General features: G+C 46.3%; 3 protein-coding genes across 5 annotated transcripts in view; all 3 read right to left on the bottom strand.

Annotated features, from left to right (window-relative positions):
- Positions 1 to 236: 236 nt before the first annotated feature.
- PGM1 (phosphoglucomutase 1) lies at positions 237 to 35,814 on the bottom strand. 2 transcript variants are annotated; one of them, XM_040406721.1, is made up of 11 exons: positions 35,349 to 35,814; positions 19,326 to 19,488; positions 17,851 to 17,997; positions 16,923 to 17,048; positions 16,528 to 16,718; positions 15,488 to 15,642; positions 12,940 to 13,055; positions 5,733 to 5,868; positions 4,234 to 4,417; positions 3,908 to 4,042; positions 237 to 476 (listed from the first exon to the last, which is right to left on the bottom strand). In XM_040406721.1, exons 1-11 carry the CDS (start codon positions 35,592 to 35,594, stop codon positions 387 to 389), a joined length of 1,689 nt encoding a protein of 562 aa, XP_040262655.1. In that variant the 5' UTR covers positions 35,595 to 35,814; the 3' UTR covers positions 237 to 386. The 2 variants fall into 2 exon arrangements, with proteins under 2 accessions (XP_040262655.1, XP_040262656.1); XM_040406722.1 differs by lacking the exon at positions 35,349 to 35,814 and adding an exon at positions 22,261 to 22,533.
- A 16,296-nt stretch (positions 35,815 to 52,110) lies between these two features.
- EFCAB7 (EF-hand calcium binding domain 7) lies at positions 52,111 to 86,252 on the bottom strand. The gene is made up of 14 exons (XM_040406720.1): positions 86,168 to 86,252; positions 82,897 to 83,087; positions 78,761 to 78,972; positions 77,618 to 77,704; positions 75,670 to 75,847; positions 75,296 to 75,411; positions 68,113 to 68,251; positions 66,088 to 66,197; positions 64,639 to 64,796; positions 61,052 to 61,185; positions 57,855 to 58,003; positions 57,552 to 57,761; positions 55,909 to 56,016; positions 52,111 to 52,386 (listed from the first exon to the last, which is right to left on the bottom strand). The coding sequence occupies exons 2-14, from the start codon at positions 83,075 to 83,077 to the stop codon at positions 52,312 to 52,314; spliced, it is 1,857 nt and encodes a 618-aa protein (XP_040262654.1). The 5' UTR covers positions 83,078 to 83,087; positions 86,168 to 86,252; the 3' UTR covers positions 52,111 to 52,311.
- A 52,873-nt stretch (positions 86,253 to 139,125) lies between these two features.
- ALG6 (ALG6 alpha-1,3-glucosyltransferase) overlaps positions 139,126 to 144,179 on the bottom strand; it is a 25,687-nt gene continuing 20,633 nt past the window's right edge. For both annotated transcript variants that reach the window (XM_040407631.1, XM_040407632.1), the window contains exons 12-14: positions 141,661 to 141,729; positions 141,277 to 141,475; positions 139,126 to 139,445 (exon numbers count right to left, since the gene is read on the bottom strand). In XM_040407631.1, the coding sequence (XP_040263565.1) occupies positions 139,248 to 139,445; positions 141,277 to 141,475; positions 141,661 to 141,729 (466 nt within the window). In that variant the 3' untranslated portion in view covers positions 139,126 to 139,247. The remainder of the gene's footprint in view (positions 139,446 to 141,276; positions 141,476 to 141,660; positions 141,730 to 144,179) is intronic.

A 144,179-nucleotide genomic window follows, 5' to 3' on the forward strand; every position in this document is an offset into this window, starting at 1 on the left:
TCACCCTGTACAATGTCCTATGCAGAGTGTGAGGGGGTGGAGCATGACACAGGTTCGCAGATAGGCCCCGCCCATCTGGCCTTGCTCTAGCCATAACCCAGAGTCTTGGTTGAACATTCAGCTTGAGGTGGGGTCTGACAGCGGCTCAGGTGCCCGTGTGGAGCAGAAGGAGACCTTGTGGCCCCGTTATGGGGCCCATTATTAGCACCTGGAAGAAAAACAACAAGACACAAATCTCCATTTCCAATGACTTTTACTCTTCCCGCTCTCCATCCCCGCTACATACACCTGTGTGATGGACATGGATCAGACATGACAGGGATACAATGGAGACGTTCATAGGCATCTACACAAAAATAATACACTTCTGATGGGGAGGTGGCGCTTTAGGTGATGACGGTCGGGGCCGTGCGGCCTGTCCGTTCTTCTAATTTGGAGATCTTCAGGGCTATGGTGATGAGGGGAGCCAGCATGACCTGCGGGGAGAGCGAGAAAGAGGAGTCCTTCATTTCATGTGGCCCCGAGAGCGGACGAGCCACATTCACTGACTGACACCAAGGTTACGTTTTTTCTGTTATTAAAGGGGTTTTCTGAGATTTTTCTAACTGATGACTTTTACTCTGGATAGTGAATGGGGCTGAGCTGCGAAACATACAATGTACAGCGCTCACAGGAGCGGGGGTCCGGGGTGTCAGACCCCCACCGATCAGATACTGATGACAGGTCATCAGTATAAAAAGATCTCAGAAATCCCTTTTAACAGTAGCTGACAACCCTTGTCCACATATCTTATTGGGGCACAGGGGTTGTCAGGACCACACCAACAGCGTCAGCCCGTTTAGCTTTCTCGTATGAATTTCTTTCACGGAACATGATGCAACTTAACAAGGGGTGCACAAACTTTTGCAAAATATTATGGAAGACCCACTAATACTGAGAACAGGTCCTTAATAGACAGGGCTCTTTATACAACCCATGTCACTATAGGGAAATGTCATTGGTGGAAGTGGAAGACTGTAAAACACGGAAGAAAGATGAGCAGAAAACAGAGGATTATTAACCCACAACCTGCTGGAGTCTCTAGTCTTCTGCTCATAGTCTTGTGAACTTCCACACTAAAAATGCCGGATAATCAGAATGTCTGGATTAGGAGAGGCCGGAATTTCCTCTTTTCTTTGTTGTGAAACTGAAGTTATTGTTCTAATTTACCAGCCGTATCTCTATATATAAAACACATATGAATATGACTAAACGCAATAAGCGCAGGTTGTCCCCTGTATTAGGTTTGTGCCCCCACAGATGGGTATACAAATGTGACTACAGCGGGCTGTATAAAGGGTGGGTGCAATGCCACTACCCAAAAAACGACCAGTCTAAGCACTCCGGCAACCCCCCAGTCACAGGCTGCAGTCACATGTGTCGCCCTTTTACAGCGTTTGATACATTGTCGCATTTTCTAATTTCTAACTACTAGGATATAATAAAGTGAAAATACTTCATTTATTTTCCTTCGCCCCCATTTTATTATCCTGGACCCGCTATATGTCAGAGCTGCCTAAAACGACAGGAAACTCGACCGAAGCCAAAAACCACAGCAGAGAACAGGAAGGAATTCGAGTTTGGCAGCGCGAGGGGGGGAGACGCTATCTTGGGAGCATAAGAAAGACATTAGGAATTAAGAACTCATTGAAGGTTCGATTCCGGCGCTGCAGCGAGCATTGTGGGCTGACAAAAGGTTAACTGTGCCCAATCCAAGGGGTAAGAGGGAACGTTGATTAAAATGTCGCTCACATTGTAAAAGACTAAATTAAGTTACGTCGCTTTTCACGCGGGGAACAATTCACTGGCACGGGAGAGGCGCAGGTGCGGGTAACTGGAGGAGCTGGAGGATCCGCCAAGACATTTCCTGTTTGGGAACCTCTGTAATGAGGGATTTGCAGGTGACAACTACACACAGGTTGGACGCGGTCCTAAGTCAGCAGCGACATGGCTGCCACCGAGCCGCTGCATCGCTATGGGGCCTGGGAGGGAGCCTGGCACTGAACCACTCCACCACTATGGGGCCCAGGAGGGAGCCTGGCACTGAACCACTCCACCACTATGGGGCCCAGGAGGGAGCCTGGCACTGAACCACTCCACCACTATGGGGCCCAGGAGGGAGCCTGGCACTGAACCACTCCACCACTATGGGGCCCAGGAGGGAGCCTGGCACTGAACCACTCCACCACTATGGGGCCCAGGAGGGAGCCTGGCACTGAACCACTCCACCGCTATGGGGCCCAAGAGGGAGCCTGGCACTGAACCACTCCACCACTATGGGGCCCAGGAGGGAGCCTGGCACTGAACCACTCCACCACTATGGGGCCCAGGAGGGAGCCTGGCACTGAACCACTCCACCACTATGGGGATCAGGAGGGAGCCTGGCACTGAACCACTCCACCACTATGGGGCCCAGGAGGGAGCCTGGCACTGAACCACTCCACCACTATGGGGCCCAGGAGGGAGCCTGGCACTGAACCACTCCACCACTATGGGGCCCAGGAGGGAGCCTGGCACTGAACCACTCCACCACTATGGGGCCCAAGAGGGAGCCTGGCACTGAACCACTCCACCACTATGGGGCCCAAGAGGGAGCCTGGCACTGAACCACTCCACCACTATGGGGCCCAAGAGGGAGCCTGGCACTGAACCACTCCACCACTATGGGGCCCAAGAGGGAGCCTGGCACTGAACCACTCCACCACTATGGGGCCCAAGAGGGAGGCTGGCACTGAACCACTCCACCACTATGGGGCCCAGGAGGGAGGCTGGCACTGAACCACTCCACCACTATGGGGCCCAGGAGGGAGCCTGGCACTGAACACCTCCACCACTATGGGGCCCAGGAGGGAGCCTGGCACTGAACCACTCCACCACTATGGGGCCCAGGAGGGAGCCTGGCACTGAACCACTCCACCACTATGGGGCCCAGGAGGGAGCCTGGCACTGAACCACTCCACCACTATGGGGCCCAGGAGGGAGCCTGGCACTGAACCACTCCACCACTATGGGGCCCAAGAGGGAGCCTGGCACTGAACCACTTCACCGCTATGGGGCCCAAGAGGGAGCCTGGCAGTGAACCACTCCACCACTATGGGGCCTAGGAGGGAGCCTGGCACTGAACCACTCCACCACTATGGGGTCAAGGAGGGAGGCTGCCACCGAGCCGCTGCATCGCTATGGGGCCCAGGAGAAAGCATGGTACTGAACCACTCCACCACTATGGGGCCCAAGAGGGAGCCTGGCACTGAACCACTCCACCACTATGGGGATCAGGAGGGAGCCTGGCACTGAACCACTCCACCACTATGGGGATCAGGAGGGAGCCTGGCACTGAACCACTCCACCACTATGGGGCCCAAGAGGGAGCCTGGCACTGAACCACTCCACCGCTATGGGACCCAGGAGGGAGGCTGGCACTGAACCACTCCACCCACAAGTACAAATAGTTCAATATGGCAGCACTGGTTATTACTGGAAGTGGGGGTTCCTAACCTAGGTGGTGCATAGCTGATAATGGGTGGGGGCTTATAATGTCAGTTGAGAGCCCGATTCTGACATGGGCCTCTCCTTTCTCAGTTTATGCCCCTGTTCACTGATAGACTTATACCTTCCAGCAGGATGATGACAGCAGAGCAGAATTTATTGTAACATAACTGGTTGTTCTTCCAGATGGCACATGAAATATTGGAGGAATTTATCAACGGCTTTGTATTTAAAATTTTTGGCTTAAGCATTTTTTCAGCAAAAATTTGCAACATTTGGCTTTTTTAAAATATGGGTGGGACACTCTAGAGGAAAGGAGGTTTTAAGATCAGACGAGGGGCCCGGATATCATGTCACTTGTACTACACCTTACTGTACTTACCTGAGGGTCCTCATATATTTTGGTGGCGTCCTTCTCGTAGCTGTCTATATACAATCGTATGGTTGCTCCGGCACTGCCGGTACCGCTAAGTCTGAAGATTATGCGGGAGCCATCGGTAAAGATGATCCTTAACCCCTAATGGCAAAAGATTGGGGAAATGTTGAATGTGAGGCATTACTGGCGTGCTTCAATCAGCAGTGGTCTCAAACCTGTGACTCTCCCGCAGGTTGTCAGGGATACTGGAGGTTGTAGTCTGGCTACAGCTGGAGGACCTCAGGATGGAGACTACCGCTCTACAGAATGACTACCACTCCACGCACACATACCTGGTTTCTTGAAATACTTCCATCCACTGGATCGCTATATTCAAAATCATCCGCTTTCTCCACAGTGTAAACCTTGTCCCCCACCGAGAACTTCTGCCCGATAAATGAGCGATCAAACATCAGAGTCTCCAGGTCTTTCATCATTTGGTTGGCTCCCTCCGAAGCAACCTCTTCATAATCGTACCTATAAGGCGGGAACAGGGGAATAAAGCGATTATAAGGAAAATTGCTGGGACCCCAAAAACAAAATTCTAAATCAGGGACCCCGACCCCTTAGTATAGAAGTAAAATATAAATATAATACAGAGTCACTGTGTACATACATTACTTTACTCATCCTGCACTGACCCTGGGTTACATCCTGTATTATACTCCAGAGCTGCACTCACTCTTCTGCTGGTGCAGTCATTGTGTACATACAATACTTATCCTGTACTGATCCTGAGTTACATCCTGTATTATACTCCAGAGCTGCACTCACTATTCTGCTGGTGCAGTCACTGTGAACATACATTACTTATCCTGTACTGATCCTGAGTTACATCCTGTATTATACTCCAGAGCTGCACTCACTATTCTGCTGATGCAGTCACTGTGTACATACATTACTTATCCTGTACTGATCCTGAGTTACATCCTGTATTATACTCCAGAGCTGCACTCACTATTCTGCTGGTGGAGTCACTGTGTACATACATTACTTATCCTGTGCTGATCCTGAGTTACATTCTGTATTATACTCCAGAGCTGCACTCACTATTCTGCTGGTGCAGTCACTGTGTACATACATTACTTATCCTGTACTGATCCTGAGTTACATTCTGTATTATACTCCAGAGCTGCACTCACTATTCTGCTGGTGCAGTCACTGTGTGCATACATTACTTATCCTGTACTGATCCTGAGTTACATCCTGTATTATACTCCAGAGCTGCACTCACTATTCTGCTGGTGCAGTCACTGTGTACATACATTACTTATCCTGTACTGATCCTGAGTTACATCCTGTATTATACTCCAGAGCTGCGCTCACTATTCTGCTGGTGCAGTCACTGTGTACATACATTACATTACTTTTCCTGTACTGATCCTGAGTTACATCCTGTATTATACCCCAGAGCTGCACTCACTATTCTGCTAGTGCAGTCACTGTGTACATACATTACTTATCCTGTACTGATCCTGAGTTACAACTTGTGTTATACTCCAGAGCTGCACTCACTATTCTGCTGGTGCAGTCACTGTGTACATACATTACTTGACCTGTACTGATCCTGAGTTACATCCTGTATTATACTCCAGAGCTGCACTCACTATTCTGCTGGTGCAGTCACTGTGTACATACATTACTTATCCTGTACTGATCCTGAGTTACATCCTGTATTATACTAAATTCCAGGAGATTCCAGCTCTAAAGTCTGCAGAATTGTAAATGCAGCTCATACAGGCCGTCACTCAAGAACAGTATAAAGTAAGTGAAGACCTAGATTTGGACTTACCTGGTGAAGAAATTGCGTCCATAGGTTTGCCAGTGATTTTTCAGGATGTCTTCTACGCTCTGTTTGCGTGAAGCAATGATGGATAACCAGGCGAGAACAGCCCACAATCCGTCTTTCTCCCTGATGTGATCCGAGCCTGTAAGAAACCAAACAACGAGAACTTGTAGTCGGAGGCTGTACGGCGATGCCTTTAGACAGAGTTACCCGGAGGGAGGTCCGGCAGCTAGGACCCTCAATGTCCAGGAGGAGCCGGTCCTGCCCCAGTATATACCGGGCCACCTCTGTATCACAGGAGTGTCCCACAAAAGTGCTTTATACCAAGCCAGACAGCTGTCAACCCCGTAATGGAGATACAGCAGAGGTAAGTCATAGTTACATAATGACAGAAGGCAGGCTCACAGCAGCACCGAGTATTTCAGGAGAGAATTGTGCTCATCCTATGGGCGTCACTCACAAGGACAGGACATGTTACTGGGGCAATTATATGATATGATGAAGAGAATAGAGACAAATCAGTGACCATGAAAGGAGACGGCGCCCAGCAGCACAGAGTATTTCAGGAGATCATATCCAGCCCTTTGCGATGTGGATAAACAGGTCACAACCTATCATAATGTTACTGAAGAACTGTACTTATGCTTCAAAATCCTGCCCTCCAGTGGTGACTGAGACTAATGACACCCGAGACAGCTGCATTGAATAGAGACCGCCGGGAGAATGAGACGCTGCCACCCTAAAAATAGTCCTGAAAATGTCTTCCAATAATAACGTAATTACGCCTCTGTGTACCGAAATGACACGGCCCTCTGTCACAGGCAATTACTGGCTCCGATAAATTTCCATCTAAAACGCTAAATTTAATTTGTACATCTGTAAAATAATAAAAGAGGGGAAAAAAGTCCCACAAAGCGTCCGCCAAATGAAATGTTTATGTACAGGCGGTCTCGGCAGGAAGGGAAGTGCGCGGTTAGCCTCTTGTCCAGCACCCATTTATACCCCGCCGGGGTCACATGTCACAATAATCCGGCTCTGCCAGATATGAGCGCACTGAAAAAATGTGGAATCTGTTCCAGAGTCACAGAAATGCAGCTTCAGCCGGGGAGGATTCTACACAAACATTTACACCATTTCTGCCAGAAAATAATCGAATAAAATTCCTCCAATCTGGCATCTGATGATCCAGCAATATAATGCGGACAAGACCGGAAAGAAATGATAGAGCAGAGGAACCACCTCTGTGGGATAGTACTCATCCTGTATTCTACTCCAGAGCTGCACTCACTATTCTGCTGGTGCAGTCACTGTGTACATACATTACTTATCCTGTACTGATCCTGAGTTACATCCTGTATTATACTCCAGAGCTGCACTCACTGTTCTGCTGGTGCAGTCACTGTGTACATACATTACTTATCCTGTACTGATCCTGAGTTACATCCTGTATTATACTCCAGAGCTGCACTCACTATTCTGCAGGTGCAGTCACTGTGTACATACATTACTTATCCTGAGTTACATCCTGTATTATACTCCAGAGCTGCACTCACTATTCTGCTGGTGCAGTCACTGTGTACATACATTACATTACTTATCCTGTACTGATCCTGAGTTACACCCTGTATTATACTCCAGAGCTGCACTCACTATTCTGCTGGTGCAGTCACTGTGTACATACATTACTTATCCTGAGTTACATCCTGTATTATACTCCAGAGCTGCACTCACTATTCTGCTGGTGCAGTCACTGTGTACATACATTACTTATCCAGTGGCGGATCCAGGAAGGGGGGGTAACGGAGCTGGCGGCGGGGCACAGGGAGATGAGCGTTTCCATTGTGGAAGCGCTCATCTCCATAGTCATCTGTATCGCCGTCCTCAGGAGGCAGGGGAGGGAGAGGCGTTTCCCTTTCCCTTCCTCTGATAGGCTACAGGCTACACTAGTGCCTGTAGCCTATCAGAGGCCGGCGCAGGTGGCGCGATGACGTGATCGCGCCGCCTGAGCCGTACATCGCTGCCAAGGAGGTAAGTATGTGTTTTTTTAAAAAAATATATACAATACTTTTAATGGCACATGGGGGGGGGGGGGGGGGGGGCTGTTATTACTGGCACATGGGGGAGGGGGCTGTTATTACTGGCACATGGGGGGAGGGGGCTGTTATTACTGGCACATGGGGGGAGGGGGCTGTTATTACTGGCACATGGGGGGAGGGGGCTGTTATTGCTGGCACATGGGGAAGGGGGCTGTTATTGCTGGCACATGGGGGAGGGGGCTGTTATTAATGCTGGCACATGGGGGGTGGGCTGTTATTAATGCTGGCACATGGGGCGGGGGCTGTTATTAATGCTGGCACATGGGGCGGGGGCTGTTATTAACCCCTTCACGCAACATCACGTACATGTACGTGGGGGAATGTGGTGCCTCACCGCATCCCCACGTGCATGTACGTGATCGGCTTTCACTGTCAGCGCAGGGAGCGAAGCGCTGAAGCTCCAGTGAAGCCGGCGTGCTGGGGTTGCTAGGCAACCAGAGAAGCTGGCAGGAGCTGTATCTGAGCTCTGACCCGCCCGCGATCGCTGTGATTGGTCCATTACTGCAGGGGGACCAATCGCAGCGCATCGGGGCAGGTAAGGGGGGGTTAGGGAGGGACTATGTGTTTCTCCTTCTCTGATCGCCCCAATTCCTGTCAGGGAAGCGATCAGAGAAGGAGATAGTGTGAAAATCTTCCCGACCTATGATGAGTATACTCGTCATGGAGCACTGCTACTTAGCGCGCCATGATGAGTATACACGTCATGGTATAAACTGTCACCATGTCTGCAGACATGGTGACAGCGCTGAGATCCCGGCTGTCACACACAGCCGGGCACCTTGGGTCAATGCCGAGGGGGGTCCTGTGACCCCCCCATGTCGGCGATCGCTGCAAACCGCAGGTCAATTCAGACCTGCGGTTTGTAGCGCTTTCTGCAGTTTCTGATCCCTGCGGTCCCTGACCGCGGGGATCAGAAACTTTAGTATGTCTAAAATAACGATTTTTCACCCCCCCTGCACCCCTGAATGATGTTATGTGGGCGGGTGGTGCGGTAAGGTGCGGGAGGCGGGCGGTGCGGCAGGCAGGATCGCGATCCCCCGCCCGCCTCCCCTTCAATGATCGTTGGTGTCTAGTGGGTATACCAGGGTGCCAGCACATTGCTGGCACCCTGGTTCAAACGGCTGACATCTGCGATGCGATGTCAGCCGTTTAACCCTTTCCATACAGCGGTCCGTACGGACCGCTGTATGGAAAAGGTTAACAGCGCAGGGAGCTCCCTCCCTCTCCCATCGGGGGGCTGCTGTGCCTTTGCAGCCCCCCGATGGGAGAGGGAGAGAGCCCCCAGAGAGCCCCCCTCAGCCCTGTGCTTACCCTTCCCCGTCTGCGCAGTTCTGACCAGTACTGAGCAGACGGGGAAGGTTCCCATGGCAACAGGACGCCTCTCAGGCGTCCTGCTGTCCATGGTGCTGAACAGATCTATGCTAAAAGGCATAGATCTGTTCAGACAAGTGTAAAATACAGTACAGTACAATATATATTGTTCTGTACTGTATTATACAGACATCAGACCCACTGGATCTTCAAGAACCAAGTGGGTCTGGGTCCAAAAAAAAGTTAAAAAAAGTGAAAAAAGTAAAGTTTCAAAAAAACACATTTATCACTGAATAAAAATAAAAATAATAAAATACACTACACATATTAGGTATCGCCGCGTCCGTAACGACCTGATCTATAAAACGGTCATGTTACTTTCCCCGCACGGTGAACGCCATAAAAATAAAAAAATAAAAAACTATGAGGAAATTGAAATTTTGCCCACCTTACTTCCCAAAAAAGGTAATAAAAGTGATCAAAAAAGTCGCATGTACGCCAAAAAAGTACCAATCAAACCGTCACCTCATCCCGCAAAAAATGAGCCCTTACATGAGACAATGGCCCAAAAAATAAAAAAACTATGGGTCTCAGACTATGGAGATACTAAAACATGATTTTTTTTTGTTTCAAAAATGATATTATTGTGTAAAACCCTGATAAATTATAAAAAGGTAGACATATTAGGTATTGCCATGTCCGTAAGAACCTGATCTATAAAAATACCACATGACCTAACCCCTCAGGTGAACACTGTAAAAAAAATTAAATAAAAACGGTATCAAAAAAGCTATTTTTTTGTTACCTTACATCACAAAAAGTGTAATAGCAAGCGATCAAAAAGTCATATGCACCCCAAAATAGTACCAATCTAACCGTCATCTCATCCCGCAAAAATGATACCCAACCTGAGACAAATCGCCAAAAAACTGAAAAAACTATGGCTCTCAGACTATGGAGACATTAAAACATGTTTTTTTTTTGTGTCAAAAATGATATTATAGTGTAAAACCTAAATAAATAAAAAAAGTATACATATTAGGTATCGTCACGTCCGTAAGAACCTGCTCTATAAAAATAGCACATGATCTAACCTGTCAGATGAACGTTGTAAATACTAAAAAATAAAAACAGTGCCAAAACAGCTATTTTTGGGCAAATTTTCCATTTTAATTCATTTTTTCCCATAACAAAGCAAGGGTTAACAGCCAAACAAAACTCAATATTTATTGCCCTGATTCTTTAGTTTATAGAAATGCCCCATATGTGGTCGTAAACTGCTGTATGGCCACACGGCAGGGCGCAGAAGGAAAGGAGCGCCATATGGTTTTTGGAAGGCAGTTTTTGCTGGACTGTTTTTTTGACACCATGTCCCATTTGAAGCCCCCCCGATGCACCCCTAGAGTATAAACTCCAAAAAATGACCCCATTTTGGAAACTACACCCCTCAAGGTATTCAAAACTGATTTTACAAACTTTGTTAACCCTTTAAGTGTTCCACAAGAGTTAATGGCAAATGGAGATGAAATTTCTGAATTTCTATTCTTTGTTACTTTGCCTCACAAAAAAGTGTAATATAGAGCAACCAAAAATCATATGTACCCTAAAATAGTACCAACAAAACTGCCACCTTATCCCGTAGTTTCCAAAATAGGGCCACTTTTTTGGAGTTTCTAACCTAGGGGTGCATCAGGGGGCTTTAAATGGGACATGGTGTCTAAAAACAATCCAGCAAAATCTGCCTTCCAGAAACCGTATGGCATTCCTTTCCTTCTGCACCCTGCCGTGTACCCGTACAGCGGTTTATGACCACATATGGGGTGTTTCTGTAAACTACAGAATCAGAGCCATAAATATTGAGTTTTGTTTGGCTGTTAACCCTTGCTTTGTTACTGGAAAAAAAAAATTAAAATGGAAAATCTGCTGAAAAAGTGAAATTTTGAAATTTCATCTCTATTTTCCATTTATTCTTGTGGAACACCTAAAGGGTTAACAACGTTAATACCTTGAGGGGTGTAGTTTCTTAGATGGCGTCACTTTTATGGAGTTTCTACTCCAGGGGTGCATCAGGGGGGCTTCAAATGGGACATGGTGTCAAAAAAACAGTCCAGCAAAATTAGCCCTCCAGAAACCAAACGGCGCACCTTTCACTCTACGCCCCGCTGTGTGGCCGTACAGTAGTTTACGGCCACATATTGGGTGTTTCTGTGAACATCAGAGTCAGGGCAATAAAGATACAGTCTTGTTTGGCTGTTAACCCTTGCTTTGTTAGTGGAAAAAATTGGTTAAAATTGAAAATTAGGCAAAAAAATGAAATTCTCAAATTTCATCTCCATTTGCCAATAACTCTTGTGCAACACCTAAAGGGTTAATGACGTATGCAAAATCAGTTTTGAATACCTTGAGGGGTGTAGTTTCTGAGATGGGGTCATTTTTGGGTGGTTTCTATTATGTAAGCCTCGCAAAGTGACTTCAGACCTGAACTGGTCCCTAAAAATTGAGTTTTTGTAAATTTCGGAAAAATTTCAAGATTTGCTTCTAAACTTCTAAGCCTTATAACATCCCCAAAAAATAAAATATCATTCCCAAAATAATTCAAGCATGAAGTAGACATATGGGGAATGTAAAGTCATCAAAAATTTTTGGGGTATTACTATGTATTACAGAAGTAGAGAAACTGAAACTTTGAAATTTGCAAATTTTTCCAAATTTTTGGTAAATTTGGTATTTTTTTGTGCAAAAAAAAAATAAATTTTTGACTTCATTTTACCAGTGTCATGAAGTACAATATGTGACGAAAAAACAATCTCAGAATGGCCTGGATAAGTCAAAGCGTTTTAAAGTTATTAGCACTTAAAGTGACACTGGTCAGATTTCCAAAAAATGGCCTGGTCCTTAAGGTGAAAATTAGCCCGGTCCTGAAGGGGTTAATGCTGGCACATGGGGCGGAGGCTGTTATTAATGCTGGCACATGGGGCGGGGGCTGTTATTAATGCTGGCACATGGGGCGGGGGCTGTTATTAATGCTGGCACATGGGGCGGGGGCTGTTATTAATGCTGGCACATGGGGGGGGGGCTGTTATTAATGCTGGCACATGGGGCGGGGGCTGTTATTAATGCTGGCACATGGGGCGGGGGCTGTTATTAATGCTGGCACATGGGGCGGGGGCTGTTATTAATGCTGGCACATGGGGGGCTGTTAATGCTGGCACATGGGGGGCTGTTATTAATGCTGGCACATGGGGGGCTGTTATTAATGCTGGCACATGGGGGGCTGTTATTAATGCTGGCACATGGGGGGCTGTTATTAATGCTGGCACATGGGGGGCTGTTATTAATGCTGGCACATGGGGGGCTGTTATTAATACTGGCACATGGGGGGCTGTTATTAATACTGGCACATGGGGGGCTGTTATTAATACTGGCACATGGGGGGCTGTTATTAATACTGGCACATGATTGGGGGCACTATAGGGGCATCTACTGAGGCCACAAAGAAGGGATATTTTATATGGGGGGCTCTGTACAGTACAATTTTATACTGGGACACATTATGGTGTCCCAGTTAGTAGGGGTAGACTCTCTGAGTTCCTGCTGGTCAGCTGATTGAAGGGGTCTCAGCTCTCCAGCAAGCACAGCTCCACACCTCCAGTGGTGGCCATGTCTGGTATTACATAGAGCAGCCCTGACCATTTCATGTGAATATGACCCTCATCATTGTGATACGGACTGCTTGTCCTACTCCCAGGTCATCAGTTTTCTAGTTCTAGAGAATCCCTTCAATACCGCCATATGCTGATCCTCACCAGTCCCGAAGCTTTCCTCTCCGCACAGCGAGAGTTTATTTGCATCCATTAAATTTCCGAAGAATTTCCAGCCGGTCGGAGTCTCGTATAAAGCGATCTTTGTAGCTTTTGCCACTCTAGAAAAAAGAAAAACACCAGAATAAAACAGGCCGGATTAAGGTTTTCACAGCTCTGCTCGGGTTGTGGAGCCGCTCGCTCTAATTAACCTCCGGCTTTTATTTTTTTTACCTTCATGTATTTTTTTTATGAAAGGGACGGCTTCACGCGCCGACAGGACATATAATAAACACGTAGAGTTTTTAAGGTTTTATGGCCTCGGCTTTCTCACAACTTTTATTTTTCACGTTGTCATGGCGACCGTGGGACGGAGGCGAAACACAAGGACGCGTGTTTAGCCGGTCACATTTTTTAATCTTGACTTTACGATTTCTTAAATGTCACCCTCCGACAGGCTGTGTTTTTGATGGCTTGGAAGCAAAAAAAGCAGGGACGAGTCTTATGTATACAGGGATATGTAGCGGTCTGTGGGGGGCATGGGCGTCTATGACCACCACCTTGGCTCAAGTACTCTAAGGCCTCTTTCACACGGGCGTTGCGGGAAAATGTGCGGGTGCGTTGCAGGAACACCCGCGATTTTTCCGCGCGAGTGCAAAACATTGTAATGCGTTTTGCACTCGCGTGAGAAAAATCGCGCATGTTTGGTACCCAAACCCGAACTTCTTCACAGAAGTTCGGGCTTGGGATCTGTGTTCTGTAGATTGTATTATTTCCCCTTATAACATGGTTATAAGGAAAAATAATAGCATTCTGAATACAGAATGCAAAGTAAAATAGCGCTGGAGGGGTTAAAAAAATAAATAAATAAATAAATAAATAAAAATTAACTCACCTTAGTCCACTTGATAGCGCAGCCGGCGTCTCCTTCTGTATTCTTTCTTTAGGACCTGGGTAAAGGACCTTTGATGACGTCACTCCGGTCATCACATGATCCATCACCATGGTAAAAGATCATGTGACGTACCATGTGATGACCGGAGTGACGTCACCACAGGTCCTTTACCCAGGTCCTAAAGAAAGAATACAGAAGGAGATGCCGGCTGCGCTATCAAGTGGACTAAGGTGAGTTAAATTATTATTTATTTATTTTTTAACCCCTCCAGCGCTATGGCACTATGTATTCTGTTTTCAGAATGCTATTATTTTCCCTTATAACCATGTTAGAAGGGAAAATAATAATAATGATCGGGTCTCCATCCCGATCGTCTCCTAGCAACCGTGCATGAAAATCGCACCGCATCCGCACTTGCTTGCGATTTTCGCGCAACCCCATTCACTTCTATGGGGCCTGCGTTGCGTGAAAAACGCAGAATATAGAGCATGCTGCGATTTTCACGCAACGCACAAGTGATGCGTGAAAATCACCGCTCATGTCAACAGCCCCATAGAAATGAATAGGTCGGTATTCAGTGCGGGTGCAATGTGTTCAACTCACGCATCGCATCCGCGCTGAAAATTCGCCCGTGTGAAAGGGGCCTAAGTGGATATATACTTAAAAGGAGGACTCTTTCATGTGCATTAAAAATGTGAAAACTGTTTTGTAACATCTTACACCAATCCTGAGATACGATCACTTGAAGTTTCAGGCCCAAAGCCTGAGGCTGCTCTAGTGAGAGATTCTGTCATGCAGCCCTTACCGTACACATCCATGTACCTACATAAGGTGGGGTGTAGACACTGATCAGGTTAGAGATCTAAATCGACACAGGTTCCCTCTAATAACGCTGCATCTAGCAGGAAACCAGAAGGCGTCAGAATGTCTCAGTAGTGCAGTCTGAGGCTTTAGGCCTGTAACTTCAAATCGACCATATCTCAGCCTAGCAATAAGATATTTTAAAAAGGTTTTCACATTTCTAATGACCGCTAAAGGACCTTAGCCACAGGAGGTGACAAGTTTGACAGCCTTTGCCTTTGGTCTCAGGAAAGGACATCAGTGTCTGATTGGTGGTGGACAAGCCGGTCATATACATTGGATGGAAGTCCCCCCCCCCCCCCCTTTATGTGTCCTTAGTTACATTGTGGGTAGTCTGTAGTGATGGGGCAGGGGACGACTGTGTGATTTTGGTGGGGCTGTAATGTGTACAGGGGTCCCTCCTGGTTCTTGTCGCTGCTGTATTCACCAATTAGGGGCATTCACACGTCCGTAAGTGTTTTTGCGGATCCACAAACCACAGACACCGGCAATGTGCGTTCCGCATTTTGCGGACCACACATCGCCGGCACTTAATAGAAAATGCCTATTCTTGTCCGCAATTGTGGACAAGAAAAAGGACATGTTCTATTTTTTTTTTTCGGGAACGGAATTGCGGACCCAGAAGTGCGGGTCCGCAATTCCGAATTCGGGCAGCACATCGTGGGGCCCCATAGAAATGAATGGGTCCACAATTCCGTTCCGCATAATGCGGAACGGAATTGCGGACGTGTGAATGGAGCCATACAGGGCTACAAAAAAAATAAAATAAAATAAAAATAAATAAAGTTTTCGTCTTACCTGTCAAGTGCTCCGCTGGTCGGCATGCTCCTCGCTAATCCACGGACACCCGTCTGCTGGAAGTAGGGAATACTGAAAATATTTGCTGCAATCACAGCCACAGAGTCCGAGGGGTTAACAAAGAAACTGTTTTTGCCAAGAATCATGTTGCGGTCCTGATGGCGAAGAAGAGAAGGTTACACGGTACATAAGAGAAGAAGAGGTCACTGTGTGCAGCCGCTCTCACTGCAGACATCAGGAGGTGGCTGTCTGATCACTACCCCTGCCAGCCATATTAACTTTACTGGGGCGGATTCTTCTGTCACCTGGTCACTAGACAGGATGTAGCTATCTGATGGTCACCGCTGTCGGCCGTATTAACTATAGTGGAGCCAATTCTTCTATCATCTGGTCACTGGGCAGGAAGTAGCTGTCTAAATACTACCACTGTCAGCAATGTTAACTTTACTGAAGCGGATTCTTCTGTCACGTGGTCACTGGACAGGAAGAAGCTGCCGGATTATAACCACTGTCAGCCATATTAATGCAAATGGATCCAACTCTTGGCACCTGGTCACTGGGCAGGAAGCAGCTATCCGATTGCTGCCCGTCCGCCACATTAACTTTACTGGACTTGGTCACTAGACAGGAAGTAGCTGACTGTTACCATTATCAGCCATATTAACTCTTCCTACCACCTGGTCAGTGGGTAGGAAGTGCCTGTATGATTCTTACCAGCATCAGCCATATTATTTCTACTGGTGTGGATTCTTGTCACTGGACAGGAAGTAGCTGTCCGACTGTTACCACTGACAGTCACACTAACGGTTATGGGGCTGATTTTACTGTCACCTTGTCACTGGACAGGAAGTAGCTGTCCAATCGTGGCCATTGTCGGCCATATTAAGTCTAGTGGAGAAAATTATTTTGTCACCTGGTCAATGGGAAGGAGGCAGCTGTCTGACATCTGCCATTCTTAGTCGTATAAATTCGGATGGGGCCGATTGTTTTGTCACCCGGACACCAGAATTACAATGACGCTCCTCTTCCATGTAACCTACCCCATCTCCATCAAAAGCTGCACCAAAGTCATGTTCTCCGGTCTTCATAGTCTCCACCAGTTCTGATGCATAGGTTAAGTTTGGGTCAGGATGGTGACCCCCAAAATCCTCCAGTGGGATGCAGTTTATGGCAGAGTTTGCAGGGGCACCAAGTTCCTCGCAGAGAATTTTCTTCACGTAGGGTCCGACAACTGGTTAACAGCAGAGACGTAAATCAGAATATACACTGTAATTATCACACTGACCAGATACACGACGTCCTGGGCAGAATACACGATCATTACTGCTCTTCAGAAACAGATCCGTGACTTAACGGGCCCCAGATAGGACTATTGCGGGGGCCACCACTTCATGCCATGAATTACAATTCCGCCACCCTGCGGTGCACGCGTTACCTCCATGCATGGCGTCAATCCGGATCTTAAGCCGGTTCTGTCCTGAGAGAAGTTCTTTTAAGGCACTGAATTCAAAGATGTTCCTCAGCATGTTCCCGTACGCCTCCACGGAGTCCACAATCTCCACTGCCGGTCAAGAGAGACAAAGACACAAGAGGACATCAGAGTCTGAGAAAATCTACCGCTCACCCGTCGTCCCCGACATCGGAGCAGAGACCTTGCACAATGAAGTTTATTAACCTGCCCTTAACCCTTTGAGGTCCAGACTATAGGGATTCTTTTTTTTCATCAACACATTCAAAAAATATTTTAATTTTTTTTATACTTTTTCTTTTCTGTGTGATGAAGTTTGAATAATGTTTCTGTCTTTTCTATAGGTCGCTACAACTGCATCTGCCAATGGTCAAGTGCCTCTGATGTACCTGGGGCCCTTGGTGAGGCTCCGGGCTGCCGCGTATACCCGTCAGCACCGCGCACTCCTCAGATGCTGCGCTTATGATGGCCTCCGATCCCGGCCATTGTGTTATGTCTGGCGGGGCCTAAAGGGGCGGAGCTTGACACAGGAACCTCCTACCCCTCCCCTTCAGGCCCTGCAATAGACATAACACAGACCACCTCTGCCAAGAACGTTCCTCTAACACCTCCCGCACACCGGCCATACATCAGTCAATGGGCCCCCGACACCCCCTATATTGTGCACTGGACGCAGGTTGGAGAAAACAGCAGTTGTTGCACATCATTCAGATACGGCTCTTTCACACACAACAGCAATGTAAAGACCTTGAAAAAAAAAAATGTAGTAAAGGTCCCCAATATGTTACAAACCGGCTATACACGCACTTGCATCGGAGCCTCCGTCCACCAGATTTGACTGCAGCAGTGTGAACAAGGCCCGAAACTGCTCGGGGACAGGGAGGCTCAATCTCACCTGTAAATGGCTTAAACTTATTCTCCAAATCAAACTGCTGCTTCCCGATGGTTGATAAGTCGACTTTGAGGTCGGGGCAGATGGCGTATTCCTCGATGGTCTTGCTGAGCTGGAAGATTTTATCAGTGATGGCTTCAGGGGCAGGACCTGCAGGAAACAAAGGGACCTTAGTGCACCTGCCAAAACCTTATCGGACCCCCTAGTGATGTGTGTCCCCTGCAAAAAATGACTTGGGGCTACGTTCACCTGTGCGGCACTAAAATCATATAGGGGAGGGCATTGTAAAACTGCAGGCGGTTTTTAAAAATAACAGGCGGGATCACTTTGCTGTTAAAAGGGGCTCTCTGAGACCAGGGACACCCCCAATGAGAAGGCTGGGTAGGGTGCCAAAAGGACTCCGGGTCCAGTGCCGGGCTGCTGTCCCTGCTGGACTGGAAGTGCGGCCTCAGCAGTACTGGGGCGTTGTTACAAAATGGCATTTTTTGTGCAGAAGATTTATTTTGTGATTCTGATGTTGCAAAATAACATTCTGTGCAACAAAATGAAGGATGTCACAAAATGAATTCTGGGCCACAAAATCAGTTCTGTAAAAAAAAAATATATAATAATTCTGTGTCACAAAATAACATTCTGTAAAGATAAAATTACTTCTGTGATTACTACATTCATTTTATGTCACAGAACACATTTTGTGTCACAAAATACTTTGCGAACAAACTGCACTCTGATATTCTGCACCGACCACTGATTGGCTGGCAGCGGTGACAGGTCTTCAATGTGTGACAGTGGGGACCAGAAGCGTCAGAAGGGCCCCCGACACTGGATCCAGATCACTGGTGACAGTCGAGTCTTTTTTAATCTGACACCATGCTCAGCCTTCTGAACATGGATTCCCGGTCTCAGGAGTTCTTTGCCATTTTCAACATCTCTGCTTGCTGTCAGTAAATGGGAACATTACTGTTTACAACCTAAGTATAATACGCCTCACAGCTGAGGGTTCGCTACCACTGTATCCAAACCTATGCACCATCAATCGCCGATATGTCCTCATGCAGGGGCATAGCTAAAGACTCATGGGCCCTGGTCTAAAGGTTCAGCTTGGGCGTTTTGTGGCTAGGGAAGCACATAGCCAAAATTTAAACAGTAGACCCCTCCCCCATGCCAAATTCTTGACCCAAGCCCTTCCCTCCAGCCAGAGCAATACCTTGACCAGCATGCACTTTCTATAATACTGGTGTCTTCGTATGGGGCGCAAGGGTCTTTGGGCCCCCTCCGGCTCCTGAGCCCGGTAGCAACTGCTACCTCTGCACCCCCTATAGCTACGCCCCTGTCCTCATGGTTTGCTACAATGTATCAGTGCAGGTGCCCGGAGTCCTCGCAGGGGACTGCACCACGTCTACAGGGGCGATTTCATTTTTCACTCCAGTTTGGCAGCCACTCGGGAAGATGTGGAGCTTCTGGTTTTTGTTTCTCACCTCCACTGGAAGTGTTGAACTTAATGCCGAAGTCTCCATTGGGGCCCCCGGGGTTGTGACTGGCTGTTAATATGATTCCACCTATAGCTTTGATTTTGCGGATGATGCAGGACACAGCGGGGGTAGAGAGGATGCCGTTCTGGCCGATGACGAGCCGACCAATCTGGAAAACAAGGGCTGATAACATGAATACAATGGGGAGGACAAAACCCTGCAGAACTTGTACACAATGCAGAGATTAAGATTTCTGACATTTTTTCTAAAATATTTGTTGAGAAATGTGATGCAGACGCCGACACACTCCTTCCCATAAACCAGCATCCAACCACTGCGTAAAATTCCAATAATCCAGCATCCATGGCATCATTAACGGGGATGTCACGCTAAAAATATTCTACATTTTTTCAAACCAGAACCTGGATCTGAATACTTTTGGAATTGAATGTAAATAAACATGTATCTGTATAGCGCCACCTGCTGTATTTTTGTTTTTCATAAGGGCTCATGCACACGACCACAAAAAACGGATCCGTGTGCATTCTGTTTTTTGTGGAATGGAACTGCCAGCGGCCATATCTACTGTTAGAAGATGTAACAGTTACAGGAAAAGAGCTGCAGCAAAAAGGACACTCTCCCTGAACTGTGACAGCGAGAGCCGCAGCAGAAAGAACACGCACATGAGCTGTGATAGGGAGAGAGCTGCAGCAGAAAGAACACGCACATGAGCTGTGATAGGGAGAGAGCTGCAGCAGAAAGAACATGCACATGAGCTGTGATAGGGAGAGAGCTGCAGCAGGAAGACACACCCCCTGAGTGGTGATAAGGAGAGACCTGAAGCAGAAAAGACATTCCCTCTAGGAAAGGACACACCCTCTGAGCTGCCAGCTTGAAAAAAAATCTAGCAGCACAATTGAAGCAATGAATGGGGAGATCTCTGCATCCATGTCAGGAACAGGGCTGATTCTAGCTTTGTTAGAAAAAGATTGTCATGTACTGTATTATTTAGATTTTTTTTACATCAGTTATGGGACCACCCCTTTAATACGATGGATTATTGGCTGACCATTGTTCCTGTTCCCAACATATCAACTTTAAGAACTTACCTAATATATTCTGACCCCAGAAAAGCGCCATCATAACAATATCAGTAGTTGTAGCCCCTTCATACACCGAGATGTACACCCCAGGTGCACAGGGATTGTATGGGGGCTTGCACCCTCTGTCTGTCTGTTATACACACACACACACACCCCTCCCCCTGTGGGGCTCCAAGCAGCTGTCATGGCAGCCAGAGGCCTAGTGAAGGCGCTTCTATTGAGCCCTGTGGCAGGTTTTAATAGGATTCTGCTTCACAAGCACAATACTCTGCAATACAGAAGTACTGCAGCACATTCTAGAAATGATCACAGGTATACAACCCCTAGGGGGACATAAATAAAAAAAAGTTTTAAAGTAATTTAAAAATCATAAAAAAACACATTAAAAATTATCAAAAACCTTTCCCCATTTATCATGTTAAAAATAGTTATATAGTAGGAACATATGATAACAGAAAAATAAATGTCATAAAAAAATGTCAAATCTACTTCAAAATAGTACTGATAAATACTATAATTTGCCCTGCACGAAACAAGCCCCCAAACAGCTCAACAGAAAAATGCTATTATTTTTTAAGTGGTTAATATTTTTAAAGCAGTAAAACATTAAACAAACAAAACATATAACTTTATTATTCCCATAACGGTATCTCAGAATGTCATTCTTAGGGTACTTTCACACTAGCGTTTTTCTTTTCCGGCGCTGAGTTCCGTCCTAGGGGCTCAAATCCGGAAAAGAACTGATCAGTTTTATCCCCATGCATTCTGAATGGAGAGCAGTCCGTTCAGGATGTCTTCAGTTCAGTCTTTTTGACTGATCAGGCTTTTCAGAAAAACGTAGCATGCTGTATTTTTACCTCCGGCCAAAAATCCTGAACACTTTGACTGAACGCCGGATCAGGCCTTTTTCCCATTGACTTGCATTAACGCCGGATCTGGCGCTCTGTGTTCAGTCAAAACGGATCCGGCTTTTGCATGTTAAAACCGGAAAATGTGAAAAAAAAGTTAAAGTCCATAAATGGCGGATCCGTTTTTTCCGATGCATTTTTTCATTGTGATCAAAATCCTGATCAGGATTTAAATGTAATCAGTTTTCACACGTTTTTCCGGATCCGGCGGGCAGTTCCGGTGTCGGAATTGAACGCCGGATTAAAACAACGCTAGTGTGAAAGTAGCCTTTACTCTACAGTGAATGCTGTAGAAATAAATAAATAAATAAATAAATAATAATAAAATAAAAAATAAGCATAATGGGGAGTTTCATTTCCATTCTACTTACTAATCAATGCATAAATATATATATAAAAAAAATTTAATTGGTAAAACTATTGAACATAATAAATATGCACATCCAAATAAAAAAAATAAAAAATATGCAAAAAAATAAAAAAGGTGTTGTAGTATAAATCATATCACTACCAGAAAAAAAAACTAAATACTGTGTATGACATACTTGGTAGATCCTCCGCACTAAAAATTAATGTGACTACAAAGTGGAATCATCGCTCAGTCATTCACGCCTCTTGTCAAATGTAAAATCTCACTCATTCATGGAATCTTAAAAGCTTCCGCTACAATGTGACTTACCGGGAGGGGCTCAAAAACTAATTAAAAAATAAGAATAATATCCTAAAAAAAGATAAAATAAATAAATACATTTTATAAATATTTATAAACAAGAACATGTTACAAGTTACTGAAAAATATTTTAAATTTACTTTACATAAAAAAAATAAAAAAAATAAAAAATGCATAAAATTATAAAAAATAAAATTTGCAGTAAATAAACAGCTTTTTCTGTAAAGAAGACCGATGTCACCACAGTCAGTGATACCCACCCCATTTGCAGCCGCCATCTGAACTATAGTTTTAATCGCCGATTTATTAAAATATCTGCCGTCTCCGCCGACGACCATAGTCGATCCCTGACGATCCCGGAGGTCGATGGAAAAGAAAATGCTCTGGATGAAATTCTGAAGGTAGCTTCTCTTGGTCTCGAAATAATAAGTCTTCTTTCTCAGCCCGCTGGTTCCCGGTCTCTGGTCATTGTACGGCGCCGTTGGTAACGTCAGTAATGGGATAGGGCCGTCATCCATAGCGCTAATTCATAGAGGCCGCGCAGTAAAAAATAATAATAATTACAAGTGTATAAAAATTTCAAGAAAAATAAAAAGGAAAGGGGGAGAAATGCAAGAAACTGATTTAAGCAGCAGCAATGTCAAAGACATTCGACGAGGAGAGACCAAAAATAGCCTCCTGGATGCGAGGACGATGTGGTTTCTAAGTGTAACTGAAGAACGCTTCGTCCACATGTCTTCAACCGTCAATGTCACAGGAGGGAATATAAACGTATGCATGGATTTTACTTTACACCTTCGCAGGATAATCCACCGCTCATGTTCATCCCGTGCAAGGTGAGAAAGGATGATCCCCCCTGCTTTAAATGGTGACTGAGCGGAAGGGGCAGAAAACCAGGAGTATTCCAGGATTCACCCAGTAGCCTTGGTCTGGTGCCAGCGAACGTGAGGCAGAGATTGTTTGAGGGTGACAAATGCAGACGAGCCGGGTCTTCACCTGCGTCCTGAGACCACCGCAAAATCAGGATTAAGCATCAACGTTCAAGTCTTGACTGATGAATATGTAGGTTTTGTCCCATCACCATTTATATTGACAAGATCGGTCTCCAAAGATATTGTTGCACCCAAACCTGTAAGAACACAAACTGCACCAACACCCCCACCGTGTCCTAACACCACAAAACCACCTGGATAGCTTCAGACTGTTATCCTGCAACAGACCAAGGGATCCCAGTACTGCCCTGCTCTATAGTGCCCCTCCAATACATACTGGTTATTCTAGGTACTGCCCTGCTCTATAGTGCCCCTTCACTACATACTGGTTATCCTAGGTACTGCCCTGCTCTATAGTGCCCCTCCACTACATACTGGTTATTCTAGGTACTGCCCTGCTCTATAGTGCCCCTCCAATACATACTGGTTATTCTAGGTACTGCCCTGCTCTATAGTGCCCCTTCACTACATACTGGTTATCCTAGGTACTGCCCTGCTCTATAGTGCCCCTTCACTACATATTGGTTATTCTAGGTACTGTCCTGCTCTATAGTGCCCCTCCAATACATACTGGTTATTCTAGGTACTGCCCTGCTCTATAGTGCCCCTTCACTACATACTGGTTATCCTAGGTACTGCCCTGCTCTATAGTGCCCCTTCACTACATACTGGTTATCCTAGGTACTGCCCTGCTCTATAGTGCCCCTTCACTACATATTGGTTATTCTAGGTACTGTCCTGCTCTATAGTGCCCCTCCACTACATATTGGTTATTCTAGGTACTGCCCTGCTCTATAGTGCCCCTCCACTACATACTGGTTATTCTAGGTACTGCCCTGCTCTATAGTGCCCCTCCACTACATACTGGTTATTCTAGGTACTGCCCTGCTCTATAGTGCCCCTCCAATACATACTGGTTATCCTAGGTACTGCCCTGCTCTATAGTGCCCCTCCACTACATACTGGTTATTCTAGGTACTGCCCTGCTCTATAGTGCCCCTCCACTACATACTGGTTATTCTAGGTACTGCCCTGCTCTATAGTGCCCCTCTACTATTACCAGACATCCCAGGTACTGCCCTGCTCTATAGTGCCCGTCTACCATATACTGGTTACCCCCAGTACTGCCCTGCTCTCTAGTGCCCCTCTACTACATACCAGTGATCCCAAGTACAGTCTGCTCTCTAGTACCTTTGTACTATATATCCTGCATCCCAGGCACTGTCCTGCTCTCTAGTGTCTCTTCTGCAGGTATCTCAGGTACTGCTATACTCTCTCGTCTCAGGTGTTACCTGCAGGAGAGACACTAGAGAGCAGGACAGCTCAGCTATTACCCTGCTCTGCCATCTCTCCTGCATGTATTCCAGGTACTGCCCTGCTCTCTCTCCTGCAGGTCTCCCAAGTACTGTCTTGCTCTCTAGTCTCTCTCTCCTGCAGGTATCCCAGGCGTTGTCCTGCTCTCGTCTCTCTCTCTCCTGCAGGTCTTCCAGGCACTGTCCTGCTCTCGTCTCTCTCTCTCCTGCAGGTCTTCCAGGCACTGTCCTGCTCTCTAGGCTCTCTCTCCTGCAGGTCTTCCAGGCACTGTCCTGCTCTCTAGTCTCTCTCTCCTGCAGGTCTCCCCGGCGCTGTCCTGCTCTCTAGTCTCTCTCTCCTGCAGGTCTCCCAGGCACTGTCCTGCTCTCTAGTCTCTCTCTCCTGCAGGTCTCCCAGGCACTGTCCTGCTCTCTAGTCTCTCTCTCCTGCAGGTCTCCCCGGCGCTGTCCTGCTCTCTAGTCTCTCTCTCCTGCAGGTCTTCCCGGCGCTGTCCTGCTCTCTAGTCTCTCTCTCCTGCAGGTCTCCCCGGCGCTGTCCTGCTCTCTAGTCTCTCTCTCCTGCAGGTCTCCCAGGCACTGTCCTGCTCTCTAGTCTCTCTCTCCTGCAGGTCTCCCCGGCGCTGTCCTGCTCTCTAGTCTCTCTCTCCTGCAGGTCTCCCCGGCGCTGTCCTGCTCTCTAGTCTCTCTCTCCTGCAGGTCTCCCAGGCACTGTCCTGCTCTCTAGTCTCTCTCTCCTGCAGGTCTCCCAGGCACTGTCCTGCTCTCTAGTCTCTCTCTCAGCAGGTCTCCCCGGCGCTGTCCTGCTCTCTAGTCACTCTCTCCTGCAGGTCTACCCGGCGCTGTCCTGCTCTCTAGTCTCTCTCTCCTGCAGGTCTCCCAGGCACTGTCCTGCTCTCTAGTCTCTCTCTCCTGCAGGTCTCCCCGGTGCGGTCCTGCTCTCTAGTCTCTCTCTCCTGCAGGTCTCCCCGGCGCTGTCCTGCTCTCTAGTCTCTCTCTCCTGCAGGTCTCCCAAGCACTGTCCTGCTCACCAAATGTTTCTTTTTCCTTCATGCCCGGTTAGAACAGCAGACACTGCGTCGTGATATGTGGGCACAGGAAGCTGGCACTGCCACCAGTCAATGATGAATCTGAAGACCCTGCTCTCCTGCGGTCTGCTCTTCCATATATTTGTGCATTGAGGTAAATGCTGGAATCTCCTTCTGGTCAGTAATTTGTCAGAGGTAACGTCTGTGGTTATAGTAGCTCCTCTGTAACTGGACCCAACCCCGACACCTGTTTCTCTTCCCTGCTCGCTGACCTTTGCACAGAGTCCACAAGATGGGGGATAGGTGGACGCAGTCTGGTATTTAGTTCCCAAGTCCCGTAACTTAATCCTTTCTAAGTTTATTAAGGTCACAGAAAGAAAAATCTGCCCATTAGTGACAGAGACAGGACTGTAAATAGGAGCGCACCTCCTCGGAGCGCCACATGGAGACAGACGGATCCCGAGCCATTCACTTCCAATGCGGTACATTTATATAGTGGCTAAACTATAGTCACATTCTGTACAGTGGCGTTAAAGGGGGGATCCCATGACTAATAAAAAATCTAAATCATATAGTACAGGGATGGCCAACCTGTAAAACTGCAACTCTCACCATTCCCTGCTGTAGGGAGTGTGGGCATCCTGGGAGTTGTAGTTTTGCAACAGCTGGAGAGCCTCAGATTGGCCATCCCCGATATAGTACATGCCAATCTCTTTCTAACAAAGCTAGAACCAGCCCTGCACCTCACATGGATCCAGAGATCTCCACATTCATTGCTCTGCTAGATTTGAATCAAGCTGAGAGTTCAGGGGAGTGTCCTTTCTGCTGCAGTTCTCTCCCTATCACAGCTCAGGGGACGTGTCCATTCTGCTGCAGTTCTCTCCCTATCACAGCTCAGGGGACGTGTCCTTTCTCCTGCAGTTCTCTCCCCATCACAGCTCAGGAGGCAGCTGAAGGATGAAACTGAGCATGTGCGGCCATCTCAGTGAGCAGGACAAAGAAATAAGAAAAATAACAAACAGCAGGTGGCGCTATACAGATACATTTTATTGAATAACTCAGTGGCTATGCTAAATTTTTAATTACATGCAATTACAAAAGTATTCAGATCCAGGTGCTGGTTTGAAAACTGGAATATTTTTCGTGGGACGACCCCTTTAATGATTCACGTGAATCGGGCATTATTAGTTGCCTGTTCAGCTGCTTTCTAGAGCTCAGAATCAGCCACGTTTTCCACAATTTAAACACTTTTACCATCACGACTATATCGCAGCCAGTTCTCAGCATGTATAATACTATACTAGATTTTAAACAGTGACAAATAGCCGCAGGGCACGCAGCACCATTTATAAGGACCACCATTGTTTTATTCTATATTGTTTGATTTCCTTTGGAATAAATGCCACCACTATTAAATATATATTTTATAATATATTGTGTTTACTGGTTCATTGAGACTCGAGACACCTTACTTATTCTATAACCTGAGGTGTCAGAGGCTGCAAACTGGATGAATCCAGAAAACTGGGGCTCAGGGTAAAGGGTTCCACCTGGTGGTGAAACTGGCGAACTACATCCATGAAATCTGAACTGGTCTCTCTGGAAATACAATCCAGGTTAACACGTTGTGGCTTTGCAGCTGCTATGGGGATTTTGTGGTTGTTTTAGATCAGTCTTGATAAATTGCTGCCCTTAAAGGGCTTCTGTCACCCCCCAAACGGCAATTTTCAGTATTGGACTTAATATAATTGCTAATGTACGCAGAGTCCATATATGCCCCTCTTACCTCTGGCTGTGCTTTAAATTCTTTATAAATAGTACTTTTGTGATATGCAAATTTCTTCACTACCAGCAAGTTAGGCGGTTACTTGCTGGTAGCCGCCGCATCCTCGGTCTAAAAAAAAACGCCCCCTCCTCCACTTGATTGACAGGGCCAGCGAGCGCTCTCCTTACCAGCGATGCCGGCGTCTTCTCTTCCGGGTGTAGGGCCGACGTCATCGGCGCAGGCGCACTGAGAAAGGAGCAGCCAAGCAAGGGTCCTTCTCTCAGAGCGCCTGCGCCGAATGAGGACCAGTACGGCGCAGCCGCGGTATTTCAGCTGCAGACAGGGCCAGCGGAAGGAGGAGATCGCTCGCTGGCCCTGTCAATCAGACGCCACAGTCAATAGCAACAAGGGGTTCAGACAGAGGCGGGGGGCTCCTTGTCACTCATCGGCCACCACAGAACGCAGCTGCCATGGCTTTGATGCAGAAAAAAAAAACACCACAGTGCGAACATAGGCAATAATTGGCGATATTATGGGGCATGGAGCGGATTGTACAGTCGTGCAAAAAAAAGAAAGAAACTGAGGTTTGTTTGTAAAACCTCTGCAACCTTTGATCAGGACGTGAAGTTTTACTGCAGAACATCCAAGGCCAAAAACACTTCACCTCCGCTCCCATGTCACGGGCTTCAAATATTGAATTTTTCAGGTTAAGGTCCCATGCACACGACCATATGCGTTCTGCAGTCCACAAACCGCGGATCCCGGACGTCTGCATGCTGCTGCTTCTTCTTTTTTTTATAAACTCCTGTAGAAATGTCCTATCCTCGTCTGCAAAACAGGACACATTCTATATTTTTTACGGGCTGGCGAAACGGACATACGGATGTGGACATCTTCTGTGGCCCCATTGAAACGAACGGGTCAGCAAACAATCTGTAAAAAAGGCAGATAGGATGCGGGACAAAAAGTGCAAAACCAGGCTAACCCGGGGGGGCGATACGGTTTTGGGTGTAGGTCACAGGTATATTCAATGCCAATATGATTCTTCTTCTTCTTCTTCTTCTTCTTCTTCATCCTCCTCCTCCTCCTATAGAGGAGAATTACACTCCCTGATAATGGATTGTATTTTTAGAAAGTTAAATGGGATTGATTAAGTCCCAGCCGCATTCAATAACGACTTGGACAAGGTCTCCTGAAAGTGCGGAAGCAGCGCACACTACCAACCCCCCCCCCCCCCCCCCAAGATCCGTCATCAGCAAAGGGGGAGAAAAAAAAAAAGCGTAATCATTATATAATGACGAGAGTCTGCGTGAAAACGCAGCAAAGCAGAGCGGGCGCCAGCACCCCTTACGTCAGGGAGTAAAGCACCCCCCTCCCTGGATAGCCCCTGTTAATATTCCCTATCCTGGGATCCCAAAATCTAAACCTCTCCCCATTATGGAGAATGGAAAGAATGCTGGTGCCCCCACATTACTCCAACTCATTGGGGGCCATTTACCAAGACCGGCTCTTTAAGATCTCAGATCCCCCCCTTCCCAGGCAGGTCTGATCATAAATTAGGAGTACCGCCATCTGGCCGTATTCCTGGAGTAAAAACGACTCCGTTTCTACACCTGTACCTGTTCGAAAATGTGTCGGGCCAAATGTCCCACCCTCGACGCTCCCAAGTGCTAAGGACGGCGCAAAAAATCGTCCATGCAACAAAATATTGTCACACCGGCATTTAAAGAGTCGCAAAAAAGGGGTCTTGCAACTTTTTATACACCAAAAACTGGTGTAGTGCAGTTAGTAAATGACCCCCATTCTTCCCTTCTCTCCGGGAAAAAGGGGAGACCTCCCGGACATCCAAAAGAGAAGAGTTGTCAAATCTACTGAGCGCTGCCGAAATCTCCCAGAAGGAAGCGGTTCTCTTCCCTGACACTGAATGCTGCAGAAGCAGGCTCAGCCCCGGCATCGGGACGCACTACTGTGTGCAGAAGCAGGCTCAGCCCCGGCATCGGGACGCACTACTGTGTGCAGAAGCAGGCTCAGCCCCGGCATCGGGACGCACTACTGTGTGCAGAAGCAGGCTCAGCCCCGGCATCGGGACGCACTACTGTGTGCAGAAGCAGGCTCAGCCCCGGCATCGGGACGCACTACTGTGTGCAGAAGCAGGCTCAGCCCCGGCATCGGGACGCACTACTGTGTGCAGAAGCAGGCTCAGCCCCGGCATCGGGACGCACTACTGTGTGCAGAAGCAGGCTCAGCCCCGGCATCGGGACGCACTACTGTGTGCAGAAGCAGGCTCAGCCCCGGCATCGGGAAGCACTACTGTGTGCAGAAGCAGGCTCAGCCCCGGCATCGGGACGCACTACTGTGTGCAGAAGCAGGCTCAGCCCCGGCATCGGGACGCACTACTGTGTGCAGAAGCAGGCTCAGCCCCGCCATCGGGACGCACTACTGTGTGCAGAAGCAGGCTCAGCCCCGCCATCGGGACGCACTACTGTGTGCAGAAGCAGGCTCAGCCCCGCCATCGGGACGCACTACTGTGTGCAGAAGCAGGCTCAGCCCCGCCATCGGGACGCACTACTGTGTGCAGAAGCAGGCTCAGCCCCGGCATCAGGACGCACTACTGTGTGCAGCAGCGGAAACGTACCCTCAGTGGGGACGGGTATATGACACATGGGGTCTTTTATTTATTTTTTCCAGGGCCACTTTAAATTTCCAGTTCTCCCCTGGTCTCTACAGGGGGGGGGGGGGGAGATCTGGGAGTTCAGATCAGGGGTCTTCATAGATGGGTGGCCCGGCCTGGGGTCTATATAGATGAGGAGGTCTGGGGTTTGTATAGATATAGTCTGGTCTGGGGTCTCTATAGATCTGGGGCCTGGTTTTGGGGCTGTCCTGCAGTCTATATAGTTGGGGGCATCTGGTCTGGGGTCTCTATAAAAGAGCTGGCTCTATATAATAGAGGCCAACTCTGGCATCTGTATTCATTTTGAGTTTTGCTGAGGGGAGTCATACGATGCAAATGTTGAAGTTAGGGGGGTCTACATTCCCATTTTCGGACTCTCCTTGACGTCCCTTCTAATGCCCGCTTGTGGTTCTACCAACCAGAGATCGTTGTAAAGTCCTATAGTAATCAGAGATTTGGTTCAATCGGACCTTGATGGGTTTGGGTGCAGCCACAATCCAGACCCCATAACGGCTGTGTCATCGGCCTACAGTGACGGGACGATCAGCGCCGATCAGCTCACAGGGCTGAATCTCCACCGCCTGGAGCAGAAGTTTTTACCCGGTGATTCATCGGCTGAACAGGAGGGCGCGGCAATGACATTAGTAATCCGTGGATCTGTACGAGAGCCAAAACTGCTCGCCATCGCTCCGGGATTCAGAAACTGCCACCCTGTGTCAGGGCAGGTATCAGAGGGCGTGGTTCCATTTACCTGCTGATACATTGGGGGGGGGGGGGGGGATTTATCAATACTAGTGTATGGGAGGGAGGGGGAGGGTGCAGGAGCAGCCAATCGTCCTGCTGTCACTGGACCGGGGCTCAGAGCTGTCAATCACACTGCAGTCCCGCCCACATGCAGCTGCTCGGCAGTGTAAACTATGGGGAGAAAAGTCATTTTGTTTTGAAGTGTGCCTTCAGGGAAACTCTCCCAACCAGACATCAGGAGTAGGGCGCTACAACTGCACGCTGGGTGGCACAGTTGTCAAGGAAACCATAGGATGCCCGGCATGTATCCTAATATTTAGGACCGCTGTATGGTACTTGCTGTGCGTTGTACAGTTGCCCAATACATAAACCTATGGGAAAAACTGCAAAAAAAATAAAAAAATTACAAAAAATAAAATACACCATAAAAAAAAGCATATGGAAAAAAAACCTCCAAATAATAAAAACACTATAATGCAGCCTCTCTGATGCCAGTCAGTGCGCCCTCCTTCCTCACTAATCAATGGCACATTGACAGGGTGTGCGGCAGATCGCTGCATCCTTACTGCTGCACAATCACTGTGAAAATGCAACAAAACTGCAGCTCTCTGCCGCACCATGTGAATGCGCCCTGAAAGTGAGCACGCTCAGCTGTTTTTTCATCTCACATGCACTAAACACGTCTACCCCTCTGACCAGAACAGACACCCCCATAGTCCCAGCAGACAGACCCCCACTATTCGCAGGAGCGTTCCTTTTTTAGGCTCTTGTGCAGGAGACGCTCAAGGAAACCTATTGAAAACGAACAGAGCACAATCCGAGGCCTCGTGCCAGAGACCTCGGATTCATGGCAGCCCTGGTCACGGCAGTATAACTCAAGTGTTCATGTTTTTTTTTTATGTAATACTACATACGACCTGTAGTGGCCACTGCAGAAGAGATGCCTGGCTGGTTGAGGCTTCCCCTGGCAAAATCAACTGCTTGCCTGGGGTGCTGGAGGCATCCACATCTTCAAAGTTGTTGACTCTTTAAAAGGGGTGTTCAGGGTTTCAAAAACACATTCACTCCCCCCCCCCCCAGCTTCATCAGATGCTCTGGTGGTCCCTACTGGTCCTGCAGGGATGAGGTTAAGTATATCATTCATGTGACTGCTGCAGCCAATCACCGGCTTCAGCAGTGACACTTTGAATGTTCAGTGTGTTTCCACTGAGGTCAGTGACTGGCTGCAGCAGTCATATGAATGATGCAGGGACGACCAGAGTGTCAGCTCTGCAGTCTAACTGTCCTGATCCCTCTTTGTGACATGTCTGACAGTAAGTGACTTCACCTGTACGTCATCAGGCCGCGCGCAACGACGAGGCGTCGTTATCTGTGTAGTAACAGGAGGAAGTTTAGCAAGCGGCAGTCACATCCCCGGTAAATTGTTACATTGCGGCGAGATCTTACTACATTGTTACATTGTGTCCACACACAAAAATAGGACATGTTCTATAATCTGCGGAGAAGCCGCACGGAGGACACCCGTCCGTGCGCGGTCCTCATTTTTTGCGGCCCCATAGTAATGAATGGGTGCAGATCGGAAGAAAATACGGTCGTGTGAACGCTCCCTAAGGATGAAGATAAGGTCCTATCCACAAGACGTGTCCGTTTTGCGGCTTTCATGCGCAAAAGATAAGACATGTCTTGCGGATCGCGGAGACACTGAAGTCAATGGGTGCGTACCGTGATGCGGGGTGCACACCTCATTTGTCCGTGTTTTGAGGATCTGTGGTTTGTTGTCCGCAAAATGAACATGGAGGCTTTTTTTGCCTTCCTTGAAAACACCGCCCTAGTACAGACAACGACAGAACGAGCTGCGGACCTGAAATACGGACATCAAAAGCCATGTACAGTTTAGATCCAGATTCAGACTCAAACCGAGGGAGATGAGTAACTCGACTGCGGCATCAGACTACACAGAGTCTGCTTGTAGTCTGTTACCATGGAGACACATAGGAGATGAATGCACAAAAATGATACATTTTCTATTAAGGCTTTTTACAAAGCAACTACGTTGTTTTGTTTTTTTATTCTGGATGCACGGAAACATAAAAAAACACAGACGCCTGAACCGGTTGACAACTACCGTCCTCTCCGGAACTTCCATATGGACTTGTGTAAATGAGGCCTCTCGGGCATCCCATAGAGATGAATGTAGCAGTAACGTGCTTACTCAAACTGGTGCTCAATTCTGGGGATATGTGGCCCCCAGTTGTCGGATTCCCACTGATTGAATGGGGGGGGGGGGGGCGCTCACGGACAAGGAGTGGACACATAGGGTTGGAGGCACACAGATCAGGTACAGGGTCATAACAAGAAATGCAGAAACCGTCAGAAGGATCAGTCAGGAGTGCGAAGACCTACATATAAAGTCCCTGCAGATTCTGAGCTCGCGGATACCATTCATCCTCATTCTGAGCCAGCAGGGAGGGTCAAGGGCAATATGGCGGCATAGGCTGGGGTGCAATAGTCTGCAGGGCTGTAAATGCTGGGGTGCAATGGGATACAGGTCAGTGAGTGCAGGGGTACAATAGTCTGCAGGGCTGTAAATGCTGGGATGCAATGGGATACAGGTCAGTGAGTGCAGGGGTGCAATAGTCTGCAGGGCTGTAAATGCTGGGGTGCAATGGGATACAGGTCAGGGAGTGCAGGGGTGCAATAGTCTGCAGGGCTGTAAATGCTGGGGTGCAATGGGATACAGGTCAGGGAGTGCAGGGGTGCAATAGTCTGCAGGGCTGTAAATGCTGGGGTGCAATGGGATACAGGTCAGGGAGTGCAGGGGTGCAATAGTCTGCAGGGCTGTAAATGCTGGGGTGAAATGGGATACAGATCAGTTTCCCAGTCACATAGGTGGATGTGCACTGCGGGTTTTGAGCCCCCGATGTATTTTCCCAGTGATTTTGACCAGAGACATGAAAAAGCGAAACCGCGCGCTGCGTGCGTGATTTTTCATGCCGTTTTTCGATAATGATACTTCACCTGCAGAAGTCAATGGCGTCTCTTTTGTGCAATTCACACTTTATAACTTTATCTCATAGATGTCATTGACGAAGCTGCAGAACTTCGGTGTAACACTGTAACGCTACTTCTGCGGCGAGCACATGTAGCCCATTACGTGCGGACTTTCCATACACCGATCGACGTGTCAATTTAGGGCTCATTCACACAACCGCATGTTTGCTCAGTATCCGCCAAAATTGCAGATCGGAAGTGGACCCATTCATTTCACTGGGGCCGAAAAAATGCACACAGCGCACCGCGGGCTCTCCGCGTCCGTATGTCCGTTCCGTGGCCCCGCAAGAACGATAGAGCATGTCCTAATCTTGTCTGTTTTGCAGATAAGGACAGGCATTGTTACAGCGGGGCCCACAAAAAGTGCGGGATGCCAATGGACCACAATTTGTGGACAGCGTAATCGATACGGTGGTGTGAACGGCGCCTTATCTTGCAGATTTCCCAGCCCCCCATTATGGCGCAGGATGCACGCTGTATATTCCGGCTTCACCCCTTAGGTTTTTATTTCAGGTGATTATCCGGGACATTACTTCACCCAAATCCAATGGCAGGGGCTGGGAGCGCCCCCTCAGCTCTGGATTCCTGCAAGGTCACTTTAAATGTCAAAGGTCACATGATGCCGTCCACAAGGTGACACCAGATCCTGCCGTCAGGAGTCAGCTGTTCCCCGGCGGCAGTGGATGGCGCCCTGGTTTGTCCTCCAGGGCTCAGCGAACCCTGTACTCCATTATAAAATGCCCTGCAGAATATTGCACCCATTTCTTGATCAGTATAACATAAGAATTCAGTCTGTACTCCAGTCCCTACTGCCCTGCAGCCTATTGCACCCTGTCATTTACTGCCCTGCAGACCATTGCATCCCGGCACTTACTGCCCTGCAGACCATTGCATCCCGGCATTTACTGCCCTGCAGACCATTGCATCCCGGCATTTACTGCCCTGCAGACCATTGCATCCCGGCATTTACTGCCCTGCAGACCATTGCATCCCGGCATTTACTGCCCTGCAGACTATTGCATCAGCTGCACTCACTGACCTATATCCCATTGCACCCCAATATTTACTGACCTGCAGACTATTGCACCCACTGAACCTGTATGCCATTGAACCCGAGCATTTACAGCCCACAGACTATTGCACCCCTGCACTCACTGACCTATATCCCATTGCACCCCAACATTTACTGACCTGCAGACTATTCCACCCTTTGAACCTGTATGCCATTGAACCCGAGCATTTACAGCCCACAGACTATTGCACCCACTGAACCTGTATGCCATTGAACCCGAGCATTTAATGCCCACAGACTATTGCACCCCTGCACTCACTGACCTATATCCCATTGCACCCCAGCATTTACTGACCTGCAGACTATTGCACCCACTGAACCTGTATGCCATTGAACCCGAGCATTTAATGCCCACAGACTATTGCACCCCTGCACTCACTGACCTATATCCCATTGCACCCCAGCATTTACTGACCTGCAGACTATTGCACCCACTGAACCTGTATGCCATTGAACCCGAGCATTTACAGTCCACAGACTATTGCACCCCTGCACTCACTGACCTGTATCCCATTCCACCCCAGCATTTACAGCCCTGCAGACTACTGCACCCCATCACTGCAGCATATTAGCCCCATAGCATTTACAGCCATGCAGAAGATCGCAGCATCATGCCCTTGCAGCACATCGACCCCCATAGCACTTTGCCCTTAAGACCCCCCCCCCCCCCCCCCCCCTCTGTCAGCTGCAGCACATCGCCCCCCGGACTACTCACCCCATTGGCCGCCGCGATCTGGATGATGAGCTGGATCGCCTCCTTCATGTAGAAGCGGCCGTCCCCCCCGACCACCAGAGTGCCGTCCTGCCGCTCCGCCGGTTCGGTGACCGAGATGATGCTCTGGATGAAGTTCTGGGCATAGTTCGGGCTGTTCTGGAAGACGGTGACCCGCTTCCGGAGCCCGCTGGTGCCCGGCTTCTGGTCCGGGTAAGCCTGGGTCTTCACGATCTGAATGTTCACCATAGCGCCGGGAGGAAGCTGCGCCGGAGCCCGGAGCCCGCACTCTGTATGCACAGGCCGCTCGGAGAAGGGAGGGACCGGAGGGAGGAGGCAGGGCGCCCGCTCCAATGATAATGGCCGGCCGGTGCCTGAGCTGTCAGCCCGGGGCAGTCCGGCCCCCGTCACCGGCCTATGAGCAGCGAGTCCCCGCCCACCGCCTCCTCAGTGACAGGGATCACGTCGTCACCTCAGACCCGTCACCTACGGGAATGAGAACACGCCTCACACTGGACTGTATATATAGAGTAGCAGGAAATGGTTGCCCTTAGCAACCAATAGGAGCGCTGCTTTCAGTTTCTAACCCGTACTGTAAAAATGAAAGCTGGAATCAGATTGGCTTCCGTGAGTTACTGATCCTATTGGCTCTCCAGACCTTGTGAAACTACAACGCTCCGCAGGCCCTGGAGCTGAATGGTGGGGGTTGTACATTTAGACCATAGACTAGTTAGCAGTTATTTACTATCTATGGGAATATACCGGAGGCGGAACGTTAATTGTTAACGAACAGAACGATTTTATGGAATAATTAGTGAGATATTTGGAAATATAATGACAACCAGAGGGCCCCATAGAGCAGGACACTGCCTTGTGCACTCCAGCTGAAACTACAACCCCCAGAATCCTCCTTTGACTTCTATGGGAGTTACAAGAAGAGCTGAATAGGTGTGCATGCTGGGAGTTGTAGTTTCAGGGCAGCTGGAGTGCCAGAGGTTGCTGATCCTTGCAAGTTTAGAGAAAGCATGAAGTGTCAGAGCGCCCCCTACTGACAGGGCAGAGTCCCCCCATATACAGCACTAGAGCTCCCCCTACTGACAGGGCAGAGTCCCCCCATATACAGCACTAGAGCTCCCCCTACTGACAGGGCAGAGTCCCCACATATACAGCACTAGAGCTCCCCCTACTGGCAGGTCAGAGTCCCCCCATATACAGCACTAGAGCTCCCCCTACTGGCAGGGCAGAGTCCCCCCCATATACAGCACTAGAGCTCCCCCTACTGGCAGGTCAGAGCCCCCCCATATACAGCACTAGAGCTCCCCCTACTGGCAGGGCAGAGTCCCCCCATATACAGCACTAGAGCGCCCCCTACTGACAGGGCAGAGTCCCCACATATACAGCACTAGAGCTCCCCCTACTGACAGGGCAGAGTCCCCCCATATACAGCACTAGAGCTCCCCCTACTGACAGGGCAGAGTCCCCCCATATACAGCACTAGAGCTCCCCCTACTGACAGGGCAGAGTCCCCCCATATACAGCACTAGAGCTCCCCCTACTGACAGGGCAGAGTCCCCCCATATACAGCACTAGAGCGCCCCCTACTGACAGGGCAGAGTCCCCCCATATACAGCACTAGAGCTCCCCCTACTGACAGGGCAGAGTCCCCCCATATACAGCACTAGAGCTCCCCCTACTGACAGGGCAGAGTCCCCCCATATACAGCACTAGAGCTCCCCCTACTGACAGGGCAGAGTCCCCCCATATACAGCACTAGAGCTCCCCCTACTGCCAGGGCCGAGTCCCCCCATATACAGCACTAGAGCTCCCCCTACTGACAGGGCAGAGTCTCTCCATATACAGCACTAGAGCTCCCCCTACTGACAGGGCAGAGTCCCCCCATATACAGCACTAGAGCGCCCCCTACTGACAGGGCAGAGTCCCCCCATATACAGCACTAGAGCTCCCCCTACTGACAGGGCAGAGTCCCCCCATATACAGCACTAGAGCGCCCCCTACTGACAGGGCAGAGTCCCCCCATATACAGCACTAGAGCTCCCCCTACTGACAGGGCCGAGTCCCCCCATATACAGCACTAGAGCTCCCCCTACTGACAGGGCAGTCTCCCCATATACAGCACTAGAGCTCCCCCTACTGACAGGGCAGAGTCCCCCCATATACAGCACTAGAGCTCCCCCTACTGACAGGGCAGAGTCCCCCATATACAGCACTAGAGCTCCCCCTACTGACAGGACAGAGTCCCCCCATATACAGCACTAGAGCTCCCCCTACTGACAGGACAGAGTCCCCCCATATACAGCACTAGAGATCCCCCTACTGACAGGGCAGAGTCCCCCCATATACAGCACTAGAGCTCCCCACAGAGGCCTCATTGACACATGGGGAAGGCAAGTATTTACCAAAAACAGACGAGTCAGGAGGGGTTTTATGAGTTTCCCCCCTAGTAAGGCTCATGGGATCAGAGTTGGGGTTGGACCATAGGCTGTGCCTGTCATCTGACTGGAAATGACATTTGGGAGGGGCCACGATAAGTTGCTTTTGGTCAATCATCTGCACTTAACCAATCAGCATCTCTGGGAGTTTTACGGCAATAGACCAGACAGGACATTCCCCCCAGGGGTCCTTTTCAGCAGAATGCCAGGCAGAGTGGAAAGGTCCAAACCCCCCCCCCCCCCCCCCCCCCACACTGCCTATGACCAGACAGGACACAGGACACCCCTCCCAGATGGCCCAGGCACAATAAAAATCTCTACTCATTCCCCAACCCCCCCAAACACTGGGAATTGTATAGACCTGTACTGAGTGAAAGCTCTTTGGGCCCACAAGTTTAAAGGGCATTCACACATAGTAACATAGTACATAATGCTGATAAAAGCCCTCCGTCCATCCAGTTCGGCCTGTCATCCTGCAAGTTGATCCAGAGGAAGGCAAAAACCCTGTGAGGTAGAAGCCAATTTTCCTCACTTTAGGGGAATAAAAATTCCTTCCCGACTCCAATCAGACATCAGAATAACTCCCTGGATCAGCGACCCCTCTCTAGTAGCTATAGCCTGTAATATTATTACACTCCAGAAACACATCCAGGCCCCTCTTGAATCCCTTTATTGTACTCACCATCACCACCTCCTCAGGCAGAGAGTTCCATAGTCTCACTGCTCTTACCGTACAGAGTCCTCTTCTATGTTTGTGTACAAACCTTCTTTCCTCCAGACGCAGAGGATGTCCCCTCGTCACAGTCCTGGGGATAAACAGATGATGGGAGTGATCTCTGTACTGACCCCTGATATATTTATACATAGTAATTAGATCTCCCCTCAGTCGTCTTTTTTCTAAAGTGAATAACGCTAATTTTGATAATCTTTCAGGGTACTGTAGTTGCCCCATTCCAGTTATTAATTTAGTTGCCCTCCTCTGGACCCTCTCCAGCTCTGCTATGTTTGCCTTGTTCACAGGAGCCCAGAACTGTACACAGTCCTCCATGTGTGGTCTGACTAGTGATGTGTAAAGTAGTAGGACTATGTTCTCATCACCGCCATCTATGCCCCTTTTGATGAAACCCATTATCTTATTGGCCTTGGCAGCAGCTGCCTGACACTGTTTTTTGCAGCTTAGTTTGCCGTTTATTAAAATTCCTAGGTCCTTTTCCATGTCAGTGTTACCGAGTGTTTTACCATTTAGTATGTACGGGTGACTTGCATTATTCCTTCCCATGTGCATAACCTTACATTTTTCAGTGTTAAACCTCATCTGCCACTTATTTGCCCAAGCCTCCAATCTATCCAGATCCCTCTGTAGTATATATACAGTATACTGTCCTCTGTAGTATATATATACAGTATACTGTCCTCTGTAGTATATATATATACAGTATACTGTCCTCTGTAGTATATATACAGTATACTGTCCTCTGTAGTATATATATATATACAGTATACTGTCCTCTGTAGTATATATACAGTATACTGTCCTCTGTAGTATATATATATATATACAGTATACTGTCCTCTGTAGTATATATATATACAGTATACTGTCCTCTGTAGTATATATACAGTATACTGTCCTCTGTAGTATATATACAGTATACTGTCCTCTGTAGTATATATATATATACAGTATAGTGTCCTCTGTAGTATATATATATACAGTATACTGTCCTCTGTAGTATGTATACAGTATACTGTCCTCTGTAGTATATATATATATACAGTATACTGTCCTCTGTAGTATATATACAGTATACTGCCCTCTGTAGTATATATATATATATACAGTATACTGTCCTCTGTAGTATATATACAGTATACTGTCCTCTGTAGTATATATATATATATATATATATACAGTATACTGTCCTCTGTAGTATATATACAGTATACTGTCCTCTGTAGTATATATATACAGTATACTGTCCTCTGTAGTATATATACAGTATACTGTCCTCTGTAGTATATATATATACAGTATACTGTCCTCTGTAGTATGCATACAGTATACTGTCCTCTGTAGTATATATATACTATAGTTGCCCTCCTCTGGACCCTCTCCAGCTCTGCTATGTTTGCCTTGTTCACAGGAGCCTAGAACTGTACACAGTGCTCCATGTGTGGTCTGACCAGTGATGTGTAAAGTGGTAGGACTATGTTCTCATCACCGCCATCTATGCCCCTTTTGATGAAACCCATTATCTTATTGGCCTTGGCAGCAGCTGCCTGACACTGATTTTTGCAGCTTAGTTTGCCGTTTATTAAAATTCCTAGATCCTTTTCCATGTCAGTGTTACCGAGTGTTTTACCATTTAGTATGTACGGGTGACTTGCATTATTCCTTCCCATGTGCATAACCTTACATTTGTCAGTGTTAAACCTCATCTGCCACTTATTTGCCCAAGCCTCCAATCTATCCAGATCCCTCTGTAGTATATATACAGTATACTGTCCTCTGTAGTATATATATACAGTATACTGTCCTCTGTAGTATATATATACAGTATACTGTCCTCTGTAGTATATATAGTATGCTGTCCTCTGTAGTATATATACAGTATACTGTCCTCTGTATTATATATATATACAGTATACTGTCCTCTGTAGTATATATACAGTATACTGTCTTCTGTAGTATGTATACAGTATACTGTCCTCTGTAGTATATATACAGTATACTGTCTTCTGTAGTATGTATACAGTATACTGTCCACTGTAGTATATATATACAGTATACTGTCCTCTGTAGTATATATACAGTATACTGTCCTCTGTAGTATGTATACAGTCCTCTGTAGTATATATATACACAGTATACTGTCCTCTGTAGTATATATATATATATACAGTATACTGTCCTCTGTAGTATATATATACAGTATACTGTCCTCTGTAGTATATATACAGTATGCTGTCCTCTGTAGTATATATACAGTATACTGTCCTCTGTAGTATATATATACAGTATACTGTCCTCTGTAGTATATATACAGTATACTGTCTTCTGTAGTATGTATACAGTATACTGTCCACTGTAGTATATATATACAGTATACTGTCCTCTGTAGTATATATACAGTATACTGTCCTCTGTAGTATGTATACAGTCCTCTGTAGTATATATATACACAGTATACTGTCCTCTGTAGTATATATATATATACAGTATACTGTCCTCTGTAGTGTATATATATACAGTATACTGTCCTCTGTAGTATATATATACAGTATACTGTCCTCTGTAGTATATATACAGTATGCTGTCCTCTGTAGTATATATACAGTATACTGTCCTCTGTAGTATATATATACAGTATACTGTCCTCTGTAGTATATATATATACACAGTATACTGTCCTCTGTAGTATATATATATACAGTATACTGTCCTCTGTAGTATATATATATACAGTATACTGTCCTCTGTAGTATATATACACAGTATACTGTCCTCTGTAGTATATATATATACAGTATACTGTCCTCTGTAGTATATATATATACAGTATACTGTCCTCTGTAGTATATATACACAGTATACTGTCCTCTGTAGTATGTATACAGTATACTGTCCTCTGTAGTATATATGTATACTGTCCTCTGTAGTATATATATACAGTATACTGTCCTCTGTAGTATGTATACAGTATACTGTCCTCTGTAGTATATATATATACAGTATACTGTCCTCTGTAGTATATATACAGTATACTGTCCTCTGTAGTATATATATATATACAGTATACTGTCCTCTGTAGTATATATACAGTATACTGTCCTCTGTAGTATATATATATATATACAGTATACTGTCCTCTGTAGTATATATATATACAGTATACTGTCCTCTGTAGTATATATACAGTATACTGTCCTCTGTAGTATATATACAGTATACTGTCCTCTGTAGTATATATATATATACAGTATAGTGTCCTCTGTAGTATATATATATACAGTATACTGTCCTCTGTAGTATGTATACAGTATACTGTCCTCTGTAGTATATATATATATACAGTATACTGTCCTCTGTAGTATATATACAGTATACTGCCCTCTGTAGTATATATATATATATACAGTATACTGTCCTCTGTAGTATATATACAGTATACTGTCCTCTGTAGTATATATATATATATATATATATATACAGTATACTGTCCTCTGTAGTATATATACAGTATACTGTCCTCTGTAGTATATATATACAGTATACTGTCCTCTGTAGTATATATACAGTATACTGTCCTCTGTAGTATATATATATACAGTATACTGTCCTCTGTAGTATGCATACAGTATACTGTCCTCTGTAGTATATATATACTATAGTTGCCCTCCTCTGGACCCTCTCCAGCTCTGCTATGTTTGCCTTGTTCACAGGAGCCTAGAACTGTACACAGTGCTCCATGTGTGGTCTGACCAGTGATGTGTAAAGTGGTAGGACTATGTTCTCATCACCGCCATCTATGCCCCTTTTGATGAAACCCATTATCTTATTGGCCTTGGCAGCAGCTGCCTGACACTGATTTTTGCAGCTTAGTTTGCCGTTTATTAAAATTCCTAGATCCTTTTCCATGTCAGTGTTACCGAGTGTTTTACCATTTAGTATGTACGGGTGACTTGCATTATTCCTTCCCATGTGCATAACCTTACATTTCTCAGTGTTAAACCTCATCTGCCACTTATTTGCCCAAGCCTCCAATCTATCCAGATCCCTCTGTAGTATATATACAGTATACTGTCCTCTGTAGTATATATATACAGTATACTGTCCTCTGTAGTATATATATACAGTATACTGTCCTCTGTAGTATATATAGTATGCTGTCCTCTGTAGTATATATACAGTATACTGTCCTCTGTATTATATATATATACAGTATACTGTCCTCTGTAGTATATATACAGTATACTGTCTTCTGTAGTATGTATACAGTATACTGTCCTCTGTAGTATATATACAGTATACTGTCTTCTGTAGTATGTATACAGTATACTGTCCACTGTAGTATATATATACAGTATACTGTCCTCTGTAGTATATATACAGTATACTGTCCTCTGTAGTATATATATACAGTATACAGTCCTCTGTAGTATGTATACAGTCCTCTGTAGTATATATATACACAGTATACTGTCCTCTGTAGTATATATATATATATACACAGTATACTGTCCTCTGTAGTATATATATACAGTATACTGTCCTCTGTAGTATATATACAGTATGCTGTCCTCTGTAGTATATATACAGTATACTGTCCTCTGTAGTATATATATACAGTATACTGTCCTCTGTAGTATATATATACAGTATACTGTCTTCTGTAGTATGTATACAGTATACTGTCCTCTGTAGTATATATACAGTATACTGTCTTCTGTAGTATGTATACAGTATACTGTCCACTGTAGTATATATATACAGTATACTGTCCTCTGTAGTATGTATACAGTCCTCTGTAGTATATATATACACAGTATACTGTCCTCTGTAGTATATATATATACAGTATACTGTCCTCTGTAGTATATATACAGTATACTGTCCTCTGTAGTATATATATACAGTATACTGTCCTCTGTAGTATATATACAGTATGCTGTCCTCTGTAGTATATATACAGTATACTGTCCTCTGTAGTATATATATATATATATACAGTATACTGTCCTCTGTAGTATATATATATACACAGTATACTGTCCTCTGTAGTATATATATATACAGTATACTGTCCTCTGTAGTATATATATATACAGTATACTGTCCTCTGTAGTATATATACACAGTATACTGTCCTCTGTAGTATGTATACAGTATACTGTCCTCTGTAGTATGTATACAGTATACTGTCCTCTGTAGTATATATATATACAGTATACTGTCCTCTGTAGTATATATATACAGTATACTGTCCTCTGTAGTATGTATACAGTATACTGTCCTCTGTAGTATATATATATACAGTATACTGTCCTCTGTAGTATATATACATTATACTGTCCTCTGTAGTATATATATATATACAGTATACTGTCCTCTGTAGTATATATACAGTATACTGTCCTCTGTAGTATATATATATACAGTATACTGTCCTCTGTAGTATATATACAGTATACTGTCCTCTGTAGTATATATATACAGTATACTGTCCTCTGTAGTATATATACAGTATACTGTCCTCTGTAGTATATATATACAGTATACTGTCCTCTGTAGTATATATACAGTATACTGTCCTCTGTAGTATATATATATACAGTATACTGTCCTCTGTAGTATATATACAGTATACTGTCCTCTGTAGTATATATATATATATATATATATACAGTATAGTGTCCTCTGTAGTATATATATACAGTATACTGTCCTCTGTAGTATGTATACAGTATACTGTCCTCTGTAGTATATATATATATATATATACACAGTATACTGTACTCTGTAGTATATATACAGTATACTGTCCTCTGTAGTATATATATATATATATATATACACACAGTATACTGTCCTCTGTAGTATATATACAGTATACTGTCCTCTGTAGTATATATATATATATATACAGTATACTGTCCTCTGTAGTATATATACAGTATACTGTCCTCTGTAGTATATATATACAGTATACTGTCCTCTGTAGTATATATATATATACAGTATACTGTCCTCTGTAGTATGTATACAGTATACTGTCCTCTGTCGTATATATATATACAGTATACTGTCCTCTGTAGTATGTATACAGTATACTGTCCTCTGTAGTATATATATATATATATATATATACAGTATACTGTCCTCTGTAGTATATATACAGTATACTGTCCTCTGTAGTATATATATATATATATATACAGTATACTGTCCTCTGTAGTATATATACAGTATACTGTCCTCTGTAGTATATATATATATATATATATATACAGTATACTGTCCTCTGTAGTATATATACAGTATACTGTCCTCTGTCGTATATATATATACAGTATACTGTCCTCTGTAGTATGTATACAGTATACTGTCCTCTGTAGTATATATATATATATACAGTATACTGTCCTCTGTAGTATATATATATATACAGTATACTGTCCTCTGTAGTATATATACAGTATACTGTCCTCTGTAGTATATATATATACAGTATACTGTCCTCTGTAGTATATATACAGTATACTGTCCTCTGTAGTATATATATATATATATACAGTATACTGTCCTCTGTAGTATATATACAGTATACTGTCCTCTGTAGTATATATATACAGTATACTGTCCTCTGTAGTATATATATATATATACAGTATACTGTCCTCTGTAGTATGTATACAGTATACTGTCCTCTGTCGTATATATATATATACAGTATACTGTCCTCTTCAGTGTTAATTACTTTACACAGTTTAGTGTCTTCTGCAAACATTGATATTTTACTATGCAAGCCTTCTACAAGATCATTAATAAATATATTGAAGAGAATAGGGCCCAATACTGACCCCTGAGGTACCCCACTAGTGACAGTGACCGCTCCAATACTGACCCCTGAGGTACTCCACTAGTGACAGTGACCCCCCCAGTACTGACCCCTGAGGTACTCCACTAGTGACAGTGACCCCTCCAATACTGACCCCTGAGGTACTCCACTAGTGACAGTGACCCCTCCAATACTGACCCCTGAGGTACTCCACTAGTGACAGTGACCCCTCCAATACTGACCCCTGAGGTACTCCACTAGTGACAGTGACCCAATCTGAGTGTGTACCGTTAATAACCACCCTCTGTTTTCTATCCCTCAGCCAGTTACTTACCCACATACAGACGTTTTCTCCCCGTCCGAGCATTCTCATTTTCTATACTAACCTTTTATGTTGCACAGTGTCAAATGCTTTGGAGAAGTCCAGATATACGACATCCATTGATTCGCCGCTGTCAAGTCTAGAACTTACCTCCTCATAGAAACTGATTAAATTAGTTTGACATGACCGATCCCTCACAAAGCCATGCTGATATGGCGGTATTTGCTTGTTTTCATTGAGTTGCTGCAGGATAGCATCTCTTAGAAAACCTTCAAACAGTTTACCCACGACAGATGTTAAACTTACCGGCCTATAGTTTCCAGGCTCGGTTTTTGGACCCTTTTTGAATATTGGCACCACATTTGCTATGTGCCAATCCTGTGGAACACTCCCTGTCAGTATAGAGTCCTTAAATATCAGAAATAAGGGTCTGGCTATGACATTACTTAATTCGCTTAGGATACGAGGGTGTATGCCATCTGGTCCTGGCGATTTGTCTATTTTAATCTTTTTAAGACGCCACTGTACTTCTTCCTGGGTCAGACAGGGCACTTTTAGGGTCCATTCACATGTCCGTAGAATGTGTCCGCACCCGTTCCACAATTATCCGGAACGGGTGCGGAACTATTCATTCTCTATGGGGCAGGAATGTATGTGGACAGCACACAGTGTGCTGTCCGCATCCGTATTTCCGGAGCGCAGCCCCGAACCTCCGGTCCGCGGCTCCGGAAAAAAATAGAACATGTCCTATTCTTGTCCGCAATTGCGGACAAGAATAGGCAGTTCTGTGGGGGTGCCGGCCGGGTGTATTGCGGATCCGCAATACACTACGGACGTGTGAATAGACCCTAAATAGGGAATTTACTCTTACATTCTGCATTTTAACCTGACAGTTTATTTTCCTCAGTGAAAAAAAAAATTAACAGCTTTGCTTTCTCCTCGTCGCTCTCTGCGACTCCCCCCTCATCACTCTTTAAAGGGCTGACACCTTCAGATTCATACTTTTTACCATTTATATAATTGAAGAACATTTTAGGGTTAGTTTTACTCTCTTTGGCAATGAATCTCTCGGTCTCTAGTTTGTTTTTTACATATTCTATTTTTTTCCTTATAGTTTTTCACTGCTTCCTCGCTCCCCTCCTGTTTTAGTAATTTAAATGCCTTCTTTTTGTCATTTATTGCTTTCTTTACACTTCTATTTATCCACATTGGTTTCTTCTTGTTCCTTAACCTTTTATTCCCATACGGTATGTACCTCTCACAATTAGATTTTAGGATGGTTTTAATAAAAATATCCCATTTTGCGGCTGTATTTTTATTTTTGAGGACATTATCCCAGTTAGTTAGGCCGATGGCCTCTCTTAGTTGGCAAAATTTGGCTTTTTTGAAGTTTGGTATTTTTCTTCCTCCCTCTTTTGAATGATAATTGGAAGGTTATTACTTTATGGCCGCTATTTCCCAGGTGTCCCCCGACCTGCACGTCTGATTAATACTAAGTCCAGTATGGCCGTCCCTCTAGTCGGGTCCTGGACCAGTCTATATCTGGGTAGTTGAAGTCCCCCATAATAACCACCTCATTGTGATCTGCCGCCTCGTCTATCTCGTTTAGGCCTCATGCACACGACCGTTTTTTTTTTTACGGTCCGCAAAAACGGGGTCCGTTGGTCCGTGACCGTTTTTTCGTCTGTGGGTCTTCCTTGATTTTTGGAAGATCCACGGACATGAAAAAACAGTCGTTTTGGTGTCCGCCTGGCCGTGCGGAGCCAAACGGATCCGTCCTGAATTACAATGCAAGTCAATGTGGACGGATCCGTTTGACGTTGACACAATATGGTGCAATTTCAAACGGATCCGTCCCCCATTCACAAAAAATGAGGATCGGAATAATGAGAATGGGTCATGGCAGAGTGTCAGAATAATGAGACTGTCACCTGCACAGATGATTTTGATGAGCCGCTCAGCGTGATACATGCGATTTCTAGATGATCTCGATGGGCTGCAGTCAGATCCTCCTGCACAGCTGACATTTACCGGAGGGCATCTTGTCACACTGAGAGGTCACCGTGGCAAAAATAGCAGCGGCCCGGCCGTGCCCTCACAGGAGGTCAAGCAAATAGTCTGGGGGTCAACCAAACGTTCCCCACCCTGTGGATCCTAATGAGCGGCCCCCGTATTAGTGCAGAGAGAAGAGTCACATTACCACCTCGTCAGTGGAGCAAAAGTGGCGGCTCGGATGTGGACCCATTCACTTCAATGGGGCCGCAAAAGATGCAGACAGCACTCCGTGTGCTGTCCGCATCCGTGGCTCCGTTCCGCGGGCCCGTTAAAAAAATATAACATGTCCTATTCTTGTCCGCGCTTTGCGGACAAGAATAGGCATTTATATTGCCGGCGCCCGTTCCGTTCCGCAAATTGCGGAAGGCAACATGGGCGGCTTCCGTTTTTTGCGGATCCGCGGTCTGTGGACCGCAAAAAACGGAACAGTCGTGTGCATGAGGCCTAAAACACATTGGGCACACTTATCAAGCTTGCCTGTTTTTAGGTGTAAAATTAGACGGGCGTATTTCATTTGGCGGTCCTTCTTTTGCCGAGTATTTATTAAATGTTGATGAATTAGACTCGGGGTACTGTTATTAGTCTGACCTCTGGTGGCTGTTTTTCAGTACGACGGGTTTATAGTCACTTAGACTGGTCTAAATTATTTGCACATGAAAAAAGTCGCATCTTTGCGGAGTAAAGTCGCATGTCTCCAGGAAAGTGTGCAAAAAAGGTCGCACTTCACCACTGAAAACAGATGGAGAAAAGTACGCCAGCCCTGGGGTGGAGAAGACAGTAGATTGTTTGTGCAACAAATTCTGGCACAAAAAAAAGGTGCGCCTACATAAATAGGTCGGGAAAAAGTCACAAATGTTAGAAAACTTCTGAATTAGTCTAAAAATCTAAGTGTGAAAGCCTCCAAAACAGGCGCAATGTCAGTAGTAAATGTGAATTTCAAAAATAAGACTAAAACTGCATTTTTTAGACTAAAAACAGGCGCAAACACTTTAGTAATTGTGCCCCATTGTGCTCCACATTTCCTTGGACACTTACTTCTCTGATGGTATAACCTTAAAGGGAACCTGTCACCAAAAAAACGCTTACTAAGCTGTTAATAGTACCTTATAGTGCTGCATAGTAGTTTCCTAATGCACTTTTTCATCGTTTAGCCGCATCTAGCCTCCTTGAGAAATCGATGTTTTATTCAGCCGCTGCCCCTGCTTCAAGTCAGGTTTGAAGTCAAGGGGGGCAGCGGCCTAGGTGTCTCCAATGCTGCTCTCCCTGCCTCCCGCCGCCTTTATTGACACGCCGCATCTCAGTGCCGGGACCGCGCTCCCAGCCCGCATGCGCAGTAAAGGGCTGCTGTAGCGCGATCCCGGCTCGTACACTCAGCCGGCTTCAGTTTCGCTACTGCGCATGCGCCCGCCTTACATACTAGCGCAGTTACAGAAGATGCCGGGCGCATGCGCAAGTAGCGAAACTGAAGACGGCTGAGTGTACGAGCCAGAGCCGGGATCGCGCTACAGGCTACAGCAGCCCTTTACTGCGCATGCGGGCTGGGAGCGCGGTCCCGGCACTGATATGCGGCGTGTCAATAAAGGCGGCGGGAGGCAGGGAGAGCATTAGAGACGCCTAGGCCGCTGCCCCCCTTGACTTCAAACCTGACTTGAAGCACGGGGCAGCGGCTGAATAAAACATCGATTTCTCAAGGAGGCTAAATGCGGCTAAACGAAGAAAAAGTGCATTAGGAAACTACTATGCAGCACTATAAGGTACTCTGAACAGCTTAGTAAGCGTTTTTTTTGGTGACAGGTTCCCTTTAAGATTCCCTTTTCTCATAGGAGACCACATTTTTCTGCAATATTGGGCCTCATGCACACGGCCGTTGTTTTGGTCCGCATCCGAGCCACAGTTTTGGCGGCTTGGATGCGGACCCATTCACTTCAATGGGGCCGAAAAAGATGCAGACAGCACTCCGTGTGTTGTCCGCATCCGTTGCTCAGTTCCGTGGGGCCGCAAAAAATATATAACATGTCCTATTCTTCTCCGTTTTGAAGACAAGAATAGGCAGTTATATCAATGGCTGTCCGTGCTGTTCCGCAAATTGCGGAACGCACATGGACGCCATCCATGTTTTGCGGATCCGCAATTTGCGGACCGCAAAACACACAACGGTCGTGTGCATGAGGCCTTAATCAGATTTTTGTAAAACTAAGGGTGGAGGACCACTTTAAAGGCTATGTACACCTTTGGGGACATTTTTCTATTATTGCATTGTACTTATTTTGAGCAAAATATTTTTTTTTCAATTGGTCTTTATTAAAAACTAGCAGAAGGCGCCGGCTTCCCTCGGGTATATATTATCCATTTCATTTAATGTTTGTGTGCGTCGTTAAAAGATATCAACACTATCCACTATAACAGTGACCTCCACAGCCCCCCACCTCTTAGCACTGACCCCCCCCACAGTGCCCCAGCCCTTAAAATGGGACCTCCACAGCAGCCCACCCCCTTAACTTTGACCTTTACAGCAGCCTGCCCCTTTAACAGTGAGTTCCACAGCACCCCACCCCCTTGACAGTGACCTCCACTAGGGTGGCCACTGGCTTTGCCCAAGAAAGCCGCACCTCACCGGCCACCTCCAAACAGATAACCACGCCCACCCCATGAAGCCCCGCCCACCTCCATGAGGTCACACCCCCATCACCACCAGGGGGGCACACAAAAACTTCTGAATGTCCGTCCTGGCCTTGTGCCGGACGGAGGACCAGGAGTCTAAAAACCAGACTGTCCGGGCACCCTAGGCCTAACCGCGTCGGGTCATGGCTTAGCGGTACCTGGGGGAGGGTTTGTTAAGCCCGTCTTTTGAGGGTGTTAACTGTGACCTCCACAGCGCCCTGCCCCTTTACAGCTGACCTACAGCAGTGAAGAAAAATTACTCGGTTGTTATGGAAACCTGGTGTAAAACTGTATGTATGTGGAGACTAAGGGCCTGCGAGCTTCTATTGGCTGATAAGGGACATGTGACCGTGTGTATGGCAGTTGGGAAATGAAGAGAAAGACCTGCAGCCTTCTATTGGCTAATGTAGGTCATATGATATTTGCATTTTTTAGGAATATCTCAGGAACGGTACGTGCTAGAGAGCTGAGACCTGCTCTAAAACCTTCCCGGACACCTGATGTACCTGTGTGCCAAATTTCGTCACTGTAAATGCGATGGTGCGGATTCCTTTAGTGGACATACATACACTCAGCTTTATATATTAGATATGGCGTCCTTTTTTCTGTACAGAGCCGAGATGCTCTAGAAGCTGCCTGTGGATTTTCCTTCTTTTCCATCGTCTGGAGAGCAGACAGACTAATGGCACCAACAGTGATAAAACGTACTAATGTGAATAGACTGTAACACAGGTAACAGAAGATACGGACACCGTCCTGTCTGTCTATATCAGATGACTGAATTATTTGAAAGTAAATCATCAGACGTTAAACCACACGCCCAAACACAAGTGAAAAAACGTATTTTTGACTCTTTTAATTTTTATGCGTGAGCTCCGCATTATAAAGGGACCAGTTCTATTAACTTATTGTGAACACATTTTAAATTGGGGATTTATAATTTATTGGTATATTATATTTTTTTTATATATATATGTATGTACAAGAAATGAGTAAAAATACTTGCAAAATATTGTGACCAGCCATTTTAGATATTTGGTAATTTTTTAAACTGGGGGTGGCCAGTAGGCCAGGCTCCAATTAAGACGGTGAGCATCCTCAATTTATATATTTTTATTTATAATGCTGTCAGTGTCATCCAATACATTCTAGAACTGTATATAATGCTATGTGACCCAGTCAGTGCCGGGAGGTCCGGACGGGTGCTCTCCCTGACACACGCTGCAAGTCCGATGCGTGGGGCTCATGTGAAAGGGGCCTCAGTCTTCAAGCCCCTTCTTCTCAGTCTAAACCCGAAAGAGAAGACGTCATCGGCGCAGACGCACTGAGGAAGTGCTGAGGAAGCGAGCGTCCTTCTCTCAGAGCGCCTGCGCCGAATGGAGACACGTAAGGCGCAGGCGCGGGATTTAAATTGCAGACCGGGCCAGCCGGAGGAGGAGAGCGCTCGCTGGCCCTGTCAATCAACAGGAAGAGGGGGCGGTTTTTTGAAAGGAGGATGCGGCGGCTACCAGCAAGTAACCGCCCTACTTGCTGGTAGCGAGGTAATTAACATATTATAAAAGTGCGGTTTTTAAAGAAACTAGACAACAGATAAGGGTAAGAGCACTATAAGGATTTTAATTAGCCCAAAAATGAAAAATGACTTTTGGGGGTGACAGAAGCCCTTTAAAGGTACGTTAGGTGGCATGAAAGGAAATGTAGTAATGTGGGCGACAGTAGGGGGTGTGGGAATGATCCAAAGTATGGTGGGAGTTCCCCTTTAATGTAAGTTCTGACTAATTCTCCTTTTTGACAAAATAAATATTTATTAACACCTAATTAGGAAAATTTGGCACTTTCTTATTAATTCAAATCAACGAAAATAAAAACATTAATATCATTTCTTCTCCACACTGGCAGAACCCATCTGTCGGTGCTCTTCACGAGAGGACGTTCTGCACGCAGTGATATACCCACTCCTGCTTCTCGTTGACGGCCATGACATGCTGCGACACCTGCAGATGGAAAGAGATGGTGTTAGTTCACGCAGTTTAGTTCCCTTCGGACTGTGTGATGTCACCGAACGGCCGACCAGGCAGGTCAAAGCTTCATGGACAGAGTTTCTATATCCATTGCTAAACTGGCTTGAAAAGTTGAACTTGGTTGTCACTTCCCTTCTTGCACTCCTCAGCAGGGGGCGGCGGTGATTACGGGAGAATTGCTCTTTAAAGGCAATCTGCCACTGCAATCTGCAGTAGTAGAGGAGTAGTCCTGCAGATAAGGAGTCCAGATCACCAGTTCTTATTTCCTGGGCACTAGTGTGTGTTCAGCCTGCCCGCATGCATCACCTGGTCAAGGACTGTATATATTACAGACTCGGTGACAGCATAGCCTGGTGCTGTCTGTTCAGCTCGTGGGCTCCCTCTCGGAGCTGCTAGTCCTGTCTGCGGGCGGCTGCAGACGTTGGTCACAGGGCCTACAGTGTAAAGCAGCCATGAGAGCGCTCCCCGTACAAAGCAACCTGAACCGGGGGAGAGGAGGGAAAGGCCGCAGCCTCTATTTTGGAGGTAAAAAGTATGTCTTAGGCCCCTTTCACACGAGCGTTGCGGGAAAATGTGCGGGTGCGTTGCGGGAACACGCACAATTTTTCCACGCGAGTGCAAAACATTGTAATGCGTTTTGCACTCGCGTGAGAAAAATCGTGCATGTTTGGTACCCACTCCGGTCATCACATGGTCCATCACCATGGTAAAAGATCAAGTGATGGATCATGTGATGACCGGAGTGACGTCACCACAGGTCCTGTTCCTACAATCAGCAAAGAAGAAGACAGAAGAGATGCCGGCTGCGTGAGCAAGTGGATTAAGGTGAGTTAAATTATTATTATTATTTTTTTAACCCCTCCAGCGCTATTTTACTATGCATGCTGTATTCATGGTTATAAGGGGAAATAATAATGATCGGGTCTCCATCCCGATTGTCTCCTAGCAACCGTGCGTGAAAATCGCACCGCATCCGCACTTGCTTGCGGATGCTTGCGATTTTCACGCAACACCATTCATTTCTATGGGGCCTGCGTTACGTGAAAAACGCACAAAGAGGAGCATGCTGCGATTTTCACGCAACGCACAAGTGATGCGTGAAAATCACCGCTCGTGTGCACAGCCCCATAGAAATGAATGGGTCAGGATTCAGCGCGGGTGCAATGTGTTCAACTCACGCATCGCATGCGCGCGGAATACTCGCCCGTGTGAAAGGGGCCTTATAATCTGAAAACTACGACAGCACTTACTGATACAAAGCAGCATAGAACTAAAAACATTAAAAATGAGCCAAAGCACATATGTGGGCTATAATAAGCCCGCAATCCACCCCCTCCCCCCAAAAATCATTAATGGAAGACTACAGCTAAGGAAAAAAATACTCAACTCTAGAAGTCTGTCCGCTAATAACAAAAACATAAAAAGTGGCCTAAATTAATAAAAAAGGCACATACAGATAGAAAAAATAATAATGCATAAAAATATATCACCCAAGGCAAATGGGAGGCAAGGAGCAGGGCCCCACACGTATCGCCATATAACAGCAGGAGGCCACGGAGGGTCCCCGGGGGTCTTTCTGCTCCCTCCAATCAGTCTCAGATTACATTACATTATACTGAAGAGCATCCATCACATCATGAGGTAACAATCCGCTCGTCATCTGTATTTTAATGATCATTTATATTATTATCATCTACAACTTTTTATCTCCGAACCTTAAACCCCAACAGCGCAGAAAATGACCGACCCGGAGATCGTGGAACAAGCGGGTGACACGGCTGTAATTACTCCCATCTGTTTACAGGGGGCGGCAGTTCTGCTACATTCCTGGAAACCGCCGAGTAGAGGCAGAAGGATGTGGGGAGAGGGGGACGCCCCAAAATAAGAGCTTTGCAGAACATAACCATTAACATCATGAACTGCCATCACATTATTAACCCATTGGGTCTGGGACAGTATTTGTATTATTCCTCTTTGCATTCCGAAGGTCATAATCATTTTTTTAATTTGATGCTGCCGTGTGAGGCTTTTATTTTTGCTAGACGAGCCGTACTTGATGATTTGGTACAACTACATTTGCACGTAATTTATAGTAAATTTTATTGCAAAAATGATAAAAAATAATAATAATCTGTTGCAGCTAATCTTTTCTTTTTGCTTTTTTTTTATCTCATGCAAAAATTTGCCTTTGTGTTGGATTTTTTTAATGATTTTTTTTCTTTTTAAGGCTACATGCACACGACTGTGTGCCCCCTGTGACCATGGGCCGCATACAGCGGGTCCGCAATACACGGGCACCGGCCGTGTGCATTCCGCATCACGGATCATGGACCCATTCACTTCAATGGGTCCGCAATCACGAAGATGCGGAACGGAGGCACGGATCGGAACCCCACGAAAGCACTACAGAGTGCTTCCGTGGCGTTTCTGGCCGTGCCTCCGCACCGCAAAAAAGTAGCGCGTGCACTACTTTTTTGCGGCGCGGGCCGTCGGATGCGGATCGCGGACCCTATTCAAGTAAATGGGTCCGCGATCCGCATGCGGCTGCCCCATGGTCTGTGCCCGTGCATTGCGGACCACAATTTGCAGTCCGCAGCACGGAGCCCTTACGTTCGTGTGCATGTAGCCTAAATGTTTTTTTTTTTCAAACTTTACTTCTTTTTTTTATTTTTTATCTCAATGGGGAAGTTTTTACTGTAATTCTAATATTCATGTTTTAAACTATAATGTACTGCCATACATCTATATACTAATAATACGCAGGCAGATGGCCTATATATACCCTAACATATGGAAATCCCTGCAATATGATGGAAAGTGGGAAGGGGTCCCTCCATTTGAATGCTGCAGTCAGCACTGATCACAGCATTTAAAGAGTGATCTCCGCCGCTGCTGTCCCTGCACGACTATGCTCGTCATGATATGGCCACTCAGGTTATGTCCCGTAGGGTTATTACTATTACACGTACTGCTGTAGATTCTAAGGTAAAGGATAAAGCCGAAGAGTTGTACCTGGCCTGATGACATCATCGGTCACTGTCTATGATGATGTCACCTGGTATAGGATACATACTGAGCAGCATATCTAGTTTGCCTCCATCCACTAGCCTTCTCTATCACTGCACCTCTGTAATATGGCAGGGCTCTGTGCTTTCTGCACATTTACACTTTATGTCTCTGGGGCTTCTGAGATCAGATCTTGTGCACTGGAGCAGTACAGAGGTGTAGATAGAAATGAATATTTTTTGGTAAATGCAATCACATCGTAGTAATACTGGCAGAGGCAGCAATAGCACCAGGATCCCTGTCCCCGGGGAACACATAGACAAGTGGCAAAATGCATTTTGATTATTTCTTTGAGCGCAATGGGTTAACAGTACAGAATTCCATTTAAAGCTCCTCTATTCAATGCATTGTGTAGCTGGACCAGCCCATGCCCGTACATGCATGCAGAGCCTGTGCCAGCTTCCTGCAGGGATTGTCAGGTTCTTTTACCGTGCTTGATTTTCCTGGCACTTCTACAGCAAACACGCTCATTCCTCGGCTGCTGATACAGTTCTTGTTCTGATCGTTATTGACCTGCAGCACAATCTTCTTATCAGACTGGGAAGAGAAAAGCAGAGTCATGGTGTGTAATGCAGATCTCCAGATACCACATCACTTCTATACTGCAATTACACCACCCATCAGCCATAAGATATAAGCCCGGGGTGCACCACTGAGCATCTTGTCACAATGGCGCCGTTCATGGGGGGGGGGGGGGATATATTCAGCAGCAAAAAAAGGCAGATGATGTTGGAAGCAGGAAAAATGAGGAAACGTAAGGATTTGAGCGACTCTGACACGGCCCAAATCGTGATGTGTAGACGACGGGGTCAGAGCATCTCCAAAATGGCAGATCTTGTGGGGTGTTCCTGGTACGTATTGGTCAGTATCTACCAAAAATGATCCAAAGAAAGACAATTGGTGATAGGAAAATGAGCGCCCAAGGCTCATGGATGTGCGTGGTGGGCGAAGGCCAACCCATGTGGTCTTAACCCCCCCCCCCCCAGAAGAGCAAACTGCTGACAACATTCCTGCTGGCGATGATAAAAAGGTGTCAGGACACACAAGGCATCGCGACTCGCTGTGTATCCACAGACCAGTCAGAGCGTCCGTGCCATAAGTGCCTACAACGGGGCCGTGAGCATCTAAACCGCACCATGGAGCAATGGAGGGAGGAAGCATAGCCTAACGAATCCTGATTTACATCACGTGGACGGCCGGGTGCACTATGGAAAGGGGACAAGCCGGTGGAGGCAGTGTGAGGCTTGGGGCAATGTTCTGCTGGAAACCTTGGCTCCTGGCATCATGGCAATGTGACATGTACCCCCTACCTAACCAGACATGGCAGCGGTGCCCCCTAATGGCAGTGCCCTCTTTCAGCAGGATAATGTCTCTGCCTCACTGGAGAAACTGCCCAGGAATAAGAAACATGACAGAGAGATGAAGGTGATGACGTCTCCAGATTCCCAGATCTCAATCCGATCATCATCTGTGGGATGTGCTGGAGAAACAAGTCCGATCCATGGAGGCCGCACCGAGCAACTTCCAGGATCTGCTGTTAACGTGCCGGATACCACAGGTCGGTGCAGTCCAGGCCTCGATGGGTCAGGGTATAAGGGTAGGATACACCTTAAAGTGGCCCTGGAAAAAAAAAACTAAAAGTGGCCCCATGTTGTAGGTGGGTTCAAATTGACAGAAGACGAACAAAACAAGTAGGAGGGGACAACTGAAGTAGGAGGGGCCTGACCCAGAATACCGCCCCAGCAGAACCAAATACCACAGGACAGCACAAAATACTGCCATTCCAACCACAGTATCATTGTCATAAAGACGGTAATACCGTTCAGGAGGGCACCTGCAGCCTTGAGCATCAGATCATTATGTACCTGGCCTACGGCCATCAAGAGGGTTTGAGTGGCCCCCTGGGCATCGGTCCACCGGGAAATTTCCCTGTAGGGTCTATGGCCAATCTGCCCCTGGTTATAATGTTATGGCTGATGTGTCATTACTTTCTGGTCAGAGGACGGTGACCCTGCGATCCTGAGGATAAATCTGCTGTCTCCGTGTGTGCGGTAATCACTCGGCTTACACACCTTATTCTCTACAACAGAAGTGATGCGGGCGTCATTCTTATAGGTGTAGATGATGATGTGTGCACATCCATCCATCGGATTTGCCTCCCCCTTAAGAATCACTGATCGGCACAGCACCTTCTGCAGAAGACGACTGCTGGACTCCAGGCTCACAGCTTTCATCTTAGGTTTACTCTTCTCCGCATAAACATCGATTATAAACGGACAGGCCTGCGGTACACGATAAAAGCATGTCATAGCAAACACAGACATGATATAAAAGTATCCCCTCCCCTGGACCGAGCGTCACATGCAAATAATTACCTCTGTCATTTCCAGGGCTTTGTTATAGCCCATGGACTGCAACGTCACCCACAGGTCACTGGGGTCTCCTTCGCGGTCATTGGCCTCCATTAGATTCAGATCCATAAAGCCCTTTCTTGTTAATTCATTATTCTTGGTTTCAAAGTTGTCTGTATAATACAAAAGATATAAATGACACGGGTCCCTGATACTGCCTGCATTATACTCCAGAGCTGCACTCACTATTCTGCTGGTGCAGTCACTGTATACATACAGGGAGTGCAGAATTATTAGGCAAGTTGTATTTTTGAGGATTAATTTTATTATTGAACAACAACCATGTTCTCAATGAACCCAAAAAACTCATTAATATCAAAGCTGAATATTTTTGGAAGTAGTTTTTAGTTTTAGCTATTTTAGGGGGATATCTGTGTGTGCAGGTGTCTATTACTGTGCATAATTATTAGGCAACTTAACAAAAAAACAAATATATACCCATTTCAATTATTTATTTTTACCAGTGAAACCAATATAACATCTCAACATTCACAAATATACATTTCTGACATTCAAAAACAAAACAAAAACAAATCAGTGACCAATATAGCCACCTTTCTTTGCAAGGACACTCAAAAGCCTGCCATCCATGGATTCTGTCAGTGTTTTGATCTGTTCACCATCAACATTGCGTGCAGCAGCAACCACAGCCTCCCAGACACTGTTCAGAGAGGTGTACTGTTTTCCCTCCTTGTAAATCTCACATTTGATGATGGACCACAGGTTCTCAATGGGGTTCAGATCAGGTGAACAAGGAGGCCATGTCATTAGATTTTCTTCTTTTATACCCTTTCTTGCCAGCCACGCTGTGGAGTACTTGGACGCGTGTGATGGAGCATTGTCCTGCATGAAAATCATGTTCTTCTTGAAGGATGCAGACTTCTTCCTGTACCACTGCTTGAAGAAGGTGTCTTCCAGAAACTGGCAGTAGGACTGGGAGTTGAGCTTGACTCCATCCTCAACCCGAAAATCTGGCCCATCAAGACTCACTCTCATTTCATCAGTCCATAAAACCTTAGAAAAATCAGTCTTGAGATATTTCTTGGCCCAGTCTTGACGTTTCAGCTTGTGTGTCTTGTTCAGTGGTGGTCGTCTTTCAGCCTTTCTTACCTTGGCCATGTCTCTGAGTATTGCACACCTTGTGCTTTTGGGCACTCCAGTGATGTTGCAGCTCTGAAATATGGCCAAACTGGTGGCAAGTGGCATCTTGGCAGCTGCACGCTTGACTTTTCTCAGTTCATGGGCAGTTATTTTGCGCCTTGGTTTTTCCACACGCTTCTTGCGACCCTGTTGACTATTTTGAATGAAACGCTTGATTGTTCGATGATCACGCTTCAGAAGCTTTGCAATTTTAAGAGTGCTGCATCCCTCTGCAAGATATCTCACTATTTTTGACTTTTCTGAGCCTGTCAAGTCCTTCTTTTGACCCATTTTGCCAAAGGAAAGGAAGTTGCCTAATAATTATGCACACCTGATATAGGGTGTTGATGTCATTAGACCACACCCCTTCTCATTACAGAGATGCACATCACCTAATATGCTTAATTGGTAGTAGGCTTACGAGCCTATACAGCTTGGAGTAAGACAACATGCATAAAGAGGATGATGTGGTCAAAATACTCATTTGCCTAATAATTCTGTACACAGTGTACATTACATTACTTATCCTGTACTGATCCTGAGTTACATCCTGTATTATACCCCAGAGCTGCACTCACTATTCTGCTGGTGCAGTCACTGTGTACATACATTACTTATCCTGTACTGATCCTGAGTTACATCCTGTATTATACTCCAAAGCTGCACTCACTATTCTGCTGGTGGAGTCACTGTGTACATTACATTACTTATCCTGTACTGATCCTGAGTTACATCCTGTATTATACTCCAGAGCTGCACTCACTATTCTGCTGGTGCAGTCACTGTGTACATTACATTACTTATCCTGTACTGATCCTGAGTTACATCCTGTATTATACTCCAGAGCTGCACTCACTATTCTGCTGGTGCAGTCCCTGTGTACATACATTACATTACTTATCCTGTACTGATCCTGAGTTACATCCTGTATTATACTCCAGAGCTGCACTCACTATTCTGCTGGTGCAGTCACTGTGTACATACATTACATTACTTATCCTGTACTGATCCTGAGTTCCATCCTGTATTATACTCCAGAGCTGCACTCACTATTCTGCTGGTGCAGTCACTGTGTACATACATTACTTATCCTGTACTGATCCTGAGTGACATCCTGTATTATACCCCAGAGCTGCACTCACTATTCTGCTGGTGCAGTCACTGTGTACATACATTACATTACTTATCCTGCACTGATCCTGAGTTACATCCTGTATTATGCTCCAGAGCTGCACTCACTATTCTGCTGGTGCAGTCACTGTGTACATACATTACATTACTTATCCTGCACTGATCCTGAGTTACATCCTGTATTATGCTCCAGAGCTGCACTCACTATCTTACTGGTGCAGACAATATATTTATGTGCACATCGATTCCACTAGCAGAATAGTGATTGCAGCTCTGAGGCGTTTTTCTCTATAGCTTACATTACATTTTTCCATTTTAATTGAATCCAATACATTAAAAACAGGACTCAGTGGTGCAGCCTCTCTTGGTGCACAGTCCCCTGACGCTCCGCACGTTTCCACCAGGAGGGACTCTGACACTTTCCTATCATTTCATCTGCATATTTCCGATGAACAGCGGAATTAATAACGAGTAAATGAGGTTACGTTTTTTTCCGCACCGTCCATGGATAGAGCCGTGCTGTTAGCGGGTGATATTAAGGTCATATGATAATAAATGCTACCCGCGTGCGGCCTTTATGCCAGAGGCTTTTTTTTTCCACCATCTTGCAGAAAGGTTAAAAGAAAAGTAATTCAGTTCTAATGCATTCTTAATAGAAACCATAAAAATGCAAATGTTTGGCTCAGAATTAGTGGACTTTTTACAGCGTGTAATATAGCAGGTATTATCAGCAGGATAGGGCGACATATTTAAATCTCTTCCAAATTATCTCCCAATAACACACTTTTTCCTGTTAAACAACTGTATTAAGTGACTTCATTAATATAAAGGAGACAACTGCTGGCAAGATGGAGGCGACGCGCGCAAAATACAAACTAATGCGGCCGCACCTTTACAAACCTCCCAGGCGTCGTCATCGCACTTCTCACCGCTGTTCCGCAACTCAAAGAAATTATATTCCTCCAGGCTCAGGAACCCGTTGCTGTCTAAATCAATGATGTCAAACACGTCTGACAGAGCGGATCTGAAATGTGGGCGAGGAGGAAGACGAGAAGCCATTATTTCACGCCGTTACACAGAAAAGGGCGACTTCCGGAAATTTCTGCAATCACCTTTCCATTTGTGGTGCAACTGAATGCTCTCTGTTATCAACCGCATCAGGCGGAGGACTGCACTGTTCTTATTGATGACCTATCCTCAGATCGACTCCTGGCACCCCCGCCGATCAGCTCTTTGAGGAGGCCTTGGGGCAGATTACCAAGCACAGCGCTGTCCACTGGAGAGTGGCTGTGCTTGGTATTGCAGCCTGAGCACATCCACTTAATAATCCCTTTGAAAACGTATGCATAGGACAGGTCATCAATATCAGATCCGTGGGGGTCCGACACCCAGAGACAACACAGTGGATGGAGCCAAAAGCATAAAGCGCCATCCATTGTGTAGTGGTTCAGCTCCCATTTAAGACAACCGTAGTACCTGAGATCGGCCACTACAAAGGGTATGGCGCTGTGTTCCAACGCAGTACACTTTTTACTGCTGCCAACAGTGGATCGGTCTCAGTAACGCTTGTGTTGGATCCCCCATCGATGAGATACTGGTGGCCTATCCTATGGGACCTATAGTCCTGCTTCCTCACTATCCTTCAAGGTTCATGTCATCTGCTGTGGAAGGAGAGGGAGGGGCTGGCAGGGGAGGCAGGAGGAGCAAGGGTGCACAGATTATCTTGGGCCCGCCCTCAGTGCACTTAACTGCTTATTTGCATATAGATTAAACGTTTTTTCCCCCCCAGAACAGTGAAAGGCATCGTCACATTCATCTGAGCGAGCCCTGCAAGGCCCTGGGCCTCATTTATCAGGCCCCCTCTAAAGGGGTTATCCGAGACTAAAGAATTTCCCCCATATGCCTGGGCCCCTCACACTGAATCTTCTTAGGGTCCATTCACACGTCCGTAGTGCATTGCGGATCCGCAATACACCCAGCCGCCACCCCCATAGAACTGCCCATACTTGTTCTATAGAACATGTTCTATTTTTTTCCGGAGCTGCGGACCAGAAGATCGGGGGCGCTCTCCGGAAATGTGGATGCGGAGAGCACATAGTGTGCTCTCCGCATCCATAGAAAATGAATGGGTCCGCACCCGTTCCGCATAATTGCGGAACAGATGCGGACCCATTCTACCGACGTCTAAATGGAGCCTTACCTGGCTCCCCGCGCCGCTCCTGGTCCCCGCACCGCCGCCGCTGCTTCTCACCGTGCGCGGATGAAAACATCTGGTATTGGGGGGGACAGCAGCCGGTGACGGGGACGAGCCTCCCCATCATCACCCGCAATGCTAGAGAGTGCCCCTCCCATTCCCCGATGTTTTCAAACGTGCACGGGGAGAAGCAGCTGCGGCGGTGCGGGGACCAGGAGCGGCGCAGGGAGCCAGGTAAGAAGATTCAGCGTGAGGGGCCCGGGCACATGGGGGACATTCTTTAGTCTCGGACATCCCCTTTAATGTCTATACCATGTGAGCAGTGTGACCACTAATAATTGTCGGTATCTGAGACTTTAAAAAAAATAAAAAATAACTAACAGTGTCCTTATGTTTTAAAAACGTATTCTGTAGTCAATATATTTTTGTACGCTGATCTTGGCAATGAAAGAGAGAGACTGAGGGTAGACGCCTCCTTTAATTGTATTACTGAGAGTTCCTGTGATCCAATCCAAGATTATACCTAGTATGGATGGACGGGCCACTGAAGAATCCCAGAGGTGCTTGACCATATTTCTTGCCATTAACGAGCAACTTACTAATATATTGTTATTCTCCATGTTGCTTCCTTTGCTGGCTGGATTCATTTTTCCATCACATTATACAATGCTAGTTTCCATGGTTACAGACCACCCTGGAATTCACAAGTGGTGGCCGTGCTTGCACACTATAGGCAAAAGCGTCAGCCTCTCTGGTGGCCGGGACCATGGGAGCGCACATAGGCTAGTGCTTTATCCTATAGTGTGCAAGCACGACCACCGCTGATGGTTGCACTGGTGGTCGTAACCATGGAAACGAGCAGTGTATAATGTGATGGAAAAATGAATCCAGCCAGCAAAGGAAGCAACATGGAGAATAACAATATACTAGTAAGTGGCTTGTATTAACTATTTCTACATGATAAATCCGACTTACTGAAGTGAGACGACCCCTTTAACCCTCCACCTACAATGAATTCTAGCGTCTAGCCTATGCTGCTGCCATCTAAAGGCCACTGTGAAAACTGCAGCTTCATCATTTAGTAATTCAACTTTATATCATTTTTTTTTTTTGTAAATCTGACTTTCTGACCATATTGCGCCTTTAAGACTGACGAAAGTGTAAACCAATTTCATGTGTTGCTCCTTGCTAGCAGGTTAGAGAGTGGCTGCACATTTACCATAACACCAACCATCCCACCCCCTCAAAACCAGAAGTAGTGCTTTCAATCCAAGATGCTAAAAAGTTATAATTTTGCAACCTCTGCACCTACACATATTGATGGCGCGATCACTATTTACTGAGGCATCTGACGGGTAAAAGAGCCAAGACTGGAGTTATCGCTGATCCCGGCTGTTGTAACTGAATCTAACTATACCGCTGACGACCGCTCCCTATGCTGTGGGCACAGCTTCTACTGTACGGCATTTGGTGCTAATCACACAGCGCCAGAGCTGTACACGTAAGCTGCATTGCCCCAATATTCACATATGTGTTGTGGCTTCAATGGAAGCCATGATGCAGCATCAGATCGGTGACTATGGATACCACCTGTACCCAACGGACCACAATGGCGTCTAGCGCGGTTCTATAGTGGGGTTCATCTTCTTTCGGACTGGAAGAATAGCTTTGCAGGCTGATGGAAAATACAATGGAGTCTCTAAACCATAATGCAGATGGGAGCGGCCTGAAGGTAAGTTCACACGTCACGGATTTGTAAAGGATGAAATCTGTAAGTAAATCTGTAACACACTTTTTGGTTGCAGATTTTAACAGGGGATGTTAGACTCCATTAAAAAAATATATATATGTGCAAAATATCCATAAGATAACGGGCATGCGGATTTGAACCCATACTACAAATCCGCAACGTGTCGCTGGATTACCTTATAGGGATTCTACAAGACTTTTATGCTGATGGCCTATTCCTAGGACAGGTCATCAATATCAGATCGCAGATGGACCTTGCTTAAAAAAAAGTAGATGCACGCAAGGCAAATCGCCCTCTTAATACACAACCCCCATCATGTTTCTTAAAATGAAAACACTGAGACACCAGGGCTTTAGTGCATGGCTGACATCACTCATGGCGCTGTCCCCTATGCCATGAAATGTAAAAAATAAAGGGATGAGAAGAGCGGGATAAAATCCAGGTCCGGCAGATCACTTTATTATAATTCCTTTTTTTTTTTACGGAACATTAGTGCGGCTCTAGTAATTCGCCACCTGGACGCTCGGACTTACCTAAACTCGGCTGTCAGCTGTAAATCCTCGCTGACGTCTCTGTACACCAGCCGGGCCTCTTTGGTGACTTGCTTCTTGTTCTTTCTCAGTCGGCAGCCTGTAGTGAACGGGATCAGTGTGTAGGAGCCGGCTGCCAGTTCGCCCTTCCAGACGTATGACTGTGAGCAGAGAACGTATGTAAGCCTGAATGCGTGATCTCATATCCAGCCTGATGACCATACTGGTGCCAGTGACACAGGGAGAGGTGAGATCAAGTGATACCTGAATTTTTCCATCTCGCTGGGCTGTGTAATCTCTTGCGAAAATCCAAAGCATAATGAGCATGCTCCTATCTCTGCGTTTTCAGCTGTAAATTGCGGTAGACATGTGGTGTGATACCCACACCAAAAGTCTGCAGCAATTCTGCCATGTCTGAACCTGGCCTTAGGGGTTAAACCTAGTCCTAGTCTAGCCGCCAGTCGGATGAACTCTCCTATTAGTTTGAAAGATATTTGAAATCCATGTAGAAAATATTTGCATGTCAATTCTGGTTGCGGTATCCACATTAAAACTGCGGATCTGCTGCAGTGCAATCTGCGCAACCGGGGCAGAAAGCCAAGAGTCCGCCTCAGATTCCACAGCAAATACTTCTTTCCAAACTGTATTGCGGCCATGGCCTAAGGGTGCCTCCAAACACAGGGGAGAACGTATCAGGATGTGACTTTTTGAAGTTAGTTTTCATTTGATTTCACTTTGAGTGCGCCAAATTTATCAGAAATTCCAAAAAGTCATAATGATAACTGTCTAGAAACAAATTACTATACGCCAAACTACGCCAATTTTTAGACCACTTTTCAAAAGTGGTATAAAAATCAGCTTGGTTTAGTATGGTAATTAGTGGGGGTGGTGATTGCTACAAAACTTGTGCCAAAATATGTGACTTTTGTACATCAGTTTTCTGACCTCTTTTTTGCAGCATTTTTCTAGCTTTTTTTTTTCAAAGGGGCATATAAAACTGCATTTTTTGAATCGCTCTTCACTTCTGGGGCATTTTTTGGGTAAGGGTGGGTTCACACTAGCGTTAGGGATTCCGCTATGCTCTTCCACAGACTTCTATTAGGACAGAAAGCAAAATTCTGTCTGTCTGGGCATTCCGTTATTTTCCGTTATAACCATGTTATAATGGAAAGCCATAACGGAATCCCAAACGCTAGTGTGAACCCACCCTTAGTGGCCTTTTTTTTAACACAAGATGCTTCTGGTGTGGCTTTTTTTTTTTAAATGCATCTTCACATCGGCTTCTCTGTAGGATTTAAAAAAAAATGCATGAAAAGTTGTAGGAGTAAATAAATAAAAAAAATGGTCCCATAAATGCTTGTAAAAATATGTGAAATTCCTGGCATCTTTTAGAAGCCGTAAAAAAAAAAAAAAAAAAGAGCACAAAAATAGTGTGTGCGCAGGAAATCTTACCTCTTTGTTGCGTAGTTCTGTAAAGGCGACGAGCTGCGGTTCTCCTCGTCCGTCGCTTTCCTTCAGGGCGTACAGAGCTGTGTCTACTGACATCCAGGGGGAAGGTTTCCCTGCAGAAAAGGAGAATCCCTTAAAGAAAACTACAACATGCAGGAAATAAAACATGAATACATTTCACTTTAATCATAAATTCTGTTTCAGCTCCTTTTCATTTTCGAGATCTCAGCTTCCTGCCAGTGAATAGAATAGAAATGTCCTAATTTACATTATCCTGGAGGTTCGACCACTGGGACTCCTAGAACAGGGGTCTCAAAATTGGCCCTCTGAATGGAGCAGAGGTGTCCATGTGGGTCCACAGCTCCATTCACTTCTATGAGGCTGACAGAGCGCTGTCTACATTAGTCCCACAGAAGTGAGTGGAACAGTGGATGGACATAGCGCCTTCGCTCTGTTCAGGCGAGGGACTTGCATTCTCAGGATCGCTGGGGGTCCCAGTGCTCAGACCCTCACAGACCATACATTTATCAGATAGGTGAAAGATGCGAGTAAAACCGCTAGGGCAGCGTTAAAGCCCGCCCATTAGAGCCGGTGACGTCACTGAACACACTGCCGGGCGGAAGCTTCCGCCCAGCAGTGTGTGATTGTAAACAAAACAGCCTGTGCCCTGCTCAATGTAGCGCAGGGCAAAGGAGAGCATCGGAGCATGAACTGCTCCGATGCTCAAGTCAGGGGGGCTGCCGGGGTGAAATTATGGGTATGTCCAGGTTAAGCTCTGAACCCGGACAACCCCTTTAAAGGGAACCTGTCACCAGGATTTTGTATATAGAGCTGAGGACATGGGCTGCTAGATCGCCGCTAGCACATCCGCAATACCCAGTCCCCATAGCTCTGTGTGCTTTTATTGTGTAAAAAATAACGATTTGATACATATGCAAATTAACCTAAGATGAGTCACACAAGTAAGATATGACTCTTTTATGTTAATTTGCATAAAAGGAGGGAAGGACAAAAATGCATAATACTTATTGAATTCGTCTGCAAATTAAATTAAAAGTGTCATTTATATGTTTAGGGTAACACAAGGGTTTAGGGTAACACAAGAAACGCTCAGTAAGGGGAGCATAGTAGAGGTGACAGGTTCCCTTTAAGAGCCTGAAAACACGTTCTGCTCACACTTAGGGCTCATGCACACAGACGTCATCCGTATTTTTTCCGGACTGAAAAATACATCCGGTCATGTGCATGAGCCCTAAGTCCAGCTCACAGAGCAGATGGGTCCTAAGACTGTAGAAGCGTAGGTAACAGCGATCAAGATTAATTACAACCCATCAGCTGTGTGAGCAGAGGGGGCTCAGGAGGTGTTTTCAGCCTGTCAACAAGAAGGTTTCCATTCACCGACAGCATGCAGAGACCATGAACTAGGCGAGGAATGAAAAGGCAATGTAGATTACAAAATTGCAGAACTTTTGCACTGATTACACTGGACAAGCCCTGCAAATACACAGTAAAACTCCTTATCAGTGATCTAGAGAAAATAATGACGGATGGCAAGATTGGTGTTTTATATTGGCAAGCAAGCAGAGATAGGGAGTGGTGGCCTGCTTAAACTGCTGCTGTCACACCCAAACATCTCTAGACATAGTAAACTAGATCACTGAAGCCCCTCTATGCCCCATTATAGTCCTGCTACGTACACGTCTCCTCTTAGGGCTGGAATCACACATGCAGTTTGTGGTGCTGCTTTTGATGTAGATTCATAAGAAATAGGAAATATAAAGGAAGGGCTTTTACACTTACTTCCTGCCAGATTCACTTCTGGCTCAAGAAACTACATCAGAAACGCGGCTGTGCGCCCCCAGCCTTACAACGCTCCCTCAATCCTAACATTTACTCTTCCTACGGGAAACTACAGTGAAGAATGTACCGTGCCGCCGGCTCCCTGTAGCAGCAGCGTTCAGCTCCCGAGACCGACACTAGAGGGCAGCACATCCACAGTCATAAGCTGCTGCACACAGTGGCACGTACCTTCAGCTCTGCTCAGGTTCAGTGGCTTGATTGTCAGATACACCGTAGATTTCAGGGTCAGCTGCAGCTTGTAGTGATGGCTCGTTATACCGTTCTCTTCCAGGAAAAAGCATCCCTTGGACCGAGTGCAGGGCCAGTCCTGAAGATGACGAGAACAAACTGTTATAACGTACAGGTCATGTAAAATGTAAAGGAAATCATAAGAATGAAGAAACTGTAATCCTCTCCTGCAGGAGGCAGCGCGTCGCCTTGTGTGCACTACAAGACCCAGCAGGCGACCACCAGTCTAGACAATCCGCTGTGAGCCTGGAATCTAGACCGATACCTTGTAACTGCACTGATACATTGTATCAATCAGGGCAGGAGAGAGCTTAGTGATGAAGATAGGATTGTCTAGACTGGAAACAACTGTAGCGAACCCTCAGCTGTAAGTGGTATCACACTTGGTCACACCACCATGTTACCAAATATTTATCGCCTACCCACAGGGTATGATCGGGAAGGGGTTCTGACCACTGGAACCCCACCCATTACCAGTTTAGGGGTCCCAAAGTCTGTGTGACCACTGCTCAATTCACTGCTATGGGACTGCTGACTACTGTCAATGAATGGAGCAGCGGTCACACCTGCACATTACACAGCGGACTGGGGCACCCCTACACTTGTGATCTGTTGGGGTTGAGGCTGTCGGACCCCCAGTGATCATACCCTGTGGATAAGTAATAAATGCTGTTAATGGGAAAACTCTTTTTAATACTTAAAGCAGTATTTTTATCTTATCAACTGATGACATATCGCTATGATATGTCATCACTTTATGACTGTGGGGTGTGAATTCTAGGACCTCCACCGCTCCTGATTATGAAGGGGCTGCAGGACTGGTGTAGTGCTGCATCCCCTCTAAGTTTTCCCTGCACAGGGGCATTCCCCTCCATCTCACCGTTCAGGCAGGGGCAGACTTTACCAACATACAGATCAAGCAAATTCTTGGGACTACAAGCAGTTGGCGTAAAAAAAGTTACTAAAGGGGTGGATGCACCGTCTGCACAAGGGCCAGAGGGGGAGAACCTTCCCAGCAGCAGCAGCAGAAGTCCCCCGGCTGCAACACTAAGCTAAGAGTGGGGCAGGACTTAGCGGGGCTACCAGGGTAGAGCTTAGAGGTGCAACAGGGCGGAGCTTAGCGGTACAACGGGGGACACCCCCAGACACACCAGATCTGCCCCTGTGTGCAGGAAACTGCAGCATTGCCCCGTTTAGCTGCAGTGCCCGAGTGCAGACAAAATCAGTAGAAGGGATGCAGCACTATATCCGAACCGCAGCCCCTTCATTCTCAGGAATGTGAGGGTCCCAGAAATCAGCCCACCACCAGTCATAAAATTATCTCATATCCGAGCCATCATTTTATAACAGGGATGCTCAACCTGCGGCCCTCCAGCTGTTTCAAAACTACAACTCCCAGCATGCCTGGACGACCTACAGCTATTAGGGCATGCTGGGAGTTGTAGTTTTGCAACAGCTGGAGGGCCGCAGGTTGAGCATCCCTGTTTTATAAGATGGGGCTATCCCTTTAAACCAGCTCTTTTCAATATCAATGACCGCCATACAACTGCTCCTGATGAAGGTAAGCAGCCCCAGGGTGATAACCGGTAATTGTGAGGCGGGGGGACCTAGCGACCCCCTCTGATGAGCTGAGGGAGGCAAGAATGGATCCTACACCCGATGATCATACTGCCCGTCTTCTATATATCAATCTAATTTATTCTTATAAGAAATAAATGGCGCACTATGAACAGTTCGCACTGCGTCGGTAGCGGCAGAAATATGGAGCTTAGCGGGAGCCCGTTACTTTCTGTGAGCGGCGTCTACCTGGACCCATTGCTCAGCTTGCCGCCCATTGACCTGTAATGCAGAAAATGTAAGTGTCAGGCGGCACACAATTTACAGGTGGTCGGGGCAGAAAACAATAGCAGGAGTTGTTATTGGAAATGAGTACACGCCCCGGGAGAGCTGTGACTGCCGCATTTTCGGCCTGCGTTCCACAATCATTTTATGTGCCTCATACGCCTCCCCGGGGCCCCGTAAAGCGGGGTCCAGGCAATTTGCCCTTTATGGCTTTGATATCTGCAGCTATTATTTCAGGTTGAAGAGAAAGAAAAAATAAAATAAAACGGAGACCCTAGTAAAGTCCGAAAGAAGTAAAGGACGGCAGCGAAGCGCTGATCAATAATAACACTCCGCAAATATTGACTCTGGGAAGGGAATTTGACGCGTCCCCCACAGGAGAGGCCGCGCCGGTCATTTATCAAGGCGACGAAAAGTGGCCTCCTAAATGAAAATCAATGGACATTGGGGGGGGGGGGGGGGTAGGTGGTTATCAGGGTGCCTCGTACCTCAACTGGCCTCGTGTCACTTAACCCGTCCCATTCTGCTGAGGGGACGGCCGCTTGCCACGCAGCCAGGCTTATGTAACAAGAGTCACTGGTGCACACCAGGTGGGCATATAGACCACCCTAGAAATAAAAATGCAAACCAAGCTCGGCTTTATTCGGACATTGCATCCTCGGCCATTAGGAAGACCGTGCGGAGCAAAGCCGCATCATTATTGCAAATGGTGGGAAAACAGCGGCTGAGCGCCAATCAGATAGGGGCGGAAAATCCTAGCAATGTGTGATTAATGACGCAGATTTACTAAGAATGTCAAAGTAAAGGACAGAGATGGAGTGAACCGCGCCAAATTTATTCAAAGGCACTCACCCCGTCTTAATAAATTAGAAAATCAAATCTACGTGTGACGAGCAGGAATAGGTTTATGGTCAAAAATTCAGTTTGAACCCGGCATGACGACGCGTCGCTCATAATGACGCCACGTGAGTAAGGAATGGTACCAAAGTCACCACGGATAAAATATCACAACAGTGGTTGCGATAAGCGGCTGCAGGGCAATCTGTGACTGCTTATCTCCTAGGAAACAAAGAAATCCAACACCCCCTGAATGACCCAATAAAATATTGCGCGTGGATTCATTGCGGATTTCATCTCGCTGCATGGAAAGGACTGACATGCTGCGGATCTACACTCCGTGCCGCGGGTCAGTTTCCGCACTGACTTATTTTCTGCAATGTGTAAAAGATCTCATTCTCTTTGCTATGAATGTGCTCCGCTGAGGAATTTCCTCCAGCTAATCCAGCCCCTCTGCAGCATTTCTGCTGTGTATGTGAACACACCTCTAGGGGGCAGCCACCCGGGGTGGAGTAGCCACTGCACGGTTTGCCGCAGCGGATCTGTTGTGGATTTGCAACCTATTTGCTGCGGATTTCACCCTATGCATTTAAAAGGATGAAATCCACGGTGTAAGGCCTCATGCACACGGCCGTTGTGCGGTCGTTCCGTGCATTGGGGACCGCAAATGCACGGGCAACATTCGTGCAGCGGGCCGGACCCATTCAACTTAAAGGGGTCTGTGGTCTGTCCGCACCGCAAAAAAATATGACATGTCATATTTATTTGCGGTGCTGAAACAACGGAAAGAAACACCACGGAAGCACTCCGTAGTGCATCCGGTGTTCCGTTCCGTGACTTCGTTCCGCATCTTCGGAATTGCAGACCCATTCAAGCGAATGGTTCCGCATCTATGATGCGGAGTGCACACGGCCGGCAGCCGTGGATTGCTGACCCACCATTTGCGGGCCACAATACGACCACAACCGCCCAACGGCCGTGTGCATGACGCCTAATGCTAAGGATTTAAAATCCACACCGCAGGTCACTTTCCACTGAGGACTGTCAATGCAGCGTGTGGAAGAGATTCGCTTAAAGGGGTTTTGTCACTTCAGAAAGTGGTATTTATCATGTAGAGAAAGTTAATACAAGGCACTTACTAATGTATTGGGATTGTCCATATTGCCTCCTTTGCTGGCTGGATTCATTTTTCCATCACATTATACCAGAGGTGGTCGTGCTTGCACACTATAGGAATGCATGCAAGCACAGCCATGCTGATAGATTGCAGGGTGGCCGTAACCATGGAAACAAGCAGTGTGTATAATGTGATGGGAAAATGAATCCAACCAGAAAAGGAAGCAATATAGGTAATAACAATACATTAGTAAGCGGCTTGCATCAACTTTCTCCACATAATAAATGCCACTTGCTGAAGTGACAAAACCCCTTTAAGGGTACGACAACAAGTGATTGGTTTCGCTGCTGGTTTTCCAGAGCAGCACCAAAAATCTGCAACAAATGGTGTGAAATTTGTTGGGGAAATGCCTTGAATTTCCCAGGGATTTCAACTGCTGCATTCCGAAGGGTGAATTTACAATTTTCACTGCGGACGGCGCCAAAGGAAATCTGCGATATACGGTGGACACATACAATCACGTCAACCATAGAAGAAGGCTTCTAGGAACGCAAACGTTGGCCCCGGGGTCTAATATACGTGCAGCGCGCAGCTTTATTGCTCTCCATGTTTTACAGATTAGCCTGTTGTGGGATTTATAGAAAAGGCAGCAACCTAGACGGTCATGTCATATACAGTAAATAGGCCCATGGCCCCCTGTGATTGCCCCCGACCTATCAGAGTTACCACGAGGATGCGTATGGACGCGAGTAAGTCAGAGGGTGACTAATAGGTGGATGGAAGTGCAATCCCCCGAAATGAAATACAGTTTATATCATTGGCAATTTACTCAGTAGAAGCAACGCAAGAACTGCACAAGGTGATGAGGATGATGATGGAGCTGCTCTGTTCTCTGCTCACTTAGGTCACTGATGGCAACTTACAATGAGACACTACAAAAAAAATAATCTAGAACGTGAGTTTTAAATTAAACCATTTAAATATATAGCCTGCGGGTTTTTTAATTAACCCTTAGGATACCGGAGGTTTTTTAGTTTTTGCATTTTCATTTTTCTTCCCTATCTTCCTTGAGCCATAACTTTTTTATTTTCCCACTTATTTTTTGCACGACAAGTTGTACTTTCGAATGCCACCGTTTAATATGGCATACAATGTACAGTCGTGGCCAAAAGTTTTGAGAATTACATAAATATTGGAAATTGGAAAAGTTGCAGCTTAAGTTTTCATAATAGCAATTTGCATATACTCCAGAATGTTATGCAGAGTGATCAGATGAATTGCATAGTCCTTCTTTGCCATGAAAATGAACTTAATCCCAAAAAAAACCTTTCCACTGCATTTCATTGCTGTCATTAAAGGACCTGCTGAGATAATTTCAGTAATTGTCTTGTTAACTCAGGTGAGAATGTTGACGAGCACAAGGCTGGAGATCATTATGTCAGGCTGATTGGGTTAAAATGGCAGACTTGACCTGTTAAAAGGAGGGTGATGCTTGAAATCATTGTTCTTCCATTGTTAACCATGGTGACCTGCAAAGAAACGCGTGCAGTCATCATTGCGCTGCATAAAAATGGCTTCACAGGCAAGGATATTGTGGCTACTAAGATTGCACCTCAATCAACAATTTATAGGATCATCAAGAACTTCAAGGAAAGAGGTTCAATTCTTGTTAAGAAGGCTTCAGGGCGTCCAAGAAAGTCCAGCAAGTGCCAGGATCGTCTCCTAAAGAGGATTCAGCTGCGGGATCGGAGTGCCACCAGTGCAGAGCTTGCTCAGGAATGGCAGCAGGCAGGTGTGAGCGCATCTGCACGCACAGTGAGGCGAAAACTTTTGGAAGATGGCCTGGTGTCAAGAAGGGCAGCAAAGAAGCCACTTCTCTCCAAAAAAAACATCAGGGACAGATTGATCTTCTGCAGAAAGTCTGGTGAATGGACTGCTGAGGACTGGGGCAAAGTCATATTCTCTGATGAAGCCTCTTTCCGATTGTTTGGGGCATCTGGAAAAAGGCTCCGGAGAAGAAAAGGTGAGCGCTACCATCAGTCCTGTGTCATGCCAACAGTAAAGCATCCTGAGACCATTCATGTGTGGGGTTGCTTCTCATCCAAGGGAGTGGGCTCACTCACAATTTTTCCCCAAAACACAGCTATGAATAAAGAATGGTACCAAAACACCCTCCAACAGCAACTTCTTCCAACAATCCAACAACAGTTTGGTGAAGAACAATGCATTTTCCAGCACGATGGAGCACCGTGCCATAAGGCAAAAGTGATAACTATGTGGCTCGGGGACCAAAACGTTGACATTTTGGGTCCATGGCCTGGAAACTCCCCAGATCTTACCCCCATTGAGAACTTGTGGTCAATCCTCAAGAGGCGGGTGGATAAACAAAAACCCACTAATTCTGACAAACTCCAAGAAGTGATGATGAAAGAATGGGTTGCTATCAGTCAGGAATTGGCCCAGAAGTTGATTGAGAGCATGCGCAGTCGGATTGCAGAGGTCCTGAAAAAGAAGGGCCAACACTGCAAACACTGACTCTTTGCATAAATGTCATGTAATTGTCGATAAAAGCCTTTGAAACGTATGAAGTGCGTGTAATTATATTTCACTACATCACAGAAACAACTGAAACAAAGACCTAAAAGCAGTTTAGCAGGAAACTTTGTGAAAACTAATATTTGTGTCATTCTCAAAAATTTTGGCCACGACTGTAGTGGGAAGCAGGATAAAAAATGGGGTGGAATTGGAAAAAAATAAAAATAATTCCTCCACCGTTTTACGGGATTTGTTCCCATTTGTTCTGTTTGCAGTAAAACTGACCTGTGCCCTTCATTGACACGGACAGCCATTGATATAACTGCCTATTCTTGTCCGCAAAACGGACAAGAATAGGACATGTTATATTTTTTTTTGCGGACCACGGAACGGAGCAACGGATGCGGACGGCACATGGAGTGCTGTCCGCATCTTTTGCGGCCCCATTGAAGTGAATGGGTCCGCATCCGAGCCGCAAAAACTGCAGACCAAAACAATGGTCGTGTGCATGAGGCCTAAATATAGCTCTGTAATATGGAAGTGTGCATGACCCCCTTAGACGGGGTTACACCACTTTTCATGAATAGAATGTGAATATAGCAAAGGCGCCACACACAACATTTTTCACCTACTCCACAGGACCCCCATGATCACTGGGGACCCCCACAGATCGGTAGAGAACACTGAATGAGTCAGCCATACATGGGAATGATGGAGGCAGCGAAGGGTAGCGCTCGCCGCACAGACAGCACTATAATCTTGATCCATAATAACTTCTTGGAGGTAGGTTACCTGCAGATCACTGGGTTCCATGTGTCTGGGATTCTTGAGAGGCGCCATATTAATCACCGTCGTCGCTGTCCCTTTGTAGTTTCGAGCTGAAGACGGCCGCGGGGATTTACTTTCCACTGCAATAATATAAACCGAGTAAAGATATAAAACATTGTGGATATAATGGTGAAACCCCAACCAACAAACACGGTTCTGAAAACAGGGGAGGTCGGGACTGCTACTGCATCTCACCCTCCCATGCTTTACACTGCAGCTCTACTTTTTCAAACTGGCTGCTGTGTATGAGCATGTGTCCTTGTTGCTGATTTCTATAATGGACCGGACAGTGGACCCTCAGAGATCCACTTTAAGTATTTATGTAATCTTGTACTCACCTTTCCGCGGAGTTGTGTCGCCATCATTAAACCTATAGTTCCGAGGAGACGCAGAACGTTCCGGAGAGGTTTCAATTTGGTTCCCAAACTGCTGACGCTTGGCCCGGTTGTTAGAATCCATCTTCTCAACCGCCGTCTTGGCACATTGGTCACAGGTGCTGATGAATGTGTTACAGAACTGCACAAAAAAAGGTGTAAATGTCGCTATAAAATATAGAAATACGCGCATCACAGTAGATAGCGGCACTGCTCATACCAATCAGGGCATAGAATGTAGTGACCTGTACTAAAGAGCACTACAACCAGCCCCAGCCTGACATGGCTGATAACAGGGAACAATAGACTGCATTCACAACTGTATCCGTTCTGCGGTCTGCAAACCACGGATCTGCAAAATACGGATACTGTCCATGTGCAAGCCACAGTTTTCTGACTCCCTTCACTAGAACTGGCTATTCTTGTCTGCAAAACAGACAAAAATAGGGCATCATTTGCGGAATGGCCACACGGATGCAGGCAGCACACAGATGACATTTTAATGGGTCCATGTGTGATCCACAAAAAATGCGGATCGGAAGTGGAACCAAAATATGGTCGCGTGCATGAGGCCTTCCTGTTTGCTGTGCCTTCATTTCTGTTTCTGGTAAAGCTGTGTGACAAGCATTATGCCCGCCACCATTTTTATTATTTTTTTGTCTACTCCTGTCAGTATTAACATGAAATAGAACAGGATCCGTGGTTACACTGCAAGGGTGTTTCAGAGAAAAGAAAAGGGGAAAGTTACTAAGCAAAATGCAGAATTGCCAAATTTATTATGTACTTTAGATCATTTTTATGCCTCACTGCACAGATTTGAAAAATGCCTAAAAAGGAGGCATGGTTTAATGGAAAATGAGGCACATTTATTAAAGGGGTATTCCAAGAGTTAAATACTAATGACCTATCCTCTGGATTTTTAATCAATATTATATAGGTGGGGGTCTGACTCCTAGCACCCTGGACAATCAGCTGTTTAAAGAGGCTCTCTGCAGCCTCTTCATTGTATATCAAGCCATACATTGTATAGCGGCTGTGCTTGGTATTGCAGCTCATTCACTTGAATGAGACTGAGCTGCAGAAAGACAATGTGACCGATGGACATGACGTCACAAACCTAGGACAAGGCTTGTCCCCTGGGCGGTTCCTCTCAGATCCTCCCAGTGTACCTGTCAATCAAGCTTAGCTGGAGCCACAAAAGCCAAGGGGGCCGCCCAGTGGACACATTTATTAAGATCGGCATTTTAGACGCTGGTCTTAATAAAGCCCTGCACTGGCGACGGATCCAGCGTCACCTCCGAGCTGTCTTACATTTAGGACTCATGCACGCGGCTGTTGGGCACCCCTCATCACGGATGCGGACCCATTCACTTGAATGGGTTAGCAATTCCGGAGATGCGGAACGGAGTCACGGAACGGAACACCAGAAGCACTAGGGAGTGCTTCCGTGGTGTTTCTTTCCGTGGTTCCGCACCACAAAAAAATATGACATGTCATATTTTTTTGCGGTGCGGACAGACCACAGACCCATTCAAGTTTAATAGGTCTGGCCCACTGCACAGATGTTGCCCGTGCATTGGGGACCACAGTTGTGGTCCCCAATGCACGGAACAGCCGCACAACGGCCATTTGCATGAGGCCTTAGACTATTTTCTACACCAAACAAAGGCGTAGAAAATGATGAATGAGACGGGCCAACCAGCCCATCCCCTTCCCCACCCACTTTTTTAGACCTGATGAGAGCGGGAAGAAGTTGCAGATTGCTTTAACGCTAATATAGGCGTATTTCTGTTTAATAAATGACCCCCTTATTCTCTGAAACCAATGTAACCAGTAAGCCTGTCGCTATGTAATGCTGCCTGTGGTCAGGGCATGCTGTGCTGTGAACAGAACTTGTGTCTCTATGCTTTACCTTATTATAATCCAACCTGCCACCATTGTTCACGTCAGCCAGGCGCAGCACGGCGCTCACCTCCTCCGGAGACATCTTCTCTCCTTTCTGGAAACAATAACGGACACAGTGAAATATATAATAAAAAACATATTTATTAATAGAGAGGAGCTGTCAGCATCTATACAGGTGTGATGTCTGGACGCCGAACTGACCGCACATATTAATGTCAGCTGAACTTACGAGACTGGCCGACCATCTAATGTGTCTGGAGACTTTCTCCAAAGGACAGAAGTCAAGAGAAGGATCGGGCAGATAGATTTCAACATGCCTAATCCATTTTGGTAAAAACTGCTGCCAGTGGTGTCTTGAGGGGTCAGAGGTGTCTGACAGTGGCCTACTTCTCTTTTAGGATAATTGCATGCTCGTCTGAGCCGAGAGTACGTATGTGTGTGAAGAAGGTCGGGAGTATAGCCAGGCTTACTCCCCCATTCTTAGGGTCCATTCACACATCCGTGTGTGTTTTGCGGATCCACAAAACACGTACAGCGGCAATGTGCGTTCCGCATTTTATGGACCGCACATCGCCGGCACTAAGAGAATATGCCTATTCTTGTCCGCTATTGCGGACAAGAATAGGACATGTTCTATTTTTTTCAGGATCGGAATTGCGGACCGTGCGGCCCCATAGAAATGTATGGGTCCGCAATTCCGTTCTGCAAAATGCGGAATGGAATTGCGGATGTGTGAATGGAGCCTTATTGAGAAGACATGCATGTTTATGGGGAACCAGCTATAGAAAGACAGATAAAGGCCTCATGCACACGGCCGTTGTTTTGGTCCACATCTGAGCCGCCGTTTTGGCGGCTCGGGTGTGGAGCCATTCACTTCAATGGGGCCGCAAAAGATGCGGACAGCACTTCGTGTGCTGTCCGCATCCGTTGCTCCGTTCCGTGGCCCCGCTAAAAAAATGTAACATGTTCTATTCGGACAAGAATAGGCATTTCTACAATGGGCCACCAGTTACGTTCCGCAAATTGTGGAAGGCACACGGGCGGCTTCCGTTTTTTGCGGATCCACGGTTTGCGGACCGCAAAAAACGGAACGGTCGTGTGCATGAGGCCAAACAGACAGTTATGAGATGGAAGGATTTGGTGCACATACTGTGGTGAAGATCTTGGTGAACTCATCATGTAGGAGGTATCCCTTGTTAGCGGGGTCTAGTTTTCGGAATGCTTTCAGCAGGTCGGCTCTTGCTGCGGGTTTCTCTCTTTTCACGATGGCACAAAAATCATCAAAGTTCAGTTCCTTGGTCTTTGCGGTCCAGTATCTGCTGAGGGATCTGTTAGACGGGTTCCGCCCAGCCCGCTGGAGAACTGCAAAGAGGTAGAAAAAGAGGTCATCTGCCTGGTGCAAGAGACACAAACCAAACTGCATGTCGGCCAAACCAGAGACTCCCTCTAAAAGGGAAGAGACATGAGCTAACTTGCATAATTTTTTCCCATGGAGCATTGCCTGAAAATAAGCCACCGTACACCCGCTGGTAACCCCCCGAGCTGAATCCCATTGATCAGACGTGCTCGGGCCACTTATTTGCTCCCAGGCTCAGTGACCATCTCTGCATAAGCGCTCATGCACACGAACGTTGTTTGGTTCCGCATCCGAGCCACACTTTTCGCAGCCCGGATGTGGACCCATTCACGTCAATGGGGCCACAAAAGATGAGGACAGCACACCGTGTGCTGCCCACATCCGTTGCTCTGTTCCGTGGGTCCGCAAAAATATAGAACATGTCCAATTCTTGTCCGTTTGGTGGACAATAGGCATTTCTATTATGAGCAACCCGTTACGTAAATTGCGGAACGAGCACAGACAGCATCTGGACCGCAAACCACGGCGCGGTCGTGTGCATGAGACCTTAATCAGATGCTTATGAGACCTACTGAACACATTATCGGCCATGTTTTACTAAGCCAGCAGCAGCGCCCCCTAGCTGCTAACAAACACCACAGCATCGAGGAGGTCTTGTCAGGCACGGGCGGTGGCGTGCAGCTCTCGCACTTGTGAAAACCCATCTTAAGGTCACGGCTCCTTCAAGTGCATTCGGTCACGTGACCGCCGCGCTGTAACGTTATAGCCTGTGAATTAGACGGCAGGAAAATTATTTTCATTCCTGCTCATTTATCTCCTGGGAACATGTTCCCTGATCCCGGGACAGTTAACCCCTTAGGCTTTGGATCCTGGCACGTAGCGAGCTGCGCAAAGGGTTTAATCATCATTGTAATGACGGGAAATATTTGGTATTCTGACGGCCTGTTCTCTGCGACCTTGACACCGCTGCTCGTATAATAATAATTGGTCAATTGCTTAAGTGGCTGGTGGAAGGAGATGAAAGACATAACAAGCCGAAAGGAGATAACATTTGTTCTCGGCGCTACTATTTTTGAAGCTGGATTATGAGAAACCTGCCATTAGCCGCCCGCGAAAAAAAAAATCTTTTGCCATAATGTTGAAAGCCTTCATTAGGCTAAGCACATCTGCTGAATGTGACCGCCTGTTAAACTAGCCGTGGCGTAATTAGGATATCACGACTGAAAAAATCCAGCGTGTCATCAGGATTTATCTCTCTATCAACACAGCAGAACGGCAGAGTTTAACCCCCGCCGCGCCGCCGCCAGCGTAAAAAACGACAAAGCGCCACAAACTGTTCCCAGCGCCGCTCCTACGGGAAACCGTGATGACCGCGCTGTATGGAAATTCTGACACACATTCTTTTCTCTGATATGCTTTTTTTTTTTTACCATTGAATTCAATGATAGAACAAATGCGGAGCATGGAGGTATTTAAAATTGGCAAAAAAACGCAGGGCCCCCAAATAAATAAATGCATTTTTTTTTTTTTTTACAAAGACTAATTTACTAATTTACATTTAGTTAATCTCCTGGCGGCTGCGTAGCTTTTATTTTTATTTTTTTTGCACTTAAAGAATAAAGCACAAAAAAATTACATTAAAATAGGATGAAATAAATAAAATAATTATAATAAGAATGATAAATAATAAATAAAAAATAAAAATAAAAAATAATCACACCCGACCAACGTGCATGAAGCCCTTGTGGCTTAGCAGATCCAATGGGGGTAATTTATCAACATTTTGGTGTCAGGTTTTCAGGGTAAAAAGTCATAATCCCCACTCCAAAAAAAATAAGTAACAAAAACAAAAACTAATCTCACCCCGCCAACGTGTTCGAGGCTCTTGTGGCATAGCAGACCCATTGGGGGTAATTTATCAACAGTATGGTGTCAGGCTTTCAGCGTAAAAAGTCACAATCCCACTCCCCCACAAAATAAAAATTCTCAAAAAGTTGCAATCTCTGCAAAAAGAAAAAAGAATTTGCAAAACGCCACAAGTTGCACAAAATAAATGTCTGTATTTTTTTTACAACATGCTGTCCAAAAATTGGGAGTGGGTTTGGTGAGCCTCATACACTCAGCCGAAGCAGGTCCGTGCCTGTATTGCGGCGCACAAAACCAGCCATGTGCGCTCCGTATCACGGATTCACTTGAATGCGTCTGCAATCCAGAAGATATGGTGCAGTGCGGAACGGAGACCGCTGTAGCGAATCCGACACAGCTGGCACACGGTCGTGTGAATGAGGCCTTATTGGTAGGGGCGTGGCCCAAAATCTTTAACGAGTAACTTTTTTTAAGGGCTCGTTCACACGAAAGTGTGCTGCCCGTTGCCGTATTGCAGACCGCATTTGCGGATCCGCAATACACGAGCACTGTTCCGTGTGCATTCCGCATCACAGATGCGGACCCATTCACTTCAATGGGTCCGCAAATCCGGAGATGCGGAACGGAAGCATGGAACGGAACACTATGGAAGCACTACGGAGTACTTTCTGGGGTTCCGTTCCTCCGCACCGCAAAAAGATAGAACATGCTCTATCTTTATGCGGAACGGAAGGATCCCGGACCCGTTCAAGTGAATGGGGCCACGATTCTCATGCGGCTGGGCCACGGTCGGTGCCCGTGCATTGCGGACCGCAGTTTGCGGTCCACAGCACGGGCACGGGATTCATGTGAACGAGCCCTAAGAGTTTCTTATTTCATGCAGCGTTAGTACAGGCGAACATAAGAAACTCTGTAACTTATCGTATCACAGACCGTGCCCTGCCATCCCCAATTTTTCTTCAGTGCCCAGACAACCCCTTTAAGACTAGCCTTTCCTACGGCGGAATTAAACTGATCGATGGAGACTACGTCCCCTCCTAGTTAGGGCTCATTCACACGACCGTGCCGTGTTTTTTGCGGTCCGCAAATTGCGGATACGCAAAACACGGATGCTGCCCGTGAGCCTTCGGCAATTTGCGGAACGGACCAGGAGGCCCATTATAGAAATGCCTATTCTTGTCCGCAATACAGACAAGAATAGGACATGACAGGATTTTTTGCGGGGCCACGGAACGGAGCAACGGATGCGGACAGCACACCGAGTGCTGTCCGCATCTTTTGCGGCCCTATTGAAGTGAATGGGTCCGCACACGGATGCAGACCAAAACAAAGGTCGTGTGAATGAGCCCTTAACCTCACCCACTCTACTAAACCTGCAAGGGAGAAGTTGCTAATTATTCCCCAAATATAGTGTACACCAAAATTTGCACCTTTTATGCGGCAAAAAAGTGGTAAAAAGCAGTTAATAAATTCTCCTCTGTGTGCAAAAATGCTAAAAAATAAAGCCCTATCACAAAAAAAAAAAAACTGTTATCATCGTTTAACCACCAAAAACTAACTTAAAATCATCAGGTTACCGCTGCTTCCAGTCCCCGCCATACTGGAAGTGTGACGTGCCACCCACTGTACACGCATTTGACCCTGAGGCTTTGATTAATTTTTTATTTTTTTTCCAGTCCATACCTGACCACCCCTAAATTTTTTTTAGATCTCGGGCAACCCCTTTAAGAGGTTAATAAACCTCATTGCAGCTTGTCATTTGGTGCTCGCTTCTCAAGTCAGTCAAAAAAAATAATAAAAAATTAATAAAAAAATAAAGAGCAACGGCAACCAATCACAGCACAGCTTTCATTTTCCTAGAGCAGTTTATGACATAAAAGCTGCGCTCTGATTGGTGGTTGCAGTTTCTCAGCTGAGACGGTCAATATAGCTGCTGCCTGTGATTTCACTTCTCGGGTTACGGTTTCTTTATGTCGCGGTTTTCCCCCCGTGATTTTGGACACGGCTAAATCCAGCAGGTATGAATGCCGCTGGATCATGGAACTGATACAAAGGGTTAATACCGAGACAAAGCTGCTGCCGCTCTGTGATGCTGTCCAGGCTGCTCTTGAAGACGGTCAGGTAAGCGGCTCTGCACGAGGCGTAAAAAGACTCCTCGTCATTGGGCTGGGGCTTTTCTGATCGCTCGTCGGATGGCCGCCGTTTGCTCGTAAGCGATGAGGTGCTGCCGTACAAGCCCGACATCCTGCAGAACCTAGACGCAGTGCAAAAAAAAAACGACAGGATATAGATTAGAAACGTGAGGTCTCCTGCTCCAGTCACATTCAAAGCTGCAGGACAAGAACATACAGGGCACGCTCTGCTAGGGGGCGCCGTGCGGGATGCAGCTTATATGAGAGCTACCATGCAGCAGATTTGGGAATGCAGCTCTGGATGCAACTGGAGTATATAGCTTGTCAAGATAAAATTGGTAGGAATACAACCAGGCATTACTTCAGAACCAAAGCGCGATCCAGAGAGCAATCCCCACTCAGCACGGGGGGTCCTTAAAGGGGGGCAGCTAGAACGGAAGCTTGGGAAGTCAGAAAACGACCTAGTGTTTCAATGATAGGGGTATGCACAGGATAGGGCAGTGATGGCTAACCTCCGGCACTCCAGCTGTGGTGAAACTACGACTCCCAGCATGCTCCATTCATTTCTATCGAGTTCTGAAAACAGCCAAGCAAGCGTACATCTTGGGAGTTGTAGTTTTGCCGGAGGTTAGCCATCATAGGGGATAGCAATTAGATTGGTGGGTGTCCTACTGCTGAGACCACCACTGACCACTCCGCGGGGTGGCCGGTCGGGCATGTGCCCTGCTGTTACCTTCATTCCTATGGCAGCGGTACTCGGCCATCTCCAACAATGCCATAGAGCGGCTGTGCACATGCCCACCTCTCCGCTCCATTGAGTACAGGGGCCCCCATTCTCGTGATCGGTGGTGGTCCCAGCAGTAGGCCCCCCCCCCCCCCCACCAATCTAATTGTTATCCCCTATCCTGGATAAGTAAAATAACTAGAATACCCCTTTTTAATGACATTTTTATGACAAACATATATTTTTAGAATTTGGGGGGGGGTTTCTTTTTTAATTTTTCATGTCATCATCTATTTATTTCTTTCATCCTGAAGTTTTTGCTCACATTCGGCTGCCACTTTCTGTTCTGTAGAGATTGCTGCCCAGCAGTCAGCTCATGATCATCACAAGGCAGGATTACTATGACAGGTAACACCTCTATATAAATAACATACAGAGTAGGTGATTGCTCAGCTCCTCTCCTCCTTGCACAATGACCACAACACTTAGCCTCAGCATTATCAATACCGCCCTGGACTGGCCGTAAGCCGCCCATACACCTTAGATAGCAGTAGGCCGACTGCCATTTCTCCCACCCCCATGCGGACGTTCTCAAAGGGCTGCGGGGGATAATCGGTTGCCGGATATTTCTGGCGGCTGCTTATCTCCCTTGAGAAGAAAGGATTGGGCACGTTGAAATAAAAAAGTCGGATTCTTCCTTCTACCGACATCTGAGATCCGGGAGGAGTCAGGACGTCTCATACACACAGGTCCGAGGGTCCTGCTGAAATCATCCGGTCTGGGCTATGTTCTAATTTCCCATTGGGGTATCACGAGATCGGGGGCCCGCGCTCCCCAGCGTGCATGGCGCGGTGGTCACACACGTGCGCAGTCACTCCATTCAGCTCTATGGCAGCGCCGGAGATTGCCGAGCGCTTGTACTCCCATGGAGTGGTGGGCAATTCACACGGGGAGCGCGGACCCCCGTCCTCGTGATTGGCGGGGGCCCCAGTGGTCGGACCCCTGCCACTCAGACACTACAGGTATATCCTGTAAAGAGGGGATAAGATCTCATTATTGGACGAACCAATCAGATTCCACCTTTTATTTGTGACGGCTCCTTTGGAAAATGAAAGGACAAATCTGATTGGCTGCTGGGAGCAACTAAACCAGTTCTACTTTACACCAGTTTGATAAATGACCCCCATGATCACACAGGGGTTTTGGTCTCTATCTGCGGGAAGCCTTGTGCATTCTGCCGCCTACGGTTTTTCAATGCGACTCTGCGCCGCACAGTACGAATTTCAACATCACGACAAGACGGATTATTCGGGGGAGCGCACCTGTGGACGGATCCACGGCTCGGCCTATTCTTTGTGACTGGGCCTATATGGCGGCATTATGCACTGCCGGGTTGTGCCGCGCGGCCACTTAGACCTCATGCACACGACTGTTTGTTTCCGCGTCCGTTCCTTCGATTTTAGCGTATCTGATGCGGACCCATTCATTACTATGGAGCCGTTGAAAATGCGGATAGTCCACCGTTTGTTATCCGCGTCCGTGGTTCCTGTCAGTCAAAAAAATATAACCTGTCCTATTCTTGTCCGCGAAAAACGGTTAGCGGACCCATTCAAGTCAATGGGACCGCCAAAAATGCGGATGCACAACCGTCTGTCATCCCCGTCCTTTTTTTTTTTTTTAGAATCAGTTGCCTGGTGACCAGCATATATACCAGTATCCTGGGTGGGGATATTAAAATTACACCTTTTTTACCTTCCTTTTTTTTTTTGGGTGGTCCGCCCAAAAAAAAAAAAACGGAAGACACACAGAAACACAACGGAAACAAAAATGGCAACGGACAACGGATCCCCAATTTGCGGACCGCAAAAAAAAACTGTCGTGTGCATGAGGCCTTATCCTGTGATGCAGGTTTTACAGTTGAACACGTCCTAATGATTTTCTGCGCGGCAACATGTGAACCGGTAATACTGGGGGTGTGAGGGCGCTCGTAACACATGCACTACCACGAGCCACCCAGCTTTCCTGATTCAATCCCCTCAGGGAGGACGTCACCCCGTCCTGTGTCCCCCAATTCTGGGGAGAACTCTATAGAGTGCCGTTCCTCTGTTACTCCTCCGGTAAATGGCGGCTGGGTGTTACCAGTTTGGGGGGTGTCCTGCACATTGTGACATTGACCAATCAGTGGTGTCAGGCTCCACAAGGACACACCCTTTTGGTATCATCCAGTTGGCAACTAATTTATGAATTTCCTGTAGGAATAACAAGGGAAGGGTACAGAACAGAGTTGGCAGGTGCCCTCTAATTGGCGAGTCAGGACGTATATGTACAATAGTACCCTGGATCCACCTTCTGGGACTTGTGGCTCTTATTTTGGACGGGGCAGTACCAGTCTATTATATATGGACCACCCAGACATAGAGTGCCAGCTCCTGGGGCGAGGAGAAGGCTATCCCACCCTATATAGCTCTGTCTACTCACTGTATAGACCCCCGTCTTCTGCCCAGTCCGTTCTCTGCCGCTGCTGCTCCGTTACCAGGGGAACGCCGAGCCGGAAGTGACGTGTTCCTCCAATAACAAACATGGCCGCCGGGGCTTCAACGTCTCGAAAACTGCAAATGTCGAGTGTTTGTATTTTAATGAGAGTCGGACTAGTCTAGCGGCGGGATGACACGAGCGCTCAATGACACGAGACACACCGAATTTTATGATTTAGACGGAATAATTATAGTGATGAACTGTGGCGGAACCTTACAGCGCGGCACATTCCCGGGCGGAAGGCTTTAGAGGCGCACAGGGCGCCAGTGTCAGAATAAGAGAAGTTTTACTTGTGTGGTGGGAGAGCAATGCCGTGAGTACAGTGCGCTGTGGGCCGTGCTCTGCCCTCCTGCTGAGGGGCTCAGGCTGGTTTTGGGATTATAGGTTATTTCCCCAATGGTTATAAGACTACAACTCCCATCATACACCACAGGAGTAGTAGGGGCTTCTCTTTAGGCTCCTGATTAATGGGGGGCACACAGTGAATAGACAGAAGTCTTTGGCCTAGTTATACCCGTAGACTAGTCGTGGTACACAGCGGCCATGTGTCGCCAAACAGTGCACACATACAAAAAGGCCAAGGAGGGGCATTATCAGTAGGACGCTGCGTGCACCGCGTTACGTTTTTATTTTATTTTTTTACACTTCAGGCAGTTATCACCTAGACAAAGTTAAAGGGCTTTTCCCATCTGAGACAATGGGAGCATATCGCTAGGATATGCCCCCCAATATTGTCTGATAGGTGGTCCCACCACTGGGACCTACACCAAGAATGGAGCGGGGAAGGTGGTTGCCAGGGGACCCCAGGTTTCACCGGGTCCGGCCACCACCAAGTGCTCTCCCCATAGTACTGAATGGGAGCTCACCGCGCATGCGCTGCCATCGCTCCTATTCATTTGTATGGGGCCGTCCAGCGTGCCCTCCACAACTTTTGGACCTCCGTTCTCAGTGTAGGTGCGGGTCCCGGCGGTAGGACCTGCAGCTATCAGACAATGGGGGTAAATCCTAGTGATATCCTCCTCTCCCATTGTATCAGTTGGGAAAACCCCTTTAATACAAGCCCCTTACTAATGTATTGGGATTCTCCATGTTGCTGGCACATTATACACTGCTCTTATTCAGGTGTTACGGCCATCGATATGAAGCGGCTGGGATGGGAGCTGCTGCGTATGCGTGCCCATGCACACGCCCATGGTCTTGGGCACCAGAGAGGCCAGTTCTTTTTCCTATTGTGTGCAAGCAGCACGACCGCCACTTCTGCTGAATTACAGGGCGGTTGTAACCATGGAAACGAGCAGTGTATAATGTGATGCAAAAATGAATCCAGCCAGCAAAGGAGACGACATGGAGAATCACAATACATTAGTAAATGCCTTGTATTAACTTTCTGTACATGATAAATGCCATTTGCCGAATTGAGACATCCCCTTTAAGCCATGCCCCTAACTCTGCCTATACACGCCAAGTCCCCTAATTGCCCTCTTAGTGGAGCACATCCCTCTCTTTCCTGTGCTGACCTCAAGATCATCATTCCCCCGGCCCATTCGCTCTGTTATTCAGCTCTGCTATGACGTCACCGAATCGCAGCGGCCAGGGATTGGTGGAGCAGGGAGCTGAACATTGCTCAGCCATGGTGGACAACCACCGAAATCAATGTCTGTCCTTCCAGCTCCAGGACAGACGGTTGGGAGGTACGGTATGCTACGGTGGATTTCTGTTGGCTGCAGCCATGGGGCAGGATGTGGAGCTCACCCGCCACAGTTTCTTGGCGCTCCTTAATGTGGATTCAATAGGGTAAAAGTCCATGGGCGTACAAAAAGCAAGAATTAGACATGAAATGTGTGAAAATATCGCCAGGCGAGCATCCCCCTTTTTTTTGTACCGATGTTGGAAAGAAACCACCTTGCGTTACGCTCCTCATTGTTTTCAATCAGTGAAAATGTACCATTAGTGCAGGGATGCTCAAGCTGCGGCCCTCCAGCTGTTGTAAAACTACAACCCCCACCATGCCCTGCTGTAGGCTGATAGCTTGTAGTTTTGCAACAGCTGGAGGGCCGCAGGTTGGGCATCCTTGCATAAGTGTATATGACACTTTTCATATGCAGAGAATCGAATTCTACATTGCAGGAAAAAAAACGGATGCGTGGAAAAACGCGGCCGGTGACCCCACACAGGTTAGTCCCATTGAATGGGCAGATCCCATGGTGGTGCAAACAGCAGCAGAAATCCGAGGGTCTGCTACGGATTTCTTCCCGTCAGATTTCTGCTTCATAAATGTAAATTTTTCACACCGACAGTGGCCCGGCCCATCCGCTAAGTCCCACTCATTTTTTTAAAAAGTGCAGAGAGCAACGTTAAAATTTGAAAATTGTGTCTCCGGCCTTTGATAAATTCTCCCACAGCGCCATACTTTTCTGTTATAGAGGGGAGTGGTGCTTCCCACGCGGGAGGGCCCATTCACACCCAGCAGATTTATTGCAGAAATTCTTCAGTGTTGGCATGGTTTTCTGCAAGCTACATTCAGAGGAATGAGACTGCTGCCTGTGGATATACCATAATCTAGATGCAGTGCCCACATAGTGCCATATCGAGACCATGCAGGGTAGAATAGTGCCCATAAAGTGCCATAATAATCCCAGATCAGCCACAACGCCTCCTGTGCTGGTTCTGGTCTCACCTCAGTGGAGTGAAGCTAGTCATGGCTGATGGATATTGCTAATTAGAAATGTCGAAGCTCCTCCCACCTGTCAGATTGGGCGGAGCACAGCCCCAAAATCACATTTACTTCCATCTGTCCAGTTTCATGCAAGCTTCTATTCATTGGGTAAAGCTAGTAAGGGACAGATGGGAGGGAGGATGACTGAAGTATCAGACTACCCAGGGGTTGTTTGTTACCATGGAGATGTGTAGCGCTGCACAGGAGCTGTAGACACAGAACAATGGGACATTGTTGCTCCATTATTTGGTTGTTACAATGGACATATCTTGTAAGCCCCACCCTACATTATAGAGTCCGGATACTGCAGATTTTCTGTTTCGGGTTTTGTGGTTGGAGAATCCAGTGTTATACAATAGCAGCAAAGTGGATGAGATTTTAGGAAAAAATCTGCATGGATTGTATTGAATTGTGGATTTTAAAGGGGTTTTCTGAGACTTAGGGCTCATTCACACAAACGTATTTTGCGTTCCGTATACGGGCCATTTTCTGCGTTCCGTATACGGAACCATTTATTTCAATGGGTCCGCAAAAGATGCGGACAGCACTGTGTGCGCTGTCCGTATCCGTTGCTCTGTTCCGTGGCCCCGCAAAAATTGAGTCCTGTCCTATTCTTGTCCGTTTTGCGGACAAGAATAGACATTTCTATAATAGGCGCCGCCTCCTGTTCCGTTCCGAAAATTGCAGAAGGCACACGGGCGCCATCCGTGTTTTGCGGACTGCAAAAAACGGCACGGTCGTGTGAACGACCTCAGGATAGGTCATCAGTATCTGATCGGTGGGGGTCTGACACCAGGGTCCCCCGCTGATCAGCTGTTTGAAAAGGCACCAGCGCTCGCAGTATCGCCTCGGCCTTCTCCAGCTTTTCCTAGGCATCACATGCAGTAGTCGCAGCTCTTCCTCTTAGGGTCCATTCACACGTCCGTAGTGCATTGCGGATCCGCAATACACCCGGCCAGCACCCCCATAGAACTGCCTATTCTTGTCCGCAATTGCTGACAAGAATAGGACCGGAAGATCGGCGGCGCGCTCCGGAAATGCGGATGCGGAGAGCACATAGTGTGCTTTCCGCATCCATTCCATCCCCATAGAGAATGAATGGGTCCGCACACGTTCCGCAATTTGCAGAACGGATGCGGACCCATTATTACGGACGTGTGAATGGAGCCTTAGAAGTGGATGGGGCTGAGCTGCAATACCAAGCACAGCCAGTATACAATTTACGGCGCTGTACTCGGTGAGCTGAGAGAAAGCTGTGGCATTACTGTGAGCACCGCTGCTTTCTCCATCAGCTGATCAGCAGGGGTCCCGGGTGTCGGACCCCCATCCATCAGATAGGTCATCAGTATAAAACATGTCACTTCTTTCTGCTGATTTTGATTTCACCTACTACTGCAATGTATAGGACCAATTTTTGCCGCACAGCGCCACAGGCCAAAATGTTAGGAGTTACGTAACCTGACCCACTGATTCGTGCTTTGTAAAGAACGCAGTGGGCGACTTCCAGAGCGACTCAGGAACGGTTGATTGGTGGGGGGGGAGGTCAGATCTCCACCACGTAGATATTGATGGCCAATCCTGAGAATAAACCCTTTACATCAGCTAGCCCCGTCCACGTTCCCTCCCACTTTTCGAAACTGAATAAAAAAAATACAAAATGTCACAATCTTTTTTTGGGGGGCAAATAAGCCCAAAAATTCACAAAGCCTTGTTTTGCCACTTTGTGAAGTCAAGCTGGGCCTGACAACTCTCCCCTCTCTTTGTGATGCGTAATGGGCAGTGGAAGCCGGGGTCCGGTGTGCGGCCATTATATTCCCGTCCGTGGTTTTGTGCGGCTGAAGCTCATTCTTGCTGTCGGTATTTAGTCGCGGTGTAATGAAATGCTAATGTCTGCTCTTTAGGTGACAGCTGTGAGATTGAAGGCATTATAAATATTCCGCTCTCGGTTTCGAGCTCTGCTATTAACAGCTGGGCATCCAGCTCAGGAGCAGATTTTGGCACCAGCGAGGGGAGCGCTTGGCATCTCTCTCACGCTGGATGGCGGCGCAGAGCTTCTTTAAGGGTCACCGGCTTCCAGCGTGACCGCACGTCCATCTGCTTCCAGATCCAAGTAAAAACTTTACCTCCTGTCTTTTTTTAAACAATCATTTTTTTGCAAGATACCAATCACCGCTTCTGTACCATAGACTGGAGGGTGGTGTCCGCTGTCACTGGTGTAAACCCCATGTCCACTGGAGGGAGGTGCATCTTATGAATTTGGCCCCGCCCCTTATCCCTTTAAGCCCCACCCACTCTTTAAAAAAGTGGGAGTGACAAAAAAAAGTCTTACATTTTTGCACAGGAATGGTCAATGTTTTTTGCTTTTCGAATCAATTAATAAATTCCATGTTTGTTACTTCTTCACCAATTTAAAGATCTCTGCTTGCTGTTGGGGAAAGACCGTTGTTGTATAGGTCCAGGTCCGTACACCTGTCCTCACAGCTGAGGGTTTGCTGCTACTGTATCCAGCCTAGAGATGAACAGTGTGGACTCTAAACTGATACATTGTAGCGACTGTCAGGACAGCAGAGAGGGGTGTGTGCTGCTTTTGTTTACTTCCCAGATGATTGTCTACACTGGATACATTGTAACGAACTCTATGGAAATATTAGCTCTTATGGTTTCCCACCTTCTTGTGCCACTTTTGCCCCCAGAATTTTGGCGCGGATACTGCACCAAAATTCCCACAGCAGCCGCGTGTTTTTCTGCCTCCCGTTTTTTTCAATGGGAGGCGGCTCTGAAGCTCACGGCATGTCAAAATATACCAAGTAAATGTCCCCGTCTGGGTGTTAGCATTGACGGTTTCCATTCACAGATCGTGAAAATTGTGGGAGAACATTTCTTCCTATAGCGATTTGGGCTTTATTTATTTAAAGGGCTTCTCCCTTTTGGACAATCTCTACTTGTTAGAAGGTTCCTTCGATGATCAGCTGTGATCTGTGGGGAAGTCCGGCAGTAAGTGTTTAATTTCCCTGCAGCGCCACCAGAGGGTGGAGGTCTGACCCAACACCCTTACCAAACCGCTGATTGAATCGGACAGGGCACTTGGACCACCACTAATCTGATATTGTTGGACAGGATATCACATGGTTACGGGCTTAATTAAAAATTCCCGCTCCATACCCACGGATCCATCGGTGATCCCCCCCTTAGAATCCATTGAGTGCTCCAGCATCTGAAACCTGTGGCTGACCTTTGCATTTCTGCAGAGGGTTTGCTGCCGTGTGCCGCCGATCTGCATGAGGATTAGCCTGCGAGAAGCAGCCCGTGAAATGACACTGAATGTGAACTGGATTGTGGACTTCAGCACAGAATCAGTGTCTGATCCGACACATGTGAAGAAGGCCTTAGAAGGGGTATACCCATCTCCTAGATGTGAAGGTCCTGCATCCTCCCCCTGACACCGTCCCACCTGGATGAGGAGTCTAGACATAGTCAGGGCTACTGAAGCAGCCAAGGAGGTTTGTAAAGTGTAAACCACTTTTATAATGTCCTAATTCCATCTTCATCTTTCTTTCCAGAGCCAAAAGATCCCTGCATCTGGAAGCAGCAGAGAGCAACAAGGTGCGTCCCGTCCCCCCTCCGGGTGTAGAATAGATCTCAGCCCTGTGAAGGGTTAATCCTCCCATATCTGCCATGTTACATCTGCCGCTGTTTTATTACCAATCCGGATTGTATTCGTTGCCTGACATCACGAATATGCCCTCGGCATGGCGGAAGGGGCTGAAGCACTGTCCACAAGACGGCCCCCTAATCACGGAGGAGACGGTGTATTTTTGTGCGCCCCATAGTCATTTTCCGGAGAGAACGCGTTAGCAGTTGAAGGGGAGTCATTTGTCAGCTCTGAGCGGCGTAATTACAGCGGCAGCCGTCTTGTCATCGACCACCACTCCGAACAATATGGAATTATGATAATGTTACATCCAGCAGATTAGGAACGTGCGAAGGGGAAATGGGAACCAGACAGGCATTTTTATGCGGAGGACATAATTGTTTACCTCGGCTAATCTGCTATAATTAAGCCGTAAAAATACCACCGCTTCTATAAATGATGCCGCCATTACTATCGTATAAAATAAAGCTCAACTGTAACTGTTATGCTTGTGGATCCCCGTCACAGTGGGAATGCGGTGCCAAATGGGTGGGCTGCCATGCCAAATGTATCATGATATAGTAGGTGATGGCCCTCGCATGCCAGCGGCGGGTATTAACGGGAATAGTAATGGTGGAGGGATTGTAATGACTGGCATTTGAGATCTATGGCTGGTCAGTGCCGACCGGCTCGCCAAGAGACTTGATCTTCCTGATTCTTTTTTTTTTTTTTAATGTCACCACAAACCAGTGCCTTCAGTCTATGGCTCCTCCGCCCAAAATGCCAGTCGGGGAAAGGGGGACTTCACCTTCTTGCTTCTTATGATGTATATTTACTCACCAGGAATGAATGCCTTCAGATTGCAGCTTCTCGCCCCTTCTTCAGGCTTCACCTTTTCCCAAAATGCATTGCTTGCCGTATGTGCTCCTCCCCTCTGAGCCAGGAGGGGTCATTTCACACCGTTCCTTGCACCCTAGATTGTTAAGAAACCCAAAATGTCCAGATACAGGGAGGTCGGGGCTGGATCTCGCCTCTTCATTCTGCAGTTTGAACCCAGTGGTGGCAGTCATGTCTCAGAGCCATGTAATACAAGCAGTTGGTGCTTCTCCAACCTACTCGCCATTGAAAATACGTTTCGGATCATTTCGGGTCCGTTCACATGACCATTAGGAGGGTAATACTTGGAAGAACTGCTGCCATCACATTTTCCCAGCCCTTCACATGTTATTATGTTTCCCCCACCTACAGAATGAAAAGTCCAAGGTTAAAGCAGCACCTGACCTCGGCTCTTACTCTCCACTTACCGGAACCCGTCAGATGAGCCCCTCATCGGCCTCCAAAAGACGAGCAGCGGCAGGAACCGCAGAGCGGAGAAGACAAAGTGAGTAGGTGCTGTCTATTCCTGAGCATTTGTCTGAAAGCTGTCTCCCCGACTACACCACAAACATGCCTGGATAGCAGAGATAAGTGGCTGCCAGCCACTTACCTTTGGAACTGGCCATCGAGGTTATGGACAGAAGTACCCCCAGATAGATTGATTCTTATAATTATTTCCCCTGCACCTGATGGCTGTAGGATAAGTCAGAATAGTGAGTGCAGCTCTGGAGTATAATACAGGATGTAACTCAGGATCAGTACAGGATAAGTAATGTAATGTATGTACACAGTGACTGCACCAGCAGAATAGTGAGTGCAGCTCTGGAGTATAATACAGGGTGTAACTCAGGATCAGTACAGGATAAGTAATGTATGTACACAGTGACTGCACCAGCAGAATAGTGAGTGCAGCTCTGGAGTATAATACATGATGTAACTCAGGATACGTACAGGATAAGTAATGTATGTACACAGTGACTGCACCAGCAGAATAGTGAGTGCAGCTCTGCAGTATAATACAGGATGTGACTCAGGATCAGTACAGGATAAGTAATGTATGTACACAGTGACTGCACCAGCAGAATAGTGAGTGCAGCTCTGGAGTATAATACAGGATGTAACTCAGGATCAGTACAGGATAAGTAATGTATGTACACAGTGACTGCACCAGCAGAATAGTGAGTGCAGCTCTGGAGTATAATACAGGATGTAACTCAGGATCAGTACAGGATAAGTAATGTATGTACACAGTGACTGCACCAGCAGAATAGTGAGTGCAGCTCTGGAGTATAATACAGGATGTAACTCAGAATCAGTACAGGATAAGTAATGTAATGTATGTACACAGTGACTGCACCAGCAGAATAGTGAGTGCAGCTCTGGAGTATAATACAGGATCAGTACAGGACTCGCGGGCAGGGCCCTCTCTCCTTCTCTACCAGTCTGTAACTTGTCTGTATTATGTATGTATACCCCTTTTCATATGTACAGCGCTATGGAATGAATGGCACTTCAATAATAATTAATAATAAGTAATGTATGTACATAGTGACTCCATCAGGAGAAGCAATGTAATGTCTCAGCTTTTTGTGTGTATATTGTACAGTAGTTGACTTATTTCCCCCCAAAATATAAAATCCCTTTTTGATTAGTAAATCAGTTCATGCTGGAAGTTGAAGCCCGTCTTGGTGTATAGAGGAGGTAAGTAGAGTTGGGTACGGATAGCTGTGTCTGTATGATAATCTGCCATATCGGAGACCTACCCAGCAATAGATGGGTGACCACCAGCGCTCACATGGCGGACGGCTGTATATCCCTCCATACTTATATGTGTTACTTTAGACTCATTTTGAAAGTCAGACATTGGCGCCCCATCAGTATTCGGGGAACGTGAGGCGAGCGGGGCGCCGGTAATGTAAAGTGTAAATGATATTGGTTTTAATAAACTTTGTTCAGGCTGCGTGTTTAACTGTTCTTCTCCGTCTGACTGTATCAGTCTGTAAGTCATGCCTGAGAGACGTCTGATTACTTTTCTTAAGTGCGCCCATGGATTTCGCCCGAATCTCATTTTCTGGCTGCAGACGGTCGTTTAGTGCTGCAAAGAATGGACACCGTGGAGGGGAGAAGCGGCGGCACAGTCTCTGGATGATGATATCGTTTCTGCCCTTGTGCGTTCAGTTACCATTTTCATCCCTTCCTCATCGGTTTTCAGTAATGTGGCAGCTCCTGAACAGTGCTGTCCCGGTGGTTAGGACATGCTGGGAGTAGTAGTTATACAAACTGGAGTGACGTCAATGGCTGCCAAAAATACTAGAGACTTTTTGGAACACCTGATTTCATGATCGTCAGGAGCTCCTGTGACACCTCTCCAGAAGACCACCCCCCACCCAGACCAGATGTCCGGTGACTGATTTTCTCCTCCACCATATATTGGGCTCACCTGCCATCTTCTCTGAGAAGACTAATTGTCATTGCCATTTTGGATGGTCGTCCCAGAGAGGTGCATGTTCCTTCTAACAGTTATAGATTTATCTACTTTAAAGGGGTTGGCTGCTTTCTTCCAGAAATGGCACCACCACTGTCCACAGGTTGTATGTGGTATTGCAGCTCTATTGGAGGGGGAAAAAAGCAACCATGTGGGTTGTGGTTTTTTTTTTTTTTCCAATCCTGGAAACCCTTCTTCCCCCCCCCCCCCCCTCCCCCGTTGTATCTGCTTGTTGAACATTAAAGGGGTACTCTGATGAGATGAAGTTATCCCCTGTCCATAGGATAGGAGAAATAACTATTAGATCAGTGGGGGGGGTCTGACTGCCGATCACAAGATTGGGGTGCCATACCCCCAAAACGAATGGTGCAACGGGTCCAGCATGTTCACTGCCGCTCCATTTAGTCTCTGCTCCATTGAAGCAGCAGTGCACATGCTCTTCTTGCCTCTCTGTTCATTTCGGGGGTGCAGGGCCTCCGTTCTCATGGTCGGTGGGGTCCCAGTAGTCTAATACTTATCCCTATCCTGTGGATAGGCTATAACTTCATCTAATGAGAAAACCCCTTTAATTCCAGATATGCATATTTGCTTACATGTGGTGTAATGTCTGTGTACAGGTTTACTGAACAGGATTTTTGTCTCCTTTTGCAGATGATGCAGAGCCAGAAACGTCCAGCAGAGGGCAGACATTCCCAGACGAAAATGCAGCGTAAGTTGGTAAAAAGGCGATTGTGAGGTTCCAAACCCGATGCCTCCTTCACTGGAATAATAATCTATACATACTATTCACTGTAACCTCTGACATCTTGGAAACTCCACCACATCAGCATTAAACCTGGTAGTGAGCTTTCCTGAGAGGAATGCTGGTGTAATGCACCCTTCTGGACGCCATGTTATTTAAAGGGCATGTCCTGTTTTGACAGTCGCTTGATATTGGACATCTCCTGGCAGCAATCCGATTGCCTGAGTCACACAGCCAGGACCCTTAGCTGGGGTATTACAGCAGCTGACTTGTCTTTTCACGTTGTGGTTCTCCCATGTTGATTGCAGTGGGATTTTTTTCATTACAAGCTCCCCACTATTACATGTTGTCTAAGGCGAGGGGAACCGCAATAACTTTGTTTAGTACAAGGCATTGTACCCATTAGTGTTAGTGAGCGCCCTACATTCCTACAGTGCCAAGATGGATGCATATCATGGCTTTAGCTAATAGTGAGGGCCCATGCTGGGTATCGCCCCTTCTCAATGTGCCTATCATACCCTAATTGTATATAAAGAGGGGCTTTCTATAGCAGATAACTTTAAATAGCCACAGTGTGTTGGAGCCCAGATTAACAGGAGGGTAAAGAATTTGTTCCACCATTAAATATCATTTTTATTGCATAGATCATAAAAGAAATTTGCCATTTACGTGCATTAAAAAACAATTCCAGGGGGAGTTATGACATTTACTTACATAGCATGGCACCACCTGGTGTTCAGTTACTGACATAGTATGGCTCCACCTGGTGTTCAGTTACTGACATAGTATGGCTCCACCTGGTGTTCAGTTACTTACATAGTATGGCTCCACCTGGTGTTCAGTTACTGACATAGTATGGCTCCACCTGGTGTCCAGTTACTGACATAGTATGGCACCACCTGGTGTTCAGTTACTGACATAGTATGGCTCCACCTGGTGTTCAGTTACTGACATAGTATGGCTCCACCTGGTGTTCAGTTATTGACATAGTATGGCTCCACCTGGTGATCAGTTACTGACATAGTATGGCTTCACCTGGTGTTCAGTTACTCACATAGTATGGCTCCACCTGGTGTTCAGTTACTGACATAGTATGGCACCACCTGGTGTTCAGTTACTGACATAGTATGGCACCACCTGGTGTTCAGTTACTGACATAGTATGGCTCCACCTGGTGTTCAGTTACTGACATAGTATGGCTCCACCTGGTGGCCAGAGTTACTTACATAGCATGGCACCACCTGGTGGCCAGAGTTACTTGCATAGCATGGCACCACCTGGTGGTCAGTTACTTACATAGCATGGCTCCACCTGGTGGTCAGTTACTGACATAGTATGGCTCCACCTGGTGTTCAGTTACTTACATAGCATGGCTCCACCTGGTGTTCAGTTACTGACATAGTATGGCTCCACCTGGTGTTCAGTTACTGACATAGTATGGCTCTACCTGGTGGTCAGTTACTGACATAGTATGGCTCTACCTGGTGGTCAGTTACTGACATTGTATGGCTCCACCTGGTGGTCAGTTACTTACATAGTATGGCTCCACCTGGTGGTCAGTTACTTACATAGTATGGCTCCACCTGGTGTTCAGTTACTGACATAGTATGGCTCCACCTGTTGTTCAGTTACTGACATAGCATGGCTCCACCTGGTGTTCATTTACCTACATATTATGGCGTCACCTGGTGGTCAGTTACTGACATAGTATGGCTCCACCTGGTGTTCAGTTACTGACATAGTATGGCACCACCTAGTGTTCAGTTACTGACATATTATGGCTCCACCTGGTGGCCAGAGTTTCTTACATAGCATGGCGTCACCTGGTGTACATTTACCTACGTATTATGCCGCCTGCCCCCCTAATGAGCTGAGTGCTGATGGACACAGATGCTCATCACGCTCTCCACAGACAAGTCTCTGCCTAGGGATCCTTTATTCACTGCACGGCAAGCAGTAGAAATAGATTTCTGTGCTGTTTGTCAGGAGCTGAGAACACTCTTTCTACTGGGGTAATAAGAGAGAACTTTGTCAGCTCCCAGAGGGGGAAGGAGACTGACTGGTGGTGATGTGGAGCAGTGGGGACCTTTAGAGAGCATACACAGGATTTTGGGAGTCATGAGACACTGCCTAGCGGCTGGTGTAGGTTAGCGGTGATGAAAAAGGAGGCACAAAAAAGGAAGAAATATGAAAAAAGCAGTATTTTCTGGGTGGAAGCAGTGCCAAGTAATGTGGCTTCTGATTGGTCAGAGCTGAGTTAACCTGATTGTCATTTAGGTCAATCGGAACCAATAGAGGTGGGGGTCTAGTTCCGGATGTAATGCTTCAGACTTGGACTGACTTGATTTTTTTAGGGGGTGGGGGAGCTCTTAACATAAGGGGGTCATTTTAACAAGTGTTCCGGACGCCCCCTTTAAATGCAGCGTTGTGCATGCACATGGAGTGACTGATGGAGGCAGTGAGTGCGAGCGGCATCTACTTCCCCGGGACCGATGACACTTAAATCCACGACTGACAAGAAGAGGGACAAGTATTTAAACAGCATTTGGAATGAGGCACAATTGAAACGCATCGCATGCCGGAGCGTAAGATAACACAAATTCAGCTATTCCGTGTGAACTTTCCAGCCCCGAGGCAATTTACATCTTGTATAATACAGTGATGCTGACATTTCCTCTCTTGGCAGACATCTGTTGCAGCCACGGGAATGCAGTAAACAGCAACTTAAGTGCCTGGTAAATGCCACTTGTAATCAGTCCTTCTGTGGGATCGGGATGGGAGGCTCCCGCCTCGCCGGGGTTCACTTTCCAGCCTTCAGTATCCATTTACAACCTAATACTGTTATTCTTACTGTGAGGGAGGGATCGTCCGCGCCGCCTGACCATGAGCCGCTGCGCTCTGTCCACTTCCCTCCATCAGCCCCTCGTGATGACGGCCGAAAACCCTCACATCCGCCTGTCATACGGCAGATCACTTGTATAGCGGCACAGCTACAGCAAGAGCCAGTACGGGGAACGGGGTTGTAGTGAGCGTTTCAATTGTTTTTATTGGCAACTTTTCCCTTTTTTTTTTTTTTTTTTTTTTTTTTTTTACCACAATATTTATTCATTTTATTTTTTTAAACCACATCCTGTGCAACATTTTAAGATTAAAAAAATAAAAGAAATAAAAAAAATATAAAAAGTAGTTGGGTTCGGGTTGCTGACCCGCGGGTGTAGTCAGGATTTTTCTGTGTTCCAGTTTTTTGATGAGTGTGGGTGTTTGTTTTTTGTTTTTGTGTTGATGTTTGTAAAAAATGACATTGTGTGTAAAATATTCTTATTACTTTCAAAAAAGTTTCCATAGTAAATGTTTTTTTTTTTTTTTCATAGCTAAGGCCTCTTTCACACTTGCGTTGTTGGGATCCGGCGTGCACTTCCATTTGCCGGAGGTGCCCGCCGGATCCGGAAAAACGCAAGTGAACTGAAAGCATTTGAAGACGGATCCGTCTTCAAAATGCGTTCAGTGTTACTATGGCAGCCAGGACGCTATTAAAGTCCTGGTTTCCGTAGTAGGAGCGGGGGAGCAGTATACTTACAGTCCGTGCGGCTCCCGGGGCGCTCCAGAATGACGTCAGGGCGCCCCATGCGCATGGATGACGTGTCCATGTGATCACGTTATCCATGCGCGTGGGGCGCTCTGACGTCACTCTGGAGCGCCCGGGGAGCCGCACGGACGGTAAGTATACTGCTCCCCACTACACTTTACCATGGCTGCCAGGACTTTAGCGTCCTGGCGGCTATGGTAACCATTCAGAAAAAGCTAAATGTCGGATCCAGCAATGCGCCAAAACGACTTTTAGCTTAAGGCCGGATCCGGATTAATGCCTTTCAATGGGCATTAATTCTGGATCCGGCCTTGCGGCAAGTGTTCAGGATTTTTGGCCGGAGCAAAAAGCGCAGCATGCTGCGGTATTTTCTCCGGCCAAAAAACGTTCCGGTCCGGAACTGAAGACATCCTGATGCATCCTGAATGGATTTCTCTCCATTCAGAATGCATTAGGATAAAACTGATCAGGATTCTTCCGGCATAGAGCCCCGACGACTGAACTCTATGCCGGAAGAAAAGAACAACGCAAGTGTGAAAGAGCCCTAACCTAGTGTTTAAATATTACACTCTGTGCAGAATTTCCAGGGTCTGGCCAATAATTTTTTTTATAAATGCCCTAGCAAAGTGAAAACATGCTTCTGTGTCACTTCGCTGCCCGATCATGGGTTATGTAAAAATTACGGCGCTGTTCCATGAGAAGCAAGATGGCGGCAGTCATGTGACTGCTTTCTCAGCTTTTCCTGCTGAATCTTCTTCCCTACAGATGCTGGTCCAGGTCAGCTACTGTCTAGTATTTGTGATGCGTCGTTTTGTTAAAAAGTATAAAAAAAAAATTAAAAAAAGTGTTGGGGCCCTCTTAAAGGGCATCTGTTAGCAGTTTTGTACCTAGGACGCCGGCTGACCTGTCACATGTGCGCTTGGCGGCTGAAGGCATCTGTGTTGGCCCCATGTTCATATGTGTCCTCACTGCTGAGAAAAATGTTTTAATATATGCAAATGAGCCTCTAGGAGCAACGGGGGCGTTGCCATTGCACCTAGAGGCTCTGCTCTCTCTGCAACTGCCGCGCCCTCTGCACTTTGGTTGACAGGGCCAGACAGTGAAAACATAATCACACCTGGTCCTGTCAATCATAGTGCAGACGTGCGGCAGTTGCAGACAACAGAGTCTCTGGGTGTAATGGTAACGCCCCCGTTGCTCCTAGAGGCTCATTTGCATATAATAAAACATCATCTTTCTCAGCAGTGCGGGCACATAGGAACATGGGACCAACACAGAAGCACATGTAACTGGTCAGCCAGTGTCATAGGGACAAAACTGCTGACAGATGCCCTTTAAATGAACAAAGATTATTATTTTTTTAAATCTCCTGTAGTTTTGTGTCTGCAGCCCCTGTGCAGAGCAGTGCTTCTCCATCTCTGTGTGATCTGACCCTGCAGATGTGTTACTTTCCATCTTTCCCATTGTTACAGACATAGGCTTGCATAGAACCTGTGTACACAAAACGGTAGGAGATGGTTTAACCTGTCTGTCCGTATTTTAGATGCATTGGATCAATAGAAATTCGGGCACAGAAGTGGACACACCCTTTTAGTTTTTAAGAGTTATTGTTACTTTTAAAATAAAAATAAATTGCTGAAATAATCTTTTTTTTTTTTTTTTTAGAATTTTAAAGCTTTTTTCGCAAGTTGAAGAATCACTGAAAGAATTTTTGAAGATGAGGCAACATCTAACCGACTTACAGGTTAGTGAGGTGCCAAAGCGTGAAGGGCATATTCCTATTTTCAGGATAGGTTATCAGTATCTGATCGTGAGAGTCCAACTCCCAGTATCTCTGACGATCAGCTGTCGAAAGGGGCCATGGCACTCGGGCGAACACAGCAGATTCTTTCTAGGCCAGGGATGTCCCGTTTGTCGGCCACGTGGCCTTTGTGCAGCTCAGTCCTATTTAAGTGAATGAGCCGCAATACCGAGCGCAGCCACTATATAATGTATGGCGCTGTGAAGAGGCCGCAGTGCTCACCTGATCGGTGGGGGTGTCTGCAGTCGGACGCCCACTTAAAAGACATTAATGACCTGTCCTGAGGATAGGTCATCAATATTTCAGTCCTGGATTTTCTGGACAGTCCGATCTGCAAATCATCTGAACGGCCATCCACAGTTTTCACGAAATTCAGAGCTGCCACAATAGTCTAATACAGGGATCAGCAACTTTCGGCACTCCAGCTGTGGTGAAACTACGACTCCCACCATGCACACTGGATTGGCTGTTTTCAGAACTCCCTTAGAAGTGAATGGAGAATGCTGGGAGTTGATTTCACCACATCTGGAGTGCTGAAGGTTGCTGACCACTGGTCTAATATCATAGACCAGGTTATTTTTTGTGAGGCTCGTCTTGGTTTACTTGGTAGTTTAGGCGGGGGATGCACAGTGGCTTTGGCCAAACAGTGAAGCACTGCAGTTTTGCAACTGATGACATTGGTGGGGTTGCATTGTGACCTGCAAGTTGCAAGGACCACAGCTCAGCGGTCACAAGAAATCCAGCAGGTTTGTATTTATTGCAACCCCCTTTCACTAGTTGCTCCTGCCTAATCCACATTCACATCCAGATCTGCATTTAGATTATTCAGTACTTTGCTGATGGATCCTGTCCGCTTAGGTGAAACCATGTGATGCAAGCTGCCTGGTTTGTTACATGCTGGAAGGTTTATCTAAAGAGATACAACCCATTTTGTTAGGGGCAGCCATATCAATCAGCTTATCGCCATAGGTCCATTCCTTGCAGGAGAGCTGAGGTAAACCAAGCAATTCCCCTGCGGAAGCAGCTGCAGGGGAAATGTAATGTTACATGGTGGCCATTTAGATGAAAATCCATCCTTGTAATATAAGGGTCACTTGTGGCTCTGGCTCATGGAGCCCATTTCTCTAATAGTCCATATGGGCAAGGGCTTTAATGTACAGCAGCGTGCATATTCTGTTCATCTAGGGAACCAAAATAGTTTTTAATGCAGCTTTGGAGGTGAGTGGAGTACATGACACGATGTAACATAAATCACTCGACATATTCGATATGTTACTCACGGTCATAAAATGACGTTCACGGGCCAAGCTGCTTTTTTGACCAGGGAACATCAGTCTAAAATATGCAGCAGGACGGCTGAGTCGGCAGCTTCCTGACTTTGTGCACAAGACATATGTCCTTCTGTTTACCCAATTTAGGAGGAAGCTGTTTTAATATGTCTTAGCTGTTAGCAACACATGCTGTGACATTTACAGCAGCCGTGAGCGCGTGTGTATGAATTTCACGTGTGACACTTGCACTGCTTACTGGGTGGTTGGTACATTTTTACGTCTGGGGCCGGGGGAAAATATTTACGCAGTGTGAAATCTGTTCTGTTCCCTGCAGATTAGCACTTGTGACAGAGTAGATAAACTCGAGGGCTCGCGGAAAACGGCCGAGTGCATCGGGGAAGGGGTGAAGCACTCGGTTTAGCCAGGAAAACTGCTGGAAAAAGGGAAACGGCTGGACGGCAGCAGAGGAATTTTCAGTAATATATTTATATTAATTTCAAGCCATTTAAAAATATTATAAAGTTATATTTTAATAAATTATAATTATCAACTCACGGGCATACGTTCTGGTGAATGGGTGCAGTAGTCACATTGTTTTTTCGCCCTATAAGCGCCAAGGTTTTAGAGGAGAAAAATAAGAAGAAAAAAGTTTTTCATCAGACAAAAAACAAAACAAAAAAAACTCGCTGCTCCTGAGATCCAGCGCTCTTCCTGCTGCATTGTGATGTGACCTGACGTTGCACAGCATAAGGTCACAGAGCGCGCCAATGTCCTTGCGCTGTGCTCAGGTCACAGCATGCAGCGCCAACCGAAGATGACCAGGGAGTGGCGAGTACAGAGCCCACACAGGGAGCGCTGCATTCGCCACTCTGTGGTCCTACTGTACTAACGAGCGCTCATTAGTATTCAGCCTATAAGACTCACTGACATTTCCCCCCCCACACTTTTGGGGGGTAAAAAGTGCATCTTATAGGACGACTAATATATTTTGTCTGCATGTTTTAACACTATTTTATGTTGCATGTATGCAGTCCACTATTTTATGTTGCATGTATGCAGTACACTATTTTATGTTGCATGTATGCAGTCCACTATTTTATGTTGCATGTATGCAGTACACTATTTTATGTTGTCTGCATGCAGTACACTATTTTATGTTGTCTGCATGCAGTCCACTATTTTATGTTGTCTGTATGCAGTACACTATTTTATGTTGCATGTATGCAGTCCACTATTTTATGTTGTCTGTATGCAGTACACTATTTTATGTTGTCTGCATGCAGTACACTATTTTATGTTGCATGTATGCCGTACACTGTATTTTTTTTATGAATACTTTTTTCATATAAATTCAAATAAATTAATCACTTAATTGTAGTATAAATTGGGGCTCCTGCTGCAACAGCCGGCTTGGAGACTGCAGATTTGCCAATATTGTCCCGAATTTTCATAGAGTATCCTAGCAAATTTTGTTGAAATGGGTGGGACTTGTGTAACCCCACCCAGAAGTGGGAGTTACCACGCATGGTGTAGCCAGAAATACTCCAAATTTACTAGAAATGTTGGTAAAGAAAGGGCCCTCACACAGGCTCCGCTGACAGAAAAATAAAAAAGCTGTAGCTCTTGATGTGCAATTATTTTTGTTATTTCATCGTCTTCAAGGACCAAAATAGGTGAGTTCTTAAGGGGTTTCCAGGATTGCAAAAAAACCAGCACCTCACCTGTCCACAGTTTGTGTGCGGTGTCGCAGCTCTGCTCAAGTGGAGCTGGACTGCAGTACCAGACACAAAACATAGACAGGCGCTGTTTTTGGAAAAATTAGCCATGTATTTCTACAATGAACGCTCCATGATAAAGCGAGCGGCCCACAGGCACATTCAGTAGTCCTCGTGCTTTTTAGAAGTAACAAATTCCATGCAGTATCCAGTGACGCCGCACTTAATTTTCTTTTCTTTTTTTTTATCACCACATTCTCCCCTGAAGCCAGTCTTTTAGGGAAACATGTCATCAGCTGCTGACGGTGGGGTGAATCTTATGACAAGTCTTGCACTTTCTCTGCACGTCCAGTAATGTTGACTTTTTTCACTTTTTTTCCTCTCCTAGGCTGTAGGGGGCGGCAGAGAGCTTGGAAACCTCTTTGGAACAGATTCCGGAGCGTTAGATCTGAAGACGGAGATGCAGAAAACGAAAGTTCTGAGTAAGAGCTGAAAAGAAAAGCCTCCTCTACAATTCACGGGACCTCCGTCCCCTCTGTATGTGCTAGAAAAACATTTAAAGGTCGGGGGAGAGGAAGCGATCCTGGGTGAGGAGCCGCCAGGGCTGTGTTATGGGGACGGCGTCTTCAATAAAATATAGAGTTTCAGTAATAAAGAGCTGAGGAGCGCTACCGTCTGGCTTCAAAGCAGGGAAAAGGGCACCGTGATTAATAAATAGGATAAACTGTCCCGGGGGCATTTCCTTTTTTTGGGGGGGGGGGGGGGGCAGCTGTATATTTTTTATCTGATCACTTAATTCCTTAAGTCGTCTTAATTTGTCACAAATTTTTTCCTTATTGATATCTGGTTTATGGGAAAGCTGGGTGACAAGCAGTGTAGTCACTATGGCCAGAGACGAGAATGGCATAAGTACTAGTTATGTCGGGAAACGCCCCCAAGGCTCTGATCCGAAAGTACAAAGACAGGTTTAGGCTAAGGGTACGCATGCACACTGCAGTGAAATCTTGTCTTTTTATTTTTTTTGCAATTGCAAAATTGAAGCTGGAAAAAAAGACAATTTTGCCATAATTTGGCAAAAAAAACCAACAAGATTTGACTGCAACGTGTGAATGCTGGGCTGCAAGAGTGGAGGCCTGACATTGAAGCTTCCATCAAGTTGCACAATTTGTGGCCGACTGCAACTTTACTACAACACGACTCATTCGTATCTCATTGACTTCAGTGCTGGGTATCTGCTACTTTGTTGCTTTTTTTTATTGCGCACCTTATGCTTATTTCACCATTGAGGGAGGAGGAAATATGCAGGACCAAGTGGCATGAAGGTGTGCCAATGTCCTCATGCAGACTTGGCGTCACTACTTTTCGGAGCTCTGGAAAATCTTGGCGACAACTATAAAAGGGGCTGTAGTGCCAGCCGTATTGGTTGTCACCCTGACTGCCGAGTACTGCTCGAGGGTTAATAGTAAGGCGGTGGGGTGGGAGTATTTAAGGTGGCCATGCTGTGTCCCTACTTTCCCGTTCTAATTGACAGTGTGGTGGCGTCGCGCACACACAGAGGACCCTTTCTCATGGGTCGGTCATGTGATGCCTCCTAATGGAGGAACACGCAGAAAACTTTACATTACTCCGTGTCCAGTTGAGGGTGGAAATGTTCTTGTGTCCTTCACTCCGAGACAGAGAGATTTCATAGTCATCAGCACTTCAGAAGGAAACACACAGACTGCATTATAGATTACACTGTTAGTTTGCAAGGCTTTATAGTGTTCAGAACCCCAAAAAAAAGACAAGGGGCACATTTTTGCAGAATGCTGAAAATTTTATTTAATAGTCCTTAATATGCCTTAAAGAGGTATTCCCATCTCAGACAATGGGGGCATATCGCTAGGATATGCCCCCATTGCCTGATAGGTGCGGGTCCCACTGCTGGGACCCGCACCTATAACGAGAACGGAGCGGGGAGCGCTGTGGCTGGAGGACCCCAGATTTCCCGGGGTCCGTCCTCCACCAAGCGCTGCTCCCATAGAAGTGAATGGGAGCGCATCGGGCATGCACGGCCCAGGCTCCCATTAATTTCTATGGGGCCGATGGAAATAGCACTTGGCTATTTTCGGCGGCCCCATAGAAATGAATGGAGGGCGCATGCGCAGTGCACCCTCCCATACTTTCGGGGCCCTGTTCTCGATATAGGTGCGGGTCTCAGCAGTGGGACCAGCACCTATCAGACAATGGGGGCATATCACTAGGTAGACAGAATTTCGAGGTCTGCATCTAATTATTATTTTTTTAAATACAGAATTTCAAACCGAATTACATAAAAAACAAACAATGGTATTGAAGGGGGAGATCGCTTTAATTCAATGAGTACACAGACGAAACCTCTCGATGACAAATTTTAGCTCTGCTACATCCCTACAGATTGGACAACCCCTTTAAATAACATAAACATCTGTAGGTATGTAGCAGAGCTAAACTTTGTCTTTGAGAGGTTTTCGTCTGTGTACTCATTGAATTGAAGTGATTTTCTCCTTCAATACCATTGTTTGTCTTTTATGTAATTAGGTTTGAAATTCTGTATTTTTTTTTTTCAAAAATTTCATGCAGACCTCCAAATCCCTTACCAAGACCTAGAAATTCTGTCTACCTACAGCCACCACTAGGGGGAGCTTAGGAGCGAACTGCATTATTATTAAGTCCAATGCATGCAGTCAGCTCCAGAGCTCCCCCTAGTGCAGGCTGCAGGTAAACACAATACTGTCTTTTAACTCTGTCTATACAGGGGATTTTGAGCTCTGTATCAGAATAACGGCGCTCTGACCGCTGTAAGAATATGTCAAGAAATTAATCCGCACAGAATTTCAGACCTAAAAATGACAAGATGATAAAAGGTGAAGATTCACTTCTAGAAGATGCAGTGCATCTTTCCTGCAGCGCTATGCAAAGGCACGGAGAAGACATTGCAGTATCACCATGCTCTGACACATCCAGCTCTGCTACCTTTAGGCTAGGTTTACACGACGACATTTTTCGCGCGACAGATAGGGCACAACTACACTGCAACATTTGTTGCGCGACAATTTTTATATTGGTAGTCTCTGGTGTCACGATACTGCGACGCGACAGTTACAGAAAAATACATTTCAAATGGATTTTTTAGCTACTGTCGCATTCGCAGCATGTCGCATGTCACAGTGCAACACCATAGACATAAAAATTGTCGCGCGACACAATTGTCGTCGTGTAGACCTAGCCTTATAAAGTTACCGACTCGTCCTCCGTTTTTCAAGTTGTTCCTCGTTCTATTCAGGCATGCCACAGGCGTACACTATTACGGCAAAGCTGGGTGACAACCAATATGGCCGCAGGTACAGCTCACACAGGGGCCTCCACCCTGTGACCACTCATTGATAGTCACCCAGCTTTTCCAGAAACAGACGGAAATGTGAAATGACTGAATGGAAATCAACAGATGATGCAAGGACCGATTTGTGCCCCCTTAACCGCCATTAGTCGGACAGTTTCCGTGCCCCTAAATCCGCCATGTAATGAGCTGTCATTATTTTCTCTCCTAGTTTGTGAAGTAAGAAAAAGGAAGAAGCGGCAGCGCATCGGTTGACGGTAAGTAACGGAGCCTTATAACATCGCCCCCTGACCCCGCTGGGCTCCAGAGGAAGCCAAGAAGAAATTTAAAGGGATTGTCCAGGATTGTGATATTTATGGCTTATCTTCAGCATAGGCCACCAGTATCTGATGGGCGCAGGTCCGACGCCTTTACTGATTCATTTTATTAACTCTTTCTGAGAGGGATAGGAAAAAACAGCAATACCGTCGCTGAGTTCTTACATTATACATTTTGATGCATTCATTATTTGCCATAAATAACATAACTTTACCAGAGACCAATGACCTTAGCGGCAACTCCAAAACTACACAGCTCTGTCCAGGGGCGGATTGGCCTTAGACCTTACAGGGAAATTTTCCGGTGGGCAGATGCCCCTTCTCACGGCCCCCAGTAGAAGTTTTTGAAGACGTATTTTGTGATGGACTGTGGTATTTGGCTCTGTTGGGGCGGTATAATGTGCCACAATATGGTGTTGCTGGCCCTGCCTTCCATCAGTTTGGACCCAACTACAAAATGGGGCCACTTTAAGTTCCCAGTCCGCCCCTGGCTCTGTCCCTTGCTGGTTACTGCAGCGCTGCTCTCAATAAGGTGAATGGTAACAGCTCTGTCCTGCATACAATGTATTTGGAATCGCTGTAATCGTACTGACCCAGAGAATAAAGTTGTTCTGTTATTTATGCCAAAAAACGAACGCAGCAAAATGTATAACCTACAAAAATCTGTGGCGGTATCGCAGTTTTTTAATATTATCCCCAGAAAGTCTTAATGAAAGTTAATTAGTAAGATATGTGGACCCCAAAATGGTGCCATTAAAAACTGCAACTTGGCTCACACAAAAAACAAGCCCTCAAACGGCTATATCAATGGAGTAATTGAAAAAAAAAAAGTTATAGCTCTTGGAATCCAATGAAGGAAAAAAAAATTGCTTGGTCACTAAGGGGTTAAAGGGCCCCACCACCTTCATGCTGGTCGCAGATAAATGGTTAATGTAATTTTTTACTTTGGCCTATTGAACTGAAGCAGAGGGAGCACTTGTGCATTGCTAAGGAGCAACTGAAGTAAATATGAATTTCTCAAATTTGACTTATTTGTATGTTTTTGTGTGGCCCCCACCCCCTCCCTTTTGAACAGGTGATTGGCAACACTCTTTACCAGCAGTGGCTGTGACGGCAGTTTTATTAGGACGCGTCCCGTGACGGAGAAGCCCGGAACAGCGATCGTTCAGACCATCCAGTCCTGCATCGGAAAAGCCGCGTATATTTTATATGCACAGGCTTCTGTAAATGGCTATATATGTTTTTGTAATACTAAATACTTTGTACTTTTTATACTTTGTTTCAGTGCCTCAGATCTCTGCTTGCTGTCAGTTAACGTGAAAATCCTTGTTTACAGCTAGTAGGTACGGGCCTAATCCTGCTCACTGCTGTGACTTTGTTACAGTTGTTTCCAGTCTAGATAATCCTTGGTGGCCTAAACTGTTCAGACTCCAGACAGATGCATTTAACCTGCACTGATACATTGTAACAAACTATCAGGACAGGAGAGAGATTTGGCTGCTGATCTGTGTTCAGCTCACAGAGGATTGTCTAGACTGGATACATTTGTGACAAACCATCAGCTGTGATAAGGATTAGGTCAGGATGTGTCGGCTCAATTCACTGACAGCCAACAGATATTAAAATTGGTGAGGAACTGAAACACAAAGCTAATGCTACTTTCACATCATCAGTTTCCTTTCCGCTATTGAGATCCGTCATAGGCTCTCAAAACCGGAGGAAAACGCTTCAGTTTTGTCCCCATTCATTGTCCGTTGGGACAAAACTGAACTGAATAGAATGTAGTGCAACAGAATGCACTCCGTTTCGTTGCATTCCCGTGACGCTCGCAAAAGTGCTGCAAGCACTTGAGTGCGTCATGGGATACTGATCGAAACGGATGCTTCATGAAACACAATGTAAGTCATTTTTTCGGACACAAAAGAAAACTTATCCAGCACCCATTGGATCCGTCTTGTTCATTTGAGATATAATTAGAGTCGAGCGAAGTGAGCTTCAGATTCCGAAGTCGCTTCGTTCAAAATTTTGGAATAATACTGTACGGCGATTCGTCTCTGTACAGTATTCGAATGTATGGGCTCCGATGAGCCGAAGTCAGTTATTCAATGAAGCCACGCGCGACTTTGTGAATAACTACCTTCAGCTCACCGGAGCCCATACATTCTGATACTGTACGGAGACGAATCTCCTCCGTACAGTAGTATTCCGAAGTTTTGAACAAAGCGACTTCGGATTAAGCATCTAAAGCTCACTTCGCTCAACTCCTAGATATAAAACAACCGGATCCATACTGAAGTGATGCAGACGGTTGTATTCTATACTGGATGCGTTTTTGCTGAACCCGTGACGGATCCAGCAAAACCGCAGATGTGAAAGTAGCCTAAGATACTGAATAAGGCTAAAGTGTAACATTTGGCGGTAAGACAGAAGTGTGAACAAGCATTAGATCATGCATATGTTGATGGGGTAACTCTTCTATAACAAGTGCTCATTGTGCCTCCTTGGAGGGCAGGGTTGGCGCACCGCAGGGGTTGGTTGGTTGTTTGTTTGTTTGTTTTTGCTGTGTCTCAATTGTCACCCAATGAACCCCATATAGAAGGTGAGTCGCCTTCAGCCGTCTCCTTATATTTCCATTTTTATTTACAAAATGAAGAGTTCTGCAAACCTCAATATAATTTTGTGTTTCAATTTTTAAGTGTTCAAGATCTCTGCTTGCAGTCAGTGAATGGGCACAGTGCAGTGCAGACCTAATAATTCTCACAGTCGAGCACTAGGGTGTATTCACATGTTGCGTTCATAAGCTTAGTTTTTTTTTTTTTTGCTGCAGTTTTTCAGCGCTACAGTCCCCTAAGCCTCATTCACATGATAGTAAGGCCTCATTCACACGTCCGTGATTCTGAGCCAAAACCAGGATTGGAGGCTACACAGACTGCACCTGTTCTGTGTTTAGAGCCGCACCAGGTTTTGGCTCGAAATCACTGACGTGTGAATGAGGCTTTACTGTATGCACCCTGGTCATGTCCAGCTCACAGGTATATCTCTCGTTACAGTGTATTAGGAGCTTTCTCATGTAACGCAGGCATGTCGGCTAACTTAGTTTTACCCGGAGTCGCCCTATTTTTAGCCTTGGTCAACCTGTGATAGTGGCCTGGGAGGCTTAAAATAGGGCGCAAGCACTGCCCAAAAATATAACAGGGTTATAAAATTGACCAATATCTATTGGATTAACCCAAGTGGGGCTGCACTGGGTCCTGACGCCAATAAGTGTCAAATCATAGTTTGCGGCGGCGCACAGAATATCCTGATTCTGGATGGCAACCGGACCCTGTGCAGCGCGGCAGGAGGGCAAATATACAGTCCGGTCTGGAATCTGAACTGGGTTAGGGGCCCGATATTAATATGGCAGGGCTGATATTAATGTAGGGGTCTGGTTTGGAGGGAGGGAGTGTATTTTGGGGGTTTTGATATTATAGAGTTCCGTTCTTGGGTCTGGATTGTATATGTTTAGGGGGTTCGATATTATAGAGCAGGCATGGCCAACCTGTGGCTCTCCAGCTGTTGTAAAACTACAACTCCCACCATACCATGCTGTAGGCTGATAGCTATAGGCAGTCTGGGCATGCTGGGAGTTGTAGTTTTGCAACAGCTGGACAGCCTCAGGTTGGCCATCCCTGTTATAGGGGTCTGTTCTCGGGTCTGATATTAATATAGGGGGTATGGTTTGGGGGGCTGTATATGTTTAGGAGGTTCGATATTATAGCGGTCTGTTCTCGGGTCTGATAATTAATATGGCGGCTCTGTATATGTTTAGGGTCTGATCTGGGATCTGATATTAGAAGAGGACACTCCAGCTTTTGCTGCAACCCACTTCTAAAGTACCACCAAGCAAAGGTAACGAGCTGTGCCTTTGTGTCAGCAAGCAGAGATTTTCAAATTGCTGAACATTTCAATTACAAAGTATTAGAACATTTGATTATAAGGTAATGTCACTTTATTCTGTTCATTTTCAAAAACAAATTTTTATCCTTATTTTTCTAACTTTTTCCAAATTATTTTCTCCCCAAATTGTGATATCAGATGCCCGTACAACTAATGAGCGTACATACGAGTCCATCATCCGACCGCGGGATCTTTACCCTAGGTGGTCGGACAGCTGCAGCGCCCTTCCCTCGTACCCATTTAGCCGCATCTCTCTTTTTGTGAGTCTTGGCCTAAAAGGGACATTTCCATTTCCGTGCTCTGAAAATACTTTCCCCCACTGAATGCAATAAACGTCCTGCTGCTTTCACCTGCTGGTGGACTCCTCTGAATACACAAGCCCCTGCTCTGATCGCTAGGGGCACCTGTTGCCCGTACAGTGGAGGCAGCCATTTTGCAGGATGAGTTTTTTTGTTTTTTAGGATGCAGCCTGTAGATCTTACAGTAAGTAATGAGGCACTTTGCATCTCATGCACGGTGAATGCAAATTGTAGCCCGTAAAACTGTCTCCTGTGTGATTATACCAGTAAGAGTAGGGAACTACAACTCCCAGCATTACCTGGAATACTGGGACAAGGCATTTGTTTTTCATGGAAAAACAGGAAAGGATTGAAACACGGAAACTAAAAGCCATTTCTGACTTAATACTTCTCACAGCTGAGGGTTTGCTACAGTTGTATCACCCCTAGACAATCCTCTGCGAGCTGACTGTATCAAAAGCACAAATCTCTCTATTGTCCTGATGGTTTGTTACATTGTAGCAAACCCTGATCTGTGAACAGTATTGGGTCATGATGGGTTTTCAGCCTCTGAGTGTCAATAAGAAAGCTCCTATTCACTGATGGCAAGCAGAGGTGAGACAGTGAAACACAAAGGGTACTAAAAAGTTGCAGGACTTTTACCTATACGATTAACCGTTTCTGATTGTACCTTCAACAGGATGTCGACACAATATATCCCTGACGGGCGTAAGACATTGCTATACCAAAGCTCTGCGGTGTAATATAGAGCCATAGGGGGCAAAACATGTAAAAAGAGTAATAAATCTTGTAAAAGGAAAATCTCAAGTAAAAAAAAAAAAAAAAAAATTGTAGAAAAAAAAAAAAATCTCAACAAAAAAAAGTAGATTTTTTACCATACATATGGTATTGTCACATCCGTACCAACGTGATCTAATAAAAGTTATTTATCCCACAGGGTGAATCCCATAAAACAAAATGCTAGAATTACATTTTTTTAATTTTTTTTGGGGTCATAGTGCAAGATGGTACTGATGAAAATGGATACCTGTCCTGCAAAAAAAAAAAAAAAAAAACACAGACCAACATACGACTACAGTGACATAAAATAAAGAAAGTTATGGCTTTTGAAGAGCTGCAATAAAAAATAAAAAAATGCAGGGTCATTAACGGTCAAACACACCAAGATTTAAAGGGGTTTATATTGATCACTTATCCTTCTGGATCAGCTGTTGGAAGAGGCCGGCGCTCCGTGAGCATGTGATGTCACCGGACATCGGTCACATGTCCTAGTTGCAGCTCGGCCCCGTTCAAGTCAATGGGTCTAAGCTGCAATACCGAGCACAGCCACTATACAGTGTACAGCGCTGTGCTTCGAAAGGTGTTAGGAGCCGGTGGAAGCTCCAGTGAGTGCTGGTCAGCGGGGGTGACGGGACTCGGACCTCCACCGATGTGATAATGATGACCTATCCTGAGGATTATATATTACTCGATAACCCCTTTAAACATATCCTCTATCCACTGCATGGAGATAAAACTGATCGGTGAGAGTAGGACTGCTGGCACCCCCACTAATGATGAGAACGTCCTGTCCCCCCTTCCCCCTTTGTAGAAATGGAGCGGCAGGTCAGGCTTGCAGACTGCAGCTCCATTCATCTCTATGGGACTGCCGGAGATAGGTGAGCGCTCTGCTACCGCCAGCCGTCTCATAGAGAATGAATAAAGCCGCAGCACGCATGGGGGGAGGGGGGGCGCGCAGGACCCCACTGTCTGTAGCAGGGGCAACATGGGCGGCCACAGATTGCAGCATACCGTAACATAATGAAAGTGAATGAGGTGCAAGGTGCTAGAACCTGACAGATGCAAGGTGTTGTAACCTGATCGCCATAGGTCCCAACGCTGCCACAGTCTCTTTCATTGTGCTGCAAAGTTCAAGACAGAAGCTCCACAGTGCTGCCATCTTTAGCCAAAGTTGCAATGTAGCCCCAGCCTTCATCTTGAGCATTTGGTCCTAAAGAACTATTCTCGGGGCCACACTTACCAGTTACTTTCCTGGGGTTTTTTTTTGCACGTAAACCCCATTAACAACACTTACAAATTTTGTTGCAGCTGATGAAGTGTTTTTGTCCTTTTTGTGTTGCTTTGTTTATAGTCACCTTTACCTGCCAATCCTGGGGGGGGGGATTTCGGTGTCTATGTGCTTCATGGGGTCGGCCAGGGATACGTGATTTACAGGCCTTTATCATGGAGTTATAACCCGCCCTGACCAGGAGCGTCGACCGTTCATCACGACCCTGGAGCGTGCCTTAACCTTGCCTAGGAGACTCGGGCACGTGCAGTATTTAGAGGCGCGGGCCCCTGTCAGCCGCAGCCTTGTTGCAGAAAACTTATGGAAAAAGAATTTGGAAAGAGCCGGGAAGTTTTGTCGATTCCAGCACTTTAACACAAAATTCAATATTTATTTCCTTTCGCTTCGTTTTCAAGAACTGGCCCAGAATTTACGACTCTTGGGCGACAAGAAAAGCCCTGGAGCCAATTCTGTCTTGTAATTTAACGCTTTGTAGACCTCGGGGAACATAACGGGCTGATTACCAGAAGGGGCCCCCAATGGGTGGGGATTTACTGACCCGCCCCTTTAATTAGCAATTAGGATTTGCACCCATAGGGTAAGACTGTCCATACTATAGTGAATTAGAAGGTAGAGGTATGGACATTTTGTGGCGGCCATGTTGGTTGTTGCCCTGGAAAAAGCTTGTTATGCCTAAAAGCCCTGGAGCTGCAGGCACCGAGAAGACTCTGCTGTGATTGGTTCAATCTAGTGACCACATTTCTCTATAGGCTCCCTGCACACTGCGGCAGGTTCATAAACTGAGAATATTGTTGCGGTTTTTATTGCGTATTTGATGTGGTTTTGCCACAGAATTCAGCCTTGCATTAAAAAGAGTGAAATCAACAACAAAAAAACCACACACACACAAAGCATTGATATTGCAAATTTTAAAATCTTTTTTAAATGAAAGAAAAGTGAGTGCAGCTCTGAAGTATAATACAGGATGTAACTCAGGAACAGTACAGGATAAGGGTCCATTCACACATCCGCAATTTCGTTCCGCAAGATGTGCTGCCCAGATACGGAATTGCGGACCTGCGACGTGTGAATGGACCCTAAGTAATGTATGTACACAGTGACTGCACCAGCAGAATAGGGAGTGCAGCTCTGGAGTATAATACAAAATGCAACTCATGATCAGTGCAGGATAAGTAATATAATGTATGTACACAGTGACCGCACCAGCAGAATAGTGAGTGCAGCTCTGGAGTATAATACAGGATGCAACTCAGGATCAGTACAGGATAAGTAATATATGTACACAGTGACTGCACAAGCAGAATAGTGAGTGCAGCTCTGGAGTATAATACAGGATGTAACTCAGGATCAGTACAGGATAAGTAATGTATGTACACAGTGACTGCACCAGCAGAATAGTGAGTGCAGCTCTGGAGTATAATACAGGATGTAACCCAGGATCAGTAAAGGATAAGTAATGTATGTACACAGTGACTGCACCAGCAGAATAGTGAGTGCAGCTCTGAAGTATACAAGTACTGTATGTACACAGCGACCCTACATCTACTCGTAGTGCACAGCCCAAGCCTTGTGGCAGGTTTCTATGCAAGGCTAGTTAGTTCTACGAACCGTGTATTTATATTGCTGGTCCCCAGCAATGACTGGGAGAATGTGCTCACATCTGTTCCTCTCCCCAGTAGAAGACATGTCCTTCAAAGGGAACCTTTCCCCAAGACCGCCTCATAAAGCTGACACTGGGGATATTGCACTCTTTATCTGGACTCCCTAACTGACTATGTAGTGATTAGATATAGCTTTCCCTCCCCACGAGCCCCCCCACCCCAGATGGAAGCGCTCACATGGTTAGTTTCAGTGAAATACATTTCTCACGGATCCATTGGAAAGCTAAATATTAGATGGTTTAAGAAGGTACAAGGAATCATTGTGGATGATGGGTATGTGTCACCGAGGTTCCTGGAGCAGTTGCTGTTTGACATCTTGGTACTTAGTATGGCTGTAATAGGTGATCCGGGACGGCTCTTACTGGGAGTAGTCAAAGTGATGGGTGGGTGACTACTCCCCATGTTCCAGGCTGGGTTTTGCCAGGCATAAAAACCAGCCAGCACTGCCAGGTGGAGAGGATTACCTCTGTCTGACAGTGGAGCTCAGGAGGTCTGTGTGCTGGGATCTGAGGCCTGTGCTGGGCTGGAGAGCGGAGACCCGTGTGTCAGGGGAACAGGCCGCCTAAAGCCTGTATTTGAACTGCCACCAAGGTGACTTCTGTTATATTAACTTGCCATTGGGTGTGAAGTAACACCAACACTGCAAAAGTGACGTTTTTGTTTTTGGCACCATGTGTGAATAAACACTGAATTATGAACTTGTATTTTGCCTCTGTACTGCATCCGCTAATCCTGTCTACCACAGTGAATCCCCACAATTGGTGGAGGATGCGGGTATAAGCAGTGAGGCTAGTGTGAACGCCGAAATATTTTCTGGTTTGCGTTTTTGGGCACGGTTGCATGTCATACATCAAACCAGCGGTATTACAACCCGTGTCCCATGACAAAATGGAGGCTGTTGTGAAGGCCCTCATGGAGGCTAATCTGCAGCAGCGGGAGACAAACCTGCAACAAAGGGAGGTTAACAAGCAGCAGCAAGAGACCAACCAGTTGCTACAACACGTGATGGCTTTGCAGGAGCAACCCCGAGCGTCCACGATGCCCGGAAGGCAGTCCGTGTGGCGATTCCTAAGATGACACCCGCAGACTACATCGAAACCTACCTGGCGATTGTACGAGAAAGTGGCCACAAGGGAGAAGCTACCCGAGACCAGTGGGCTGGGGTCGTCGCTCCGTTCATGGCATCCGATTCCCAAGCTGCTGACTACCAAAAAGTGAAGGGTGGGGGTTTCAGCCGGCTGAGCCTGTGAGACCCCAGTATTATGACTTACTCCCTTTTGCAAAAGTGGCTACAGCCTGAGGTGCTGAGTCCCATGGCTATGCTGGATAGACTATTGGCTGATATGTTCTGGAGGGCTTTTCCACCCCCTCTCCAGCAATGGATCGGCCAGGTCTCTCCAGGTAATGCTCTTGAGATGGTCGACCTGGTGGAACGCTATGAGGCTACCCGGAATCTACAGGGGGGTTCTTTTGGAAGCGGGCAGTCAAATCCTGTAAATCTCCACCCTAGACCCGGCGACCTGTGTCAACCAAACCCGTTACGGTCCGCTGAGTATACTGGCCGGAAAGTCGGGGTCATGTGCATTCATGGGGACTTAAAAGACTATCCCACCGCCCTGGTGTCTCTAACCACGGGGGCCGGCAGGTGGACTCACAAAGTGGCAGTTGCCACAAACTTACACTACGAACTTATAATAGGGAGAGACTTCCCTGGTTTCCCGGTAGTGTGGCCGGCTACGAAAGTGACTGATACCCATGAAACAGGGGTAACCCTAGCAGAGTGGCCTTGCTCCGGGGGGAGGCCAGAACCCTGAGGCCGAAGGGCCAGCGGTAGGGGTGACCTCCACTTCGGTGGAAGAGGGGGAGACAACACCACTGAGTGTAATGGAGGGAGACGTGGAGGACTTGCCGCCGGGGCCTGAGCTGGCAGACCTCAATGTCTCTGGGGATAATTTTGGTACTGCACACCGGGACCCCACCCTATCCCAAGCCTGGGAGAATGTATTAATAGTAGATGGTGAACCACAACAAGCTGGGGCAGAGTCGGTGTTCCCCCGTTTTGTGGTTCATCAGGATATGTTGTATCGGGTAAACCAGCTGCGGGGTGAACCCATTGAACAGTTGGTAGTGCCCAAGGCTTATCGCAAACTCATGTTAGAGTTAGCCCACCAACATGTTCTCGGGGGTCATCTGGGAATGCAGAAAACACAGGACCGGATTCTACAACGGTTTTACTGGCCTAGTGTCTTTAGGGAGGTGGATGAATTCTGAATTTTGCCCGACCTGCCAGGCAACTAGCCCCCAGCACCTTTTCTGCAGTCCCTTGGTACCTCTCCCGATCATCGAAGTACCGTTTGAGCGTATCGCTATGGACCTCGTAGGCCCAGTACCGAAGTCCGCTAGAGGACACCAACACATCTTGGTCGTCCTAGACTATGCCACTCGGTACCAGGAGGCGGTGGCACTGCAACATAAATCGGCTAAACTGATAGCTAAGGAGCTAATGGAAATGTTCTCCCGAGGGGGGCTACCTAAAGAGGTTCTCACTGACCAGGGGACCCCTTTAATGTCTAAGGTGATGAGGGAGCTCTGTAAGTTGCTGCACATAAAACCGCTACGGACGTCTGTTTACCATCCGCAAACAGACGGTCTGGTAGAAAGGTTTAACCAAACATTAAAAAATATGTTGAAAAGGGTGGTGGCTAAAGATGGGAAGGACTGGGACCTTCTTCTGCCCTATCTCATGTTCATATTGCGAGAGGTACCCCAGACCTCTTCTGGGTTCTCGCCCTTCGAACTGCTATATGGCAGACACCCTCGCAGTCTTTTGGATGTAGCCAAAGAGGCGTGGGAACAACAACCCACTCCGCATAAAAGTGTTATTGAGTACGTCACCCAGATACAAGAACGGATAGAGACAGTGTTGCCTCTTGTTAGGGATCATATGGAGGCAGCAAGCCCAGAATCGGGTCTATAATCGGCAGGCTCGGGTCTGGATCTTTAACCCAGGTGATCGAGTTTTGGTTCTGGTACCGACCATGGACAGTAAGTTCCTGGCTAGGTGGCAGGGGCCCTACGAGGTACTCGAGAAAATTGGAGATGATGTGAACTACAAGGTACCATGTTAATTTACTTAAACCGTTGGAAGGATAGGGGATAGAGAGACCTCTACGGAAGACAGCCCGCGCCGGGTTTTCTAGGGGAAGAGGTTACGGCCCCTTTGATGCGAGGGCAGCGGTTGCTGCCGTAAAAGTTGCTGATAGCCTCTCCTCTAAATAGGCTCAGGAGGCCAGGGAGTTCGTTAGTCGGAACACGGATGTGTTCTCGGACCTCCCTGGACGCACTTCCCCAATCCAGCATGACATTGTCACGGAACCTCAGGCCAAAGTCCGGTTAAAACTATACCAGGTACCTGAGGCTGGACGACAAGCCATCTCAGAGGAAGTGCAGTTAATGCTGCAACTAGATGTCATTGAGGAGTCTAAAAGTGAGTGGGCCAGCCCTATAGTCTTAATACCCAAGACAGAAGGGACGTTACGGTTCTGTAACGATTTTCGTAAACTGAATGAGATTTCCAAATTCGATACATATCCCATGCCTCGGGTGGATGAGCTTATCGAGAGGTTAGGACAAGCCCGGTATTTTTGGACCTCACAAAAGGGTACTGGCAGGTACACTTAACGGAGGCTGCCAAAGAGAAAACTGCCTTCATCACACCTGAAGGGCTGTATTAGTACAAGGTGCTACCCTTTGGTCTGCATAGCGCCCCTGCCACTTTTCAACGGCTTATGTACATTGTGCTGTGTCCACATCGTTGTTACGCTTCAGCTTACCTGGACGATATTGTCATCTACAGTACCGACTGGGAAAGTCACCTACCCAAAGTGCAGGCTGTTGTGGACTCCCTTCGGAAAGCTGGCCTAACCGCTAACCCAAAGAAATGTGCGATAGGGTTAGAAGAGACTAAGTACCTGGGGTATGTCATTGGGCGCAGAGTCATCAAACCCCAAGTGAACAAAATAGAGGCGATACGGAATTGGCAAGTAAAGTCATTCCTAGGAATGGTGGGCTATTACATGAGGTTTGTTCCCCACTTTGCTACGGGGGCCGTGCCATTGACCGGGCTCTTGAAGGGACACAAGTCAGTGATTGTTCACTAGGATGATCGGGCAGAAGAGGCTTTCTCCGCTTTGAAGTCGGCTCTGTTTGGGTCCCCGGTTTTGGTGACGCCCGACTTCAAAAGGGAGTTTATAGTACAGACTGATTCCTCTGAAGTAGGCCTTGGTGCTGTACTGTCTCAGGAAGTCAATGGGGGAGGAACATCGCGTTGTCTTCCTCCGTCGTAAGCTCACCCCAGCCGAGACCCGGTGTAGTTTAGTGGAGAGAGAGTGCCTGGCTATCAGGTGGGCATTCGAGTCTCTCCGCTATTATTTGTTGGGGAGAACATTCCGCCTGGTGACTGACCACTCCCCTCTCAAGTGGATGAGCCAGGCCAGGGACAGAAATGCCTGAGTCACCAGGTGGTTCCTGTCCTTACAAAACTTTTAGTCCTCCGTAGAACACAGGGCAGGCTGGTTGCAGGGAAACGCGGATGCCCTGTCCCGAGTATACTGTATGGCATGTGTTCACCCCCTCAGGGTTGAACAAAGGGGGGGGAGGTATGTAAAAAGGTACAAGGAATCATCATGGATGATAGGTACGTGTCAACGAGGTTCCTGGCCTCGGTGGAGAAGAGCCGTTTTTTATGTGTCAGCAGCATTTGCTGTTTGACACCTTGGTACTTAGCATGGCTGTAATAGCTGATCCAGTACGGCTCTTACTGGGAGTAGTCAAAGTGCTGGGTGGGTGACTACTCCCCACGTTCCAGGCTGGGTTCTGCCAGGAATAAAAACCAGCCAGCACTGCCAGGTGGAGAGGATTACCTCTGTCTGACAGTGGAGCTCAGGAGGTCTGTGTGCTGGGATCTGAGGCCTGTGCTGGGCTGGAGAGCGGAGACCCGTGTGTCAGGGGAACAGGCCGCCTAAAGCCTGTATTTGAACTTTCTGAAGCAGAACTGCCACCAAGGTGACTTTTTGTTATATTAACTTGCCATTGGGTGTGAAGTAAAAACAACACTGCAAAAGTGACATTTTGTTTTTGGCACCATGTGTCAATAAACACTGAAGTTTGAATTACGAACTTGTATTTTGCCTCTGTACTGCGCCCGCTTATCCTAACTACCAGAGCGAATCCCCACAATGGTTACATGTCTGACTGTGGGGATCCACACCGACCGCTGTGTTCTTTGAGGTTTAGAAGTTTGTGCACATTATCTAATAATCCGGTGAGGATGAATAAGGTGATGGGAAAGTCCGGCGGGGAACACGCGGCCGCGCCTCCTCCTTGTCCTTTTTGGATGTGTTTTTTTTTGTGATTACTTTGGATTAGTTCTGCTCAGAAAACATTAAACCCGTGACCATTCTGCGGCTCGCTGGATGTCACATTATCGTCACATGGCGAAGCATGAAATTTATTTACTTTACTTGAACAAGCTTTTCTTAAAACAACCTAATAGAGGACATCACGGCATGAATGGCAGCCATTATGTGCCGGTCAGTATATCATTATCTCCTGCAAGCGGTTAAAACTGACCCATTGTTCGCCCATGACTAGCATCCACTGTAAACAAAATATTTTACAGCAGAATGTGAGCAGATCTACCTCGCTGCTGCCAAGAGTCATGCCCGAGCGTCGCACTGGGCCTGCAATATCCGGAGCACTCTCACTGCTTCATGAGCAATGGTATAAAATGGCTCATAGTGAAGATTAAAAACATGAAAACGGTTCTCTAATATATGACTTCTATCCTGAGATATGATCGTTTGAAGTTACAGGCCTTAAGCCTGAGGCTGTACTACTGAGACTCATCCCCTCCCTCCCAGTCTGATTTCTTCTAGGGGCAGTGTTGTCGGCAGCCACATCAATGTTGACACATATTTGCCGTTATTAAGACCAGTGGGATGTGGATGCAGAATTGAATCTACTGCACTACTTCACCTGACATATCATCTGGATCATTCAGTAGTGCAGCCTCAGGCATTTTGAGCTGTAACTTCAAATGCTTGTATCTCAGGATAGAAAGAAGATATCAAGACACAGTTTTCACATTTTTAATGTGCACAAAGGGCCTTTGGTTTCCACTAAGTGATCTCTGACCTGAAAGGATGGCAGACATATCGAAAGTATCTTTCATATATCTATGTTTCTCCTATTATGTCTATCTCCATTCTTTTTGATATCTATCTGCCGGATAGGGCACATAATTGAGCTGAACAGACTCCATTGATCTGAATGGTTTCTAATCTGAACCCTGTTTTTGTTTTGTTTTTTGACCGGAGAAAAAAGTCCTGTATGCAGGACTTTTTGATCTGGTCTTTTTGACCTAATCTGCAATGAAGGCCCCGAAATGGAGCCACCTATGCCGACGTGAACTCAGCTTTTCTCATAATCTATCTATCTCATATCCATTATCCATCTCATGTATATCTATCATCTTTATGGTAAAGAATAAACCTACAGTACAGCCACCTAAAAGAGCGCCGCGCTCTCCCAAAGAGCTTACAATCTAAGGGCTCACTCATACGACCGTATTTTTTCTTTCTGCATCCGTTTCACATTTTTTGAGGATCAGATGCAGATCCATTTATTTCTATGGGACTGCAAAATCCATGGATAGCACACCGTGTGCTATCCGCTTCCATATGTCCGAATAAGAGCTCATGCACACGACCGCGGTCTGCAAAAAATGCGGATGACGTCCGCGTACATTCCGTATTTTGCGGAACGGAACAGCTGGTCCCTAATAGAACAGTCCTATCCTTGTGCGTAATAATAGGACATGTTCTATTTTTTTGTGGAACGGACATAGGGATGTGAACAGCACACGGAGTAACTTATTTTTTTTTGCGGTCCCATTGAAATGAATTGTTCCGCATACGGTCCACAAACGGACACGGACCCGCAAACTTTAAAGCCCTTTCATGTCACCTTTGAATTTTTATAAAAAATTATACTTTCTGTTTTTTTGCGGATACGAAGACAAACAGAAACATACTTTCCGTATTTTGCGGAACGGAGGCGGAAGTATCACGGAATGGACTTTAGAGATTTCTGCGGAAGAACGGACCCGCGTTTTGCGGACCGCAAACAACATACGGTCGTGTGAATGGGTCCTAGTGCACATGGACTATAAACCTGAGCCCCATAATGTACCATCTAATTAAGCGCATCGATATGACCCATTAAGGGGCAGGAATCTGTCCCGATCGGGACGCCCCTCCATCAGACAAGTCTCCCATTTTGAAGACAGATCCATTTCTGCCTCCGCAGTTATTGCAGATCTCCAGGTGCGGGCGATGTGCTGATGACAACAGAATGGAAAAGAGAGACGGTAATAATTCTGAGCGCTTTTCACTGCTGGAGATATTGATTATTTGTGTGTGGTGAGAGATTTGGAAAATTCAATTAAAGAAGTTGTACAAAGGTTTCATAAATTTTCCGGGGGGAGCGTGTACACAGACATTGATGCGTATTAAATCAATGCCGCCCTTCACCGTATATTTCCGATGAAGCATAAAAATAAATAATATTTAAACAGTTCTGCTTACTACAGAAACAAATTTTATTTTCTCCGAAGCATTTAGTCATAGGACATCAGCCCGTCGTGCGCGCTCGGCAGCCGCAACAAATTTTATAGACCTTCTTCTCCCCGGGAGACGCATCTCGGGTCCTATGAATTTCTAAATGAGCAAAATGGTAAAGATGGCATGTCAGCAGTATAAAAATTGATCAGCGAAGAGATAGAGGCGTAAGGAGGGAGATTTGTATGGAAGCTCTAATAGGTTTTATTAAATAAAAATACTATAAAAGACAGTAATGAACAGAGCGCTGGAAGACGGGCTGAAGTGCAAAAAATGACTCCGACCCCGGCTGGATTTATATTACCACAGACTTTTTATTGACGCTTTTTTATTTTTATTTTTTTTGCAATTTTTTTAAAATAAAATCTTGGGAGGCAAGTGTTGGTGTGGCCCTTAACATGAGAATTTTGAAATTATATATATATATATATATATATATATATTCATTTATTTAGCTCTTTAGAGCAGCATTCCGTTTTTTTATTAGCCTCTATATGGAGCAAGCAGTGGCCGATGCGGAGAAAAGGGGGAACCATAGAAAAGATGAAAATTAGGATGACCATAGACTTTAGGTAAATGTCGGCCTTGGGGCTCATGCACACGACCGTATGTATTTTGCGATCTGCAAAAAATACGGATGACGTCTGTGTGCATTCCGTATTTTGCGGAACGGAACAGCCGGCCCCTGATAGAACAGTCCTATCCTTGTCCTATTGTTTTGCGGAACGGACATACGGAAACGGAATGCACAAGGAGTAACTTCCGTTTTTTTTTTTTTGCGGACCCATTGAAAACGAATGGTTCTGTATACGGTCCGGAAAAAAAATAACGGAATGGACACGGAAAGAAAATACGTTTGTGTGCATGGGCCCTTCCTTAGTGGCAGTTTTGATGGGCCTGCTAAATGTGTACGCCGGGTTTTCCCAACTGATAGGTGATAAACTACCACCAGATGCGCTGGGCATTGACTTACCCCCCCCCCCCCCCCCTTCCATTAAAGAGGTTGTCTAAGAATTGGAAATAGCGCCACTTTTGTCAGTGGTTGTGTCTGGTATTGCAGCTCAGCTACATTTATAGGGAACGGCACTGGAGTGAACAGGTGTGGTGCTGTTTCTGAAAGAAAGCAGCCATATTTGTGTAGTCCTGGACAACCCCTTTAAGAATGTATGCATGCTTGGCCAAACCAAGCCTGCAGTGGGAGGAGTAGCCGTCAGCAAAACAACACAACTGTAAATGAATGGGCTTTATACCTACCAACAGTGTAGCTGGTAAATTTTGGGCATGTAAGCCCAACCCCTAGGAATGGCCCAAGAACTGCCCACTTGTCGATGGTGCTTACATAAGCCCCACCAATTTTTGTGGCTGGACAGCCTGAATTTGCTGGGACTGTGTGTGAAAATTAGAGAGAGTCCCTGCAAATTCAGGACTGTTGGCAACTATGGGGGTCCATCAGGCACCGGTGGGATGTGTTATGGCTGCCAGTATAAACCGAGACCATGACCTAGATAGGAACAGCTTTACTCCCCTTTTAGGAGCTACTTGACACCAGCACCGGACCGTTCTGACTTAGGCACGTTTTCCACATGTCCATTAAAATAGGGGCCCTCTGTCTCCAGGGGCCCATTAGCAGCCATATTTCTTGTATATGCTTCCTAGGAAGTGTCATCTTGGTTCTGTACAACCATCTGAAACTACCTGCCCCTACATCATGGGAGCTCGGGCTTAACTTTTGGGGGTCAATAAAGAGTCAAAATGTTTCCTTGTATTTGCCAATACTGTAACTATTTTGGGATGATATGGGAGCGGATATGAAGTCATATGACAATACTGTACCAGAAGGGGACGTGTTTTCACCACATTCTCTCAGTAGTGCAGCCTCAGGCTTTGGGCCTCTAACTTCATGCCTGTAACCGGACTGATGATTAGAGCAGCTAAACCCCATCCGTGGCGACCACCATCTGCATCTACATCCCGGTCCGCAATGAGGACATTAATGCAGTTGGTTCTTTCTTCAGACAGTGGAGGAGATTCAGCACAAGGCGAATTTCCAAGTCCATTTTTGATGTCTTTGTTGCCGTAATTTGCGCCAAATTTATCAAACGCCGTACGCTGGTTGATAAATTTGACGTATCTTTAAAAATGACGCTGCTGCAGTTTTTTTTTTTCATCGATCCCAATCCACTGGGGTGAGATTGTGCTGGTTTTTTTGCAACTTAAAAAAAAAAAACCTTTGCATTTGCTAAATCGTAAGTAAGTGCACTCGCCGAGCTAATCAGCCCCGTTTTCCTAAAATCACAAATATTATGTGCACCAAAATTGACCACTTTTTGACATCCGAAAACCGTTGCACAAGGCTTTATCAATCCACCCCCCCCCCCCCCCCATTTTTTCTTCCGTATCCTATAGTCGCGTTGATGCAGGATTTAAAGGGATGGTATTGTACATGGCGTCGAACGTGTGAGCATCTTAGCGATCCATTTACAGGTGCAAAATAATCACTCACTGACCCTTTGCAGCATACGGCCACCTTTTATTTATTTTTTTCCGGATTTTACTAATGCTCAACTGATGTGGAACTACAACTCTCAGCATAGTCTGGTCTATCTAATAATTCAGAACCGATCAGTCTCATCAGTGCAGGATTTAAAGGGACGCTGTTGTGCATGGAGTCCAACGCATGACCACCTTAGCAATCCATTAATGGCTGCAAAATAATCGCCTGCTGACCGTTTGCCGCCATTTTTGTTCCGATTTCCCTAATACAATGGCCTACTGAAAGTAGTCTACCATCAACCGATGTGGAGCTACAACTCCTAGCATCAGGGCATGCTAGGAATTGTAGTTCCACACCCCAAGCTAGCAGAACCCTGCTGATTGCTGCCTTTTAAAGAGCGCCTTGTCTGGTCGATGATGAATGTCTTCCATATTGCCTTTTATAATGTCACCCTGCCGCTGAACGCCCTTTAAGTAAGATAAGGCGCCGTACGGTTATTTGCTGCATGGGATTGTGTGAGTAAACACAGTAATTCAGATTTATTTAACTGGGGGCTTTCTCGGGCGTCTCATGATCTAGTGTTACGGCCTCGCAGACAATCGCGCCTTGTGTTCGTGTAGCTCCAGGGTTCCCGTGTATTTCACAGGGATGCGGCGTCTAATATTATCCCTTCTCCGCCTCGTCTGTGTGGTCTCTTTCACGGGGTCGGTCTCTTTCAGCTGTCACCGAGCAGGTTGAAAAACATAAACTTTTCTCACAGTTACGTTATAAACCCTTTAAAACATGGCTCCTGGTAAAACAACTGTTTTCCTAACATTAAAGGGGTCCCCTCAGGTCGTGGGGCATTTTACGCGACATCTGTCACCCTCCTCTTTGAGATGTCCCAATAGAGGTGAATTGGGGGGTAATGGGCGTGTCCCCCTTTAGTATGTGCTCTATGACTGCTGTACGGCATCCATCCTCTATAGGCTACCATGTTCAAAATGTAGACCGCATGCTGTACGTTTTTTGACTGGATGACTCTGGTAAAAGCTTCCGGTATAGGATTCCATTGCCCGGTGGAGGACAAAACACTGTTCTGTATGGTGGCCGGTATATAGCGGTATACCACAAAAAAAAAAAAAAGTTAAAATATCAACAGCAAAGTCTACGGTATTCTGTACAATGGCATCCAGTAAAAAAAAAAAAACTTCTTTCAACATGGGAGCCTATGATTGAGGGATGTCCCTGTACGGCACCTGTCAGAGGTAAATGCCAGAAGCTTTTATCTCAAATGGATGCCATTAACGTGATGTGAACAGGGCCCTAGCCGAGCTGTAAGAACCCCGTCTATAATAGTGGGCAAATATTCCACATCACAATAAAAAAATTACTCCACGAAACAAAAAAAACTTTTTGTCTGTTACTGGGCAAAAACCACTTGTCCTATACTAAATCGAGTGTGCGGATTACAAATCCGAAGTCAGAATTGTTGTAACACCTCCCGAAATGTTGCTATGCATAAGTATGCCTAAATGAATTAAGCACTTGGAAAGCATTGCATAATTTTGAGCCGAACGAGTTTTACTCCAACAATTACCTGATCTACATCAAAGTTTGCGTAGTAAACCATAAGGCTGATCGCATACATTTTCCCTTTCAGATGCCGTGGTCAAATGTGACCACGGCATCTGCGCAGTCAAGCAGCGTCTGAGATCGGGGAACCTGTTACATTGATCTAATAGGCTGAAGCCTCAAGCAGGCTTCGGTGCCTATTAGATGACTATACCAATACAGGCCACTAGGTGGCAGCATTGTATTGGTATAGTGCAAATTAAGTGTTCAATGGTGTCTATATAGACATCAATGAACACAATAGGCAATCTAATGAATGCCAGTTGTCACCCAAAGTCACTTAAAAAAGTAAAAAAAAAAAGTTCAAATCGCCCCCCTTTCTTGAAAAATAAAAATACTTAAACAATAAAAAATAAATAAACATCATGGGCATCGCCGTGTGCGAAAATGACCATACTATTAAAATAACAATATTAATGGCGTACCAATTTGCAATTTTTTGTCACTTCAACTACCCAATAATTTTTATTAAAAAGTTGCACACACTTCAAATTGGTATCATTGAAAAGAACAGATCGTCCCGCAAAAATTGAGCCCTCACACAGCTCCGTACACATAACTACAAAAAAGTTATAGGGTTCAGAATATGGTTATAAAAATAAATAAAAAATTTCCTCAAAGTTTTAAATATAATTTTTTTCAGTATTAAAACGCAAGAAAAATTATACACGTGTGGTATCGTTGTAACCGTACTGACCTGGAGAATGAGGATAACAAGTCAATTTTACTGCATAGTGTACAGTGTAAAAAAAATATAAAAAAAACCCTTTAGCAGAATTGTGTTTTTTTCCCAATTATACCCCATTTGGGATTTTTTTCATTTGGGATTATGCAACCGTAAATGGTGCCATTTAGAAAGTACAACTTGTCCCGCAAAAAATAGGCCCTCATAAGGCTATGTGAATGGAAAAATAAAAAAATTTGGACTATGGGAGTGAAAAGCAAAAACGCAAAAATAGAAAATCCCAGGGTCCTTAAAGGGAACCGGTCACCTGGATTTTGGGTACATAGCTGAGGACATGGGTTGATAGATGGCCACTAGCACATCTGCAATACCCAGTCCCCATAGCTCTGTGTGCTTTTATTGTGTAAAAAAAACGATTTGATACATATGCAAATTAACCTGAGATGAGTCAGAGCTTGAAAATATGACTCTTCTCTGGTCACACAAGTAAGATATGACTCTTTTATGTTAATTTGCATATGTATCAAATAGTTTTTTTACACAATAAAAGCACACAGAGCTATGGGGACTGGGTATTGCGGATGTGCTAGCGGCCATCTAGAAACCCATGTCCTCGGCTCTATACACAAAATCCCGGTGACAGGTTCCCTTTAAGGGTATAAAATCTAGACGTGTCAGGCAAATTCCGAGTTCATATTTGGAATCGGCGCTCATTTTAGTATAGATCACATGTTTTTCTCTCAGTAGCAAAATCATTGTTGCGCGGTGTAATCCGTCAAGTGGATTGTTGCTACAACGTGGATAGAGAAATATTACAGGCACATGCATGCTGCAGAGTAGTCCTGGGTATGGGTGTCGTGTGTGTAGCACTATTGTATTGGCTTTGTATGGCACTATTATGTTGGTTCTGTACGGCACTATTACATAGGCTCTTTATGGGACTATTAGGTTGACGCTTTATGGCATTATTATATTGGTTCTGTATGGCACTATTATGTTGGTTCTGTACGGCACTATTACATAGGCTCTTTATGGGACTATTAGGTTGATGCTTTATGGCATTACTACAGTACATTGGTTCTGTATGGCATTATTATATTGCTTCTGTTTCCATTATTATATTGGTTCTATATGGCACTATTATGTTGGCTCTGTACGGCATTACTACAGTATATTGGTTCTGTATGGCACTATTATGTTGGTTCTGTATGGCACTATTATGTTGGCTCTGTACGGCATTACTACAGTATATTGGTTCTGTATGGCACTATTATGTTGGTTCTGTATGGCACTATTATGTTGGCTCTGTACGGCATTACTACAGTATATTGGTTCTAGAAGGTACAGTGACTTTCCATTTGCCTTCTAGAAAAATCTAGCCCCTCTCCCAAAAACATTTTCCTCACATACAACCAGATAGTCTTTCCTAGAGGGCCTGGCACACGAGGAGTTAAGGAGACGTGGTGCCCTTTAAACAGGATTCCTTGCAATGTCCTGACTACAAGCAGAATGTCTTCACAGTGTCAATGTTATCTGTGCCGGGGCCCCGGGGCCCGCAGCTCTCCGTGTGCACATGCTTCCCTGGCTGCAATAACTTATTTCATTCACCATATTTTATATCAAACAGATCCGGGGAAAAAAAACAAAAAAAAAACCTGGGGACATAGAAACCGCATCTGCCTCGATCATCTTAAAAGAGAAGTTTAGATGCTTGTAAATCTATCTGACCGGCGAATACCAGGGTGGAGGGCGCGGGCGCGGGGCAGGTGTTTGGCTAGATTTAGTTTCTTGCGTCTAATTTAAACTTAACACTGTACTCAAGCGGCTAATCTCAATGTAAATGGCACATTTCGGAGACGCGAGGCGTCCTCCCCGCACCGGCTTCATGCGCAACATCTGGACCGAGCAAGGATTCTGCATGGTCAGCAGAAAAAAACAGGCAGACTGGACCGTGGAAATAGAAAGGGACAAATCATTCGGGGGAAAGTGGCCATTTTGTCACTTTAAAGGGGCACCAAAGGTCAGTAAAGGTCGCCTATTGTTCTCTGTTATCAGCCATTTCAGGCCGGGGAGAGCGATCGGCAATGGCCAAAATAAGTGGTCGCACTCGCTGACCAGAAGAGGAGAGGCATAGTGTTACGTTTTAACCCGGAAAGGAGGATCCACTAGGCTACTTCTCCAGTACAGCAGCAGATTTTCCAGTAGCACAAATAGGTGGCGTTGGTGTAGCAGAGCAGGGTGGTTAATCACCGCAGTGTAGCGGGGTCTATGTAGCAGAGCTGAGCTGGAGGGACAATGTAGCAGAGCTGATCTTGCAGTATCCTTGATAGGCAGTGGTGGCATATTAGAGCAGGGTGGACAATAACCACCATGTAGCAGAACTGGTTGATGTAGCAGTGCTGAACTGGAAGGCCAATTTAGCAGAGCTGGGCTGAAGGACTGATGTAGCAGAGCTGAGCTGGAGGGTAAAGCTATAGATAATGCAGTAGCATGGATAGACAGTGGTGGCATAGCAGAGGAGGGTATCAGAACCAGCGGGGTAATGGATTAGAGCCGAGTTGGAGGGCGGCTATAACAGAACTGAATTGGATCGGCCACATTAGTGGGATACAGGAAACCTGGAAATGAGGTAGCGTCCTGGATGACATCATCAGAGATAGATAACTCACCTGAAACATTGGACCCCCCCCAAACCCTGCAGGAACAAGGTAACCCAACAGTAGGTGCATAACTATAGGAGGTGCAGAGGCCCGGCCCTGGTTCCTGAAGGGGCCCCTCTGCCACGTAAGAAGTCACCAGTAGTATAAGTGGGGGCCCAGGAGCTTCAGGTTACGCCTCTGATGCAACTTTCACTTGCTTCTGCATTACCACTGCAGCAGTTCCCTCTGGGATTATTATAAGGGGGGTTTATAATCTGCCGACTCCTGCACTGAGGTTTATGAGCTGCCCCCCTTCCCCAGAATATATAGAGAGTAAGCAAATGTTTGCATTCTCCACTAATTAGCTTTTGCAAACACTTCCATGCAGCACCGTATACAGCAGAACAGTAAGCCGCGTGCTGAGTGAGGAGCGGCGACACCAGCGCCAGTGTCAGTTGTCAGTGCTGCACCTCCATGCTTGACCTTGCAGGTCACATGTAACACAGAAAGGTCGCAGGCCCCATATAGCATATATCAGCTGTGTACACTGTGACAGGATAATGTCCGGTCTATTAACAAACATCCCCCATTCATCACAAATTTCCCTCTTAGTGTATTCATTTTAATTGAATTTTTACCATGAAATTAAATTACTTTTACAGCCGGCCCTTTAACAATATTTCGTGGAAATTGAAAGCAAGTGACACTGGGAGATGTGACGGAACTACAGGTCCCAGAATAGCTGTGACTTACTAGCTACAATTAGAGTAAAATTCATCAATAATAGGACATGATAGGTGCCAGATTATCAAATATTCTGGATTATTAGACTTCCATAGGAGCCAATTACATGTTGGTTTAAGGCCTCTTTCACACGACAGTTTTTTCTTTCCTGTTTACGGTCCGTATACGGAACCATTCATTTCAATGGTTCCACAAAAAAAACGGAATGTACTCCATATGCATTCCGTTTCAGTTTTTCCGTTCCGTTGAAAAATAGAACATGTCCTATTATTGCCCGCAAATCACCTTCCGTGGCTCCATTCAAGTCAATGGGTCCACAAAAAAAACGGAACACATACGGAAATGCATCCATATCCGTTCCGTTTTTGCGGAACCATCTATTGAAAATGTTATGCCCAGCCAAATTTTTTCTATGTAATTACTGTATATGGCATACGGAAAAACAGAACAGAAACGAAAACGCAATGGAAGCAAACAACGGATCCGTGAAAAACGGACCGCAAAACACTGAAAAAGCCATACGGTTCGTGTGAAAGAGGCCTAAGACTGTCCAGTAATCCAGAAGGTCTGATCATATAGGATTCAGGTCCCATTCATTAAAGGAATTTTACTTTTATATTTATATGTTAGTGTAGCAAAAGATATCAGTGGGTTTGACGGGGCCCTGCATGGCTACAGGGCCCCATCTGAACGTCAAGCGAGTTCAGCTCTCTATGGAATTGCTGGAGATAGCCTAGCGCTGGACCTGGCTATCTCCAGTCCCATACAGTTTTAAAGGAGTGTCCACGACCGTTTTTCCATTCCTTTGTGGTGGACACAGGACCCCAATTCTCATAAACGGTGGGGGTCCCAGCATTTGAACCCCCAGTTAGGGGATAACATGTAATCGGAATACCCCTTTAATTACCTCGGGCCCCTATAGGTGGTATTATCCTTTAAAACTTGACTCACTATACTGAAGATTTGGCTTGGAACACAAAGTTGCATGATGGCGCATCTGATAGCAATAGCACAGAGACCTTCCAGAGGAGTGTACCTGACTTCCGAAAAATAATTCCAGTGTGGCTCGGCCTCTACATCATTTTTTCAGAACCTTGGCTATTGTTCCTCCATTGATTGTTTTTCTCTTTTGTTACTTTGTATCATTTACAGTAATGTTTATTATTTTACAACCCCCCCCCCCCCACTCATGATTCATCCCTGATTTCAATATCTGCTGCATGGTACACAGGCGCCCACGCGTCCCCCCGTGGAATAATGTCACCCATTGTAGATGAAAGCCGGCCAGTGGGAGCCCAGGACGAAAGTGCTGAGGGTTTGTAGAACAGATATTTCTTTCTGGGCGACTGTGATGAAAACAAACGGACCCTGATGCCGCGGAAAGGCCTGACTCTGAGATCACACATCCCACGCTTGGGGTGTTTATGTACATTCACCAACAAGACCCTTATTATTGCGGCAGTTTAAACAATTGTCTTTCTGCTCCTTGTGGTGACAATGCAGTTGTTGTCAGACGCCCGGAGGTGTCTGTACACAGGGGCGACCAGAAACGTGAAACAGTTGACTTTAGTGGAAGCGCCCACCAGGAGAACTGGGAGAAGACGTCTTTTGGAGACAGCCGACCCTCCCAGGCCCCTGATGATGCGAGAAGTTTAGGCCTACGGTGTATACACAGGTTATGGAAGATCTACTAAGAAAATCAAACAAAATATGGACATTTATTTATTTTAATAAAAAAAAAAAAAAAAAAGAAAATGAACAAAAACTAAGTTGCAATGTGCAACATTTCTGTAAAAAAAAAAAAAATTTTTTAGCACAAATTATTTAGGTGTGGAAGCAACAGCATAAAAATCTGCACCTTAGCAATGGGAAGCATGATGCCAAGAGTATGGTCTGGGGCGGCTTAGGCTACCCCTTGGCTGCAGTGGCTGAGCCGAGTGTAATGACACTTAGGCCCCTTTCACACGGGCGAGTATTCCGCGCGGATGCGATGCGTGAGGTGAACGCATTGCACCCGCACTGAATACCTACCCATTCATTTCTATGGGGCTGTTCACATGAGCGGTGATTTTCACGCATGCGTTGCGTGAAAATCGCAGCATGCTCTATATTCTGCGTTTTTCACGCAACGCAGGCCCCATAGAAGTGAATGGGGTTGCGTGAAAATCGCAAGCATCCGCAAGCAAGTGCGGATGCGGTGCGATTTTCACGCATGGTTGCTAGGAGACGATCGGGATGGAGACCCGATCATTATTATTTTCCCTTATAACATAGTTATAAGGGAAAATAATAGCATTCTGAATACAGAATACATAGTACAATAGCGCTGGAGGGGTTAAAAAAAAGAAAATTATAATTTAACTCACCTTAATCCACTTGATCGCGGCCTGACATCTCCTTCTGTCTCCTTTGTTGAATAGGACCTGTGGTGAGCATTAATTACAGGAACAGGACCTTTGATGACGTCACTCCGGTCATCACATGGTACGTCACATGATCTTTTACCATGGTGATGGATCATGTGATGACCGGAGTGACGTCACCACAGGTCCTTTACCCAGGTCCTAAAGAAAGAATACAGAAGGAGATGCCGGCTGCGCTATCAAGTGGACTAAGGCGAGTTAAAAAAAAATAATTTAACCCCTCCAGCGCTATTTTACTAAGCATTCTTTATTCAGAATGCTATTATTTTCCCTTATAACCGTGTTATAAGGGGAAATAATACAATCTACAGAACACCGATCCCAAGCCCGAACTTCTGTAAAGAAGTTCGGGTTTGGGTACCAAACATGCGCGATTTTTCTCACGCGAGTGCAAAACGCATCACAATGTTTTGCACTCGCGCGGAAAAATCGCGGGTGTTCCCGCAACGCACCCGCACATTTTCCCGCAACGCCCGTGTGAACCCAGCCCTAGTCTTCTGTTGCTTCATTCTGGAGAAAAAGTACTTTTAATCCATATGCAAATGAGTAGTTAAGAGCACCGAGGGCAGGTCCAAGCTCCTCTTCCCTTCTGTCAGCCCCTTCCTCTCCATCCTGATTGACAACCCCAGATTCATCTCATCTGACCATGTCAATTAAGAAGAATAGTTTTATTTCCGTTGTGTGCCTCCCCCATTTGGATAGATGATATTTTCTTTCATAGGTTAGAGGTTATGATCAATGATTTAATTTGGGGAAGGAAGAGAGTGCGTATAAAGCAGAGATATCTATGGTTGTCGGAGGCAGATGGTGGGCTGTCACTACCTTTTTTTCAAGGTTATTATTTATGTGCACAGATTCAGCGTTGTTGCTGTTCCAAGGAGAGTTTACTTTCACTATATCTGACAAAGCTTTTTGATAGACCAGTTGATAATATTTTTGTATGTTTGGAGAATGGGTTTATGGGAATGAGGAGGTCCTGGCTGATCCCGTTCTCACTGCAGAGGGTTTGGAACAGACTGAAGAAGATCCTTAAATCTTCCGGTCCGTTTGGTTTCACCCCTCTGTGGGAGAACAGGGCGCTGGAGGAGTTCTTCAAAATTACAGATTTTTGTTATTGGGCGCGTAAGGGTATTAACAGGGTATCTGACCTTTTTTATATGGGTCAGTTTAAATCACTTTTGGAATTTGGTTTTACTGATAGTTCACCATTAGATTTATTTATGTATTCATGTTTGAAACATATATTTGAAGCATCTAGGAATAGAGGCCTCTTTTTTCCACGAGAGAATATATTTTTTGATTTTTGTGACGCTCAGAAGTATGAAAAAGTGAAGCTATCCAGTCTTTATGCAAAACTTCAAATTGCACTGGCAACTGTAACACCTTTCAAAAGCACAAATAAGTGGGAGCAAGAGCTGAATTGCCCCCCACTACAGTGGTCTACTATTTATAGGAATGTGAGAAGGGCGTCAGTTTCCAGTGCGCACAGGTTAATCCAATTTAAGATCCTCCACAGACTTTACTATACGCCTAAAACCCAAGGAAAATTTCCCCAAAATAAAGATCGGGTTTGCTGCTGCTTCAAATGTGGATATATTAATGCGGACTATGTCCACTTGCTTTGGAGCTGCAGCAAAATAAGGAGTTATTGGGATGAGATTTTTGTTACCCTACAAAGCGAGAGCGCAGTGAATTATAACCCGGGGGTTTTGATAGTGATCTTTGGAGAATGTGGATTAGAAGGGGAAGTCCCGGTCCAGGTCAGACGGATTTGGATGCGGGGATTGATGGTCGCCAAGGCTATATTGATAAAGTATTGGGGCTCTGTCTCCCCGCCCTCAACAAGAGAGTGGGGTTCATACCTCCAAAGAATTAGAGTTTATGAGGACATTGAAAGGAAACGGAGAACTGCACGCAGATCTATATAGTCATAATTAATATTACTTTACACATTGATGAATGGAGTGGTACGGCAGCCAATGGGGGGGGGGGGGGGGGAGATATAGTTATTATTATATATTGTCGGGAAGGTGTTCTTAGGATGTTGTATAGAATTTTTCTTGTTGTAAAGATGTTTATGATTGCCATGCTAGGCATACCGTCGTGATTATTACTGTTTTATGTATTAATTATCATGTTTTGGAAAATAAAAATATATATTTATTTAAAAAAAAGAAGAAAAGGAAGGGGCTGGCAGAGGAAGCAGGAGCAGCAAGGGTGCACAGAGTGGCTTGGCCCCACCCTCGGTGCTCTTAACCACTCATTTGCTTATGGATCAAAAGTACTTTTTCTCCAGAATGACGCTACAGATCGCTAAGTGAAAGCTATCATTACATTCAGCTGAGCGAGCCCTGCAAGACACTGTGCCTAGTTTATCAATGAATGTCATGGTGAATTTCCCTTTAAACGATAGAACTGTGACGACCTAAATCCAACACCAGGGGGAGCTCACTGCATACAGCTCCTAAGAAAATCAGTGAACGTTACTACATAAATGCATAAACTGCAAGCTCCCCCTGGTGGTGGCTCATGGGGAGATATTTTGTGCTGATCTACAAGATCTCCCCTGTTTCTGGAGACTCCCCCCAAGCTGGCAGAGTACTGTGTTACCCATGTAACCAAATTTGCAGCAAATTTATCAAATGTTGCAGATTTGGCGCATCTTTGAAAATGGCACTTTAGTTTCTTTACGCCGCTCCCCGCACTGGAGTAAGATTGCGTCTTTATTTGCGAAAAGCCGATAAACGTGGTGTACAGTTAATTAACATGGCTATCCACGCCCATTGTAAAAACGCACAAAATTGGCACATATCTTTCTGCTGGAATTCTGGGGTAAAGGGGATGATAAGTTCCCCCATCGTATAGACTACAAATTGTATCTCACCATTTATCCTTATAGACAACAGAACATATGCAAAAGAAAAAAACCTCCATTCTTTACACTGCATTCAAGTATATTTCATCTTTATATAAAGAAGCCTGCTAACATACGCAGAGCAATATCCCCAGTTGTTTAATAACTACAACTCCCAGCACCTGACATCCTGGCCGTCATGTTTCACAGCCGTGTAGTAAAGATGGCTGTTATGGGTAACGTGCAAAATCCCACGGACGGGTTAAAGGTCAGAGCTGCGATTTTTGTTATGGGTAACGCCCTTCTTTTTGCTTTGCTACGGTTTCTCTCTTTGCCGTTTTTCACCCTCGTTCACATTTTCTGTGTAATCTGTGATTTTATTGGCAGCGGCGTATTGATATTGATAAGTATGTGGCGTTCGGACGCGGCCAGAAGATGATGAGATCAGCAGGTGCCTGGATGCACGCGCTGGTTATTACTAGACTGGCCTTGGGAGATTTCAGACGTACGGTACAGAGCCGCCATGCTGGAGGTGATGGATGACTTTTTGTAAATTTATAACACTGACAACAGAAGCGCGAGCACAGAACACAAGTGTAAATGAAGGTGATCGGCCGCCGGAAACTCAACGTATGGAATAAAAAATAAAATTAAAGGAAGCGTTTACTGTGGACCATACATTTCGTTACAAGGACCCCCCGATGATCAGCTACACGGGGTCCCATTGCTCAGTCCTTAGAAATCAGCTGCACTCTATAGAAAATCCTGGTGGTAAGTGTTCAGTTCCCTGCAGCGCCCCCACAGGGGAAATGAAGAATGACATCATGTCCACTGAAAACAATGTTCTATGAATTTAGACCTGCTCCTGCTAGATTGCTAGGCCGTACCCGGCAACCTAAAGGGGCCCCATGTTATTGGCAGGTCCAAATTGATGCTCATTGTTTTCACACAGCACACTCCGCCCCACATTGTTTCCAATGTGAAATCCATGGCAGTAAACTGGGCTAATCCCAGTGCGGACCAAGGGCAGTTCAAACTGCAAATCCAAGGGTCGACCTCAGATTCCTGCTCTGGAGTCTGCCACATGACTGTTAGCTAGTGTGAACATAGCCTTAGGGTAACATTTATTTAAAAAAAATTCCCAGAAAACCCCTTGAAAGATTGTCAGAAGTTTCATATCCATCTTTGAGGATACAAAGTCACATGGAAGTGCTGTATATGGCGGTATATGACTGACGAGTACAGTTTCCAATTTTTTTTCTCTTTTTATTCATTTATTTAGAACACTCAAAAATATTTTTTTTTGGTGACAAATTATCAAACCGTATAAAAAAATAAAAAAAAGTAAAAAAAATAAGATTTTTTGGTCCGTGGGTGTGATAGACACCCAATTCTTTTTATGACAAAGTGGAAAAAGAATAAAAAATTACGACATTTTTTTCTTGCTTCTCCTCTCCACGTTATCCCACAGGTAAATGGTATTGAAGTAGAATAAGAACATCAGGAAGTGAATGCAGGAAACGGCAGATATCAGGACAGGAAAGAGGTCGGGGAGTGCAGGGGGCGGAGCCAGGGCACAGCTCGCGGCGGTCAACGCTGCCATCGTCAGCACGGACGAGAAGAACTGCAACGACAGGGTGTTTTATCAGAGTTAAGAATACGCTGCTAACTAGATGACAAACGAGTTTGCAGCCCGGGGGGGGGGGGAGTGAAGGGGTTAAACCGGCAGCATTTACACATCGCCCATAGTTTTAGCACTCAGGAGGCAGATTTAGCCGTCTCATGTGCCGTTCTCCGGTGACCGGCAAGCATTTCACACATCATCCAAGAAGCATTTCAGGGGCCAAGATGATTTACTGAAGCATCTCGTCTTGTAAGATCACTGGATCTTAAGACGCCGCGGGGAGGTTTTAAAATACAAGGAAACTGTGGAGTCAATGGCAAATGATATGTAATAATCCGAGTGTCGATACGTGAGGCGGGCTACAAGCTAACAATCAATGCAGATGATCAAAGGTCAACAACGCCACATATTAGACCTTCCAGGGCGATTAGCTCTGCAGCGCTGGGGGTCACAAGGCCAATTCCACCCAGGTCACAGATACACCGAGTTTAGATGTTCTCTAATGCCCGCCCGCGGAGATCCAGATGGTGTAGGGCAGGGATGGCCAACTTGTGGCTCTCCAGCTGTTGCAAAACTACAACTCCCAGCATGCCCAGACAGCCTACAGCAGGGCATGCTGGAGAGCCGCAGGTTGGCCAGCCCTGGTGTAGGGAGCCTTCCTGGTAAGAGTATGGAAACTAGCTCTCCTCCAGAAGGAAGCACACTGTCTCACTAGTGCCACCTGTAGGTGAAACACGTCTAGGGATTATCAGCCAGTTGTACACAGCCCAGTTTTGGAGTTTTTGCTCCTCGTCAGTACAGAATAGGGTTCTGGTTGGCTGGGGGCGAGATGGCGCATGACTTGGAAGGTACTGGTGCTCCCTGCGGAGATCCTGCTGGTCTACAAGAGATATACAAAACGGGACAGCACTGCATGGTCCTATGCTATGTGGTGTAGGTACATGGTGGGGGGCTCTGTACTGGGCGATGCTGCAGTAATGGAGTTTGCTTAGCGGACAGTCTCATCCACAGGCCCCAATGCTATGGGCTTCATGTGAGATAATGGCTGCGCCCCTCCACGGCCATTGCACACAGACATAATTATGGTGGACTAAGGCTCACCATAGACATTAGGTTTCTGTCAGCAGATTCCACCATATGGGGCCCGACAGCTGATGAGGAAGACTGCGGTTGTTGGAGAGATCACGAGACTCCATCCTCTAACAGATCTGACAGTAAACTGCCACGTACATCAATGATTATAACTGAGGTCACGAAACCGCAGCAGAGACGAGCATGCGATATAATGTACGGGGCTCGTATGCACTGACTTGTGACTGGGAGAAGGGGCCACAGCAAACATCTCTGATGTGCCAAAATATTTAAAAGGAGAGTCATCTTTTATTTTTTTTAATTAAAAATCTTCCATTTTGCACCTACAGCTCCTAAGCAGATCCATGTTTCCATGGCTACAGACTACAAATAAACTCTGTGCAGTCGGATTCTGTTCTCATGCACTAATCGTTTCCTCCTCTGCTTCCTTCTGCAAGATATGTAGAGGAAAGCTCAGAGGGAGTGGAGTAACCCACGACTGCAGGGGCAGCCTACGCCGGGACTGTCTGTAACCATGGAAACATGGGTCAGGATTGAAGCGGCGGACAAAAAATGGAGGGTTTCTAATTAAAAAAGTAGTCGTTCCTTTTTAAAGGTGTGGTCAAATCAGAGATGTGCCTGCTGTGCCCCCTTCTACTACATGTCCACTTGCAGGTCTGCATGGAAGCTGTATACACAAAACGGCATGAGACTGTTAATCTATGGAGGCCCATCGGAGGACACAACCGGGTTTACGTACCAGCATCTTTACCAGTGTTTCGTGAAGTCTAAACCAAGGAATGTATCTTCGTATAGACGCGCAAAATGGCTTCATCTTCAGGGAATCTTCAGATGTCTTCTGGTGAAACGACAAGGCGGCGGCGCTCACCAGGACGAAGATCAGAGTAGTGACCACGTACGCCATCACCAACCCATCTTTCTGCAGGAGCGGCAGCATGCTGTGAAGGGGGAGGGAGTCAGACCTCGGGGGGACGCGAGGGTGCCTTCACACGTTGCAGAGTTTGTGGCAATCCGTGTGCTTGCTGACCCATTCAAATGAATGGAACAGATTTCCTGCCACAAAATCTGCCACGTGTGAAGGCGCCCTGAATGTGACTGATTCATGTCAGAAATGAGAATTTACCTGAAAGTCGATGTCAGCAGATACCAGGTGGTCATCAGAGGAAGCTCACTGAGGAGTAGACAGGCCGGCCTGTAATACAGAGATACCGCTGGGTCATCGACTGGCGCTGGTCCCGGGTGACCCCTCACCTCACCCTCAGCCAGGCTATCATTAGCGATGGGGCCTATATGCAAACAGTGCCGGCTTTATCTGTATGGGACCTCCGGCCTGGGCGACAGATGCCCTTACCAGCTACTGCGGAGTCAAGAAAGGTGGCCGCCACCTATCAGACCAGTATGGCATATGATGCGTACCCCCCCCCAAAAAAATTGAAGAACAAACTCACATAGCTCTGGGAAAGCAGAGTGACAACTTCTAAAGCTGGTGGGGGGGGGGGGGGGGGGCAGTGTCACCCAGCTTTCCCAGACCATGAGTGGAAGATCTGAAATACAGTATATTTCTGCATAAATTCTCCATCTAGGAGTCTAGGAAAAGTTGGGTGAGCAAGTGCTACAAGGTCAGCTATATGGTGTGTCACCCAACTTTCCCAAGTTCAGATAAGACTAGGAAATGGCTGAATAGGATATTAAAAGCTTTTTTTTGTTTTTCCAGAAACAGCGCCACTCTCGTCCACGGGTGATAGCAGGTATTGCATGATGCCTCAATTGTTGGCGCTGGAGTCTTGCAGCGCTGGGGTCCTAGGTTCAAATCCGACCAAGGACATCATCTGCATGGAGCTTGTAGGTTCTCCCCGTGTTTCATACTGATAGGGAACCTAGATTGCGAGCTCCACTGGGGACAGCAATAGATGACAATGTCTGTAAATGGCTGCAGAATATGTCAGTGCTATATAAACTAAATGAATTCAGGTGAACAGAGCCGAGCCGGGATACAACATAGACTCTGAGGCGCTGGAAGAAAGCAGCCATGTTTAAATTCACTTTTGCGACGTGCTTCTGCGTCATGCTGGCACTTGTAGTCCCACAGCAGTTTGAAAGCTACAGGTTACTAAGAAACCTCAGGTTCATTTCCTCAACAAAACAAAGGCAGGTGTCACTTCCTCCTGTTATCTGTGTGCGAGGGGCTCTTTTGAGGTCGTCTTTTGTGGCCGCCTCGCTTGTGAAGTGCTGTGTAAACAGGGCGATGCGAGGCTCGTTACAGACAATTACTGGAGAATTACCAGAGATTAAGCCGTTCACATCTCATTGACAACAAGTCAATGAAACTCCGCAGTGGTCTGCAAGAAAACCCACCGCTGCCGCCGCGCACATCCTCACGCTGCTCATTTCAATAACAAACCTCTGAAAGGAGTGGAAAAATATTTGCAGAGCAGGTTTCCCATGAAATGCAATGGGACCCCCTCCTCCCGGGAAGGGCTGGGGGCTCGGACCTGTAAACAGGTAACCTGCACTATATACAAAGCACTGGCACTGTATGTCGGTCGTGTATGGGGCTGGGGGCTCGGACCAGGTAACCCGCACTATATACAAAGCACTGGCACTGTATGTCGGTCGTGTATGGGGCTGGGGGCTCGGACCAGGTAACCCGCACTATATACAAAGCACTGGCACTGTATGTCGGTCGTGTATGGCGCTGGGGGCTCGGACCAGATAACCCGCACTATATACAAAGCACTGGCACTGTATGTCGGTCGTGTATGGCGCTGGGGGCTCGGACCAGGTAACCCGCACTATATACAAAGCACTGGCACTGTATGTCGGTCGTGTATGGCGCTGGGGGCTCAGACCAGATAACCCGCACTATATACAAAGCACTGGCACTGTATGTCGGTCGTGTATGGGGCTGGGGGCTCGGACCAGGTAACCCGCACTATATACAAAGCACTGGCACTGTATGTCGGTCGTGTATGGCGCTGGGGGCTCGGACCAGATAACCCGCACTATATACAAAGCACTGGCACTGTATGTCGGTCGTGTATGGCGCTGGGGGCTCGGACCAGGTAACCCGCACTATATACAAAGCACTGGCACTGTATGTCGGTCGTGTATGGCGCTGGGGGCTCGGACCAGATAGTCCCGCACTATATACAAAGCACTGGCACTGTATGTCGGTCGTGTATGGGGCTGGGGGCTCGGACCAGGTAACCCGCACTATATACAAAGCACTGGCACTGTATGTCGGTCGTGTATGGCGCTGGGGGCTCGGACCAGGTAACCCGCACTATATACAAAGCACTGGCACTGTATGTCGGTCGTGTATGGCGCTGGGGGCTCGGACCAGATAACCCGCACTATATACAAAGCACTGGCACTGTATGTCGGTCGTGTATGGCGCTGGGGGCTCGGACCAGATAACCCGCACTATATACAAAGCACTGGCACTGTATGTCGGTCGTGTATGGCGCTGGGGGCTCGGACCAGATAACCCGCACTATATACAAAGCACTGGCACTGTATGTCGGTCGTGTATGGCGCTGGGGGCTCGGACCAGATAACCCGCACTATATACAAAGCACTGGCACTGTATGTCGGTCGTGTATGGGGCTGGGGGCTCGGACCAGGTAACCCGCACTATATACA

The sequence above is a fragment of the Bufo bufo genome, chromosome 9 (assembly GCF_905171765.1).
Source record: "Bufo bufo chromosome 9, aBufBuf1.1, whole genome shotgun sequence".
Classification (NCBI taxonomy): Eukaryota; Metazoa; Chordata; class Amphibia; order Anura; family Bufonidae; genus Bufo; species Bufo bufo.

Bases quoted from the DNA above. Each gene is read 5' to 3' on its own strand.
- PGM1 (XM_040406722.1), bottom strand. From the start codon at position 22,518: ATGGATGACGGCCCTATCCCATTACTGACGTTACCAACGGCGCCGTAC. The intron at 4,418-5,732 runs GTAAGTCCAAAT...CCCGCCTTATAG, and splicing joins GGACGCAATTTCTTCACCAG to GTACGATTATGAAGAGGTTG. The intron at 4,043-4,233 runs GTATGTGTGCGT...TTTTGCCATTAG, and splicing joins GAAGTATTTCAAGAAACCAG to GGGTTAAGGATCATCTTTAC.
- EFCAB7 (XM_040406720.1), bottom strand. From the start codon at position 83,077: ATGTCGGGCTTGTACGGCAGCACCTCATCGCTTACGAGCAAACGGCGG. The intron at 61,186-64,638 runs GTAAGTCCGAGC...CCCACATTTCAG, and splicing joins CAGCTGACAGCCGAGTTTAG to ATCCGCTCTGTCAGACGTGT. The intron at 57,762-57,854 runs GTAATTATTTGC...CGTGTACCGCAG, and splicing joins AAGCCCTGGAAATGACAGAG to GCCTGTCCGTTTATAATCGA.